This window comes from Capricornis sumatraensis, chromosome 8, assembly GCF_032405125.1.
Source record: "Capricornis sumatraensis isolate serow.1 chromosome 8, serow.2, whole genome shotgun sequence".
Taxonomy (NCBI): domain Eukaryota; kingdom Metazoa; phylum Chordata; class Mammalia; order Artiodactyla; family Bovidae; genus Capricornis; species Capricornis sumatraensis.
The window spans coordinates 93,214,688-93,358,100 of NC_091076.1; the positions used below are offsets into that span (position 1 = coordinate 93,214,688).

General features: G+C 42.8%; 3 protein-coding genes, 2 non-coding genes and 1 pseudogene across 47 annotated transcripts; 5 read left to right on the forward strand and 1 right to left on the reverse strand.

Moving 5' to 3' along the window:
* Window positions 1–4,634: 4,634 nt before the first annotated feature.
* BRCA1 (BRCA1 DNA repair associated) lies at window positions 4,635–70,494 on the reverse strand. Of its 37 annotated transcripts, none has more exons than XM_068975951.1 (23): window positions 70,415–70,494; window positions 65,372–65,425; window positions 56,428–56,505; window positions 55,383–55,471; window positions 53,164–53,303; window positions 52,039–52,138; window positions 50,588–50,633; window positions 49,527–49,603; window positions 48,481–48,597; window positions 45,184–45,888; window positions 44,723–44,811; window positions 35,043–35,211; window positions 29,829–29,955; window positions 27,906–28,090; window positions 24,955–25,265; window positions 21,752–21,839; window positions 19,235–19,312; window positions 18,700–18,740; window positions 13,034–13,117; window positions 8,440–8,494; window positions 6,813–6,886; window positions 6,138–6,198; window positions 4,635–5,285 (listed from the first exon to the last, which is right to left on the reverse strand). In XM_068975951.1, the coding sequence occupies exons 1-23, from the start codon at window positions 70,492–70,494 to the stop codon at window positions 5,161–5,163; spliced, it is 2,973 nt and encodes a 990-aa protein (XP_068832052.1). In that variant the 3' UTR covers window positions 4,635–5,160. The 37 variants fall into 37 exon arrangements, with proteins under 37 accessions (XP_068832052.1, XP_068832051.1, XP_068832057.1 ...); XM_068975950.1 differs by having other exon boundaries at window positions 35,043–35,214; XM_068975956.1 differs by lacking the exon at window positions 45,184–45,888 and having other exon boundaries at window positions 52,039–52,135.
* A 2,451-nt stretch (window positions 70,495–72,945) lies between these two features.
* NBR1 (NBR1 autophagy cargo receptor) lies at window positions 72,946–101,305 on the forward strand. Of its 7 annotated transcripts, XM_068975972.1 has the most exons (22): window positions 72,946–73,022; window positions 76,114–76,224; window positions 77,419–77,481; window positions 78,204–78,222; window positions 78,984–79,006; window positions 85,727–85,921; window positions 86,233–86,310; window positions 86,802–87,016; window positions 87,491–87,658; window positions 88,079–88,288; window positions 89,075–89,234; window positions 89,328–89,618; window positions 90,387–90,533; window positions 91,019–91,094; window positions 91,583–91,693; window positions 91,950–92,114; window positions 92,332–92,409; window positions 93,561–93,978; window positions 94,423–94,517; window positions 95,150–95,207; window positions 95,943–96,060; window positions 99,540–101,305. In XM_068975972.1, exons 2-22 carry the CDS (start codon window positions 76,123–76,125, stop codon window positions 99,711–99,713), a joined length of 2,964 nt encoding a protein of 987 aa, XP_068832073.1. In that variant the 5' UTR covers window positions 72,946–73,022; window positions 76,114–76,122; the 3' UTR covers window positions 99,714–101,305. The 7 variants fall into 7 exon arrangements, with proteins under 7 accessions (XP_068832073.1, XP_068832075.1, XP_068832076.1 ...); XM_068975974.1 differs by lacking the exon at window positions 92,332–92,409; XM_068975975.1 differs by lacking the exon at window positions 91,583–91,693.
* A 289-nt stretch (window positions 101,306–101,594) lies between these two features.
* TMEM106A (transmembrane protein 106A) lies at window positions 101,595–108,364 on the forward strand. Its single transcript, XM_068978256.1, has 8 exons — window positions 101,595–101,629; window positions 102,797–103,023; window positions 103,556–103,619; window positions 104,782–104,935; window positions 105,515–105,655; window positions 105,764–105,807; window positions 106,480–106,533; window positions 107,039–108,364. Exons 2-8 carry the CDS (start codon window positions 102,816–102,818, stop codon window positions 107,157–107,159), a joined length of 786 nt encoding a protein of 261 aa, XP_068834357.1. The 5' UTR covers window positions 101,595–101,629; window positions 102,797–102,815; the 3' UTR covers window positions 107,160–108,364.
* Window positions 108,365–127,092: 18,728 nt separating this feature from the next.
* On the forward strand, window positions 127,093–127,283 carry LOC138084942 (U2 spliceosomal RNA). The gene has a single exon (XR_011145337.1). It is a non-coding gene; the product is annotated as a U2 spliceosomal RNA (small nuclear RNA).
* A 5,739-nt stretch (window positions 127,284–133,022) lies between these two features.
* LOC138084951 (U2 spliceosomal RNA) lies at window positions 133,023–133,200 on the forward strand (annotated as a pseudogene).
* A 6,194-nt stretch (window positions 133,201–139,394) lies between these two features.
* Window positions 139,395–139,585, forward strand: LOC138084949 (U2 spliceosomal RNA). Its single transcript, XR_011145344.1, has one exon. It is a non-coding gene; the product is annotated as a U2 spliceosomal RNA (small nuclear RNA).
* Window positions 139,586–143,413: the final 3,828 nt, after the last annotated feature.

Here is a 143,413-nt window from a genome sequence, read left to right on the forward strand (position 1 = left end):
TGAACATGTGTCCCCTGCATTGCAAGGCAGGTTCGTAACCACTGAACCACCAGGGAAGTCCCTTGTGATTATTATTGTTGCTCCTGAGAGCTGGCAAGATCAGATGGTCCCCAGAAAACAGGATTGGGGTTCCATTTCCCTTTTTAATTTTGTCTTCTTCCCATCGGCCTCTGGTTTTGCCCTCCTTGGACCTTTCTTGTCACTAGGGGCTTCCCTGCCTTTCTCCCTCCAGGCCAGCTTTCTCCTCCCTTCAGAGCCCGCTGGTGGTGGCCACCTCTCACTGTGTAAGGGCTTGATTTCCATCAGTCAATAAAGGTAAATTATAAAATCATTTGTTGTATTTGTTCTCATTACCTGGAGGGTTGTCTGAAATTGCCTTTTGTTGCAATGCCACATTTGCATATCTCTATGCTGGAGTTAAAGGCTGCAGCCATGGTTTCACTGCAATTTAAATATTAATAAAACCTCCTAAACCTCAAGCTGTTGTTTTAAGCAGCCTGGCTCTTTGGCTCCTAGGTTGCTAATATAATTTAATCTTTGTCCTTTGCTTCGTATTTGTTTAAAAAGCCATTCTGGAGTCAACTGGAGCCAGCTCTGTAGATAAGATCCACTCACGGACCCCCGGGAACCTTAGTTTTCCTTAAGGGGCCTAAGACCTACTTCTCCTGGAGACAGAAGAATAGACCAAGGGTGACATTTTATACCAATTAGCAGCCCCTTCCACTAAGCCAGTGGTTCTCAAACCTGAACTTGCTTCAGAATCTCAGACTGCTGTGCTCTTCCCCCAGTTTCTGATTCACCAGGTCTAGAGTGAGGCCCTGCATAGAATCTGCATGAGGAATCTGCATAGTTAACAGGTTTTGTCTCAGCCTCCCCCCTCACTCCTCATCAGGGGACTGTGGTTTGAGAATCACTGTGCTAACTTGCCCTTTCATTCTGGGTCCTTGAGCTCTGGTTGGCTGGCTCCCACAACATGCAGGGAGTCTCCTGTTCTCCATTTCTTCCAGCCCCTCAAACCATTACTTAAGATTTTCCTGATCTCTGAGACTCATTTCGGAATCCTCCTCCTGCACCTCCCTGATCCCTGCTCTCCATGGCAGCTGGCTGTCTCCAGTTCTCCTTAATTTTCTATTTGCCCAGATTCATTTCTTTAATTTTCTCCTTGTTAGGGGCAGATTTACAGGCTGTTGAAGGGAGCCAGGCATTCTTGGAGTTTGGTACAGGGTTCCCGGGCTTAGCCATCTCCCAGCTAGCTCCCCCATTCCTGACCAGAAGGCCCCACTCTCTCCTGGGTTCTATAGGTGGATCTGCAGTTCCCGCCTCACCCTGCCCTCCTCTGTGTGCTCCCTGCCTCTGGGGCTGCCTTTATCTGCTTCTTGCAGCCTTCACAGGATACATTCTGGGCACCTTGGCTCCTTCCGCTCCAACCACCCTAACACCGATTCCTTTCTTCTTCCCCTGCATGTTTTTGAGCCGATACTTTGTGGATGATTCTGGTTGCATTTTTTAGGAGGGAGATAATCTATGAGCTCTTCTCTAGGCCCCCCTCCCTGCGCCTGCATGATAATCCTTCCTCTTCTCCTTCCCTTCCAGCTTCTTTTCATTTCATGAAATGAGATAAAGGCAGCACAGGAAATCATTCCCCAAAGGCTGCTAAAGGGCTGAAGATTTCGGGATGGAAAAGTGGGAGGATACCTTAAAGCCAGAGGTCAAAAAAGCAAGTAGCTTTACTCCATCATCAGATAAGATTCTTAAGCTCTGCCAAGCATCATGAGGCCAGGCCCAGAAGCTGACTTTTGGGAGAGGTTAGGCAGAGCAGGGAAAACAGATTGGGTGAATGTTTGTTCGGAGATCTTAAGAGACAATTACGGAAAACTTCTTAGTCTCTGCTTTCACCCAGGATTCCTGGGAAGGCATGATATACTACATAGATGTCACTTTTTCTATTAACCCATTAGTGATAGGGGAAGCAGGATGAGGCCTAGCTTACTCTCAGGGTCCAGTAAGCCATGGCTTGTCACAGGAATGAGACATTTTGGACTGAAGACTGTGAAGCACTTGCTTCCTGCCTGCCTTTATGGACTCTTCTGTCAGGTAGACAGGAAGCTGCCCTGGGCCCAAGAGAGGCTGCACCAGTGGGTGAGGCTGAATTGGACTGATCTGGACAACTAGAAAGTAAACAGCCCTAAGTGAGGAAGCTAGATGGGAGTGGAAAAACAAGTAGCTAGGATCCAGTCCTGTAAATCCCCTTGCCTAGGGCTGCTTTCCAAGTAGAGCTGCCATCAGGAGGTAGGAATTTTCTACGGCCTCCCACTGTAGCCCATAACAGAGACCAGAGAGGGACTCCCCTGGCACCCTGGCAGTCCAATACAGGGGGCACAGGTTTGATTCCCTGGTGGGTGACAAGATCCCACATGCCATATGGTGTGGCCAAAAAAAAAAGCCAAAGTGCACTAATTCCTCTCACAATTCACACCTCTCCCCAAATTCCCTTGACCTGAACCGCTCGCTTTCTGACCCAGGGTCAGTGACAGATGCAAGTGAAAAGCTGAATGGTGGGATGGAAAGGGCATGGGTTCAGATCTTTGCATTGTCATTTATTAGCTGTGCACACTGAGTAAAATGTTGAATTTCTAGCTCCTGGTCTTCAAATGAGGTGACAAATACCCACCTCACAGAGCTGTGATGAAGACTAAATGAGGGATTTCCCTGGTGGTCCAGTGGTTAAGAATCCACCTGGTGAAGCAGGGTACATGGTTGGATCCCTGGCGTGGGAAGATTCCATATGCTACAGGGCCAACAAAGCCCATATGCCACAACGACTGAGGATTTGCTCTAGGGCCCATGCACCACAACCAAGAGGAGCCCCGCTCACTGCAACTAGAGAAAGCGCACGCACAGCATTGAAGACTCAGCGAAACCAAAAATAAATGAAAGGACTAAATGAGATAAAAATATAATAATGGCAGGTAGTTCCATTTTCTCTAGTTCTCCTTCACCTATCCGCCTTCCTTACAAATAAGGCAGTACTGAATTATGCAAGGATTTCCCTCTCTGTGTCAAAAAGGATGCTAATTTCTGAACAGAGCAGACCAAGAAAAGATGATACAGTTATCAGTGGATTAAGCATGTTAATTAGGAAGGGTTGTCTGAATTCTAAAGATGTCCTCCCTGGATTTCTGGCCCCAGGGGTTATTCAATCAAGCACTAAGCTAGGTGCTGCTGTGAAGGGACTTTGAAACTCTAATTATGGTTACAGACCTTAAGATAGGGAGATCACCCTGGATTACCTGGTGGATACACTCCTACCAGAAACAGAAATTTCTCTGGCAGGAGTTATGAGGTAGAAGCAGGAGTCAGAGAGATCCCGTGAGACAATTTGAGCAGGCAATGCTGGCTTCTGAAGATGTAGGTAAGAGGCCATGAGTTTGGAATGTGGGTGACCTCTAGAAGTTAAGGATGACCTCTGGCTGACAGCCAGCAAAGAACAGATATCTCAGTCATAAGACTGCAAGGAACAATCTCGACAACATGAAATGAACTTGGAAACATTCATTCCCGGAGCCTCTGGGAAGAAACACAGTCCTGTGAAACCTGAAACAAAGAAACCAGCTGAGTTGTCTTGGACTTCTGACCTACGGAACTGTAAGGTAATAAATGGGTATAGTTTTAAGCCACTAGATTAGTGACAAATTTGTTATGGTAGTAACACAAAACAAATACATTAAGATTTTGAAGTCCCCTTGATAATCCTAGGAGGTAGGTACTATTATTACCCCCATTTAACAGATGAGAGGGGCTTTCCTGGTGGCTCAGTGGTAAAGAATCCATCCGCCTGCCAAGGCAGTAGACTTGGGTTGGATCGTTGGGTTGGGAAGATCCCCTGGAGAAGGAAATGGCAACCCACTCCAGTATTCTTGCCTGGGAAATCCCATGGACAGAGGAGCCTGATGGGCTACAGTCCATGGCGTGGCAAAGAGTTGGACCCACGACTTAGCAACAACAACAGAGGAGATAGTGAGAAAAGGCTCTGAGCAAGACTGCAAGTGAGCTGTCAGACTTGGTGTTGCTACCAAGTTTATTTGCAGGTGAAAATACAACATTTACAAAACATATTTTGTATAATCAAGTCTTTACTGCCCCACACACTGGGGGACTAAGGAAGACCTAGTCCTTCCAACAATTATAAATAGTCCTGGATCATGAGTTTATGAAACACTTTCTCTTCCTTCAGCAAACAAAATTATTTATTAATCTGTACAGTTCAGCAATAGGGAGCAAAGGGAAAAAAATTACCTCAAGGAAAGCAAACAGCTCCTTTCCTGGTGGGATCCATCATTTTACGGACTTGAAATATTTATATCAGAGATCTTACATTTCAAGAGGAATGGGTCACATATCAGAGCAACAATAAACATTTTATTTGTTACTAATGGGGAGTTAGAAGACTCTCTTTGGATACCAGTTCTTGAAAAGATTTTGCTTTAGAGCACATTAGTGCTGAGAAATTCTTTAGAAATCCAACAACTACGGCCCAGACTTTAGGAGATCAGGGCCAGAATGACTCCCCTCTCTTCAAATAACCCTCAAATTTTATATTATATCCATTACCTGCCTGTGGATTCACTACCCAATGCTCCATTTCAACACTTGAGAGCTGCCCTCAGACTGTTCTGATTTTAAGTCACGTCAAGATTCCCAAGCACTCACCTTCCATTGAAGGATCTGACTTTTGGCCTTTTGAGAAACGAAATTTGGCCTTTTGAGAAACAAATTTGGGGAAACCAGCTATTCTCCTGAGGCCAGCCACTCTGTGCCTCCAGCTCACGCATGGATGGGGAATAGGGCTGATAAATAATGAATCAGCATCCTGTTCAATTGGTGGAGATTAAATTATTTTAAATTCTTTTCAGGTGAAAAATTACTACAATTTTGTGCTCATGGCAGATTTCAAAGGGAGACCTGAAGCAGAAAATCTTTAAGCAACCCTTGCAGAGCCAGAAGTTCTTTTCAGGCTGATGTACATAAAATATTTAGTAATTGGGGCTGTGGAAGTACTGAAGAGGCGCTTCTTAAACATGGAAAAAGACCATTTCTTAAGCTCATTCTTGGGATCCTGCAGAGACAGGCCCTATCTCTAATATATGCGGCTGGCTGGAATCAGCAGCAGCTCTGGGCGACCTGGGGGACCAGGTAGGTGTCCAGCTCCTGGCACTGGTAAAGGGCCACACTGTCCAGTACCCACTCTCGGGTTACCACAGGTGCTTCACACATCTGCCCGATCACTGGGGACAGAGAACACAAGCAGAGATTAGTATCAGTTCACATTTTCCAGACGAGACTCTAAATCTACTTGGGGCAACTGGTTGGATGAGTTTGTAGAGCTCCTCAGGCAGGAGCTAAATCATGGATCCTCAGCAATGCTTCAGGATGTAGTAATAGAACCTTACTCTGAAGCTCAGGAGTGACTACTGGTAAAAGCCTACAGCCTCTGGCAACTTTATTAACATGAGCTCCAATCTGTTAAAGGAAAAATCAACAGAAAGAGCAAAACAGCATTGCAATTTAATGATGTGGAAACATGTTTGCAATATCTTAAATGAAAAAACAAAACAGTTGATGAGCATGATCACATCTGTATAAAATATACCTGTGTATACACAGACACACGAACTTTCTGGTGATCCTCTCCAAGTGGACAATCTTGGGCTTACTGGTATTATTTTATTGTGTTTGTGCTCATTTATATTTTATGTGATGAATTTTCATATTTAACCCTCCCCCCCTGGGGAAACAATTCAGGCACTACTTTTAAAATATAAAATAAACAATAAACATGTTTTGAAAGGACATTTCGGCCATTCATTCATTCATGCAACAAATATTTATTGAGCATGTAGAGTGTACTGAGAACTGTGTTAATCAAGCACTGGGTAATCTGTAGTGAATAAAATGCATCCCGCCCCATAGGATGCAGGTACAAGCCTATGGCCTTCTGGAGGCTCTCACAGGTGCACCCTCCACCCAGGTGATACAAATAGGACATTTAAACTTAAAGGCACCACAGTAATCTGCACACTTAACCTGGACCTTCTACCTCAGACTCCTCTGGATGAAGCCTTACAGAGAGAACTCACCATGGAAGCCAGCATCCTCTGTCCAGGCATCCGGCTGCACAACCACAACTGGGTGAGTACCCTGCACCCCCAGGAAGGAAAAAGCATTGAGGGTGTCAGAACAGGACTTTTGTGACAGTCACTTCACCACTTCTCAATGGTTTGCTGAAGCAGACTACTCTGTGGGCGACCACACAAATGAGGGAGAAGGGCACATGGTAAAAAGGAAGGGTCAGAGGGAAAGAGGGCTTCCCAGGTGGCTCGGTGGTAATGAATTCGCTTGCCAACGCAGGACATGCAGGAGACCTATGTTTGATCCCTGGGTTGGGAAGATCCCCTGGAGGAAGAAATGGCAACCCAGTCCAGCATTCTTGCCTGGAGAATCTCTTGGACAGAGGAGCCTGGCGGGCTACAGTCCATGAGGTCACAGAGTTGCATCCAACTGAGCGACTGAGCACACACGCACACAGAGGGAAAGAGTATCCCCTTAGGTGTGTTAAATACCTGGAGCTCTTGGGTTCTCACTTACCCCTTAGAGATAGAGTCTTCTGGCACAGGTACAAGGGCAGAGAACGGTCAGGGTGAGGTGAGGCACCTGAGGGTACATTGGGGGGTTCCTAGGGACTGATGGGTTCTGTCTTGCTCAATCTCAGGACAGGATACTATGTCCTCCCTGATAGGGCACCAAACACTTACCTGGCCTGGGGTGAATGATGAGGGCTCCTTCACCACAGAAGCCCCACACAGCTGCACCATCCATTCTAGTTGATCTAAACAGGACATTTAGACTCAAAATCACCACAGTGATCTACACATTTACCTGAGCTCTCTACCCCATCCTCCTCTGGATGAAGGCTTACAGCAAAACTTCTCAGTGGGAGAGTCCATGTTTTGCCACTCCAAAGGGACAGAAAGGCCTTAAACTACAAATTCTAATTCTACAGAGTCAATTTGCCACGGATATGCTACCTACTTTGCTTATCAGTACCCATAAGGCCACTTGGTAGATAAGGTCAAAGTCTCTCAAATGAAACTCTTTGGAAGAAAAAAAAAAAAAAGACCTAATTTCCATTAATTTGCTAAATTGCTGGCTAAGATACTGTGAAAAAATACCCACCTGCCATCCCTCCTTCCCTGCCTAATTCTGTGTTGGTAATTGATAATCACAGCCACTGAGAGCACCATGCTTGGTGGTAATTACTGTAAATGTCAAAAGACGGGAAGATAATTCATTCAGTCAAGAAAAAAATACAAGTCACTCTGGATAGAGACTCAGCACATTGGTGGGGAAAGGCTATCTACAGAGCTGGGATCAAATCCCTTGGGGGAAGAAAAATTGGAAGAGATCATAGCGATATGCCACTTGGACCTGGAAAATCAGCAGAACTGACTGCTGGGTGGCTTCCAGGCAGCTTCAAGTTCTCTTTTCCATCAGTCAGTCCATTTCTAGGGATTGCTGAGATGCTCCTTCTTGTTTGGCTGAGTACACTAAGGTCCATTAACTCACCTCCAAAGTGACAGCTTGCTAGAGACCCTGGTTCTCATTATATCAAAGTACAGAAACACTGAGAAAGCTCTGAGTGGCACTTGGAAATTTCATAAAAATCCAATCAGTAAACAATAAAGACAAAAGCAAAATTACTTTGCCAGGTTCTGCTCATCTGGTCCTCAGGGGAGTGGGAGGACCTGATCTCTGGGACAGAAGTGGGTACAGAGGCAAAACTGGGTAGCCAGAAGGCAGCCTCTATTTGGAAAAGGCCAGAGGGTAGCCTCTGTTTGGAAAACAATGAACCAAATCTATACACACCTCAGCACCTCAGCGCTGCACAACTCCAGAGCTGAGCTCCAGAGCACTTCTCAACATAACATTACATTCAGTATTGAATTTAATTAGAAAATGTTCATCAAGAGTCTTCCTCTGCTCTGGGCCTGTGTGGGGCCCCAGGCCCACAGGGCTTAGGCAGCTGCTGTGCTTTGGTCTCTGTTTCAAATAAAGATGGTTTAGGAGGAGCAGAATTCTTTCTTGACATTTACAAGCCTAAAAGGTATCTTCTCCCTAACTTATTATTTCCCCCTTTCTTAGACCAAAACCAGCTCTATCCCACTGAGCACAGAGCACACTGTGTGCTAACTCTTTACCGCCTTCTAGCTCTTGAGAAGGGGCACTGGGCTAGTTCCCTGCCATAGGCTATTTAGGTGCAATTTTGTCTGATGGGTGGTAGAGAAAGAGAATAACCTCTAGAATATCTCACCCAACTGAGGGAACCCCCATAAGGTGATGATGTAGGGGAGAGGTTGGTGATGGATTGAGCAGTTCTCTTACCTGTGGGCATATTGGTAAAAGGTCCATAGCAACAGATTTCTAGGCCCTTGAAGATCTGGGTGAAAAGAGGGAGAGGGGTGGAAAGAAAGAAACGTTCATTGTAAAAGATATGGATTTTATAAAAAGCAATATAGAGGACTTAACCTGGTGGTCCAGTGGTTATGATGGCACTTCCAAAACAGGGGGCAAGGGTTCGGTCCCTGGTTGGGGAACTAAAATCCCACATGCCATGGGGGGCAATTTCCCCCCAAAGCAATATAGAGACTCTCAAAAGTAAGAACATTTCCTTTTCTTTAACACCTGATAATTTCTGCTGCTCTTTTCCAGAGATATTCAGCCCAGTGCCCACAACACTGATGGATTTTAGAAGAATTTAAGTGCTCTATGTATTTGATCTACTTTACAGTCAATCATTGTCGTTCAAGAGCTGAGGATCCCATCTTGCTACCAATCAGGTCCAGGCTCTCCCCTGACCTGTGCAGGTAAACTATACTTCTTGTAAGATCAGAAGAAAAAAACTGGTCCTCCTTTATCTTTAAGAAAAGGCTTGGATGGCAAAAGATTCAAGTTATCATCTGAAGTTTGATGTCTATCCAGACTTGATAAGTCAGTACGAACCCTGACCCTAACTGCCAGAAAGGCTTATATTTATTTTATGTGTACATGCTCCTTTTCTTCTAGTCCCAGAACATCTGTTCCTGCCTTCACACTGCTCTTCGAATGGCCACTGTTCCTTCAGGCAACCCAAGTTGTCTTTAACCTAACGGTGAAGCCTGATTCTGCCTCTCTCCACTAAGCTGACTGCATAAATTTCAGGAGACACAGATCACACTGTAACTTGTAGGTACCTCTTCTACTCACAGTACTCAACAGACTGTCCAAAAGAACTTTCTGTGATGGTGGAAATGTTCTATAATTGCTTTAATGAGTTACCTGTAGCTAACGAGCACTTGAAATGTGATCATGATTGAGGAACTGAACTTCCTATTTTATTTAATTTTAGTTAATCACAATGTAAACAGCTTCATGTGGCTGGTGATGACTCTTTCCAGACAAGCAAATTCTTACCCATGCTTTGGCACAGGTTCTTAGGGAAGGAATTAGGTATCATTTTAAAGAAAAAGTTGAAATCGTACCAGTTGGCTGGATACATACGATTTAGGTAGCCTATGTTCTCTCCTGACCCTCCTTCTTTCTCCCCATTCCACTAAATCGAAAACTGTCTAGGCCTAGAACTCACAAGGCTTCAAGAGAGACTGGAGCAGAGAAAAATCAGGAAGCTAAAAACACATGATGGCCTTTTAGGAAATGTTCACCTTTCTCCTTCCTCCCCTCCCACTTTAACCTCAGCCAGAGGAATAAGGACAGATAGCAGGACAAGTCTGCTTCTGCTGTAAATGACAACCTCCATCTGTGCCATTCTTACTATCTCTACAAATAAACTGCATCCTAAACCTGTTGGCAGGACCTACATGTTTATGATGCTAAAAGTTGTCTCCAGACAGCCAGCTGGAGCCAAGTGAAGTGAAGTGAAAGTCACTCAGTCGTGTCTGACTCGTTGGACCCCATGGACTATACAGTCCATGGAATTCGCCAGGCCAGAACACTGGAGTGGGTAGCTGTTCCCATCTCCAAAGGATCTTCCCAACCCAGGGATCGAACCCAGGTCTCCCACATTGCAGGTGGATTCTTTACCAGCTGAACCACGAGGGAAGCTCAAGAAAACTGGAGGGGGTAGCCTATCCCTTCTCCAGCGGATCTTCCTGACCCAGGAATCAACAGGGTTTCCTGCATTGCAGATGGATTCTTTACTAACTGAGCTACCAGGGAAGCCCGACTGGAGCCAAATGTTGCTGCAAATAGTACAAAAGATTAGGAATTCTAATTCCTAATTCCATTCTGGATGTCAACATCCAGGCTGACATTCACTGATGAGGATGTCTAGTTGTGAGATAGGAAATCTGAAATTTCACCTCTTCAAATACATTTCTCTTCCACAAAAAACCACTATGGTAACACTTGGCGTCTTATGAACGACATTACTTTGACCAGCATGTTCCGTCACTGCCATTACAAATGTAGGACAAAACTCCAAATGCTGGACTTTCCTTTCAAGGAGGGAAGAATCTGGTGCTGACTCTGCCTCGCATCCAGTGGAATAAAAACAACTGACTGGCTCACACAGAGCTGCCCTGGGGCCCAAGCAGGAGGAGAAACAGGGCAGCAATTTTTCTTGGCATCTGGAAGTTACTTGATAGACTCAAAGGGTGAGGGTACACCAACCCCAAGGGTTTCTGAGCTCGAGGGCTCCATCTGTGCTCATCTCCCAAAGCAGTTTTCCTCAGAAAAGCATCTCTGTTGGCTCTCTCTCAAGTCCTATAAAGGAACACGAGGTGCTCTGTATGGGGATGTTCTGAGATGCCCAGCGGTGCACATTTGGAAAAGGAGGGAATGCAGACCAGGAACATCAGCGCTCAGTGACCCGAGAGCCAGCTCAGGCCTGAGAGGCAGGTGTGAAATCTTTTTCTTTTTTTTAAGTTGGCGTATAATTGCTTTACAAGGTAGTATTAGTTTCTGCTGCACAATGATGTGAATCAACTGTATGTATGTATATATATCCCCTCCCTCGTGAACCTTCCTCCCATTTCCCCAGCCCATTCCACCCCTCTAGGTCATCAGAGAGGACTGAGCTGAGCTCCCTGCGCTATACAGCAGCTTCCCACTAGCCATCTATTTCACACATGGTAGTGTATATATGTCAATGCTATTCTTCCAATTCATTTCCCCTTCCCTTCCTACACTGTGTCCACGTTTGTTCCCTACGTTTGCATCTCTCCTCCTGCCCTGCAAACAGGCTCAACAGTATCATTCTTCTAGATTCCACACATTTGCATTAATATACAATATTTCTTTTTCTCTTTCTGACTTCCCTCTATATGACAGACTCTAGGTCCATCCACTTTGCTACAAATGACCCACTTCCATTCCTTTTTATGGCTGAGTAATATTCCATTGTGTATACACCCCAAATCCTCTTTATCCATTCACTTATCGATTTGTCCTGGCTACTATAAATAGTGCTTCAATGAATACTGGGGTACATGTGTCTTTCTGAAGGTGTGAAATCTTGCCTGGATTTCTCCTTGAGAGAATGACATAATTTTGGCTACATCATCCACAATGGTATGATCTGGGGAGGAAAGTCACTGAATCTTCCTGGGCCTATAGTCTTTTATTTGTAAAGTTGTCAGAATAATTAATTTTCCTCCTGTATGAAACCTCCTATAATGCCAGGAAACTATGGTGTTGTCATTAAGAGTCAGATTTGAGAGGGAGACTGCAGGCGTTCAGCTTCTAGTTGGGCTCACAACTAGCTGTGTGAGCTTGGGCAATTTACTCAACCTCTTTGAGCCTTAATTTTCTCATCTATAAAATAGGCATAATTATAGTACATGCTTCCTAGAATTGCTGTAAAATTCTTAATTAATTAGCAGTCCCTGGATATAGTGAACATGGCATAGATGTTAATGATATCACTTCCTCTTCTATGCTCCCCAGACAGAACTGGGTACACCCCCTCACAGCACTTATCACACTGCTATAGAGAAACACCACTGCAAAGGAGAAAGTGCAAAGGTTTTAGATTCACATCTATCTCAAATGCCAGCTCTGCCATTTGTCAGCTAAGATTTGCACCCTAGAAGGAAATCCAAATTATATAACTTCTCTAAACCTCTAAGCTCCCTCATTTATAAAACAGATAATACAGTTGGCCCACTGCCTTATTGGATCCAATAAGTTCTATGTCCAGATTTAATCAACTGTCAAAGGAAAATATTTGGAAAAAAAAAAAATTTTTTTTTTTTCCTAGAAAGTTCCAAGAAGCAAACATGAATTTGCTTTTTGGCAACTATTTATATAGCATCTACACTGTACTAGATATTAGAAGTAATCTAGAGTAGATTTAAAGTATATGGGAAATGGAATTCCCTGGTAGTTCAGTGTTAAGAATCTGCCTGGCAGTAGGAGGGACATGGGTTTGGTCCCTGCTCTGGGAAGATCCCACATGCCTTGAGACAAACTATGCCAGCGTGCCACAGCTACTGAGCCTGAGCTCTAGAGCCCCTGAGACCTAACTATAAAGCATACATGCCCTAGAGCCCATGCTCTGCAACAAGAGAAGTCACTGAATGAGAAAGCAGACCTTGCTCGCAGCAACTAGAAAAAGTCTGAGCACAGCAAACAAAGCAAAAATTTTAAAACAATATAAGGAAAGATATTATATGCAAATGCGACATCATTTTTAAAAGGGACTTGAACATCCTTGGATTTTGGTTATCTTCAGGGTGTCCTGGTACCAATTCCCCAAGGGTATTGAGGAATGACTGTACTTATTTACTTTGTTGGGTTAGCAAAGCTAAAAAAAAAACACAAAACAAAACCCTATTATGAACGCACCTACTTGTTGTTCTAGCAGTGTAAGGGACCATTTTATAAGGCCCCTTATAAGATGAATGAGACCATCTCCTTGAAGTGGGTCAGAATGCAGAGGAGTAGGTGGGCTTTTTGTCAACACTGGGGAGAAGGGCTTTACCTTCTTGTCCCGGGATTCTCTTGCTCGTTTTGGGCCTTGATGGTTTCTTCCATTGACAACATCTCCTCTGACTTCAAAATCATGCTGAAAGAAACCAAACCCAAACCACAGGGGTCAGAGAAAAAGCTTCCTTCAATGCAAACAGAGGAGATATGTCATATTTAAGGAATGTATTGCCAGGCAGTTTTGACCCCCTTCCCCCAAAATCATCCTTATTGGTAGAATGAATGAAATGACCAGCATTTCAGCTGCTGAAATCAATTCACTGAAGCAAATCTTTCTGGACAGAAACTAACAACTGGCTTTTCACCTCACTGGGACTTGATGTATTTTAATTTTCAACATCTATCTCCTCTCAAAACATTCACTTAGCATTTAGATTAAACTCCTAATACTGGGCTGTTTAAAGATAACTGGAGAATTCCTGATCTTTTAAATCAATCTGTGTTACCATCTAAAGAAGTAAGGGCTTCTCAGGTTTCCCATTGAGAGATTTATAGTTAATGAAACCAAAATGATAAAATATACATTTAATATACTGAAGAAAGAGGCTTTTCATAATCATATTTTGACTGGTCAAGGATGAGAAAATAAAGACTAATCAAATTGAAGAGGTTAGAGCTTTCGGGAGAATTTGGGGAAAAGAATGCTTAGAAACAATTCTTACTGAAACTCAGACTCTCAGGGACCACATTTGTTGCTAAGAGTATTATAAAGAAAAATAAAGTCATGAGATAATCATAGGCTGTTATTAGGTAAAATAACTCTGGGACTTTCCTGTGGTCCAGTGGTTAAGACTCTGTGTTTCCAGTGCAGGGGGAATGGGTTCCATCCCAGTTGGGGAACTAAAATCTCAAATGCTGCGTGGTATGGTAAAAAAAAAAAAAACCAAAGAACTCCGAATATTTCCTGGTCATGTGAGTGAGAAGAGTCTAGTGATAAATAATGTCATCTGTTTGAAGATGACCCTAAAATTAACAGTCCTCGTCGTACCCCTGTGCCTACTAACCTCTCTATCTGGGTGTCACACAACATAATTTCCCAAATCCATCCATCTGAAACAGAGCTCGTGGGGCTTCCCTGGTGGTCCAGTGGTTAAGAACCTGCCTTGTGATGCTGGGGATACCAGTTCAGGAAGATCCTACATGCTTCTGGGCAACTAAGCCTGTGCGCCGCAAGTACTGAGCCTGCATCTTAGAGCCTGCAAGCCGCAACGAGACGCTTAATGCAGTGAGAAGCCTGTGCACCAAAACTAGAGAGTAGCCCCTGCTCTCCTGCAACTAGAGAAAGGCTGCCTCCAGCAATGAAGACCCAGAGCAGCCGAAAATGAATAAATAAATAATTTAAAAAATAAATAAATAAAATAGAGCTCTTGATTCTACTCCTGCCTCTCACTCCTCCCCCTCCCAACACACTCCTCCCTCATGTCTTCCTTATCTAATTAACATCACTAACATTCACTTCATTGTTCCTGACAATCAGAGGTTCCTGACAATTGTATAAGACGCGTGATCAAGACCATTCCCAAGAAAATGGAATGCAAAAAGGCAAAACTGTTGCTTGAGGAGGCCTTACAAATAGCTGAGAAAAGAAGAGAAGCTAAAGGCAGAAGAGAAAAGGAAAGATATACCCATCTAAATGCAGAATTCCAAAGAATATCGAGGAGAGATAAGAAAGCCTTCTTCAGTGATCAGTGCAAAATAGAGGAAAAAAATAGAATAGGAAAGACTAGAGATCTCTTCAAGAAAATTAGAGATACCAAGGGAACATTTCATCCAAAGATGGGCTCAATAAAGGAGAGAAACAATATGAACCTAACAGAAGCAGAAGATATTAAGAAGACGTGTCAAGAATACACAGAAGAACTATACAAAAAAGGTCTTCATGACCCAGATAACTATGATGGTATGATCACTCACCTAGAGCCAGACATCCTGTAGTGCGAAGTCAAGTGGGCCTTAGGAAGCATCACTACGAACAAAGCTAGTGGAGGTGATGGAATTCCAGTTGAGCTATTTCAAATCCTAAAACATGATGCCATGAAAGTGCTGCACTCAATATGCCAGCAAATTTCGAAAACTCAGCAGTAGTCACAGGACTGGAAAAGGTCAGTTTTCATTTCAATCCCAAAGAAAAGGCAATGCCAAAGAATGTTCAAATTACCACACAATTGCACTCATCTCACATGCTAGCAAAGAAATGCTCAAAATTCTCCAAGCGAGGCTTCAACAGTATATAAACTGAGAACTTTCCAGACATTCAAACTGGATTTAGAAAAGGCAGAAGAAACAGAGTTCAAATTACCAATATTCAAAAAAAAAAAAGCCAACATTCGTTGGATCAGAGAAAAAAGCAAGAGAGTTCCAGAAAAACATCTACTTCTGCTTTACTGACTATGCCAAAGCCTTTGACTGTGTGGATCACAACAAACTGTGGAAAATTCTTAAAGAGATGGGAATACCAGACCGCCTAACCTGCCTCCTGAGAAATCTGTATGCAGGTCAAGAAGCAACAGTTAGAACTAAGTACAGAACAAAGACCTGGTTCCAAATTGGGAAAGAAGTACATCAAGGGTGTATACTGTCACCCTGCTTATTTAACTTATATGCAGAGTACGTCATGAGAAATGCTGGGCTGGATGAAGCACAAGCTGGAATCAAGATCGCCGGGAGAAATATCAATAATCTCAGATATGCAGACGACACCACCCTTATGGCAGAAAGTGAAGAGGAACTAAAAAGCTTCTTGATGAAAATAAAAGACGAGAGTGAAAAAGCTGGCTTAAAACTCAACATTCAAAAAACAAAGATCATGGTATCTGGTCCCATCACTTCATGGCAAATAGATAAGGAAACAGTGGAAACAGTGACAAATTTTATTTTCTTGGGCCCCCAAACCACTGCAGATGGTGACTGCAGCCATGAAATTGAAAGATGCTTGCCCCTGGAAGAAAAGCTATGACCAACCTAGACAGCGTATTAAAAAGCAGAGACATTACTTTGCCAAGAAAGGTTCATCTAGTCCAAGCTATGGTTTTTCCAGTAGTCATGTATGGATGTGAGAGTTGGACCATAAAGAAAGCTGAGCACTGAAGAACTGATGCTTTTGAACTGTAGTGTTGGAGAAAACTCTTGAGAGTCCCTTGGACTACAAGGAGATCCATACAGTCCATCCTAAACGCAATCAGTCCTGAATGTTCATTGAATGGACTGATGCTGAAGCTGAAACTGAAACTTCCATACTTTGGCCACCTGATGCGAAGAACTGACTCACTGGAAAAGACCCTGATGCTGGGAAAGTTTGAAGGCAGGAGGAGAAGGGGATGACAGAGGATGAGATGGTTGGATGGCATCACCAACTCAATGCACATGAGTCTGAGTAAGCTCTGGGAGTTGGTGATGGACAGGGAAGCCTGGCCTGCTGCAGTCCATGGGGTGGCAAAAAGTTGGACATGACTGAGCGACTGAACTGAACATCCACTTCGTTGTTCAGGACAAAAATTTAACCATTACACTCTCAATTCCTTTCTTTACCCCATCCTCCAATTTAACCTACTGCTCCTGCTTCAGTTGTGTCTGACTCTGTGAACCCAGAGACAGCAGCCCACGAGGCTCCCCCGGTCCCTGGTATTCTCCAGGCAAGAACACTGGAGTGGGTTGCCATTTCCTTCTCCAATGCATGAATGTGAAAAGTGAAAGTGAAGTTGCTCAGTCGTGTCCGACTCTTCGCGACCCCATGGACTGCAGCCCACCAGGCTCCTCCATCCATGGGATTTTCCAGGCAAGAGTACCTGAGTGGGTTGCCATTGCCTTCTCCGATTTAACCTATTAGTAAGTCTTATTTCCAACCATCGCAAACTAAACTCTTCTTACCATTTCCAGGCCTCATTACTGCACAGATAACATTCAAACTCTTTACCATGACTCACACCAAACCTGGCCCTTGTCTATGACCTTCTCCAACCTCTTGTCTAACCTCAGCTGCCTACATGCTGCTACTGCTGCTGCTAAGTCACTTCAGTCGTGTCCGACTCTGTGTGACCCCATAGACGGTAGCCCACCAGGCTCCCCGGTCCCTGAGATTCTCCACGCAAGAACACTGGAGTGGGTTGCCATTTCCTTCTCCAATGCATGAAAGTGAAAAGTGAAAGTGAAGTCGCTCAGTCTTCACTCAGCGACCCCATGGACTGTAGCGCACCAGGCTCCTCCGTCCATGGGATTTTCCAGGCAGGAGTACTGGAGTGGGGTGCCATCGCCTTCTCCGCAGCTTCCTACATAAGATTCACCAACTCCCAGCTATACTGGCCCATTTTTCTTTCTTTTTCACTGGGTCCTAGTTGCAGCACACAGGACCTACAATATTCAGCTGCAGTATGTGAACTCTTAGTTGCAGCATGTGAGATCCAGTTCCCTGACCAAGGACTGAACCTGGGCCCCTTGCATTGGTAGTGCAGTCTTAGCCACTGACCACCAGAGACGTTCCTCCCTGGCCTATTTTTCTTTAACAAATCAAGCTCATTCCTTTCTTAAGACCTTTATGTTTGCTGTCCTCTGCCTATAACATTTGTTTCCTACATTTTTCAAGGTCAATTCTTTCTTGTTTCTTAGGTTTCAGCGCAAGCTTTTCAGACAGCTTCCTGGGTCTCTTTACCTAAATATTAATAGTCAACCTCTGTCCCCAGTCAACTGCCAGTCTGTTGTTCTGTATATTTCTTCATAGTGTTTATTGATATTTAAACACATCTTTATCTATTTATCTTTATTTATCTTATTTATTATGTATCTCCCACCCTTCAATGAACATTCATCCCACCAAAGCAGAGGCCTATCAGTCTTGCTTTCTGCTGTATTCCTGATGCCCAGCAGATAGCAGGCTCCCAAAAATATGGCATTGAAAGTTAAAACCAACAGAAATGTCAGTTAATTAATTATGAATATATTGAACAGTGTATAATAGTTTAAAACTGTTTTTTGGTAATTTTATTTTGCCTGATCTGTTGTCACCAGCAGCTCTAAGATGGCTGTGCTAAAATTATTCCTCCTCCTACGCTCTATCTTATTTACCTTTCCCTGTTCTCAGTATCAAAGAGTAAAATCTCTTTGAAGGAATCAGATTTCTAAACAGACACATTTGCATGTTAATATGAAGGATTCTTCTTCAACTGTGAATGAGTTTTCTATAAAGGTGTATGTATGTGTGTAAGATTTAGGTGGGCCTGTTTCTCCTGCTTATGAATCTTTGTTTGCTACTTTATAAATTCCTTTTCTTTTCTCTGAGGAAAGGATTGTTTCTATTAAAACAAACAAATGAGAACACAGAATTTCCTACTTTGCTCTGCATAACTCTTTTTTTCTTTTTTGGGGGCTATATTGGGTCTTCACTGCAGTGCGTTGGCTTTCTCTAGTTGCAGTGTGCAGGCTTAGTTGCCCAGCGGAATATGGGATCTTAGTTCCCCAACCAGGGATTGAACCCACATTGCCTGAATTGGAAAGCAAATTCTTAACCACTGGATCACCACAGAAATCCCTGCATAACTCTTGATGATCGATATTATCAAAGAAAATCTTTAGAAAGTAGTGCAAGGCAGGAAGCAGATAAATTTTTGGTGACTGTATGACTCAATGGTATAAAGTCTCTTTGATTAGTTTGTAAAACAGAGTACCTACCTCATCCAGCATCTTTCTTTCTTTAATAGACTGGATGACCCCTGAAAAGATCATAGAAAAGACAGGTTACACAAGAGCAGAAGACCTCCCTTCATGGAGGTGGATGGTGAAGTGATTCACATAAGAGTGTGGGAGAAATAACACTGAACAGTGATCCTCTCTTTGTAAAACCACAGCTCCTTAATAGACTTCCTTCTAGAGAGACCGTTGATGCTTAATTTAACATTATAAAAGTGCTTGCTGCACGTGGATTTCTGCCTACAATTAAATAAATCCCTAGATTTTATGCTTAACATTGCCAGGAGCAGATTAGGTCCTATTAGTTATCAAAAGAAAAACATTTCCCCCCACACCACCAGCATATCTGAACAAAGACATACGCATTAAAGCTAAAACTTAGTTCAGTGTTACTGTTAAAGACCTTTCCTTAATTCAGATTCAGCATCAGCAAAAACCTTAGGTGTTAAAATGTTAGGTGTCAAAATGCAATTTGGAGGTGTTAAAGGGAGGAGGGGAAAAATTATACGGTACTTACAAAAATAGCTAACTACCCATTTTCCTCCTGCAATTCCCAGAAAATATTTCAGTGTCCGTTCACACACAAACTCAGGATCTGCAAAATGGAAAACATCCAAAGGATTAGAAGTTTAAAACTAAATTAGGAAAGGCTGCCATTAAGAAGCTGAAGCACCCCAGGCTCCTTACGCTACCTGAGATCAGTCTGGATGGATGATTCTAACACCTCTGGTGGTAGACTCAGAGGCTGAAAGCAGTCATAATTCTAACCAGCCAGTGCGGATCTTTGGAAGTTTGGAAAAGGCTGACAGGAAGGCAAGATCACGGGAAATGTCAGCCCTATTTTCTAGATGCCAATGCAGTTAAAGGTGTCTGTCATTGTGCTCAAGGAATTACCCATGTTGGTAGTATTGGTATGTGTGGATGGGGAAGATCTATTTCACTAGATGGTACATGTGAAAGGAGAAGAAAAAAGTATTATTGAAATCCTAAATTTGAAATGTCAATGTAAGTGATGAATTTTCACCCCTAGAACTTCTACTTGGGGAATCCTAACCCTAATTCCTAATTTCCTTCCAAGTGACCAAAAAAAAAGTATTTTCATAGTTTTCCTCTTTTCAACCTAAGTATTTTAGAAAGCAGCTGAAGAATTGCTTCTGGGTTTTTTTCATGTTTTAAAGGCCCCTGTGAAGGACTAAGGTAACTCAGGAAAAAACACTTAGTTTTAAACAGGAGAAATGTATTTAACTAAATCCTGAACACAGCAGGCCATCTGCTGGGAGTAGCAACTGCTGTTCTTCCTAACCAGAATTCTTCACAAATTAAAAAAAAATCTCCGCCCCTCACCACCCCCCACACACAATTTTTTAAAGCTTTTTGTTTAACTGCCGTGAAGGCTGATTTAATAATATGTTTTAAACACAGAAATTTTAGGTCATTTCTAGTTTAAAAGCAACAAACGTATTATTGCTTTTGAGTTTAAAGACTTGAACCACTTTCAATTTAATTTGCATTTTAAAGTTTTCTTTTCACCTATCAGCAGCCTTGATCCAAACCTATAGCTTAAGATATATTCAAGTTTAAAGATATTCATCTCTAAAACATTACTTAGTTCACAGTACCTTGTTTTGTTGTCTGGTTCCTGTGAGCATTATCCTCTGTCCCTGTGGTTCAATCGTAATACAGTAGAAACCTAAGCTCTTAGAAGTTTTAAGGCAATGTGTCCCTGCCAAGGAGTCTTGATCCCACGCTCAAGAACAGAAAAACCCCAGAGAGGACTACAGAATCCATTTTGTTAGGGAGGTTTTAAGAGGTGTGCTTCAACCTGCATCTTCTGTTTGCCACAGGAACCCGTCTTTGCTTTCTAGAGCTCATGAGTGAGCCTAACTCCTTCTCCAGACAACGACTCTTCAGATATTTGAAGACGCTTGTCTTGTTTCCTTAGGTCTTCTTATTTCTTCATTTCTTCTTCAAATGACATTGCTCTAAATTCCCTTTCCCCATTCCTTTCATCTGCCTCTGGATAAACTGTTGTCAGGGACCAGTGTGAAAAGAAAGCATGGTGCTCAAAACAGAGCACATATCTTTCAGGAGCTCGCTCTAGAGGGGGTGGGGTTGTGTGTGTGTAGGGGGTGTCAGAATCATCACCTCACTTGCTCTGGTGTTAGGCTTTCGTATCAGTAAGGCCCAATTTCAAATGAGCTTTGTTAGTGGCCCTGAAATGTTTACTCAGATTTACCTTACAGTCAACTAAAAGCCTCTGAGGTCTCCCTTGTCATCACATAAGTGGAACTTAAGATTTTAAAAGGGGAAGGTGTCGGACAAATGAATTTTCCTTTCTTTTTCCTTTTTCATATGCTAGGCTATCTCAGAGCAATAACTGGACTTGTTTCCTGAAAAACTCTCAACCACACTGAAACTAGGGTTGGAGTGGGGTGAGGACATGGAGTGGACATGGAGCCAGGGTTTCCAACTACCTAGATTTTGAATAAGCAGATTTCACTTCTACTCATTCCCCTCTTTGCCCCATGTGTTTCGCTAGGACTTGGGCTCTGTCCTACCCAGAAAGCCCTCACACAGTGTAGTCCAGGCAGGGTGGACTAGAAGTGATTCATCGTTCTGGCTTATCATTCTCCAGTATTAACCCAAAATAAAAGAGGTTCAGGAAGTAGCAAAACTTATTATTTTTCTTTTATCAGGTAACAACTGACTACTGGAAGAAGATCATTCATGCTATGCTTAACAAATACTCCCATTTCTTCATATAGTTTTACACAACATTACATGATGAAGTCACTCAGTCGTGTCCGACTCTTTGCGACCTCATGGACAGTAGCCCATCAGGCTCCTCTGTCCATGGGATTTTCTAGGCAAGAGTACTGGAGTGGATTGCCATTTCCTTCTCCAAGGGATCTTCCCAACCCAGGGATCGAACCCAGGTTTCCCGCATCGTAGACAGATGCTTTACCGTCTGAGCCACCAGGGAAGTCGTTTTACACAACAGATATAGCATATTCTGTAAAGGCTTTTGGTATACCTGTTTTCATAATGACATGAGTAGTCTCTTCAGTAATTAGATTAGTTAAAGTGACGTGATGTTTTCTGGCAAATTTCTGCACAAGCATCTGAAACCAAACCAAATATTACATTATAACAAATTACCTCTAGTACACAGCTTGAGAATTAGTTATCCCAGTTTTGAATTTCCATTTTTTCTCATAAAAGTACACCCTTTTTATTCTAATATGAAGTCTCAAAATAAGTAGTAATTTAATAAAAATTATGTACAAATCAGAGGAAGAAATTCTGAAGTAGTCTGTGCTAGCAGACATAGAATTATAACCAAAGATTCAAAATAATATTAATTTTCCCTTTAATAACAGATATGCAGATATCATTTGATTCCCTAAGATAGTTTCTTTGTGGAGTGACACCCTTTTATATTGTAATTTAGATTTATGAGTCTATACTTTATAAACTGAGGGGTAACTAGCCTATACAGAAAGTTATGCTTAGATAAGTGGCTTATAAAGAACTAGATTCACCCTGGTGACAGTTTCAAAACATTCAAGTCAAGATGCTTCTAAAAGTTAGTACAAATCTATCAATTCCTCTTAAGGAGAAGGATTAGAAGAGACACACACTTGCCTCAAAAGAAATCTAGAGCCTTTGAGCTATTATCTAGCAACCAAATAAAAAAATCAATAGGCAGTAAAAGAAATTAACCAGATCCATTATGGACACAGCTGACATAATTAGCAGCTACTGCCTGGTAAATAATTTTGTTTACTAAGGGTCATCATTGACTAGCCATTGCCACCTACACCAGTATTTATGGGTGCCACGACTGCAGTGGAGGCCTAGCAACTTTCTTTCATGCTGCCTCACTCCGTACTGCCACAGGGCACTGAAAAAGACAAACTGGAGAAGTTAATGATATCCTCCCCCTTTTCCTACTGCCCTCTGCCAGGATCATTAGCAATTCTGAACTGATTAATTGCTGAAATCCCAGCCTTGAAACAGTGTTCAGTTAGAAGAGCAACTGCTGAAAAGATCATCTTAATATGGGCTTCAGAATTAATCATGTGTAATACAGTCAGAAGCTTTCATAATAAATTTACCACACTTCAGCAAGTCTGAATAGAGCTGAAAAGTTTTCCTCTTTGCTTGTTTAAAGACAACAGTACCCAAGCCACTTAGAATCTAATATGCAGTTCAGGATTGCCCAGGGCAAGAAAGATTACATCATTTTAGCCTCCTCTGAAAAGCTGATCTCACAAAACAAAGGAATGAGAAATGCTAATTTTCAACGAATAAATGAGAATTTTAGATGTGTTGGCAAAAGACCAAAAGCAACACTATCAGACATAGGTATGAATTTTTAGAGCAAACAGCTATTCTGGGCACATAGTTATGAGGTGAGACTTCTCGCATTATTGATGAGATTCACTGTCTCTACTAGGGCAGTCATAGCTTACTTTTTGCCATTTTAGTAGTGACACACGTCTGGCCATAGAGATCAGGTGCAGCTGCTAACCTATCAACAAGCTAGGATGAGAAATGGCTCCTATCCCAGGAAGGATATATCAAGAAAGATATTTAAGAATGAGTGTGTGCAAGCTACGTTGCCTCAGCTGTTCAGCTCTTTGTGATCCTATGGACTATAGCTCGCCAGGTTCCTCTGTCCATGTGATTCTCCAGGCAAGAATACTAGAGTGGGTTGACATGCCCTCCTCCAGGGATCTTCCCAATCCAGGGATTGAACCTGAATCTCTGATGCCTCCTGTATTGACAGGTGGGTTCTTTACCATGAATGCCACCTGGGAGGCCTCATTTAAGAATGACTGAATCATTTCTCTGCATGCAATAAATGACATCCACTATTGAATCTTTTTGGAGAAGGAAATGGCAGCCCACTCCAGTATTCTTGCCTGGAAAATCCCATGGACCGCAGAGCCTGGTAGGCTACTGTCCATGGGGTTGCAAAGAGTCGGACACGGCTGAGCAACTTCACTTCACTCACTCAGTATACGGAGAAGGCAATGGCACCCCACTCCAGTACTCTTGCCTGGAAAATCCCATGGACGGAGGAGCCTGGTAAGCTACAGTCCACGGGGTCGCTAAGAGTTGGACATGACTGAGCGAATTCACTTTCACTTTTCACTTTCATGCACTGGAGAAGGAAATGGCGGCCCACTCCAGTGTTCTTGCCTGGAGAATCTCAGGGACAGAGGAGCCTGGTGAGCTTCCGTCTATTGGGTCGCACAGAGTCGGACGTGACTGATGCGACTTAGCAGCAGCAGCATTGAATCTTTTCAACAGTGAAAATAGCTGAAGCTCCAATACTTTGGCCACCTGATGTGAAGAACTGACTCATTAAAAAAGACCCTGATGCTGGAAAAGATTGAGGGCAGGAAGAGAAGAGGACAGCAGAGGATGAAATGGTTGGATGGTATCACTGATTCAATGGACATGAGTTTGAGCAAACTCCGGGTGATAGTGAAGTGTCCTGGCATAGCCTGGTGTGCTGCAATCCACGGAGTTGCAAACAGTCAGACACAACTTAGCGACTCGACAACAACAACAAAGAATAGTCAAATTCATAGAGACAGAAGGTAGAATGGTGATGCCAGGGGGAATGAGGTGTTATTGTTTAATAGGTGTAGAATTTTAGTTTTGCAAGATGAACAAACTTCTGGAGACTGGTTGCACAACAATGTGATAAACTTATCACTAACAGAACCATACACTTAAAAATGGTTAAGAAGGTAAATTTCATGTTGTGTGTATTCTACCATAACAGTATAACAACATCAAAATAATGTAATAAGCCAGGATAAAAAACAATAAGCAATGGAAAAATGCTACTATCTGATGATGTGCTTAGAACCAACTGAAATTTAATCATGCAGGTAAGTTCACTCAGGTAGGAAAACGATGCCTTATACTTGTTTTTTTCAATAGAAAGAAAATTAAAATTAAAAAAGCTCTGTATCATACTCAACACTAATCTTTCTGCTAATACTATTTCCTTTAGTAAATATATACAAAAATAACTCATGCTATAGCTTTATCTAGGTATAAATTTTTAGAAATTAGTAATGGAAATGAAATTACATAGAAATGAGCTTGTTGGCTAGATTTCTTCCTATAGGTTATTTAGTTAACACCCATTTAAAACCATCTGCACTATGTTAATGAAGGCTTGGTCGTTAGGGAAATACATATGGAGACACTCACGAGTTCTTTTGGGGTCAAGCCTGATGCCACCATAGAAAGTCTTTTGTTGCTTCTTTCTGTTGAAGATAACACTTCTGGCTTCTCTTTGCTCACACTTTCTTCCCTCAGGTTACACCCTGTAGTATTAGTAATGTGAGCAGCAGCTGGCTTCTTGGTAGATTCTTCTACTCGAAATTGGGATAATTTCAGCGCAGAGGCTGTGGGTGGCATGCTGTGAACATGAGCTGGCTCTGGGGCTCTGTCTTCAGAGGGATCAGACTCAGGTTCATGAGAGAAGAGGCTGATTCCAGATTTCAGGTAAGGGGTTCCCTCTGGAAGGAATGAAGAAAGAAGTTTAATCTATATGGCCATGTATCTTGAATTATAACATCTAGTCTGCTAAGAATTTAAAAGATTAAGTTAGGTAAGAGAAAAATGGGTACATTAATAACACCGGGTAGATGTGCAAAGTGACAACTTTTCTAAAGGAAATCTGGCACGACGTGCAAAAGCCTTGTGTGTTTATACTCACAGTCAACAATTCTAGTTATAGAAATGTATCCTAAGGACATTAAAGAGGTCTGCACAAGTGTAGTCATGGGAAGGTTCACTGCAACAATGTTTATAACAGTAAAGCGTTAGAAACAAACTAAATGTCCAATAATGAGATTAAAAAAATCATGCCACATCCATCACAATGGAGTACTTACTCATCACGTATTCCATTGAATTACAATAAAATAGAGAAATGTACACATGCACATTCATTGTAGAATTATTCACAATAGCCAAGAGGTGGAGGCAACCCAAATGTCTCTCAATGGATAAATGACTAAAGAAAATGTGATACACACACACACACAGAGTTTTTTTTGTTTGTTAGTTGTGTTAATTTTTTTTTAGTTCGTCTTGGCCATGCTGCTCGACGATCCCAGTTCCTGGGATCCTGTGGGATCCCAGTTCCCTGACCAGGGATAGAACTCGAACACCTTGCATTGGAAGCATGGAATCTTAACCACTGGACTGCCAGAGAAGTCCCTCACACAATGGTTTTTAAAGAAAATCCTGTCACATGCTACAAACATGGATGAATGTTGAAGACAGTATACTAAATTAAAGAAGTCAGTCACAAAAGGATAAATACTGCATGATTCCATTTGTATGAGCTATCTAGAATAGCTAAACTCTTAGAAAGTAAAATGCTGACTCCCAGAGAATGGGGGAAGAAAAGGGAGTTGCTATTTAACGGGTACAGAATTTGTTTTATAAGATGAAAAATTTTAGAGATCTACTGCGTAATAATGGGAGTATACTTAATATTGCTGAGCTCTTAAAAATGGTTAAGAGGTAAATTTTATGTCTTTTTACCACAATTAAAGATAAATTAAAAATTTTTAAAGATACCTTTTTTTTTTCCTTATAGGAATTATGTTTATTTATTTATTTATGGTTGTGCTGGGTCTTCATTGCCGCTTGGGCTTTTCTCTGTTTGCTGTGAATGGGGGCTACTGTTGTGGTTCCTGGGCTCTAGAGGACAGGTCCAATAACTGGTAAAAAGGGTTAGTTCCTCCAAGGCATGTAGGATCTTCCCAGACCAGGGACTGAACCCATGTCTCCTGCACTGGCAGACAAATTATTTACCAAACCCACCAGGGAAGTCTAAGATACCATTGATTTTTAAGATGCTACCTTATTTCAGTCTTAACATGAAATATGTTTATATCTTAGAATCCCTTAGATACAATATTATAAAGCCTGCTTTCTATAATTTCTGTCATTTATCTATTTTAGTTCTTAGGGGATGGTTTTGATTCAAATGTATACTTCAAAAAAGTTTTTATCTTATATTGGGGTATAGTTGACTGACAACATTGTATTAGTTTCAGGTATACAGAAAAGTGTTTCAGTTATAATCAAATGTATACTTTAATCTTTGGACTGTTTGTGAAGATTTTGGCACTGCCTGTATCAGTGAAACTTAAAAAAGAAAAGGACCAAATACAAATAGTTGACTAAAAACAATCAAAATGTTTTTAAATTAGAAAAAAAAAAGACATGCTCCTGATATATTAAAGATGGCAAAGAAATACTGATCATGATTTTTTATTAGAAAATTAAAGTTTATGTAAACTGACTAAAGATATATAGCATATTTTATTATTGATGACAAGAATATAGGTAGTTTGAAATGGCTTTTTTATTACTTATATTCTCCAACCATCTGGTACTGAACATATTAATACTTTTGTAAGGAAGGAAAAAGGGTTGAAAATGAGACAGCTACTTACGATGGTATCATTAAATTTTTCACTCAATAAATTATCAGCTATCATTACCAAATTAAAAAAATACACCATCCCCAAAACATTTCAGAAAATGTCACTATATCAGCAAGTAAGCACAGCTAAGTAGAATGTATGAGATTACTAAAAAGACCCCATGAATATGGCTAAATACATTTAGGTGCCTAAGAGCACCTTTTATGATGATGTGTTTTTGAGGATTAATTTAAAACTTTCTTTACTGATTAAAACCTTGATTTACAAGCCATAAAACACACCTTTCAGTTATAGTGATTTATAAAGCATAAGATATATAGCAATTTATAGTCATTAATTCATAGAACAAGAGCTTACTTTAGAGATCTAACTCATTTTTCAATAAAGGACAGGATTAAAACTTTACCCTAGGGCCCTAGAACTCTTATTTAACAGTTGAAGTAAAATGTTTAGCAGTACCAAGAACTCTCTCATCCTCAAAACTGCTAGAGTTAAACCAATGTAGACAGATTAACAGTGGCAATAATTTTCCACTTGGATTAACATTCAAGCTATTTTTCTAACGGGTTTACATATAACAGATGCATTCATGATAGGCTACTACATTAGAAAGTTGATTTACTCAGAATGTCTTTAGGTAAGACTCAGAGTAAAATAAAAGTGTTTTCTCCACCAGAGCAGATGAAATATTACCTTGATCTTGTCTCGGCAAATAAGACCCCATTAAATCTTGGGCCTCACACTTAGCCAGTTGTTGCTCCTGCATATCAGCAACATTAATGGGCTTCTTTTGAGATGGGCAGTTTCTGTCCTGAAGACTCCTTGAGCTGTGCATATACCACCTATTACCCGGCAACTGGGATTTAGAAGGGGAAGATCTGGAAAAAAGGAAGAAAGCAGAAAACCACTGCTGCAGCTTGTGAAAGGACTCATCACACTTTCTGAACATCCAAGGCATAAGTGAAACAGCTCACTGTCACAGAGACTAGGAATGACTAGCGAAAGAGAACACAAGAGATGGCTAGGAGACTGGATTCATGATGTCTGCCAACATGTCAGGGCTGACATGTAACATCTCCCCTTAGGTGCTGGTCTGAGGCAGCTTATCTCCTAGCTGTTTAAAAGCATGTCAGCAAATTTCAGCAAATTATCCACTGACACTCACATTCTATACACTATTTCAAATGAATGTATGAGAATCAGCTCTCATGAAAATAGAAAATTGATTAATTTTGACATTGTTACACTCATTCTTTCTACCCTATTTTAGCAAAATTCAGAGCCATCCCTACTTCCTGCCTTTTCAAGGTCCAAAATCACTCTAAAAACAAAAATCAGCTAGAAAACATCGTTAGAAGAGCATATGCACATTGTAATTACTCTACATTCCAGGTGTTTAGAACTTTGCTGAATAAGATATTTACCTACAGATTTAAAGGACCTCAGAGATCAGGTAATTAATTCAAATAATTATTGGGTATTTACTATGAGTCAGGCATTAAAGCTAGGCTCCACAGATTAAAGATGAGCAAGACCTGAACTGTTGCTCAAGAGTCTAGTAGAGGGAGGAAGTTCAATCAATGTGTAGGTTCTTTAATAGAAGTCTCAGGAGGGTATACAGGGGTAGGGAAGGAGGAAGTGGAAAATTTCATCTAAATATTAAATGGGTGATTAGCTCAATTGGATAAAGCATGGCAATGAGGTCATTACCTCTAAACACGGGTTCAGTGCTCTATCACAGCCACCAGGCCAGCATCCCAGCCTCAAAAATATATCCTCAGTTCAGTTCAAGAGGTTTGGAAAAGATGATGTGATTACATTATTGACAATATGTCACTATTCCCAGTTAGATAAGTGGAAATAGACGTATATTTGGTAGAAGCTCCATACGTATGAATTCCCTTTCTTTCCTGGAGTGGTGAGATGTGTGATTCTATCAGTTCTGAGACTCTTTCCTGGACTATCAATTTGGAATAATAGTCCAGAACTTGTCCTTTTATTTTCACTGTTATTAAGATCAAATGAAGGTACTTTTAAAACTAGGTAGTGTTTCATAGTCTTATATCAATAGTGATGTGAATAAAATCTCTGAAAAATATTCTGAATATTTACTGGGGTAAATCAGTAGCTAAACTTTTTCTAGGAAGGGAAAAACTTCAATGAGGGCAAGTATGGCCTTAGAGAAATCTACCTTCAGCCTCCAGGCTTACTGAGGCTTTAGTTTTACACACACACACATATATATTTTTAAACAATTTTTAAATTGGAGTATAATTGCTTTACACTGTTGCTAGTTTCTGGTGCACAACTAAGTGAATCATATATCCCCGCGCTTGAACCTCCTTCCCTCCCACCCCTCACTAGTTCTCTATTTTATTCCAACATTGAGAAAGGGTAGATCTACTGTACATGCCTCATGTTGTAGCTCATGCCTGGTATAGGTCCAAAAAGCCAACATGAAATTAAACAAAAGAAGTGTCCTAGGGCAATGAGAGGTTAGAAATGTCTATGTACAAAAACCTAGAGAAAGTATGGCAAAAAAAAATTAACAGTAAGAGTTTAATGTCAGTACAGGTGCTATTCAGTGTCCCAGACTTGACATTTATTACTTCTTACCTTTCCATTCCTGGTTCTTTATTTTTATTGGTAGAACTATCCAGAGATACTGGAAACTTGTCAGCAGAGAGGCTTTCAGGATTCTGGCTTCTAGAATAGTCTCTACTTTTCTCTGAAGTTAATATTGCTTTAAATGGAATGAGAAAACAAAGAAATCAACTTTACTGCTTTGTCTTGATGGTGATCATTTAGGCGAGATTATTGATTTTTTTCAAAAGCAGCAATCTGTGACAATCAAATTGGTTTTTAAACAGGTATACCAGACAGAATTCTATAAACATAAGCAATACTGCACCAAATGGAACTAAATGACTAAAAAATAATAATGACAATAAAAAGGAACACTTTAAAACTGGGTAAATAAAGATACCCAGCTGAGACAAGGTTGAAAAAATCATATATTTATATTTTTTGACCCTGAATGATAAAGAAACAAGAATAGGAAATGAATTTTTATCTCTGCTGCAAACTACACTCAAATCCTCTCATATAATAGGGAAGAGAAAGTACTAGAAAGCACAAAGCACATCCCTCTTCCATCCCTATTTGCCTCCACATCAAAGATTGTATAGGATGGGGTTTAAGCTTCTACATGTGTGTAGAAACAACAGGGAGGGGTTAGATGAGAAAGAAAAAAGAGGTGACATTTTGCTTCACATTTTCAATTATTAAGAAAATAATAAACTGAAAAACCAATACAAATGAAAAACTCAAGGTGCCCACTGATAAGGAACCTAGAAGTAATATATGGAACTAATGATGAACTGGTGCAAGAAAGGAAAAAACACAGAAGAGACCCAAGGCAAAGTTCTGGCATGTTAGTACCTCCTTTTTATTTATTAATTCCTCCAAATGTATTATTGTACCACTTCTTTCTAGAAAGTGGCTTAAAGGCAGAAATATTTAAAAAGCAAAAACAAATACTTAAAAATTACAAATGCCTTCTATCCATTACAAAGTCACTGACAACTGTAATTTATTTTGAGCTTTTATTAGGAAAGCCAAACTCCATACATCTAGACAGAAAAATGTAAACAAAGAGCTGTATTAATTAAACTATTTTTTTAGACACTGCGTAGCCGGGGGGGAAATAATCATTGATTTCCTGAGTTAATCCTCAAATACATTATTTATAGCTTCCTTTATAGTCATGTTTTCTGGACCTGTGCCTTTCTAGGAACACAAGAACCCTACCCTGGGGGTAAGGTGCTGAAATGAAGGCGGGTCTAACCATGAACCAGCGGGTTTTTCTTTCAACTAGAAAATAAAGTGTTTTTAATATAGGCATCATTTTCCGCCTAAATATAGGGTGATCACTGATAGAAGGTAATGTGCAGTCTCTAAGGAAACAAACAGAATTAACCACTGGAAAGGTCTTTTTTTTGGTTGTTTTTAAAGTGAGAGAGTGGGAAGGGAAAGGCCTCAGACACAAACACAGATATTAAAAATCATTCTATCACCTGGACAGTTAACATATGAGTTCCTCTTTTCACTACAATAAAGCCCAAACTACAAAGAAAATAAGCTACCCTGAGTTAGGATGCAATAACTCAGTATTACTTAAAAAAACACAGGGAAAAATGTTTCTGCTCTTCTTTTTCCTTAATCCTTTTTTCATAAAAGCAGGGATCCAGTGCCCAAGTATTGGAATAGTATTATAATCTCCCCAAAATCATTCCTTCATCTGCGTATCTTAACATTAGTTATATTCTTCATGGGTAGGGAGTATGGGTCAGACCAAACATTTAATAAATTTTACTGACTGCCTATTAGGTACTAATAAGCACTGTTGCAAAGTATTGGGAAGAATGAAAGGAAAAGACATTGAAGAGGGAGGAAAGAGATAATGACTTGTGATAAGCCCTAAGTGTCCACGAATGAATGTACTGTAGGACAACAATCAGATGGTCTTAAAATTATCTCAGCTATAACAGACTATGATGTTTCAAATGCTAATGTTTGCTTTACGAATGACAGGTAATCCAGGAGGAAAACAAAAAGCAAAAAGAAAAAAAAGCAAAGTGCATGGTATGAAATAGCTTTACCTGGGAAGTACACATAATTTGTAATGGTTAAGAATACACATTTGCACAAAAATATTATGTAGACTTGGGGATGACCCTTAGATAAACAGTAGGGCAGATATAGGCTGAGGACAGGACATTTGATATAAAGACCTTAGAAAGGGGGCTTTCATCATCCTTAAAAATACTGAATCTTAAATAAAAACTTGTGAAATCTAATTAAGTCGAGTTGCATTCACTGCTAGTAATGTACTAATGTTGATTTCTTAGTCTTGACAATTGTACCATGGTCATGTAAGACAACATTAGGAGAACCTGAAACTAGGTAAGGGGTAAGAGTTCCTGCAGGAACTCTCCGTACTATCATTGCTCCTTTCCAGGAAATCTAAAGTTATTCAAAAATAAAACATTTATTTAAAAAACAAGTTATTTTAACACAGCTGAAGGTAAACAGAAATTTTCCCAGGATTAAGAAGCTGCGTGTTCCAATGCAGGGGACGTGGGTTTGATCCCTGGTAGGAGAAGTAAGATCCCACATGCCATGCACTGTGGCCAAAAAAAACCAGTTTCCTTGAATTTCAGTTAGAATCACACCAATTTAAGAGGGAAAAAGACACAAAACTTAAGCTATTAAGTTGATGCTCAAAATGTTTCAGAACTAAAGCCACAAAACTCCAAAATCCATATCCAGAAATTTTCTTTCAGTAACTCTAGAGTAGGCTTCAGAGTTTTGTTTTCTATTTGTTTTAGTATTTATTACTTGGCTGTGCTGGGTCTTAGTTGTGGCAAGCAGGATCTTTAGTTGTGGCATGTGGGATCTAGTTCCCTGACCAAGGATTGAATCCAGGTCCCCTGTGTTAGGAGTGTAGAGTCTTAGCCATTGAACTACCAGAGAAGTCTCTGGGCTTCAGAGTTTTAATAAAATGAATTAAAATATTCATTGAGGGGACTTCCCTGGTGGTCCAGTGGCTGATAATCTACCTTACAACAGGGGGGGACGTAGGTTTGATCCCTGGTCAGGGTGAAGTAACTAAGGTCCTACATGCTCATATGAGCCATAACGAGAAAGCCTGTGTGCCACAACTTTGTTGCTGAAACTAAGACCCAACACAGCCAAATAAATAAATATATTTAAAAAAATATATTTATTGAGTACCTACTGTGTTCCAGGCACAGGTGTAAGGGTTCTCTGCCCACATGGATCTTATATTCTAGTGGGAGGTAATAAGGAACTCTAAACAATATGCAAGACAAATTAGATATCGTTAAAAGTTAATAAGGGCTATGAAAAAAAGTAACAGTCTAACAGGGTAAAATGGGGCTGGAAAAATCAAGAGACTTAAAAATCACGATTAAAAAATACTGTGTTTATGGGTGATCCTAAGAAGTAGCAGTTCAGCATTTTGAACAACGTATTCAAGTTATGCAAACAAAAGTGGTCATGGCAGACACTCCCTGTGGAGTTGGAACTTTTTTTTTTAATGGGGATCTTCTCATAATCCTCTCTTCCCCTCCTCTCAACATTTACCCACTACCTTCTGAAGATGTTATAATTTCATAAGAAAGCAGACCAATGAATACGTTTATTACAAAGGATAGAATAAAAGCTTTCTCTAAAGAAAAATGTTTTATATAGAGATTTGGAAGAAATTTTCAGTTTGTCAAATTCATAGTAAAACAGAATATATAAAACTATACCAAATTTGAAAAAAAAAAAAAAATTTTGTGTACAGATCTTCAGGAAAAAATAAACACCCTTCCCACAAAGATGAGATAACAAATTTACAGACATATTCAAAACCAGACAATAACATTTTGTCTCTGGTGCACTAAAATTGAAAGTCATCTGTTTTTAGACTGAAGATGGTGAAAGCATCAAAGAGAATTGTGACGGGTTTGAGATTTTGGGTTTCGTTATCTGGGAGGTGAACTGAATGAAGATAAAGTTACAAAGAACGTATTTAAGGAAATACATTTGGAACCACTGCCATAGCAACAGAGTTCCTAGCTTCTCATGCACAAGCTACTTACTGTTTCTGAACATAAAAACACTGCAAGGCACACTCTACAATCAAGGCGACTCTACTGAATAATTAAGAGTAGAGTTCCTAGAAAGACTCAAATGAAGGCCCTTTGGCCCCTGTAGCACTGATGAAAGGAGCAATGAAGAAGGGACTTTAACACTAAGTTAGCTAGACAGCTATCACTGAGATAGCTGTAAAGAGCACTGTGGGAGGGCCCACCATACCTGCCAGTTCCTAAGCACCAGCTCTCCCCTAGGACCCAGGCTTGTGTCTGGCATTTTATCTGTGTGTCTACATATTTGCTTCTATTTAGAACAATGACTGATATGTTGTCTTTCACAGGCCTTTTCCAATTAAAATTCAAATTTTCATCTCACTTTCATTTATGTGAGGTTATTCCTCAGGTCAGTGCTCACTTCTTCCAGCTCAGAACAACTCTACCTGCCTGGTTACTCCAAATGCCTCCTCTTGTCTTGGTGGTAACAGTCATGCATAATTGGGCTTTCTGTGGATCAAGGTGCAGTTCCTAAAGTACGTAAATCGTGTCCTACTCTTGTGACCCCATGGACTGCAGCCTGCAAGGCTCCTCTGCCCAGGGGACTTCCCAGGCAAGCATACTGGAGTGGATTGCCATCTCCTTCTCCAGAGGATCTTCCTGACCCAGGGATCAAACCTGCATCTCTTTGTCTCCTGCATTGGCAGGTGGATTCTTTACCCTTGAGCCAACTGGAAAGCTCATGAAGTATGTATAGACATCTCTCTCTACAAACCAAAAAGTACATTAAATAGAGTTTTGTGATCTGACACCAGTGTTATAGAAGTAAGTCTGAGTGGTTTTTAGAAAGTTTTCTAAAATTATGAGGTCACCTATTTCCAGCCTGCCCCATGACATTCAGGTCCCTGTGGGCAGCCCCATGGCATTTTCTTACTGTGGGTAGTCAGAAAGCAACACTTACTAACACTCTTGGTCCCTCTGAATGGCAAATTAGTTGTAAGCAGGAACTGTAAGTAAGGCTCTAAGATTTCTCACCACGTGACTCAGCAAATACATGCTGAGCAAAGATCATAAAATACTGGTGCTGGGTTCATACCTTTCAGAAAGAGATAAAGGCTTAGAGAGGGAAGAATTTTGCTTAAGGTAACAGAGATTGGCCAGTATTACAAACCTCTTTCTGATGTGTCTTGCTCTAGATTTAGCAGGTGCTCTGGGCCATGAGAATCAGCTGTGAGGGAAGCAGAGCTGTGGGAAGGCTGGCTCCCGTGCTGCTCTAACACAGCTTCCAGCTCGGCCATTTCCTGCTGGAGCTTTAGTAGGTTATCTTGCATGGTATCCCTCTGCTGCAGACAAGAGAAAATGAAACCAAGAAAGTCACATGCTTTTACAATAGAAACTTGCCAGAAAGCAAGAATATGTCAAACCAATTAATTTTAGCATGGGAACTGAAATCACCTCGTATAGAATTATGAGTTCTGGCTGAACACCTTTTAATTTGACCATATTCACACAATTAATGCCCATGAAATTATTTCAAAACAATGTTAGAAGAGGAAGGAAAATTCCTCAAACCCTCTCAAGTTTCCCCTAGCAGTGGAAGTGCAGAGTCTTAACCACTGGACTGCCAGGGAAGTCCCAACTGTGATGTCTTTAAAAAAATTTTTTTTAATTATTTGGTGACGCTGCAGGGCATGCAAGATCTTAGTTCCTTAACCAGGAATCGAACCCATGCCCCCCTGCAGTGGAAGCTTCGAGTCTTAACCATTGAATCTTCAGGAAATTCCCAATGGTGATGGTCTTTTGAAGTTAGTTATTTTCTTTTAATGCTAGGGAGTAAAGAAATAATTAAGGTACTTAAATACTTTTGGTATTTACAGTTAGCATGATTGGAGAAGGAAATGGCAACCCATATCAGTATTCTTGCCTGGGAAATCCCATGGACAGAGGAGATTAGAGGGCTACAGTCCATGGGGTCACAAAGGGTTGCTCTTTCACACTCAGGGTGGATTTTCGAGCTCCAAGTCACACATTGAAGAACTACCTCATTTTATACTGCTTTGTGTAAAAATAAAGACTACTGTTTAACATTAAAAAAATTAGCATAAGAGTTAGTCCATACAAAAATGTCTGACTTCTAGCTTGTGAGGTCTCTTCCTTTTCGGGGATTCTTTGAACGTTTATCTCTAACAGGAAGAGCACAGAGTTAACTCATTAACTTATCTATTTGTTCATTTAACTATTTGCTGACCACCTATTATATGCCAGGCACTGTCATAGGCTGGGGATACAGCCCTCGTGATGCTGCCATTCTAGACAGTGACAGGGTACCTAAAGATCCATTGCCAAGAAGAACCTGCTAGAAGAAAGGGGCCCACAGAAAAAGCCCCCAGAAAGCCTGTAAGCCGTTACTGTTTTCAACTCAAGATAACAGGCTCCTCTTGCTTATGGGGTTCCTGATGTTTATTTCTCCAGATGAAGAAGAAACCTGCTTAGTCTAAGGTTTTTGATTAGCAAAGTATCAGGTAAGTAAGGTGCTCTCCAAAATACATATTTATTTTCTGTTAAAGACTTTTTAAAATTTATTTTTGGTTGAGTGGGGTCTTCTTTGCTACGTGAGGGCTTTTTCTAGTTTCAGTGTACAGGCTTCTCATTGCAGTGGCTTCTCTTGTTGTGGAGCATGGGCTCTAGGGCACATGGGCTCCTGTAGTTGCAGTGTGTGGGCTTGGTTAGTTGTGGCTCGTGAGCTCTAGAGCATGGGCTCAGCAGCTGTGTGGCATGTGGAATCTTCCAGGGCCAGGGATCAAACCCTACACTGGCAGGTGGATTCTCATCTACTGTACCACCAGGGAAGTCACAAAATACACATTTCTTCATTACTTTTAGAAGGAGCATGTATGGCTGCCAGCAAACCCTGGGGAAATACAAATTACTTCACCTTGTTTCCTCTTCAGATCCTTGCAAATGACTTTGCTCTCTACTAAAAACAAGTCATCTACTTTCCCCTGCTACACTGAATTCACAGTTTTTAGGAGGTTTTTATGACTGGTAAATGTATTCCCTGCTCCACAAAGGCTTCTACTGCTACCCTGAGACTGCAGTGCTGCCAGAGTGTCCACAGCAGCACCATTGCCACCACGTGGTGCTTCTGAGTAGTTCCATCATTGATTGGATCCTCCTAGTCAAGGGCTCACCGCAGAAATCTGGGATGAAATCGCAGGTATCAGATGAGGTTCAGGACCTCTACTGGTCACTACTGTCATGATCATCAGCTCTAACTTCTGTGGCCATTAAATAGGTTAGAAAATCAGAAAATATTAACAGTAATGGGAGAATAATAGGTAGATAACTTTCCTTTAGGTTTTTCCAAAACAATTACTTCATAACTTAGACAAATTCCCCTATAGGCAACTGGACAGATACATTTGGCAGACTAAACCCAAATTGGTTACCAAGTTTTCCTGATCAGAATTCTTATGTTTCTTGAATTAGTCCTACTTTTCTTATCTATTTCTACTCTGCTACTCTGATCTCTACTTTCACTACAGCTAAGGTTCCCTAAAAGCCATGTTTATCATATCTCTTCTTTTCCAGTTAGGAACTTAGTAGTTCACCACTGCTCAGATAATAAGTTAACACTTTCTGAATACTATATAATTATTATTTGTTACTGCTCTCGTGATAAATTCCTAAGTACAGCATTGAAAATAGGCCTTCATACTCTGATCTTATCTCTTACTTCTCCCTAAACCACCACATATGCCCTATTTTCCAGTCACAATTTTGTGCTTCCTGGGCATTTCATGCTTCTGTGTCTTTGCCTTGATTTACTGCCTCCCTTCTCTTCCTACCTGGAAAAAAATTCTTCTCATTTTTTAAGGTCCAGCTTGAATATCTCCTTTGGAAGTCCCTACTAATAATACATCTCCTATCAGGAACATAATTCCTCACTCTACTTCATTTATATTGCTAATATATTAGTATTCCAAAGTGCAATACCTGATTCTCCGAGATGGGAAGAATCTTTCCTTAAGCATTCTTGTATTCAAAACACCCAGCAGACAAAGCATTTAATAAGTATTTAATGCAGACATGAATTAATGAATTTAGTTAATCAGCCTTTGATAAAGAACAGACACTAATGATACTGAATTAGCATTTATCCCCTAAATATGTCTCCCCAGTTCTGTATAAACAGACTTTGGGAAAAGATCCCACTTCAACCATTTTGCTTGTTGGCAGTACTCTAGATTTAAGTTAGCCCTGAAATCTGACTTTGGCTCTATTTTGGGTAGATGCTTGATAAAAACACTTCACAAAATGAATCTTGAACAAACAGATACATCTCTAGGAGTAAGATCAGAAATATAGAAAACAAGGAGATAGTTTAGTTTATTGAATGTCATATATTCTACAATATGGCTAAAGCAGATGGAATCAGAAACCAGACATAACTCTAAAACATAAGGCATAAAAAGGTGAAAGCCATGTTGACAGAGCCCCAAACCCACACCCAGAAAAGATCATAGGAATTGCAAACAAAGAAAAGTCTACCTAGGGAATTCCTTGGTGGTCCAGTGGTTAAGACTATCCTTGCATTGCAGTGGGCACAGGTTTGACCCCCGGTTGAGGAACTGAGATCCTGCAAGCCCCACAGCATGGCCAAAAAAGATAAAAAAGAAAAGACCTCCTAAATCCTTTCATGAATTTAGTCACCATGGCAATCCTGCAGAAGTGGAGAATACTGGTGACAGTTCAGGCACAGAACAGGCAGTGGTCTGACTCCAGAAGGCTTCAGTCCTAGAGGGATTTGCTCCATGTAGAAAACAGGCCAAAATAAGACAAGCCGTCTACCTACAGTCCTCAGAGCGATGCCAAGACTTAGAAGTTTAAAACTGGATACTACCCAGTGCTGGCCAAAGTATAGGAAAATGAGGGCTACCAAGTATTACCAGGGCTCGAAGAGCACAGCTTGGTTCAGTCTTTCTAAAGAACAATTAATAATGTGTCAAACACCAAAATTCCATACTAAGGAAGTCACTGGGGATATGAGCAAATTATTTAGTTATCAAGATAAGACTACAGAGCTGTACATGATAGCAAACTGTGTATTTTGCCCTGAAATCCTCATATTCAACCCTCAATTCAATTTTCACTGAAGAAAATTTAGTGACATAGTAAAAACAATATTAAGGCCTTGGTAAATTAAAAAAAATTGAAATTATTTCAAGCATCTTTTCTCTGATCATAATGTGGTAAGATTAGATGTCAACTACAGGAAAAAAAATCGCTAAAAATACAAACATGGAGGCTAAACAACATGCTTCTGAATAACCAACAAACCATGGAAGAAATAAAAAAGGAAATCAAAATATGCATAAAAACAAATGAAAATGAAAACACGACGACCCAAAACCTATGGGATTCAGTAAAAGCAGTGCTAAGGGGAAGGTTCATAGCAATACAAGCTTACCTCAAGAAACAAGAGAAAAAATCAAATAAATAACCTAACTTTACACCTATAGCAACTAGACAAAGAAGAAATTAAGAGCCCCAGGGTTAGTAGAAGGAAAGAAATCAAAAAATCAGAGCAGAAATAAATGAAAAAGAAACAAAGGAGACTGTAACAAAAATCAACAAAACCAAAAACTGGTTCTTTGAGAAGATAATAAAATAGGCAAACCATTAGCCAGACTCATCAAGAAAAAAAGGGAGAAGAATCAAATCAATAAAATTAGAAATGAAAAGGGAGAAATGACAACAAACACAGAAATAAAAAGGATCATAAGAGACTACTATCAGCAACTATATGCCAATAAAATGAACAACTTGGAAGAAATGGATGAGTTCTTAGAAAAGTATAACCTTCCAAAACTGAACCAGGAAGAAACAGAAAATCTTAACAGACCCATCACAAGCACAGAAATTGAAACTATAATCAAACATCTTCCAACAAACAAAAGTCCAGGACCAGATGACTTCACAGGTGAATTCTATCGAAAATTTAGAGAAGAGTTAACACCTATCCTACTCAAACTCTTTCAGAAAATTGCAGAGGAAGGTAAACTCCTAAACTCATTCTGAGGCCACCATCAAACTAATACCAAAACCAGACAAAGATGCCACAAAAAAAAGAAAACTACAGGCCAATATCACTGATGAAAATAGATGCAAAAATCCTCAACAAAATTCTAGCAAACAGATTCCAATAACATATTAAAAAGATCATACATCATGACCAAGTGGGCTTTATCCCAGGAATGCAAGGATTCTTCAATATTCACAAATCAATCAATGTGATACATCACATTAACAAACTGAAAAATAAAAACCACACAATTACCTCAGTAGATGCAGAGAAAGCCTTTGACAAAATTCAACATCCATTTATGATAAAAACTCTCCAGGAGGCAGGCACAGAAGGAACATACCTCAACATAATAAAAGCCATATACGATAAACCCACATTAGCCTCAATGGCGAAAAATGGAAAGCATTTCCCCTAAAGTAAGGAACAAGAAAAGGGTACCCACTCTTACCACTACTATTCAACATAGTTTTGGAAGTCTTAGCCACAGCAATCAGAGAAGAAAAAGAAATAAAAGGAATCCATATTAGAAAAGAAGAAGTAAAACTCTCACTGTTTGGAGATGACATGATCCTCTACATAGAAAACCCTAAAGACACCACCAGAAAATTACTAAAGCTAATCAATGAATATAGTAAAGTTGCAGAATATAAAATTAATACACAGAAATCCCTTGCATTCCTATACACTAACAATGAAAAAACAGAAAGAGAAATTAAAGAAACAATCCCATTCACCACTGCAACAAAAAGAATAAAATACTTAGGAATAAATCTACCTAAAGAAACAAAAGACCTATATATAGAAAACTATAAAACATGATGAAAGAAATCAAAGATGACACAAACAGATGGAGAAATAAACCATGTTCATGGATTGGAAGAATCAATATAGTGAAAATGAGTATACTACTCAAAGCAACCTATAGATTCAATGCAATCCCTATCAAGCTACCAACAATACTTTTCACAGAACTAGAACAAATAATTTCAAAATCTGTATGGAAGAGCCAAAGCAATCTTGAGAAAGAAGAATGGAACTGGAAGAATCAACCTGCCTGACTTCAGACTATACTACAAAGCTACAGTCATCAAGACAGTACAGTACTGGCACAAAAACAGAAATATAGATCAGTGGAACAAAATAGAAAGCCCAGAGATAAATCCATGCACCTATGGACACCTTATCTTTGACAAAGAAAGAAAGAAAGTGAAGGTGCTCAGTCACGTACGACTCTTTGCAACCCCATGAACTGCAGCCTACCAGGGTCCTCTGTCCATGGGATTTTCCAGGCAATACTGGAGTGGGTTGCCACTGCCTTCTCCAGGGTATCTTCCCAACCCAGGGATCGAACTCCAGGTCTCCCGCATTGCGGTCAGATGCTTTACCATCTGAGCCACCAGGGAAAATATACAATGGAGAAAAAGCAATCTCTTTAACAAGTGGTACTGGGAAAACTGGTCAACCACCTGTGAAAAATAAAACTAGAACACTTTTTAACACCATACACAAAAATAAATTCAAAATGGATTAAAGATTTAAATGTAAGACCAGAAACTATAAAACTCCTAGAGGAAAACATAGGCAAAACACTCTGACATAAACCACAGCAAGATCCTCTACGACCCAACTCCCAGAGTTTTGAAAATAAAAACAAACAAATGGGACCTAATTAAACGTAAAAGCTTTTGAACAACAAAGGAAATTATAAGCAAGGTGAAAAGGCAGGCTTCAGAATGAGAGAAAATAATAGGAAATGAAGCAACTGATAACGAATTAATCTCAAAAATATACAAGCAGCTCATGCAGCTCAATACCAGAAAAATAACTGTCAACCCAATCAAACTGATTGTCAACCCAATCAAAAAATGGGCCAAAGAACTAAACAGACATTTCTCCCAAGAAGACATATAATTGGCTAACAAACACATGAAAAGATGCTCAACATCACTCATTATCAGAGAAATGCAAATAATCACAACCACAATGTGGTACCATCTCACACCAGTCAGAATGGCTGCTATCTAAAAGTCTACAAACAATAAATGCTGGAGAGGGTGTGGAGAAACGGGAACCCTCTTACACTGTTGGTGGGAATGCAAACTAGTACAGCCACTCTGTAGAACAGCATGGAGATTCCTTATAAAACTGAAAATAGAACTGCCATATGACTCAGCAATTCCACTACTGGGCATACACACTGAGGAAACCAGAATTTAAAGAGACATGTGTACCCCAATGTTCATCGTAGCACTTAAAATACTTGTTTACAATAGCTAGGACATGGAAGCAACCTAGATGTCCATCGGCAGACAAATGGATAAGAAAGTCGTGGTACATATACACAATGGAATATTACTTAGCTGTTGAAAAGAATGCATTTGAATCAGTTCTAATGAGGTGGATGAAACTGGAGCCTATTATACAGAGTGAAGTAAGTCAGAAAGAAAAGCACCAAAACATTTTATTAACGCATATATATGGAATTTAGAAAGATGGTAACAACGACCCTATATGCGAGACAGCAAAAGAGACACAGATATTAAGAACAGACTTTTAGACTCTGTGGGAGAAGGCGAGGGTGGGATGTTTTGAGAGAATAGCATTGAAACATATCTATTACCATTTGTGAAATAGATGACCAGTCCAAGTTTGATGCATGAAACAGGGCACTCAAAGTCGGTGCAATGGGACAACCCAGAGGGATGGGTTGGGGAGGGTGGTGGGAAGGGGGTTCGGGATGGGGGACGCATGTACACCTGTGGCTGATTCATGTCAATGTATGGCAAAAAAAATCACAATATTGTAAAGTAATTAGCCTCCAATTAACATAAATTAATAAAAAATATAAGTATGTAGAGTATTAACTGAATGATTTTTTTAAATTTTTAAATTGAAATATATAACTGAATGATTTTTAACGATAAGGTATACATACAACACATACCCTCGTGTACAACAGGAAGAGTAGAAGAATATATGCCAACTCACAGAAAAGGATATTCAGAGAAAAATAAGGCTTTCTCCTTCTGTTAATCATCTATTTCCCCACCTGAAGGCAACTTCTATTACCTATCTTTCGTGTATGCTTCCAGAGATAAATGTTAAAATTTACCAAACCATTCTCTTTGGGTGAGTTTTAAAACTGTGGTAAAATATACCATCCTTAAGTATATAGTTTAGTGGCATAAAGTATTTTCATTGTTGTCCAACCATCATCAGTATCTATCTCCCTATCTTTTTCACCATCCTAAATTGAAACCCTGGGCCCATTAAAGGATAACTTCCACTCCTGCATCCCCAAGTCCCTGGTAATTACTAGTCTATTTTCTGTCTCTATGGATTTAACTATTCTAGGTCCCTCATAAAAGTAGAGTCATACACTGTTTGTCCTTTGGTACCTGGCTTATTTCACTTAACGATGTTTTCAAGGTTCATCCATGAATGATTTTTATTTATTTGCATTTTCTAGGTTTTCTATGATGCACATATATAACTTTATATGGCTTTTCTCAGTTCTATCTAATCTGGCATTTCAGGAAGTTCAGAAAAAAAAGTCATTCACTTGCTAGTAGCTGAAGGTGTATTTAAGATTTGGTGAGAAAAAAACAAATAAATAAAATTAAAAAAAAAAAAAAAGATTTGGTGAGAAAAAGAAGTCAGGGCAGGATGATTCCAGGTAGTCCAGATATCTCCACCTTAAGAATGTGCATTGGGACTTCCCTGGCAGTCCAGTGGTTAAGAATCTGCCTTCCAGTGCAGGGGATGTACATTTGATCCCTGGTTGGGAACTAAGATCCCACATGCTGCAGGGCAACTAAGCATACATGCCGCAACAAAAACCCAGTGCAGCCAAAATAAAATAAAATAAAATAGAGAAAAAAAAATATGTATATCATAGTTCAGGAATAAGGAACACAGTCAGGTATAGAACTCTTTTCAGTATCACACCAGCAACCACTCTGCTTGTCCTCTAAAAAAATAAGCTGAGATGAGCCTGAATTTTTGAATATAAGAACTTGAAAAGTTTGGTGCCACTTCTACAACATAAAAATTAGGAGACAAAGCCAGGTTCTGGGAGGACTGTGATGTTAATTTTCAGTAGAGAAGGCCTTTTTCTAGGAGACTATTCTGCCAGCAGCACTGAAATAGTTATGTTACTAAATGTTGTAGATATGACAAAGCTGTTAGGTCCCTCACATGTAACCAAAACATTGGATGTTGACCACTAGGTACAGGAAGTAAAATTGTGTATGTTTTTTTTAAAAAAAGATGACTTATCAGCACTGAAGAACAAATAACTAGCTGATTAACAAAGAAAAAACAGAAAGAAATATTCATCAAACAGTGAAAGGTTAGATAGTCTCTGATAGGAAGAGAACTTTGTAGGTAACAATTTGGTACTGAGAAGAAACACACCCCCTCTGTCTGATATAGTTAGTGCTTTCACATACATTTTTCCTATAGAGCAAATGGGTTTTGAAGGTTTCACTTTCTCATTAAGTTCAGTATTTAATGTTCTGCAATGAATAAACTGGTTAAGTGTGTGTGTGTGTGTGTGAGAGAGAGAGAGAGAGAGAGAGAGAGAGAGACAGAAGGTAGCATGTGTCCCATCTGGGTATTTACAATTCAATTTGAGGAGACTAGATCCCACACACATCTGTTATACCATTAATTCTAAGGGAGGATGTAAGCAAACGTAGAAGGCAGGAGGCATAGCAGTGAATGCAAAGAACACTGCACACACACCCCTTTGTGCTTTTTACCTGAGTGGTTAAGATATCACTCTGAGAGGACAGCCCCACACAGTCTTCAGAGAGGCTTGTTTCACTCACATGGTCGGATGCTGCTTCACCTTAAATGATAATAAAAATAGATTCAGATGTTAAAAAAAGATGGCAAGACAAACTTCACTTTCACATCATACAAAATGATTATACTCTTTGGGGACACCCAGATGGATTTCCTCTAAGAAATCATAATGAAAACCAAATGTAAGTCTGCCAGTAATTAGGGCATTAAATCTCATTCAAATAGAAAAGATGTTCTAGCTGGGTAATGGACTTTTTAAAGGAAAAGCACCCTGGGAGGAACATGTTTAAGGTTTAAGAAATAGTTTCTTTCACTGTGCTTGGAAACTCCTAAAATGTGCTCCCCCAAAGGCATAGACATTTAGCTCATTTCTATAAAACAGATGGGGGCAAACATAAAAACTTGGTTCCAATACCTAAGTCTGAATCCACACTCTGCTCTTCTTGGCAACTATCTTCTTCCAAGCCAGTTTCCCTTTCTTCATCATCTGAAACAAATTCCTTGTCACTCAGAACTTCCTCGCTTTCAGACTGATACACTTGTTTGGAAGGACGCTCAAACATCAAGAAAGGATCCTGGGTGTTTGTATTAGTGGTCAAGTCTTCCATTGCACTGTACTGTGAGGAAAATAAGCTACCAGAACATCTCGCTTCCTCATTAAGGTGATGTTCCTGGGACACCTTGGCTGATGTTCCCTGGCCACTGCAGTCATTTAAGCCACTCTTCAATGATTCTAGGTTCTCCTCTGTTTCCTTAGACAGACCCTCAGTGGCAATAGTGTTCCATCCGGTGGATGGAGACAGTGTATTGGTTACTTTACCAAACAGTAATTGTTGGAAGCAGGGAAGCTCTTCATCCTCACTAGACACAGTCTCTTCTGACTCTAGTTTCCCAGCCCCTCTTTGGTGACCCTGAGCCAAATGTGTATGGGTGAAAGGGCCAGGGCTCCCTCTGAATTCTCCTTTTTGGACACTTTCACTAGAAACAGCAGATCTTTCCTTAATGTCACTTTCAGCAAAGTGGCTATTTTCTTTTATTTCGTCATCATTTAACAAGTTGTCAGGTGTCTCAGAACAAACCTGAGAAGCATGACAGCTTCGCATAGGTTGTTCGAGGTTATCTGAAATTAGACATGGGGAGAAATCTGCCTTAACAGCCTGAAGCATGTCCTCATTTTCTCCCTGCCTTTTTATTTCAGGATGGTGACAGTTACTTACAGGAAGACTTTGCTTATAGACTTCAGGTTGCATAAGACCTAATCTGAGTAAAGCTCTTAATTTAGGTTCTCTGTTTCTACCTGGTTCTGCTTGAATGTTTTCACCACTGGAACCTACTTCATTAATACTAGAGCCTACTTCATTAGTACTGGAACCTACTTCATTAACACTGCTTGAGTTGACTTCTTTAAAAGTGCTTTCTTGAATGTCATTTTGGCTGATTGTGCTCACTGCACTTTGAATGATGCTCTCATTTCCCAATGTTCTTTCAGGTGACATTACAGGTTCCTCAAATTTCTTTGATGGGCTTTTCTTACATACGGTTTTAACAGATGACTTGATGGGAAAAAGTGATGGTATTAGATTTGGTTTTTCTGAAACCCCTTGCTTATTTGCAAAAACAAGTTCAGTTTTGTGGCCTCTCAATTGTAATGACTGACAAACCCTAGTGACTTCTTTTGCACTACATTTGGCATCGGCACCCGGCGTCTTATCTTTCTGACCAGCCACAGGAAAGTGCACTGTTGTACAAACGGCCTGCACATGCTGGCTTTTAGACTCACTCTTTCCCCGACTGTCTTCTTTTTGTCTGCATTTGAGGGGGTCTCTTGGACTTTGATCCTTTAAGGACCCCGAGTGGGCAAAGACTGTGGCACATTCCTTTTGTGGATTTCCTGGATTGGAAAACAGAACAAATGTCTGACGCTTTGAAACCTTGAACGTATTCTGCAAATACTGTGTATCAAGTTCACTGTCTTCCATTTCTCCTCTTGTCTCCTGAATGACATAGTTAACGTCATGTCCCAGGAGACCCTGAAAGCCCTCTGTGTTGTTTTTGTTATCTTTAAAATCCCTATGGATAAGTTCCTTGGGGTTTTCGATTGCTGCACACAGACTCACACATGGATTTGGTGCAGTCTTTGCATTCTCTGGGGTTTTAGCTTCTAGTAATGAGATACTATCCTGAGTGCTATAATCAGTATCAGGAACCAAGGAAATATTGGTATTCTCTACAGATCTTTCCATTTGCAAAGCTTTTCCTCCTCTTAATATCAGATCTTTGGGGTCTTTGGTATTATTCGACACTTGAATTGTTCCTAGATTCTTCTCTCTTTGAAGGCTAGGATGAACAAACTCTTCAGGTTTACTAGAACAGTTAGTAAAATAACCAGGTGTGTTTGTAAAATTTAGTTCTGGAAAAGCATCACTAGCAAGTCTTTTATTTATTTGTTCATATGTTGTGTTACTCTTCTTGGCTCCAGCTGTAGGTTCTTTATCTCCCATGAGTTGAAGCTTTTGGCTCTGCCTGACTGGCATTTGGCTAGAATGCTTTTTCTTCATCTCTTCATTGCTAGAACTGCTATCAATTAGTAGCTCAGTATGATTAGGTGGACTTGGGTTTCTACTGACTACTAGTTCAAGTTCAGGAATTTTCCTGGTAGAGGATTTCCTCTTCAGCCTATTCTTAGGTGCTTTTGAACTGTGGATATTCAATTCTAGTTCCATATTGCTTTTACTGGTGTTTATAGGTTCAGCCTTAGTTCTGAAAACAGATTCGTTTTCCAATGATTCTGTTGGGTTAGCGTTTTGCTCTTTCTGAACATCATCACGTTTTGTTTTATTCTCATGACCATCACTAGTAATATTTATCCCGTGATGTTTCTGCTCTGTTTGGTCAGTTCTCTCAATCATCTTTTCAGGAGTCTTTGGAACAATCGTCAAATCGCCTTTCTTGATAAAATCCTCAGGCTGAAGGCCTGATGTACCTCTCCTTTTACATTTTAGCTTATTTGTGAGGGGCTGCTCTTGTGTTTTCTGAGGTTCTACAGTAAATGCGCCTATAATTAGATCTTCAGCTATGTGGCTGAAGTTAGGGAGACTCGACTTCCTCCGATAGGTTTTCCCAAATATTTTATCTTCAATATTACTCTCTACTGGTTTGGAGTGGACTCTTTCATGTATTAAAGTACCATGAGGATCACTGGCCATTAAGTCGATTTTCTCTGAAGAACCTGAATATCCATCAACGTTATTTGGAATTTCCACTGCACCAGCTACTTCATTATTTGATTCAGACCCCCCATTGCACGAGTCGTCAGAAATTAATATTTCATCACTTCTGGAAAACCAGTCATTAACTTTCTGTATGCTATTATTCAGGGTTACCCAAGGAACATCTTGGGAATCTCCAGGACTGTCAGAGCACGCAGGTTTCTGCTTACACAGTTCTTTTCTTCCGTACAGGGGATCAGTATTCAGAACTATCTTTTTCCCAGTGCTGGGAATCTGCCTATCCTTACATGTGCCCTTACTTTCAGCCCATCTGCTCTGTTGGCTCTTTACTAAGACAGGCTGTTTGCTTTTATTACAGAATTCAGCCTTTTCTACATTCAGTCTGTTTTCAGTGAGCAATAAACTGCTGTTCTCATGCTGTAATGAGCTGGCATGAGTATCTGTGCCACATGGCTCCACGTGAAAGTCTGAAACAGAAATACCCTGATACTTTTCTGGATGCGTCTCAGCTGCATGCTCCTGGGTGGTGATCAGATCTTTAATACTGAGTTGATGATGTTCAGTATTTGTTATGTCCTTCTCAGAAAACTCACAAGCAGCTGGAAAAAACAACAACAAGGTGCTTAGAAACAGAATTATTATGAAAACAATATGTACTTAATACAACTTAGTAACTTGGTTGGAGGGTAATGAAGAAACTGGCTATTCTTAGAGAAATTAACCTCAGACTACCAAGTATACTGAAGATGTAGCTCATACTCTTTTGCTTAAATCCTATTTGTCTAGATTCTCATTATTTCTGCTCAAGATAATTAAAATTTTAATTTCAGAATTCTCCCTACTCATAAATCACACCTTCTATTTCCCTAACCTCTAACAGTGAATTAAAAGGACAGTTTGAGACTCAAAGACACAGAGAACAGACAAGTGGTTGCTAAGGGGGAAGGGAGTTGGAAGAGGGATGGAGGGGGAGTTTGGAGTTAGTAGATACAAACTAGTATAGATAGAATAGATAAATAACAAGGTCTTACTGTATAGCACAGGGAACTATATTCAATATCCTGTGATAAAACCATAATAGAAAAGAACGTGGAAAAAAAAAGAATGTGTATTTTATACATATGTAACTGAATCACTTTGCTGTGCAGCAGAAAACAACACAATGCTGTAAATCAACAATACTTCAATTTAAAAAAAGCAGTTTGCACATCAGACATATAACATCTATCTTCAGATACTCCCTGTATCTGAGTACTAGTAAGCAAAATATGAAATACAAACACAGCAATTAAAAGTAAAAAGGCAACAACCAATCACATAGGGTACTATTATAACCACACTGGTCTAGTGCCATTGAAATAGATCAGGCTGTACTATGACATCTGAGAAAGCACCATATCCTAACTCTGTGAAAAGATATTGCAAATTATAAAAATGTTCCGAATGGTTCTTCAAAATACTCTAATTACAGTACTGTATCTACCTATTCTCTCTTTAGTGTCTGTTGAGTTAGAAGACTTGCCATTACCCTTTTTTGCAGGATTCAAATTGGTCTTGGCCTTGGCTCCTTGAGGGGTGATTTCTAACAATTCATGGTCTCCCACACTATAAGGAAAAGACACAAGCCTTAGTGAAAAACAGTAGTTTATATGTGCACAGGGCTGTCAAACAATCAAGTATTTTAGCTCCACTAGGTAGGGCTGTGATAAGCTGATCGATTTGATTCACTTTCTGAAATCAGCACTCTCCTTTGGTAACTTCTAGTCAAAATGAAATGGTCATAGACAGAACATAAAAATCAGAGCAGGAGTATAGAACATTACTTTATGGCCATACAAATATGAACCAGAATTTAAATGACAGTTGAATAATAGCTAAAAGATAGTAAAGAAAAAACCAACAAAACCTAAAGTATGTATTAATGAAAACACAAGCACAGTTACCTAAACAAAGGGAGCACTGGGATGGAACAGACATTCCAGTAGAATGCAAAGAACGTATCATTTTGCAACACTGCCTTCTGGGCTTTTTCTCAAGCTAAAAACCATTTTCTCCCGATCGGGAGATCAGGAAAATGTCACTTGCAAATGAAATCTCATTGACAGTGACATTATCATAGTTCAGACAAGCCATCACAGATCTTAGGGTCATGCAATAATTCCTAAGGAAAGCAATTTAACAAGTAATCCATTTTGGGGCTGCTTGCAAATTATGGTTTAATTGATGTAGACAAAGTCTGAGTTACAGACAGAATTAAGGAACAGTAGAAGGAAAAATTGAAAACTGAGTAATGTTTTCAGCAGCCACAATCACCACTGAGTCAACACTGTTGTACACAAGGAACTAAGCCAGAGTACAGCCATCTGCTGGAAGCAAGTCTGTGCAGAGTTCTACTGTTACTTTAACTCTTACAAATGCTTTACTAAGAAACCAAACAAACAAAAAGGATATCTTCTCAGCTATAAAATAAGGAGGTTAAAGTAGATGATCTTTAAGGTCTACTCCAATGCCATGATTCTGACCTAAAGAAATATCAATCCTTAATATTAACTAAATGCCAGTTTCATAGAAAAAGGCTCTCTGACTCACCTGAGATAACTGGCCTTATTAACTGTGTCTTCAGAAGAATCAGATCCTAAAAAAATTCCCCAAAGACCCCCAAATAAGAAATCAATAAAAGGATTTTTATTGAAAGGGTTAAACTCAACAAACTATATTTGTTGCAAAACATATTTTCAAGGAATATTTACTAAGCACCCAGTACATGGCAGGGCTTCCCCGGTGGTGCTAGTGGTAAAGAACACGCCCACCAATGCAGGAGATGACAAGGGTTTGATCTCTGAGTCAAGAAGATCTCCTGGAAGAGGACATGGCAACCTACTCCAGTATTCTTGTCTGGAGAATCCAATGGACAGAGGAGCCTGGCGGGTTACAATCCATGGGGTCGCAACAGTCAGACACGACTAAAGTGACTTAGCACACATACACTACATGGCAGGAACAATGATACATATGTCAGGCAATACAAAATTGTGGTTACAAGTACAGGTTCTGAAGCCAGAATTCCCAGGTGTGAATTGTGGCTTTGTCACTTACTAGCTTTATGACCCTGGCAGAATTTCTTAACCTCTCTGTGCCTTAAATTCCCTCATCTATAAAATAGTGTAATAGTAGGAACCACCTCAGGTTTGTCATGCATCTTATGTGAGTCACACAAGTAAAACCCCAGTGCCTGGACTACAGTAAGTGTTCCTAAATATTCTCTATTATACTTATTTTTATGAGGCAACATCTGTAGTCTAGGAATTCATGATCTTAAAAGGGGAAAAGACATACAAGAAATTTCTAAAGAATCTGCTTAGTGCTATGGCAAACATATGGTGGTGCCTGGGATCCCAAAGGAGGGCCATTCTTTCCAATTATAAATATATTCTACAGGATAAAGCATAGAGAGACCTGTTTGAACTGAGTTCAGCTGTTCTTAAGTCTTTCTGCTGCTGCTGCTAAGTTGCTTCAGTCATGTCCGACTCTGTGCGACCCCATAGGTGGCAGCCCACCAGGCTCCCCCGTCCCTGGGATTCTCCAGGCAAGAACACTGGGGTGGGTTGCCATTTCCTTCTCCAATGCATGAAAATGAAAAGTGAAAGTGAAGTCGCTCAGTCATGTCTGACTCTTAGCGACCCCATGGACTGCAGCCTACCAGAGTCCTCCATCCATGGGATTTTCCAGGCAAGAGTACTGGAGTGGGGTGCCATTGCCTTCTCCGCTAGTCTAGCCGTGTTCAGTAGGACACAACTGAGCGAAGAACTGAAAACCACATATCCTTCATTTTGTTCTCTTTATAAAGTAAGGTGCTTTAAAGTGAGACCTGCATCTTCCTACATTATTTATCACACATCATAAGGCTAGTAAAATTATTTTATTCTTACTTTCCAGGGCTCCCTGCTATTGCATAAATTGTGACCAAAGTTTTTAGTAAAACTCTTAGACAAGGAATTCAGCAACTGTTATTCTAAACTTACAAAATCTGAGACTCTTACCCAATTCAATGTAGACGGACTGAGATTGTGTCTGCTGCTTTGTCCTCAGAGATCTCACAATTCCAAGGTTAGAGAGTTTGACAGTAAGACTGGTTTCCTGCTAAGCAGTAAATGATCAACAAATCGTTAGCCAGTTCTATGCATCTTTTTCCGTTAAGAGAAACTCAAAGCTCTGGACAAAACAGACAGTTGTCAATGAGCTAACCTCGAAAAACCACTTGGCAAACTACACACTAAGATGTACGAGTCTTGTGTGGTTTGAATACTTTCTCCCTCTCTCAGTTGTTCTAAACTTTTCTATACTTAAGTTTGTATCATCTGTGTAATTTCTTTAAGGATAAGGAAAGCATATATTTTTTTTCATTTTCCTTCTTTTTTTAATGGGGAAAGCATATTTTAAACTAATATTTTATATTATAGTATAGAAAGGGAATGAAATTGATCTATAACACACTTCTAATCACATCTGGTAACAGGCAATAACTAAGATAAAGTAAATTTTTAAAAAGGATAAATGAAAATAATAAAATCCAGCAAGCTTAATATTCAGTACAGGAAAGAATATTTGGATACCCAACATTACTCTGATGAAGCTTTCCTTCTTTTTGAGCCCTTCAACATCTACTGAGAAATGAATGCTGGTACTATGAGAACTATTATTTTTAAGATCCTCATTACTCATTCACATATGAGTAACAATAGAGCAAATCTCTCTATTTTCTTTGACAATTACACTTAAAGTTGAAGCAATTTTCAAGTATTAAAAACTGATTATTTTCCCCCCAGGCAACTTCTCAGAGGAAGTAAAATAGAAGATACTTCTTCATGTCTGGAGAAGTGCCATAAGATGGTTATTTTAAAAATTAGCAAATAAATAATAATAAAACAAAAGGTAGCAAGCTAAAAACTATCAGTGTCCTTGTGGCTTTCTTAGACAAGCATCAGAATGGATAAAGCACTAAAACCAGGGATCTTCTCTCAACTCCTTTAACTCTTTTTCAAACACTTAATTGACCATCTTCCCTTGTTCACTTGACTTTATATAAATCCAAAAGCATCCAGCACATTCACTAATTCACATGCTCCATAAAGAGTTATTATCAGAACACACAAAAGTGGCCTTACCAAGGTAGGATTTTCAGGTTCACTCTGCCAAAGTCTTTTGGCCCGGTTCCGGTAGCCCATACTTTGGATTATAGAAACTTCCTCCTTCAGATGCTCAGGAGAGTTATTTTCCTTTCTTGAAAAGTTATAGCTGTTTGCAACTGTGAGTTACAAAGAGAAACACTATTTTTGCAGTTAAAAAAAAAAAAATATTAGGTTCCCTGGTGGCTCAGTGGTAAAGAATCCACCTGCCGATGCAGGAGTTCCCTGATCCAGGAAGATCCCATATGTTATGGAGCAACTAAGTCCGTGCACCACAGCTGTTGAGCCTGTGCACCCTAGAGCCTGTGTTCCACAACAAGAAAAGCCACCGCAATGAGCAACTGGAGAGTACCCCTTGCTTACCGCAACTAGAGAAAAGCCTGCACAGCAACAGAAACCCAGCACAGCCAAAAATAAATAAATAAAATTTAAACATATATATATTAAAAAAAAAAAAGATTACAGGTAGTTAAAATTAACCTAGGCCAAAAGGTCTGGTCTTATCACCTATTCATATAAAATAATTGCACAAACTTCCATTTTAATAGATGGCCTCTTGAGCGTTGGTGGCAAGAATACACAGAAGAATTATACAAAAAAGGTCTTCATGACCCAGATAATCGCGATAGTGTGATCACTCACACTCACCTAGAGCCAGACATCCTGGAATGTGAAGTCAAGTGGGCCTTAGGAAGCATCACTATGAACAAAGCTAGTGGACGTGATGGAATTCCAGTTGAGCTATTTCAAACCCTAAAAGATGATGCTGTGAAAGTGCTGCACTCAATATGCCAGCAAATTTGGACAACTCAGCAGTGGCCACAGGACTGGAAAAGGTCAGTTTTCATTCCAATCCCAAAGAAAGGCAATGCCAAAGAATGCTCAAACTACCACACAGTTGTAGTCATCTCACACGCTAGTAATGCTCAAAATTCTCCAAGCCAGGCTTCAGCAATATGTGAACCGTGAACTTCCAGATGTTCAAGCTGGTTTTAGGAAAGGCAGAGGAACCAGAGATCAAATTGCCAACATCCACTGGATCATCAAAAAAGCAAGAGAGTTCCAGAAAAACATCTATTTCTGCTTTATTGACTATGCCAAAGCCTTTGACTGTGTGGATCACAGTAAACTGTGGAAAATTCTGAAAGAGATGGGCATACCAGACCACCTGACCTGCCTCTTGAGAAACCTGTATGCAGGTCAGGAAGCAACAGTTAGAACTGGACATGGAACAACAGACTGGTTCCAAATAAGAAAAGGAGTATGTCAAGGCTGTATATTGTCACCCTGCTTATTTAACTTATATGCAGAGTACATCATGAGAAATGCTGGGCTGGTGGAAGCACAAGCTGGAAGCAAGATTGCCAGGAGAAATATCAATAACCTCAGATATGCAGATGCTACCACCCTTATGAGAGAAAGTGAAGAAGAACTAAAGAGCCTCTTGATGAAAGTGAAAGAGGAGAGTGAAAAAGTTGGCTTAAAGCGCAACATTCAGAAAACTATGATCACGGCATCCAGTCCTATCACTTCATGGCAAATAGATGGGGAAACAGTGGAAACAGCGGCTGACTTTATTTTTGGGGCTCCAAAATCACTGCAGATGGTGATTGCAGCCATGAAATTAAGAGATGCTTAGTCCTTGGAAGGAAAGTTATGACCAACCTAGATAGCATATTAAAAAGCAGAGACATTACTTTGCCAACAAAGGTCCGTCTAGTCAAGGCTATGGTTTTTCCAGTGGTCATGTACGGATGTGAATTGGACTATAAAGAAAGCCGAGGGCCGAAGAATTGATGCTTTCGAACTGTGTTGTTGGAGAAGACTCTTGAGAGTCTCCTGAACTGCAAGGAGATCCAACCAGTCCATTCTAAAGCAGATCAGTCTTGGGTGTTCACTGGAAGGACTGATGTTGAAGCTGAAACTCCAATACTCTGGCCACCTGATGTGAAGAGCTGACTCATTTGAAAAGACTCTGATGCTGGGAAAGATTGAGGGCAGGAGGAGAAGGGGATGACAGAGGATGAGATGGTTGGATGGTATTACCAACTCAATGGGCATGGGTTTGCGTGGACTCCAGGAGTTGGTGATGGACAGGGAGACCTGCTGTGCTGCGGTTCACGGTGTCGCAGAGAGTCAGACATGACTGAGCGACTGAACTGAACTGAGCATTGGTACTTGGATTATGCAATACTTACACTGCAATCCTGTGTCAAGCTCAAAAGCATGAATGATCTTCAACAGCTCTTCAACAAGTTGACTAAATCTTGTACTTTCTTGTAGGCTTCTGAAAGTAAATTGATTGAAAGACACACTTAGCAAGAGATTATCAACTTAAGGACACTAAAATAAGAAAAGATATTAAACAAATAAAAAAAGATACAGCAACAGTTAAAAAAAACAACTATTTGATAAGAACAGATATTAAGTGTATTACACTATAATAAAAACATCATTGACAGCAGAATAAACCATAGAGCAGTATTGTTTTTATATACATGTATTTTTGCCATTCAAGCTTATCAAAAGCCTGTAACTATCTAAAATAATAGTACTTTGAATGCACAGTAGATATAAATCCACTGCATACAGAATTTAGTATTCTTAACATCTGAACCCCATCCACCCAAACCCCTACTTCTAGCTCTCAGGGGTTTCTGCCAAATGATGATTACACTATTTTGAAATCACAGATAGATAACAATGTCCAAAGAGAGATTTTGGTTTAGGAAAGTTGTAGGACAATATAATTTATTTATTCATTTAAATCTGAGTGACTACAATGTGCCAAACATTGGATAAATAGTATTGACCAAGATAGACAAAGCCAGTGCCCTAAAATAACTTACATCCTGGCCAGAGGGACACACAATATATAAATCCACTGTGTTTGTGTGTAAACAATTAAGTAGAAACAAGTGCAAGAAAGAAAAATAAAATCAGAATTAAGATAATGGGGAAAGGGTGGTACAGTCCTATATTAGATAAGACTGTAAGTTCTAATGTCATTCAGAAGGATTAGAAACAGGCAATGAATTGCAAATAACTGTACAAGGCAGATATACTATAAAACTCTCAGAAAAATGATTTTGAAAATAATTTACTCTGTCAGCTAAGCACCCTTTTATATATTTTTCTACTGATGAGTGGTTTGATAGGAACACCAACTATATTATTAAGGAATTTTCACTTTTTCCTGATGTTGTCACTTCTAACCTCCCATCAACTACCAAAATTATATACCTTTTGGTTATATCATTCTTACACAAAGGACATTGTGAAGGCCCTTTCTTCTGGTTGAGAAGTTTCAGCATACAAAATCTATAAATTATAACAAATGAAAAGAACTCAAGTTATATTCTTTTTCTGCAGAGAAAATATTCAAAAAGCAAATAACCATGAAAAGATAATCTCTTGACTGCCCTTAAGAGCCATTTTAAAGGTAATGGCAGATGAGTTACAACAAGTGGCTTTCTTTAATTGTTTTTAGATGCTGCATAAGAAGAAAACCAAACTACATAAGCAATAATCTATGAAAACTGAACTTACATCCATATGTCTTTCTGTTATGATCAAATAAAACTTATTAAAAGTTAATATAGCATATTTAATGATATACTCATAAGCATAATCGGAGAAGGCAATGGCAACCCACTCCAGTACTCTTGCCTGGAAAATCCCATGGACGGGGGAGCCTGGTGGGCTGCTCTCTATGGGGTCACACAGAGTCGGACACGACTGAAGTGACTTAGCAATCAGATGTAAATGGTTAAGTACTTCAGGTAAAATTATTATAATTAGTTTAAAAACTTAGCATCTCAATACAAAAGTTATAGTAATCAAGACAGTACGGTACTAGCATACAGATAGATAAACAGAACAGAATGAGAGTATAAGTCATACATCTATGGTCAAGTGATTTTCAACAATAGCACCAAGACAATTAAAGGGAAAAAGAATAATCTTAATAGTACTCGGACAACTAAATATTCACATGCAAAAAAAACAAATATAGATTCCTACCTCACACAATACAGAAAAATTAACTCAAAATGGGTCACAGAACTAAATGCAAGAACTAAAATATAAATGTTTGTGACCATGGGTTAAGCAGTGATTTCTTAAATAAAGAAATGGCAAAAGCACAAGCAACCAAAGGAAAAAACGGGAATATCAAATTTTTGTGGTACAAATAGTACCATGAAAAAACTGACAGGACAATCCACAGAATGAGAAAATATCTGTTAATCATATATTTGATAAGGGACTTGTATCCAGAATATATGAAGAACTCTTAAAACTCAATAAAAAAGAGACATAACCCAATTAAAAAATGGGCAAAGGATTTCAGAGCCATTTTCTCAAAAGATAAACACGTGATCAATAAGCACATGAAAAGCGACTTCTCTGGTGGTTTAATGGTTGTGAATCTGCTTGCCAATGCAGGGGACATGGGTTCGATCCCTGGTCCAAGAAGATCCCACATGCCATGGGGCAACTGAGCCTGAGCACCACAACTAGAGATAAGCCCTCTCACTGCAACTAAGGCCCGATATAACCAAATAAATAAATATTTTTAAAAACAGACAAAACAAAAAACTGAATTGTACACTTTAAATGAATGGATTTTATGGCATGTAAATTATATCTCAATAAGACATGTTTTTTTTTTAAAAAAAAAAACCTCAAAGCAGGAAGAAAACATGATCATTTTTATATTTACAAGGCCCAACAGAGTGTCTGTTGAACCAGGTATTTGTTGAACCAAGCTGTTCACCAGAAATCTAAGGAATGAAGGAGGCTCACTCAGGCTTTTAGGATGGCTTGGGATCTAGAACAATTGTTTTGGTTGTCTCAGACAGTGAATATGGCTAAGAAGACTTTGATGATCATATGTAATGTGTTCAGAGTCAGCTTCCTTAATAAAGGAAATTACTGCTCCCATTGGCTGGTTGTGTCCATAAAGATCAACATTCCCTTAGGAAAAAGACAAAAGACCCCAAACAGAGGTAGACAGAAAAGGGAAGAGAGCAGTAGAAGTAGCTGTGGTGATGATTATTAAAAGCAGTGATTCACTCATACAACCAATATTTAATGTTAGGAATCATTCTAACGCAAGAAATTCAGTGAAAAAGGAAAATAAAACCCCTGCTATTATAAAGGACATGATATTATGGCGAGGGAGGTGAGTGGGGAAGATATTAGATACCAGGAAAGAAAAGATTATGGGAACTGAAAAGGCAGTGGGAATGGTGAGTCAGCACACTTAAGAGAAGCCCTTTTTACTGGCCATGTCCTTTAACATGCATTGCTCTGTCAACACAACCCTGAAGTATCATCTTCATTTTACAGTAGAGATTTGTCCCAGATCACACAGTCATCAAGTAAGTGGTAAAGGTGATATTGGATCTAGAACTTAAATGTAGCAATAGCAAAGCCCATGGCTTTTCCACCAGAGAAAGTAAATGTAGGTAAGGTTGGTCAAGGAGACCCAGGGGTCCTTCTACAACCTCTACACCTATATAGATGCTTGAACAACCACACTGCACTTGACAACATATAGGTTAGGAAATGGGGGGTGTCAAAAAGCTAGCTGCTTTGTATAAAAAGTCCATTTAAAGAGCCAAAACAGGGACTTCCCTGGAGGTCCAGGGGGGGAACTAAGATCATATATGTTGGTGTGATGTAGCCAAAAAATAAACTTTTTAATTAAGAAAAAAAAAAAGAGCCACAAAATAGAGGCTACCACTCCTTGAGAAGATGCAAATACTACCTGCACTCTACCACAATGGCTCTGCTGCTGCTGCTAAGTCGCTTCAGTCGTGTCCGACTCTGTGCGACCCTAGAGACGGCAGCCCACCAGGCTCCCCTGTCCCTGGGATTCTCCAAGCAAGAACACTGGAGTGGGTTGCCATTGCCTTCTCCAGTGCAGGAAAGTGAAAAGTGAAAGTGAAGTCGCTCAGTTGTGTCCGACTCTTAGCGACCCCATGGACTGCAGCCTACCAGGCTCCTCTGTCCGTGGGATTTGCCAGGCAAAAGTATTAGAGTGGGGTGCTATTGTCTTCTCCAATAATGGCTCTAGGAGGCATCAAAGCATTGCACTGGCAAATGGCACAATTCAGCAATTCAGAGTAGAGGTAGGGAGGTCATTCCCTAAACACAAGACTGTAGAATACAGTAGGGAAGCTATAGGAATGATAAGCTAAGCTATAGATGCTGCAGCCTGTACATAATTACACAAAAAACACCAGAGAAGCAGATATGTAGAAAACAACCAAGATATGGGTTGCAATCTTTCTTTAAGGTAGGAAGAGGACAGACGCATAAAGGTTATTAACTAAACTCGAAAGAGAAAATGAACTTATACATGATTTGAAAAGACTGAGGTAAGGAAAACATTGACAGATCAACAGAACACTGGCATGTCTTTCAGGGCTCTGAAGACTTTATTAAACTCTATTTTAGAGCCCTGGGGAATCTACATAATATACTGATTAAATGAGAACACGTATACAAGTTCTACACAAGGTTCTCAATGAAAAGGTCTGAGACAAGTTTCGGGCTTCTTGGGTTTCTAAAGCCCAATGCTTAAGGAAAGGCAATACATTTTTAAAGCAAATGTAGTTATGTTTTCCAAAGGGCAGCTTCACCTTTACAAGAAAAAACTGATGGAGAATAGTAAAATCACAGTGCCACAAAACTAATTTAGGGGATTTTGAGAGTACTCATTTTTGAGCATATCTGTACCCTGAACAGTTTAACAAGTTATGGAAACTCATTTAATTTTGAGTTGCTTGTCCAAGTCTATCCTGGCAGGAAGTAAAGAATAGTTTTAAGTCTAGGCAAAATACAGGCAAGCTGACTTTTTGGCTACATTGTTATACTGGGTGCCCTGGATTACTGTCAGGAGAGCCAAGATAATGGACTAATACTGTCCCTTGTTAGAGGAAATAAAGACCCTGACAGCTCCATGGCTTAGTATCTCAGCATCCACTTACGTTCCTGGTCCCACCAAACCTTGTCAGTTTGTTTTCTTGATCAAACCTCTGGTTTGTACTTCAGTTCCAACAATTAAGAAGCTATCTTGAGTTCTTCATCTGGGAGATTCTGCCTGACTTCCTTCTCGAGTATCGCAGTCCTGTGGATCAAGGCTCTTGTTTCCTTGGGATGAGAATCTTACTGCTAACCCTCAACCTCCCGTGGCTGGGTCGCTGTTACTTTTCTTCCTTTGTAACTGCCACCCTGAACTTCTCATTTCTGCTGCTAGACTCCTGCAAGACTACGTTCATCTACTTGATAAGAGTATCCATCTCTCGCCTACTTCTGGCCCTCTGACATACCAAGCTATTGCTACATTCCAGAATTCCCTGATATCATGATCTAATGTATCTGGCCATGAAACCTCCCTGACACTGACTTACCACTTATCTGGATCTCCTCAGTTAACTGACCCCAAGACTTGCTTTACTTGGTCTTTCTGGTCTTTCAACCTCAGCCATGCTTGTTCTAGTCTCTCTTATTAATACTATCCTCCAAATAAGTGTCTAGAACGGTCACCATTTCAGAACACTGCTTCTTAAACTTTAATGTACATAAGAATCTCCTAGGGATCTTGTTCAAATGCACATTCTGATTCAGTAGGTTTGGGGTAAGGCTGAGATTCTAGCAAGTTTCCATGTGATGTGGTTGCTGCAGAGCCAGGAGTCCCACTTTGAGTAGTCAATTTTCTAGAGCTGTGTTATCCAACACAGCTGCCACATGTGGCTACTGAGCACTTGAAATGTGGCCAGTCTGAACTGAGATGTATGTTAAGTATGGAAAAACACAGGCTTTCAGAGACTTACCATAAAAAGGAATGTCAATTATTTCACTAACATTTTTATATTTTGAAGTGATAAAATTTTAGTCATAACTGGATTAAAAATATATAACTATAGTTAATTTCACCTTTAAAAAAAAACCTTTTAGTAGGGACTTTTCTAGTGGTCCAGTGGTTAGGACTCCACACTTCTAGTGAAGCGGGAATTAAGTTCCATCCCTGGTCTGGGAACTAAGATACCACATGCCTTGGCACAGCAAAAAAAAAGAAAAAAATCTTTTAATAATGTGGCTATAAGAAAATTTAAGTTAGATTTATGGCTCAGATTATATCTCTTTGGACAATGTGGTCTAGATCTTTCAAAAAGTACTATACATTTCATCTGTTGTTTAGAAACTACAAGCTAATGCAGGAATGACCTAACATTTTCTAAACTGGTACTACTGTAGCTTTTGTTTACCTCAGGAAAGACTTCAGATTTAATGCTTGGGGGTATTTTTCTGAGCTTTCTTTTCATATAGATCAAGGTGTTATTCAGACTATAAAGGTATTACAGAAGCTGCTGCTGCTAAGTCACTTCAGCCGTGTCCGACTCTGTGTGACCCCACAGACGGCAGCCTGCCAGGCTCCCCCGTCCCTGGGATTCTCCAGGCAAGAACACTGGAGTGGGCTACTTCATGAAAAGTTGATATATCACACTGGCATTATATTACAATTTTAATTCTAATATACCACTTAAAATATGGCTGCCTTTTCTGCTTGTCGTATCCTCCATATTAAGAATTGCAAGCCTTTTTCAATCTCCTCTAGTTACCAACTTTATTTAACCTTCTCAATCTCAACAGATGTCTTCACCTCCAACTTCACTGAGCTCAACTACCTCATCCACCCCTACTCTATCTCAAAATCTTTCTATAGAATTAATTTCCTTTTCCTTCATTACTGTTTATAAATAACATTTCTCTTTCTTGCATCCCTTTTCTATTTCAATCCCTTCTGTCTCTTCTTGCACCTTCTCTGTTTTGCAAGTATCTCCCCTCTGAGGGCTCCTTTCTCTTCTAGTACAGCTCCTCTATATTAATTTATATGCAGAGTACATCATGAGAAAGACTGGGCTGGAGGAAGCAAAGCTGGAATGAAGACTGCCGGGAGAAATATCAATAACCTCAGATATGCAGATGATACCACCCTTATGAGAGAAAGTGAAGAAGAACTAAAGAGCCTCTTGATGAAAGTGAAAGAGGAGAGTGAAAAAGTTGGCTTAAAGCACAACATTCAGAAAACTAAGATCACGGCATCCAGTCCCATCACTTCATGGCAAATAGATGGGGAAACAGTGGAAACAGTGGCTGACTTTATTTTTGGGGCTCCAAAATCAGTGCAGATGGTGATTGCAGCCATGAACTTAAAAGACGCTTAGTCCTTGGAAGGAAAGTTATGACCAACCTAGATAGCATATTAAAAAGCAGAGACATTACTTTGCCAACAAAGGTCTGTCTAGTCAAGGCTACGGTTTTTCCTGTGGTCATGTATGGATGTGAGAGTTGGACTATGAAGAAAGCTGAGCGCCAAAGAATTGATGCTTTTGAACTGTGGTGTTGGAGAAGACTCTTGAGTCCCTTGGACTGCAAGGAGATCCAACTAGTCCATTCTAAAGCAGATCAGTCCTGGGTGTTCATTAGAAGGACTGATGTTGAAGCAGAAACTCCAATACTTTGGCCATCTGATGCGAAGAGCTGACTCATTTGAAAAGACCCTGATACTGGGAAAGATTGAGGACAGGAGGAGAAGGGGATGACAGAGGATGAGATGGTTGGATGGCATCACTGACTCGATGGACATGGGTTTGGGTGGACTCTAGGAGTTGGTGATGGACAGGGAGACCTGGCGTGCTGCAGTTCATGGGGTCGCAAAGAGTCGGACACGACTGATTGACTGAACTGAACTGAATACATAGGAAAAGTTAGTTTCTTTTTCCTACACGGACTTTTTCTTCTCTTCATACCTCTGGTCATATTACTTCCTCTGCCTGTAAAACTGCCTTTTTCCACATGCTCTCAAAGAAATGAATGCTCATAATTTAATCTCTCCTTTACACACTACAATACTGTGTATTCATTATTCCAGGTGATAGGAAAGCATACAGGACATTTCAGAAAGATTCTTGTCAAACAACAGTGAAAGTTCCAGCATTTAAAAGGTTAGTCTTCAGTGCTCTGTAACCTTTTCTTTTATTTTCTTTACTTATTTTTGCGTGTGTAACCTTTTAAATACTGGGACTTTAAAATGTTGTTTTACAAAAGTATTGATCACACTTCCCTGGTGATCCAATAGTTAAGACTGCCTGGAATGAAAGGGATATGGGTTTGACCTCTGGTCCAGGAAGATGCCACATGCCACAGGGCAACTAAACTGGTATCCCACAGCTATTGAAATCCACTCACCAAAACAAGAGAAGCCACCACAATGAGAAGCCCATGTACTATAGCCAGAGAGTAGTACCTGCTCGCCACTACAGAAAGCCTAAGCACAGCAATGAAGACCCAGCACAGTCAAAAAAAAATTAGAAAAAAAAAGTTTCTTAAAAAAAAAAAAAAATCTACAAAAAAACTGCCCCTATACCACAGATAGTTTGAGACGCTTCTCTCTAGAGGCCACAAAACTAAAAATTCTTGAAGCAGCAATAAAGCCTTGCTGCCTTGGCACCCGACCAGGGAGACGGACCTGAAGAATGAGAAGCAAAGTGCTGGGAAGAGAGCTAGGCCAGTGGGCTGTCCTGGGAAAGGTGCGAGAGGCCATGAAAATGGCCTCTGGATCCTTACTGGGACAGCTAAATAGCAAGAAGTAAGATTCAGAGGAATGAAGGGGCTGGCCAGCAGGCAGCCTTGTGTTCAGAGGATATTCCTCCAAAGGGAACAGGTTTCCTCCAGTTCCAGTTAGTCCTTTTTTTCCAATAATTTTTTTCTTATTTTTAATTGAAGGATAATTGCTTTACAATATTGTGTTGGTTTCTGCCATACATCAACATGAATTGGTCATAGGTCTGACCAATAGGTCATCTGTCACCTCCCTCTTGAATCTCCCTCTCATCTCATTATTCTTAAATCAAAAGCTTTTCAGGAATTTTTAGGTTATAGTAACATTCCAAGCTGATGAAAATTATGAACTATCTTCCCAGAAAATTGCACAGGCCCATAGTTTTTAATATAATTGAATTTAAAATTCAATATAATTCTAGGAAATTAAAGAAAACCATTCAGGAGTCCTAAGTTACAAACTCCTGAATTTGAAAATTTCTTACAGGATACTTAAGAAATTAATTTTTTTTTTTCCCCTGGGGATGGAAGGGGAGGCAGGGGTTTTGAGGTAGGAGGAAAGGATACTTTGCATCATATAACCTTTTATGCTAGTAGACTCATTACCATGGACATAGCGTTCCTTTTCAATTAAAATAGAAAAAAATATTTAAAAACAACTGGCATGCAGGGCAAGTTTCAATCATAGTTTAAAATCAGGGAAAGGAGAAAACCCTTGTTCTACAAAATTACCTACTAAACTTTTCCAAAATTCGTCTATCCAAGAAAGATATCCATGGACTTCCCTGGTGGTCCAGTGGATAAGAATTCGCCTATTAACGCAGGAGACACCAGTTCAATCCCTGGTCCGGGAAGATTCCACATGTCACAGGGCAACTAAGCCTGTGCGCCACAATTAATGAGCCTGCGCATCCTACAGCTCATGCTCCAAAACAAGAAAAGCCACTGCAATGAGAAGCCTGTACATGGTAACTAAAAGTAACCTCCATTCACTGCAATAGAGAAAGCCCAAAGTGCAGCAACAAAGACTCAGTGCAGCCAAAACAAATAAATAACTACAAGGAAAAAAAAAAAAAACCCCAACTGGCTTGGAAAAAAGGAAACATCCATTCCAAAGGAGAAGATCCTTAAAAATATAACTTGAACCACTGGTATGAATGAATTTCAGCCTAAATATACACTGATATCAGATTCCTTATTTTCACAAGGATTATGAAGCAGGCAAACACTGAACCTTAGAGGTCAGAGAGCAGAAGGACATCCAGAAATGAACAGAAAGGAGAAAACTGGGACAGTTGAAACACAATTTGGTAATTTCACAATTGCCTGCAATCTGCTTCCACCCTTGGACACAAAAAACAAACAGCTCTTCAAAGTGATTTCATATCCCACTAGATAAATGTGCCAATATTTTACCTCAAACTATGGCTACAAGCAACTTACAATTCTTTTCCACATAATTGAAGAAGCTAAACTTCAGTAGTTGTTTTCTGTATTATGAAGAATAAGTACAAAAGCTAATGATGGAGCCACATAGAACATTCAAACTTACTTGCAAAATATGTGGTCACACTTTGTAGAGACAGGCTCTTTGATCAACTCCAGACTATAAAGGTGGGAGGGGGGAGAAAATAAACGAAGGTCAGTAATTCATTTAAAAATAAGTGTGTTCTGGGCTACATTAACCCTGGCGATCCAGTGGTTAAGACTCCGGGCTTCCAACACAGAGGACTTGGGTTCGATTTCTGTCAGGAACTAGGTAAGATCCCACAAGCTGCGCAGCACAGCCAAAAAACAGATAAGGATTTTTTTAGTATAAACATGAAACTATTATTACTCCTAAAAAATAATTTCCTTAACATCATCTAATATACAACTAATGTTCTAATTTCCTTCACTGTCTCATAAAAATTTAATCATTACATCCATTTAAGTCAGGATCCAAACAAGATACACATCCTGCATTTGGTGGATACGTCTCAAGTTTCTTTTAATCTACAGACTTCTCTTTTCCTTCCTTGTCATTTATTTAAAAAACTAGGTCATTTGACCTGTAGAATTTCCCAGATTCTGGATTTTGTTGATTATAACGCTATAATATGGTTTAACTTGTCCCTCTACTCTCTACTTCCTGTAAACGAGGCTTGATCAAAACCAGGTTCAATTTTTGTCAAGAACACTCTACAGATGGTTCTGTGTACTTTTATTACATCACTGCAGGAGGTACATGATGTTTGGTTTGTGATTACTTTGTAAGAACAGTGTAAAAAACCCTCACTGAAGAAAATTCAGAAAACAATAAACTTGGAAAAATAATCTCTCCAGAAAAGAAAATATATCATCCAAATTGCCATACCTGCCCATCTAACCACAAAATTTCAAGGTGCTCCTGAGATTAATTCATTTAACAATTTATTAAGTATTTATTGTGTTTCTCCTATGTGCAAGTACTGCTCCCAGAGATAGAAATACAGCAGCCAACAAAATAAAGACAGCCCTCATAGAACTTACATTCTAGCTGTGGTAGATAGTTGGTTGAGAAACAAAGATATATGGGAATGGTGCTAAAAAGGAAAATAAACCAGGATAAGGGGAAAGGGGGTGCAGTGTGTTGTGGTGAGGGGTGTATACACAAGGTAGTCAAAAAAGGTCTCATGAAAGGGTGACACTGGTGGACAGCTGAGCAATGTGAGGAAACCAGTTGTGCAAAGGTTGAAAGAAGAACATTTCAGCAGGGGAGCAGAGAAGACGGTCTCTGAGCAGGACCATGCCCAGGGTTTTTGAAGGACAGTGAGTAGGCCAGGGGCCAGGATGGAATGATTAAGGTGGAGATACTAGTGGAAGAGGTCAGAGAGGTAGCTGGGAGCCTGAGTAGGGAGGGACCTACAGGCTGTTTTAAGTCTCTGGTGTTTATTCTGAATGAGAGCTTCAGAAACTGATTTTTGGTAAAGTCCAAGCAAGGCATCAAAGAACAGGTAACCTGTGTGTATGATAGGAATGTGGCCTGTTAAATATTTAACATTTTAGAAAGGGATGACAAGAAAAGCTGGGGGACAATAGTCTCTTGTGAAGGGCTCAGTAACATAACTCTTGCAATCATGGGGTTTCTGACGCAGCACAGGGCAATAAAAAGGAAAATACCAGAGTAAGTCAGGGACTGGGTTTCTACTGCAATTCTCTTTGTTAGCAGAGTGATCTCAGGCCAACCACTCTACCTGAACCTCAGTTTCCTTCTCGGTCACCCACTCTACCAATATCTTAAGGCTATTGTGAGAACAAAAGTAAATGCTACTTGGGAAAATGTTTACAACCTGTTACCAAATCATTATTCCTCAGATAGGCTAGATAGCAAAAGAAATTCTCAGTAAAAGAGAAATTGGATTTAGTTATGACACCAGATGGCTCTCATTCTCACCACTGACTCAATTTTGAAATAATTATATTTCAGTATGGTAATTAAAAACTAAGCTATACAAACATACTGTAAACACAAACTTTGAACAGATGAAAATTCCAATATGTAAAAAGGTAATGACTGTTGAAGGAAAAGCCTGGAGAATGGGAATGAAAGAAAAAAAAAATGTAAATGTTTTGTTCTAGATCATGATGAGAGTAAATGTTTACTATAAAAGTGATTCAAATTTTTTAAACATTCTTCAAACCTGGAAATATTTCAGGCCTACTTCTACATTTTGAATGTAAATTACTAATTATCTTTTGAGCTTCCAACATGGTAAATGATTGCAAAAAGCAGCTAGGTCAGGCTCAAAATACAACCATACCACCCACTAGGATACACACTTTAGCAAACTCTTCTGAAAGTCAAAGAATTTATATATTCATGTAAAAAGTTAGAAAAAAATACCAATTATCAGAAATAAACGCCAACAGTGACTCAGAGGCCAGCAGAAGGAATTTCAGCTTGAGACCTCAAAGAAGATGGAAACCTACCCTACAGCTAACATAAGTAATACTGTTTCCAGTCACAACCAGGAATCACTTATTAAAACATAACTGAAAACTGTAGTTCTGGGCAATGTTTTTTAAAAAAATGAACTAAATATGATTCCCATCCTAGAATTCCCCACTTAAATGAGTTTAAAGTTTAACAACAACCAAAAATAGTTTTAGTTTAAAAACCCATGTCTATGTCTAATAGAAAACAGATTGAAAATAAAAAAGGAGCTAGAAAATACACAATAATTGACTGAAAATAAAATTTAACATTAACTTTCATTCTCACATCTTTAATTTTTACCTTATCTGAGATTTTAAATTGATGGATTAATTTGCCAGAATGAGAAAGAATATTATACAATATTATGACTGAGTCTCATGGAAATTGTAAAGTAAATGGACCCAAATACCATATTATTAAGGACTTTTTGATCACTCTTTGTAATTATCATGAGTAAGTTTTATCCTGTTTCAAAAGTTAGTTTTCCCCAATTGTCATTTCCTGCTTCCCTGGCTCTGATGGTTCATAAATTTGGCTGTAAAGCTCATTCAGCTTGGGTTCTTGTTTAGCTGAAATGTTGAGGGGCAGGAAAGCAGAAGGTTGGTTACTTATAAATCTTGTTTCTCTCTGAAAACACAACTTGCATTTTCTTTCATATTATTTTCTTGACTCCAAATATGAAAAACAACTTTCATGAAGCACAAAGGAAAGGTGTGACTTACCAGATCATTTTTTGAATAATACTCACCACTATCACCATATTAAAAAACTCAACTATATCAAAGAACCAATTTAGTTTATCAACACCTTCAACAAATGTTGACTGAGTGGCTATTATGTCCCAGATGCTGTTCTAACTACTGATAATATGAAGTAAATAAAACAAAAAACCTCTGCCCAGAGTTTATATTCTGTGGGGGCTGAGAAAAAGGATAAATTATACAGAATGTTAGGTAGTAATGAGTTATGAAAAAATTAAGCATTATGGAGGAATGGGGGATAGAGACTATGTTAGGGGTGGGAGTGTTTCAATTTCAAATTAACAGTCTGCCTCTTTGAAAGATGGTATTTCCATCAAGATTTGCAAGCCATGCAATTACTAGGGGAAGACCACTGTAGGCAGAGGGAGCAGCAAGCAAAAATGCTCAGACACAGGAGAATGTCTGAAGATCAGTGAAGAGGACAGAATGACCAGAGAATAAGAGGAGAGAGGGTAATCAATAAACTTTCTAAATTTCCTTTCTGGCTTTTCACCAAGAAATTCTGAGATATGGCTTTAATTTATTTTGTAGATTTTATTTAATAGATTTAAGAGATACCATTGAGATCATTTAGCCTGGGGTTCATAACCTTTGTTGTACCACTGACTCCTTTCGGGAGCTGATAAAGCTCATGAATCCCCTTCTCACAGTGATGTCTTTAAATATATAAAATACAAGATATAAAATTACATTAAGAAACTATATAGGAATATAGCTCTATCTATAGGCCTCCAAGGGTCGTGGAGAGCCAGTAAGTTAAGAGCTCCAGAATCCACATAAGATAACTTTCCGGGTTGAAAAAAATGTTCCATATCTTGACTGGGTTACAAAGATACATACACTTACCCAAAGTCAAAGACTGGTACACTTATGTTTTCTGCATTTCACTATATGTAAATTATAAGCCTTTAGAATTCTAGTCCCCTCTTTATATTGTAGATGAAGAAAAACAAAGGTTCACTCATAATGTCTAAGAGTGGGGAGAGGCATGATAGGATTGGGGGTGGTGAGAGGTGTAAGAGACTACAAGGATATATTACATTGGGATGGCCAAAAAGTTTGTTTGTGGTTTTCCATATCATCCTACAGGAAAACTGAATGAAGTTTTTGGCCAAACCAATACAAATGGGGAATATAGCCAATCTTTTGTAATAACTGTAAATGGAGAGTGATCTTTAAAAATTATAAAAAATAAAAATTGTTAAATAAATAAAGGGGTATAAAAGTCAAACTGCTAACTGCTAAGTCACTTCAGTCGTGTCTGACTCTGTGCGACGGCAGCCCACCAGGCTCCCCCGTCCCTGGGATTCTTCAGGCAAGAACACTGGAGTGGGTTGCCATTTCCTTCTCCAATGCATGAAAGTGAAAAGTGAAAATGAAGTTGCAGAAACTTGCCAAAGGTTTTGAGGACTTGCAGTATTCTCATTTAAATATACAGGGCTAATTTCAGCCAAAGGTTCTCCCAGGACATACCCACTCACTGATATCAAGCATTTGTGATTTTATATTCCCATTATCAATTATGTCCATTCCAAGTGATCAAGCTGGTTACGGAGCTGGATGAAAACTTCAAATATCGCTTAAGCTAAACCAGATCCCTGGTTCTACACTGGTAGAACCAATCAAGACACTTTGTGGACATTCAAGACAGGGAGCTGTGTGTGCTGAGGTGACAGAAAGGGAAAGGGAGAGCCCAAGTGGAGAAAATGGAGAAATTTCCTATATTCTTAAAGGTCTTCAGCTAAGAAAGCAGCAACTTTAATAGTTTAATATTAACAGACATAACTATTTTTCTCCTTACCATCTTAAGGTCAATTCCATTCATTTGCATAGGATATACTGGGGAGAATCTCAAATTAATAAACTTTCAACTTACCATATTGGACACTCTAAGATTTTCTGCATAGCATTAAGGACATTTTGTACTTCTTCAACATGATCCGCAGATAAATCCATTTCTTCCTGTTCCAATGAACTGAATAAATCACTTTAAAACGGTTATATAAACAACAGTTTATTAAGTGTTATTTAAGATTGGAATGCTTTAGAATCAGACCATAGAACTAATGACCAAAGCCTTATTTTTTAAAAAATTCTAAACGTTTTGTGTAATTAAGACCATTTCAATTCTGTTTGAGCACATCTAGCCTCCAATCATTTCCTTTTGATTTTTTTTCGTTCTCCAAGAAAGGGAAAGCCACAGTGCGGTGACTGACTGGGTGAGTGGTGTACCCTCCTATTTCTCCAATCATCACAGTTGTTTTTTTTTCTCGTCCTTAAAATAAAAATCAACACCAACCAACGCTCCTAGCCCTGTCCTTCCCCAGATTTTCCCACTAGCCTACACTCAGGATTCTCCTCAGGCACATCGGTACCAGCAGCATCTGGGCCTATGGAGGCTCCTCCCTCTTCTTCCTTCTGGCCCCTTCACAGAAACTCACAAGAATCCAGTTCTTAAGGGCTCTGCCTCGCACAAAGGCCTTTCTCTTCCTCTTCCCAGATAGAGTCCTGACCCCGTTTTCCCTCAGGGTCCCTTTCTCAAATATACCAGCTCGTCTTTTTATACCATGTCGTCCCCCTCAGGACCCATCAGGATTCTCCCTAGGACACACCCTTACCCCGCCCTTATCATCTGCACCTCCCCCCAGATCCCGTGACCCACAAATAGACCCTTTCCCCACGACTTCCCCAGATTCAACGTCTTAGGCTTCTCAGGTTCCACCTTCCGTCCGCCCCCCGCCCGATAACATCTGTCTTGCTCGCCTTCAGAAGTCACCTCTCCCCGGCTCTCCCCACACCTGTTTACTGCCCCAGAGCACCCCATGGGCCGCTCTCCCTTCCCCCACGGTTCTCTCACCTTTTACCTAGAACAAGAGGTCCGGGCTTCCTGGGCCCAGAGGCCCAGTTCTCTGAAAAAGCCCCCGGACAGTCCTGGGTCCCGAGAGCTCACACCGCGCAGTCGCAGTTTCAACTAATCCGTAATTCCCGCGCTTTACTGTTGCCACGGAAACCGGCGGCTGCCGCGAGCGAGAGCCTCTCACAACGCGAGAACCGGACACGTAACTGAAGGGCGGAGCAGAAAGTATTGAGTCTCTCGGGGGCTCCCGATTGGTCATACATTCTTTCCCTATTTACGTAATTAGAAAGAGACGGAAGAGACCAAGTTCTCCCGGAGTTTTTATTTTTTATTTTTTCGTAAAAAATAGGTATTACTTTTTATTTCTGAACAGCCACTTGTACTTTAGTAGGCACGTCATCTAGAATGTATTTATAATTTTGGGCTGAGGAGTTGCAGAATGAAATACATAGTATAGAGAAGCAACACTATGGTACACTGCTGCTGCTGCTGCTAAGTCGCTTCAGTCGTGTCCGACTCTGTGCGACCCCATAGACGGCAGCCCATCAGGCTTCCCCGTCCCTGGGATTCTCCAGGCAAGAACACTGGAGTGGGTTGCCATTTCTTTCTCCAATGCAGGAAAGTGAAAAGTGAAAGTGAAGTCGCTCAGTCATGTCCGACTCTTCGTGACCCCATGGACTGCAGCCTACCGGGCTCCTCCGTCCATGGGATTTTCCAGGCAAGAGTACTGGAGTGGGGTGCCATCGCCTTCTCCATCCCGGAGTTTTTAAATAGGCGCCCTCCCTCTCACTTCTACGCTTCCAGTTGAGGGTTATTACGTCACAGTGATTGCTGTACTAAGGTCGAGATCGCTCCCTGGACCCCGAATATGAGCGCATGATAGTGCCTAAAGCAGTCGCAGGAAGAGGCCCAGCTCCCTCACCCTTTCCGCCGCAATGGGAGTTTCAAGTTTAGGTAAATAATAGCGTTGTGAGGGGAAAACTACGATTTCCAGCATGCATTGCGGATCGAAAGGCCTTGGCCACAGTTTTCCTTGGAAACTGTAGTCTTATGGAGAGGAACTTCCGATACGGGAGGCAAACACGAGTCTAACAACTCAGTTGATAAATTGAAGAGCTCCGCGCTCTTATGCATGTCAACAGATATGGATTGGAGTGTTATGTTTTCGTACATCGAGTGGATAATAGGCTAAAGAACCTACAAGTCCTAGTAAGACTACAGTCCCCATCCAGCCCCGCGAGTCTCCAGCAAGTCGTCCTCTAAGGTCGGTGACCTAAAGAAATGCAACGGGCGCGTTTTTTACCTGGGAAGGGGAAATCATCCGGGGCCCCGGCCCACGGCTGCGCACTCACAGTTCCGCCCCTTTGCCCCGTGTTTGTTATTGTTGTGAGGGTCAAGCTCCTCCTGCCCCGCCCCCGCCAACTTATCTTCGACCAATCAGTGGGGCTGTAGTTTTGAGGGACACTTGGTAATAACCAATCATCTTGTCGAAAACTCAGAGAACCTGGAGACTAGGCCCTGTCTCTATCCGCCATGTTAGATTCACCCCGCAGGGATAGCTGGAGAGCTGGCAGCGACCGGTTCTTGCATTGGCCTCCGGCAGGCGCCCCCCGGGGGCGGAAAGCTGGTAAGGAAACAACTGCGGTTACCTAGGGGTGGTGTCACGTCTTACTGAGAGGACTTGGGGAAGTTCACGGGAGGAAGCCTCCAAAGGAGAGGGGCGACTTCTTCCATGACTTGGACAACCGATCTTTCAGTGACCGGATGGGAGAGCCGTTCGTGTTCTGAGGGACCGAGGGTCCGTGGTTCAGAACGCCTAGCTTCTGGTGAAGGACGCCGATACTCCCCAGGACAAAAAAGGCCTGGGCAAAGGAAACGAGAGAGTCCTCGGGGTGGTGACACTGTCTTGGGGACAAGGAATGCTAGGAAACGATAACTGGAAGACTAGGATGAAGTCTGCAAGAAAAAAAAAAAAAAGATCACATTGCCCATACAGCCTCCTCACTCCCCCTCATCCCACTTTTGGGGAACCTCATAAGTCTCCTTGTATCAGGGACCTCTGGTATTGGAAAGGCACCGTTTTTCCTTTTTATGGAACACAGCTTTCAGGTCACACATTTTAACTCCAAGATAGGCCTCAGGTGGAGACAGTAATCAAAGCTCAGGTTCCAGGTCAACTTCATTAAAGGGATGTTTGAGATCCTGGAAAAATCGACTTAAAGGAAAAGCTGACTTGTGCCAGGGAAAGCTGAGCCACAGCATGAATTTAATATAATCCAGTTAATGAAAGCTGAAGGCCTAGGCCACAGCTACCTGACTTGACTAACTACAGTGACAGAGGACAGTAACCACAGCTTTGGTATTTTCACAAGTTCAAGACTAATGCTCTCGCTGAAAGAATTTCACATCCAAGGCAAATAAATAGGCAACTCTTTATGAAGACCTGGCTATAGTCCAGCTAAACTAGAATCTCCCACTTCCTGTTTTCACCTCCCTAGTCAGCCAGCTGGATGAGCTCCAAAGTATCTAAATTTATTTCCAGTTGTGTAATTTGAGAAAGAGGGAAGAAGGTTAGCTTCCTTTTGGATTCTCAAAAGTGCAGAAGTGTGTTTCTCAGAAGTTGAAAACTGAGAATGTGTTTTAGAAGATCCAATTGGCAGAAAGAATTAGTCAATCGCCCCGATTTTTTTGCCCAGGATTCTGGGGCGTTGACAGGAGTTTTGTCCAAATTTTAAGGACCCCAAGAATTGCATTCTGTATGAATGAAATACTGGGTGTCAGCAGGATTGGTGTCAGAAACTATTTTGATAATGCTCTTGGCTCTAGGTGGAGACAGAGATTGGAAAAAGTTGGGGGATGTTTGTGTTTATATTTACCAAAAACCCCCAAATCTCTGATTCTTAGAGAGTTCAAGGTCCTTTTTAATGACAGTCTCACAGTTGTATTGTTTCACAAGGCAGTTCATTATACTTTGGAAAACAGCACTATGTCACATTCTAAAGGCTGATTTATATAATAATAACTTTCATGTTGAAGTACTGTTTTCAAAGAACCAGCATACACATTTTTACTTAATCCTTACAATAGCGTAATGAGGTTAGCAAAATGGAGATCTCAGGCTTATTTTACAGGTTCAGAAACTGAAGCTCAGAGTTTAAATGACCTGCTCACACTTATATGGCTAGTAATGTGCCAGAGCTGTCTGGAATCCAGCTCTTCTAAATCACTTTGCTCCCTCCCTTCTTCACTGTAAACTCCTGAGACTTAATCTTGGTCCTCTGCAGTGTCTGTGCCTGGAGCAAAATCTGAATCTGTAGATTCTTAGTCAGGATTCATTAATGAATATGTTTTAAAAAAAAAAACATGAAAAGGCTGTTCTTTTACATTACAACTTACATTTAGATTTAAACTTTTTGTAAAGTCATAAAAAACAATCTAACAATTTGTAAGTAAAATTTCTTTGAGAGGTAAAACCCTCAATTATTTTATGGATAAAATGATGGCTGTCAAATAATCCAGTATAAGGACTTCCCTGGCAGTCCAGTGGTTAAGACTCCATGCTCCAAATGCAGGGGACAGAGGTCTGATCCCTGGTTGGGGAACTAAGATCCTGCATGTGGCATGATGTGTTTAAAAACAATAATAATCCGGTAGGGAAAGGGCATTGCTATAACAAGATTAGTCCTGAGTTGATGGTAATTATGAAGACAGTTGATGGGTCTTTCAGTGTTCATTGTATATTAATCTCTCTTCTTTTGTAAAGGTTTAAATTTTCCCATAATAGATTTTAAACATTAGTTGACCATAGTCAATCCATATTAGGGGTATGGAAGAGTATAGCTGAAATGAGGGTAACTTTGAGTTGATCATTATAGTTAGATCATCACTATTCTCCACTTTTATGTATGTTTGAAATTCTCCATAAAAGAAAAAAGTAGACTGCCAAAAAAAAAAAACAAACCCTGAGTAAAGGGTGTTGACTGGTACACCTGTGTAGTTTCTTGGCTAGTGTTTCAGCCTGTAAATTGTTAAAATAGATCTCATAGAAACCCTAGGTTGCTCAGTTTAGGAAAAGGCATCTTTTCCAAGAAAAATGTATTAGAACATCTTCAAGCTTTAGTAATATAAATTCCCCAAGGGTAGAGTCCTACTCTTAACTCATCTTGGTATCCTGCTAGTAGATATGTAACAGCAGATATCTGTTTAATTAAGCAGTCATCATAAAGTTCATAAAATCCAAAGGATTTTACAAATGTTAGATGATTTCTATGACTGTGACCAAAATTTACATTCTCTTTGCAAACATATGGCAGTGAGATTTGTTTTAAACCACCTGAAAGTGAAAAGTGAAAGTGAAGTCGCTCAGTCATGTCCGACTCTTTGCGACCCCATGGACGGTAGCCTATCAGGCTCCTCTGTCCATGGGATTTTCCAGGCAAGAGTGCTGGAGTGGATTGCCATTTCCTTCTCCAGGGGATCTTCCCAACCCAGGAATCAGACCCGGGTCTCTCCCATTGTAGGCAGACGCTTTACCGTCTGAGCCACCAGGGAGCACCTACTAGACTGTAAATGGCAGAAGAGCAGGGACATTATCTTCTCATCCACTGCTGTATCCTCCTAGCCTAGCCCCTCACAGACATTAGCTGATTGAATGTTTATGCATTTACAGAACCCTGTCTAACGTGTGTTCTCTCCCTCACCCATCCTGTCTTCTCTAGCCGCACAACATGGAACCACAGGTTACACTAAATGTGACTTTTAAAAATGAAACTCAAAGCTTTCTAGTTTCTGACCCAGAAAATACAACTTGGGCTGATGTGGAAGCTATGGTGAGTGTTATTTTGTTTTGTTTCTTCATCCTTTAAGCAGGGATGTTTTCCCCTAAAGTAGTTATTTTTAGCCATGCTTCTTAGCTGTAAAGTCTGTCATATTTACCATTTCTGAACTTTTTGGAAAATAATTTTTGTCAAGGGTTCATATATATGTACCTGGTAGAGGAAACAAATTCGTCTTGAAGAGTTTAGAAAGGAAAGGTAAAACTTTCTTTAAGTGAAATAGGACTTAGAAATTCTTTCCTTGTAGATACAGCCTAAGGAATGAATTGGTGTGGGCCCCACCCTAACCAGGCCTCAGGTTAATGTTCTCTTGATTGAGAGCAGATAGGTTACTGTGGGTTTTGAACCACCAAATATACAATTTGTGTTTCTCAAGATCTGATCAGTTGCTTTTATTGGTAGGTCAAGAGGATGAGTGTCTCAGAGTTGAGCAGGAAAACTGCCACAGATGTTCACACAGCAGCTCATTCTGTTCCGTTTGTTGTTATTGGTGCCTTTCCTCCTCTAGGTTTGCCCTTTGTTCTGTTTTTGTTTGATTTGTGATAGTGAATGTTTTACTTCCTGTGTAACTGTTTGTCTAATGAAACTCTGGTTAGAAACCTACTTTTACCAGGTTATGCGTTATGGTAAGACTGTGGTGGAGAGACCTCAAAAGATGATCTGATCTAGTCCTCTGTCTTCCAGGAAAGATTTCTTTATATTTATTTATACTGCCTAGACAGATAGTTATCCAGAAAGTTGGATCTTGTTTGTCAAATGATCTGAAAATCAAAAACAGCTATCTTTCTTTTCCTATTAGTTAAATGAGCTGACAGCTTGCCTTTTTTCTTTATGGTAAATTTTAAATTACTTTGTATAATATGTGCCTGTTATAAGAAATGAAACAATCCAGATATATATAATGAAAAGATTAATATCCCTCCACTCCCCTCACCCTTCACCCACTATTTCAACCTCTTTAGGAATAATCAGTGTTAACAGCCCTGTATGTACTCTTCGTTGCAGCATGTGGGATCTAGTTCCTTGACCAGGGATCGAACCCAGGTCCCCTACATTGGGAGCGTGGAATCTTAGCCACTGGCCCACCTGGGCAGTCCCTGACCATCCTTTATATTATGATTTCTAGGGTTCTGTTGCAACCTGCCTTTTTGATAACTTGATCGTATAGTGTGCACATTTTATTTGCAGGTAAAAGTTTCGTTTGATCTGAACACTATTCAAATAAAATATTTGGATGAGGAAAATGAAGAGGTAAAGTATATTCTAGTACCCATGCCCAGGTATCCATAATAAGGATCTTATTTCTCAAGAGGGGTATGTGTTCAAAAATATCAGAATACTGTTTATCTCATTTGTGTAGGAGTTTAAATATATTTGATAATTGCATGTTCTAAGCCAACTTGTGGCATCTGAAATGGAGTTGAGAAATAGGAAAGCAGCATTGAAGAAGAAAATCTGAGAGATAACTTTTAAAACTACATAGTGATCTGATGTTCAACTATATCACAAGCTGCTATTCAGTCTATAATAATAAAAAATAATGGCAAACCCTCATTGAGTGGTTATAACGTGTCACACTAACAATAGTACTATGTGTGTATATACTATTATCACCATTTCTGTTTTATTCATGAGGAAACAGGCACAGAGAGTTTCAGTAACCTTGCCTAAAAGAGCAAAAGCTGGGAAGTTAGTAGAGTAGGGTACCACTCATACCCTCTGACACATACTTCATACTTTCTGGCTCCAGAGCCCAGGCTCCTAGCCGCTATACCATGCTGCTTCTCAGTGGACCTGAAATAAAGGTAGATGTAATAGTTATAAGCAATAAAATTAATTATTCACAGTTAGTTCAGGTCCTGGAAAAGTGGAACCGCTAACCTGAGATTTTGCATCTGTCCTGTGAGGCTGGATATGCTGAATTGCTCAGTTGATGAGGGGCTTATAATTCACTGTTGATTTTTTCCTTACAGGTATCCATCAACAGTCAAGGTGAGTCCCTAAGAAAACCTATTAAGCTTTATTTAAAATCTTAATCTGGTCATGGGCATTGGTCTTTCCATTTACACTCAAATCTTGTTGCAGTAATAGAGTAGAATTTGGGATAAATGCACTCATTTACCCATGGGCATTAGATTCATGGCAAATCTTTATTTCTTAGCAGTTTTTGTGTGTAGGTTGGTACCTTGATTGGACCCAAAGGACCTCTTTAATGAGACGTTCTGTTATATTTAAGATGCTAATCTTTTGAAAATACACTTCGCAGTTCAACACATTTAACTTGTTATCCTGGTATTGCTTTTTTCCTTGACTTGGTGTACATGTTAAAGTCCATGTATAAATAAGATGGTTGTTTTCAGAACATGGGTGCATTTTCCATAGGAACAATGTTATATTTTTAACTGGCTGAAATGATAGTATTAACATTATCTTTGAACTTTGTTGAGTCTTGAGCTTCGTTAAGCCTAGTGTAAGGGAACTGGATTGAGTTTTTTTAATTGGAAGGCTCCGGTAGCAAAGAGAGAAGGATTTAAGTGGGAGAACTAATCTGGAAGGAGCTTCTATTTATGACATCATGAGAAGGGAGTTTGTCAGCTAAAAGGTAACAGCTGTTTGTGTATAACAGTTGTAAGCTAAAAAAAATTTTTTTTTGTAAGCTAAGAATTTTTAAAAGTAAGAATTTACTGTGTTTAATTGAATCTTTTGGGCTGGTTAAAAAAAAAAAATCATAGTATGTATTTTTGTCCTTTTAGGAGAATATGAAGAAGCACTTAAGGTAATGATTATTTCATCTTATTTTCAAATAATTCAAAAAATATATATGGACTAAAACTTGACCCTGAATTCCATTGGCCATGGGGAGAAACTAATGACTGTAAACACAGCAAAACCCATTTTTAGGGAGACTGGGTTGAGTTTGGCATACCACGCAACAAAAGGTACATCCTAATGTAAAGATTGTTTCTGATGATCATGGCATCTATCTCATTGCTGATCGTGAAGCCGCCATCCTGGCATTTCAGAATTCAAAAAACTCTGGATTGATGCTTTCTGGTTCACACTTTTCATCTCCTTCCTTCACTTTGTTCCCTGTAGAATATTACACTACAATGTGAAAGGTGTAACCATGCAGTTACAAATATCCTCTTGTTTATCAGTGATCAATTAGAGCGTTCCTCAAGGTCACTTATTTAAGGTGTGCTAAGCTGACCTTTCATTGACTATCCTTTGTGAACTTCTAATCCAGATTAAGTCATTTTCCATAATCACTTTTGGTCTAGGGAGAGAAGAAGGGAAAGGCAAGATTTTTTTTTTAAATCAGGAGCTGGATTTACCCTTTCCAGTTGATGGTCAAATCTGCTGTTCTGGGTGCCACTTGTTTCAAAATTTAGCCAATTTTTTCTTTTTTTTTTTATGTCAACTCAGATCCTTTAATTTTTATTAAACCAAATCCAAGAACTTTTCAATGTCTTACTAGAGGACTGCCTCACAACTGAACCATCGTTTCTGGAGGGGAGGAAACCACAGCTTCGGGGACATGACTGAAGTTTGGCCACGTCCCGTCATAAACGCTCCAATATCACCAGGGACAGAGGCTCAGTGAGACGCCTTCTGCCCCACCTCCCTTCTTTTTTTTTTTTTTTAACTGAGAAATCTGTATTTCCCAGCCAGTCTCTTGGTGTTTTTTTGTTTTTGTTTTTGTTTTTGTTTTAAATTTCAGTCCACCGATGCTGGGACCTTCTTCCCCTTGGTGTGTCTCTTGGTTTTAGATATCTAAGTCCTCTCCTGGTTTCTCATAGTTGAAATACCCATCTGTGTTAAGAATTTTTCATGCTTTGTAATTTCTCTCTGCCCCAGTTTTCATGCAATCTTCCTGTTTGCTCTTTGCTTTTAAGCTGTTTTCACATGATGTTCCCTAACACTCCTTTACTGTTCTTCAACTCTTCCAGCTTTTTGGTTTCCCAATTCTCAGAAGCTACAGTAGTTTCACTAAAAAAGTCTTTTTAAAACTTCAGAATTCCTCTACCTTTCCCACATTCACTATTTTACCCATTCATTCAGAAATCTTGGATGTCAGGAGTCTAGAGTTTATATAAGCCTGTCTTGCCCTAGGAAGCAAGACTTCTTTTATATGCATAGTTTTTACATAATTATTATATAATAGTTAAAATCCCACATTTATATTTTGACACAGTTTCATTATAGTTGTTTCCTGAGCAATTTTTTTCACAGACTCTACCAAGTATTTTAGAAAAAGCTTCTAGGTTTCTGGCCTAGAATAGGAGTTGACAAACTATACCTAATAAGTTGGTTGTGTCTGTGTGTGTGTATGTGTGCATCAGTTCAGTAGCTCAGTCATGTCCAACGCTTTGTGACCCTGTGGACTGCAGCACTCCAGGCTTCCCTGTCCATCACCAACTCCGGGAGCTTACTCAAACTCATGTCCATAGAGTTGGTGATGCCATCCAACCATTTCATCCTCTATCGTCTCTTCTCCTTCTGCCTTAATCTTTTGCAGCATTGGGGTCTTCTCCAGTGAGTCAGTTCTCCGCATCAGGTGGCCAAAGTATTGGAGTTTCAGCTTCAGCATCAGTCCTTCCAATGAATATTCTGGACTGATTTTCTTTAGGATGGATTGGTTGGATTTCCGTGCAGTCCAAGGGACTCTCAAGAGTCTTCTCCAATACCACAGTTCAAAAGCATCAATTCTTCGGTGGTCAGCTTTCATTATGATCCAACTCTCAAATCTATACATGACTACTGGAAAAACCATTGACTAGATGGACCTTTGTCAGCAAAGTAATGTCTCTGCTTTTTAATATGCTGTCTAGGTTTGTCATAGCTTTTCTTCCAAGGATCAAGCATCTATTTCATGGCTGTGGTCACCATCTGCAGTGATTTTGGAGCCCCCAAAAATAAAGTCTCTTACAGTTTCCATTGTTTCCCCATCTGTTTGCCATGAATCTTAGCTTTCTGAATGTTGACTTTTAAGCCAACTTTTTCACTCTCCTCTTTCACTTCACTTTCTGCCGTAAGGGTGGTGTCATCTGCATATCTGAGGTTATTGATACTTCTCCTGGCAATCATGATTCCAGCTTATGCTTCATTCAGGCCAGCATTTCACATGATATACCCTGCATATAAGTTAAAGAAGCAGGGTGACAGTGTACGTCACGTAGACGTACTCCTTTCCCAATTTCTCTGTTGTTCCATATCCTGTTCTAACTGTTGTTTCTTGACTTCCATAAAGATTTCTTAGGAGGCAGGTAAGGTGATCTGCTATTCCCATCTCTTTAAGGATTTTCCACAGTTTGTTGCGATCCACACAGTCAAAGGTTGGGTGTAGTCAGTAAAGCAGAAGTAGAGGTTTTTCTGGAACTCGCTTGCTTTCTCGATGATCCAGTGGATGTTGGCAATTTGATCTCTGGTTCCTCTGCCTTTTATAAGTATGCTGCTGCTGCTGCTGCTAAGTCGTTTCAGTCGTTTCCGACTCGGTGCAACCCCATGGACTGCTGCCCACCAGGCTCCTCCATCCATGGGATTTTCCAGGGAAGAGTAGGGTTGCCATTGCCTTCTCTGGTTTTCTAAGTATATATATATTATTTAAAATTTTTTCTGAACATTGTATTTCATCTGAATTTAAATGATAAAAGTATTATACCTGTCACTCAACTAAAAGGTTCTTTCAGTTCTCCAGGCCAGCCTTCCTTCAGAGGTAAATAAATAAGAAACAGATCACCTCACGCCTGTCAGAATGGCTATCATCAGGAGGGTCACAAATAACAAATGATGGCAGGGCTGTGGAGAAAAGAAAACACTTGTACACTATTGGTGGGTATGTAAATTTGATGTGGCCACTATGAAAAACAGTCTGGATGTTCCTCAAGAAACTAAAAATACAACTACTGTATGACCCAGCAGTTTTACTCCTGAGTATATATACAAAGGAAATGAAGATACTAATTTGAAAAGATGTATGCACACAATGTTCACAGCAGCATTATTTATAGTAGTCTAGATAGGGAAGCAACCTAAATGTCCATCAACAGATGAATGGATAAAGATATGTACACATACCAACAGTTAGTTGTTGTTTAGTTACTAAGTCATGTCTGACTCTCTTGCAACCCCATGGATTGTAACCTTTCAGGCTCCTCTGTCCATTAGATTTCCCAGGCAAGAATACTGGAGTGGGTTGCCATTTCCTCCAAGGGATCTTCCTGACCCAGGGATCAAATGAACATTTCCTGCATTGGCAGGTGGATATCACTGAGCCACCAGCGAAGTCCAGGAATACTAGTCAGCCATAAAAAAGAATGAAGTTTTGCCATTTACAACAATATGAATGTAGCATAGTGAAATAGATCAGGAAGAGAAAGGCAAATACAGTATATTGTCATATATGTGGAATCTAAAAAGTAAAATGTGAATATAACAAAAAAGAAACAAACTCACCAATACAGAAAACAAACTAATGGTTACCAGTAGGGAAGGACAAGAAAGGGGTAGAGGATTTAGAGATGCAAACTATTATATATAAAATAAGCTACAAGGAATGGAGAATTTAGCCATATTTTATCATAACTATAAATGGAATATGATCTTTAAAAATTATGAATTACTAGGTCATATGCCTGAAAGCATATAGTATTATAAATCAACCATACCTCAGTTAAAAAAAGAAAGGAGGATGTATTTATCAGAAGTAAATGTTTTAATATAGAAAAAATAAAAAATAAAAATTAAAAAAAAAAAGGAGGGACTTTCTGAAGGTCCAGTGGTTAAGCCGTCACGCTTCTGAGAGGAGGGGCTCACGTTCAATCCCTGAATGAGGAACTAAGATCCCACATGCCCTGCAGCTTGGACAAAAATAAAAAGCGAAAGGAAGAAAAGGAATCATGTATTTAGATGTAATTTCTTTTTACAAAAACTATTTGAATGTTTTCAGTATAGCTTAGCAATCCAGTTTCTGTTGACAAATTTAGTTCAGTGTTAGGAGGGGTAGTACATAGCTGAACTCAATAGCCAACAGATACCTTAATCCTTTCCACCAGAAAGTGCTGGTGGAAATTCCCGAGTGGTCCAGTTGTTAGGACTCTGAGCTTTCACCATGGAGGGCACAGGTTATCTGGTTAGGGAACTAAGATCCTCTAAGCTGCATGGTGTAGCCAAAAAAAAAAGATGATACTGGCCTTTTTAGTAAAGCTTTAGAGCTGCTTCTCTCTTCTTTCCTCCTAATTCTTGTTCTTCAATAGCACAGTTATCTTGTACTTGTTCACATTCTTCCTGTGCTTTAAAATTATTTTTTAAATAATTATTTTTTGGTTGCACTGGGGTTTTGTTGCTTCATGGGGGGCTGTCTCTGTTTCCAGGAGGCTACTCTTGGTTGCACAGGCTTCTCATTACAGTGGCTTCTCTTGTTGCCGTGCAGAAGCTCTAGGCATGTGGGCGCGGTAGTTGTGGCACACAGGCTTAGTTGCCCCATGGCATGTGGGATCTTCCTGGACCAGGGATTTAACCACGTGCCCTGTGCATTGGCAGATGGATTCTTATTCATTGCACAGGGAAGTCCCTCTTCCTGTGTTTTTTGGTATGTTTTCTTTTAATTAATATTTTTCTTTGGAATAGCAGGAGAGTTTACTCTTATGCTGCGTTGTTCTTCTGGCTGAGACTGCTCAAAGCTCAGAGTTCTTCAGACAAAGCCTGATCAGTACTACATTGTTCTAGCAAATGTTGATCCACTCATCCTTCTGACAAAGGATGGTCAACTTCTAGTTCTGACAAGGACTGGTAACTTTTCTAGGTTGCTTCCTGAATCTTTCCTCTTTAGCTAATTAGAGATATTTCAAATGATCAGGATATAAATCTGTGAATTGAGATTCCTGTGAGGTTTAAGCCTTCATCTTCTGCCATAGCAATTTCTTAGTATGTTCCTGACTTTTTAGTTTTCTTCAAAATGTAAAGCTTTCCCTTGCTAGGAAGGGAACTTTCCTTGTGAATTTTACCCACAGAGGTCTATAGATGATTGGTGGTTAGGCCACCACGTTTTCTATTTCAGGTTCTTATTTCTGAATCCGACCGGTAAAATTCATTTGTCATATGTCCCAAAACTCCTTGTTCACCACCTTGCTGCTGACCTTACCCTGGCCACATGTTTAAAGCTTTATTAGAACACAGTCATACCTGTTCATCATGTTTTGTCTCTGGCTACCTTTGTGCCACAATGGCGGAGTTGAGTAGTTGTAGCAGAAATTGAATGGCCTACAAGCCTAAAATACTTCTTATATGGCCCTTTAAGAAAGTTTGTTGAACAACAAGAACCTCCTGTATAGCATGGGGAACTATATTCAGTGTCTTGTAATAACCTATTATGGACAAGAAACTTGAAAAAGTGTGTGTGTATATGAATTGCAATCACTTTGCTCTACACCTGCCCTGAGTCATTGTAAATCCACTATACTTTAGTTAAAGAAAAAAAGGAATTTTGCTGATCCCTCACCTAAGATAAGAGCTTTCAGATGTTTTGGCCACAGAGTGCTGTTTCTAAGTGGAATCTTCAGAAGTCTAATGTGTGAAAACAGATAAAGAAGAGTTCTTGTCACTGGGTAACAAGTGGGAGGAGCTAGAACCCCACAGACTTGACCATTAATCTCTCCTTGGATGCTGGAGTACCTTCTTGAAACCTCAAATGCTCTTTGAAGTAGAGTTTTTAAAAATAGAGTGTTTGAGAAGATTCTCTTCAAAAAGAGGTGACCACTTAAGCATGTTTCCCAAAATACTATTCTTAGTGGGAAGGTAAAGACTTACCTATGGGACATAAGTTTAACTTTTCTGAGTCTTAGAATTGACTTTTGTTAAGTTGAGACTAGAATCCGTAAATGGAGTTCTCCATTATAAACCAGTTAACAGATGGTAACTGGACAAAGGTGGTGATCATTTCACAATGTATACCAATGTCAAATCATTATGTTGTCCACCTGAAACTAATGTTATGTCAATTACACGTAAATTTTTAAAAATCAACCCAATTAATGAAAACATCTCACCTAATGAAGAGCTACACTAAAAACTTTGTTTTTAACGAAACCATTCCTAGTTAACATCCTTGGCAAAGAAATAGCAGGCTGAGCATTAGCATATTTGTCATTTGACCTAATTTTAAAAAGCATGAATCCTTGGGGATTTATCACACTACTCTTTCTACTTTTGTGTATGTTTGAAATGTTTCATAATAAAAACGTTTGAAAAAATGCTCCCCCCACCCCCAAAAAAGAAAGAAGTCATTTTGAGGAATAGGTATAGTCTTAGAAATCAGCAGTCTACCTCTCTCTAAGATAAAAGAATATTAAAAATATATTACAGATATACAAAGAAGCATAAATCATGATATTTTCCAGCAAATGTTCCCATACCTTTTCTGTTTTTGTGGCTTTGAATTTTTATTTAGGAAAAGAATCACATAATATTGTTTTTATTTCATAACTTATGCTCTCAGATGGCAGTTAAGCAGGGAAACCAACTGCAGATGCAGGTCCATGAAGGGTATTGTGTTGTCGAAGAAGCCCCACCCCCCATTGGAACAGAAAAACGACCAGTTGCTAGGACAGGAAAGAAGCCCCTTGCACATTATTCTTCACTGGTGAGAGTCTTGGGGTCAGACATGAAGACCCCAGAGGATCCTGCAACACAGGTATGAAGGGAATGACCTATCTCTATGATTTTTCTGATCTGTGTTTCATTGTCTGGTCTAAGATTTGAGCTGTTCTTCAGAGGTTTGGGAGTTAATTGAGACTGTCTCTGTCTGACTTTTTGAACTGGTAACAGTGGTTACTTCTGGAGAGGACCATGAATAGGGTGACATTTTTCTTATACTTTTTCATGCTCATTTTTAAAAACTATACATTAATATTATTTGACAAAAGAAACCTCAAAATAATACATTATAGGACAGTTACTTTAAACAGAAGAAAAAAAGTATCTTGGATTTGTGTTTACTTGCAGCAGCTTCCACCTGCTCGACGTAATCCAGACCAGCCTCAAGACAAGCCCCCTGACTGGTTCACAAGCTACCTAGAGACAGTGAGTGTTCTTTCCAGCTTGGGTTTAGCAGCACTGTTGGCACAGATGGATTGTTGACGAAATAGAAAGCTAGCTCCAGAGGGCTACTGCCTCTGGTACAGGTGAACAAAGAATGGTAGCTAATAATTTCCAAACTACAGCAGTTCCAGTCAAGAAAGTTCCTGGCTTTTGCAGTGATGTACTAGAAAAGGGGTTAGTTTAAGTATGTAAGGGAAAGAGACAAATTTCTGTCCTTGAGAAGGAAGTGTTAGAAATTTACTCATCAAAGGGCTTCTTGATATGTGCTTTGAAGCTGCTTCAGCTGTGGAAGGATTAGACTTTTTTTTTTTCCTATGTTTCTGTCCATTCATTCTGTATCTATTATCTGATTATTGTGTTCTTATACCAGAGATGGTGAGGTTTCAGGTTTATTTTATATTTTCGTGCCTTTTTCCAGTCTTGGAACTGAGAGAATTCCACCCCTCCTTCCCCCCGCCTCTTCTGTATTCTAGTTCAGAGAGCAAGTGGTTAAAGAAACGGTTGAAAAGCTTGAACAGAAATTACACGAGAAGCTTGTCCTCCAGCATCCATCCTTAGGTTCATGTCCCTCAGAAGTTTCAATGCCTGTTTCAGAGGAAACACTGTTTTTGCCAGAAAACCAGTTCAGCTGGCATATTGCTTGTAGCAGCTGCCAAAGGAGTATCGTGGGTGTGCGCTACCAGTGCAGGTAAAGCAATAGCTTGGGAATGAACACCCCTTAGAGTGGGAGGTTCTAATGTTCTGGGGGGGTAAAGGGTGTACTTACTCTGAGCATCAGACAGAGCAGCTCTGTATTGAAAACAAGCTACTCTTCATCCACAAGAGAAAATAACTGAAGAGTGAGTAATTAGATTGCTGTGTTCAGATATACATTTGAATTGAGAGAGCCAGACAAGATTAAGTTCCCCAAAACAAAATTGGATCCCCAAGGGTTGTCTCCCTATTCCAAATGCTTTCATATCTTTCCTCCCATAGATTGTCCTTTGAAGTAGATATAGGTGAAGTGTCACTATCTTCATTGATTCATGAGGATTGAGACATGGCATGTGTGGGTGGCATGCTCAGGTTCCCACCTCAGTGGTGATAGAGCAAATATATGGAAGTCTGGGTCCATATCTCCTGACCTCAGGTCCTTCCTACTGTGCCATTCCTTTCCTCACAGCCTCTGCTCATCCTACAATATCTGCGAAGATTGTGAATCGGGGCCGTATGCCCATGACTCCAATCATGTCCTGCTGAAGTTGCGGAGACCTGTTGTGGGTTCCTCTGAACCATTTTCTCACTCGAGGTTCTCTACTCCTCGTCTTCCTGCTGCTCTGGAACAGGCCAGGTAAAACCATATATATATGGGGTGTTTGTTCTCTGGTTGGCTTCTTGGTTTTGGTGACAGAGTGGGATCACAAAACTAAATAGTCTCCTGGACTTCCCTTGTGGTCCATCCAGTGGTTTAGGACTCTTCGCATCCATTGCCGGGAACACAGGTTTGATCCCTGGTTGAGGAACTGAGCTCCCACAAGCCGTGTGGCACAGCCGAAAAAAGACCGAAGAGTCTCCTTAGTTCCAGCTCCTTTCCAGTTGATGTGCGGTGACAGGGATAATTATCAAGCTAATGAGATAAACCAGAACTGCAGAAAGAAATTAAGAAACTGAACTAGAAGCAGATGCTGATGAAGGCCACAGGTGGCTCAGAATAGCTTCAAGGTTTATTTGTGAGATTTGTATTTTAAGACTTTTTTTTTTAATCTCACAGGCTCCAGAAGCAAGTTGATAAGAACTTTCTTAAAGCAGAAAAGCAAAGGTTGCGGGCTGAGAAGAAACAGCGTAAAGCAGAGGTCAAGGAACTTAAAAAGCAGCTTAAACTCCACAGGAAGATTCATCTATGGAATTCGCTTCATGGGCTGCAGAGCCCCAAATCTCCTTTGGGCCGACCTGAGAGCGTGATGCAGTCAAACACCCTGATGTAAGCCCAGGGCCAGGGCAGGAGCCAGAGCTTTAGGTCCAGCCATCTAAAACTGGAACTTAAGCCAACTTCTGTCTTATTTATTATTGCTAACTCCTAAAACTCAAACCTTTAAAACTTCCCATTTTCTGATCTTTGTGTTCTTAAAGGGTGGTTTGCTAGTTATCTTTGACACTTCCTTTGTTGCCTTCAGAAAAACAGAAACCAGTAAGGTTCAGAAACTGGTGTAATCTCTCTTCACTGGAGGCAGTCTGGATTTGAAGCAGAAGGAACAAATGTTTTAAGAGCCCAACTCTCTAGTTGTGTTATTTATGGACCCTTTCAGTTATCCTCACCATAGCTTTTTAACTTAGGAGTCAGGTCCCCTTGTTTTGTTCTTTCACTGTGCCATATGGCAGGTAGGATCATAGTCCACTGATCAGTGATCAGACCCGTACTCCCTGCAGTGGAAGCATGGAATCCTAACCACTAGACTGCCAGGGAATTCCTTAGGTCAGCTTGTTTTCTTAAAAAATGTTTATAGTTTGTTCTCGTTGTTGTTGGAGGGTTTTTTTGCTGCACCACATGAAGCTTGCGGGGTCTTAGTTCCCAGACCAGGGATCCAACCCAGGCCCTCAGCAGAGAAAGCAACAAATTCTAACCACTGGACTGTAAGGGAATTCCCATTATAAAGCAGATGCACTAGTATGCCCTCCAGGGTCACGGTCTGCATATTGAACCACATATTATATATTCAGAATACATCACACCCAACATAAGTAATTAAATACCTGAATTTCTATTCAGGCTCCCTCTGCAACCTTGTGCCCCAGTTATGCCAATGCTCAGTGCAGCATTTGTGGATGAGAATTTGCCTGATGGGACTCACCTCCAGCCAGGAACCAAATTTATGAAACACTGGAGGATGAAAAATACAGGAAATGTCAAGTGGAGCACAGACACAAAGGTAGTTTTCCCCAAAAAATGTGAATGTGAAGTGGTTGAGATGGCAGAGTGTTTAACTGACAAACTTTCTTTCTCCTGTTACTATTCTTTTCAGCTCAAGTTCATGTGGGGAAACCTGACTTTGGCTTCTACCGAAAAGAAAGATGTTTTGGTTCCCTGCTTAAAGGCTGGCCATGTGGGAGTTGTGTCTGTGGAGTTCATTGCCCCAACCTTGGAGGGGACATACACTTCCCATTGGCGTCTTTCTCACAAAGGCCAGCAGTTCGGGCCTCGGGTCTGGTGCAGCATCATAGTGGATCCTTTCCCCTCCACAGAGAGCCCGGATAATAGTGAAAAGAGCATGATCAGCTCAAGCAGAGGTGATGATCTCACCTGCCAGCAAGAGGTGAGCATTGGAAGGGCCTGTTCACAGCTGGTGGATCCTCCAGAAACCTGGAAAGGCCAGCTTCTCCCCTCCCCCCAAACACGTCAGTATGCTTATATTGGGCCTAGTCTTCTGGGGCTTTGTTTGTCTGTCCTGAGGATCTGAGTGCAGGTGTCCCTCAGTGCTTAACCTTGCTTGTTACTTGGTGCACAGTTTTCTGATTTTTTTTTTGTTCTATTTATTTTTTGCTGCACTGGCTCATCGATGCTGCACAGGCTTTCACTAGTGCACTGAGTGGGGGCTACTCTTTACTGTGGTACACTCACTGCAGTGACTTCCGTTGTTGTGGAGCATGGGTTTCAGGAGTTTTGGTGCACCAGTTTAGTGCTCCACGGCACGTGGGTTCTTCCAAGACCAGGGATCATACCTGTGTCCCCTGTATTGGCAGGCGGATTCTTAACCAGTGGACCACCAGGGAAGTCTTGTGCATGTTGTTTTAAGGCAACTTCCCTATTTACTGCTTAAATTTAAGTTACCCAGTGATGGTGTCCTGGTTTTGACTGTTGTTATTATGGTTAATCTAAGTTACTGTCATTAGGGGAAGCTAGATGAAGGGGGTAATTAGTAAACTCTCTGTACTCTTTTTGCAGCTTTTTCATAGAAAAGTGTGAAATTAAAACAAAAAGTTTTACTACATACAGTGCATTTGACTTTAGGGAGGCAGCCGTCAACTTGCTTTTTGAGTTCTGTTGAGGGCCGAAAATGTGTCCCAATGGTTTCTCTCCACAGGAAGCTTTTCTGGGTAAAGAAGAAATTCTGCCTGGTGAAACAACTGAGCAGACAGAAGGGACAGGAACCCACATCCCACAGAAGGCAAAGAGTGCTGCCAGCAAGAGGGAGCTCTACATCCCATCCGTGGATCTTCTGACTGCCCAGGTGGAAGATTGAGCATTTTGAGGGGAAAGGACAGAAAGCCCTGGGGAACAAGTTCTTAACTTGTTGAAGGGAAGGGGATAGAGCCGTCGGTGGTGCCCAGGAAGTTAGAGATAGGCCCACTCTAATCTAGTGAGATGCGTCGAATGGCAAGAACATCCCCAATGGAAGCAAGTTTCTAAACTAAATGTTTACTCTTTGAATTGGAAACTTATCTTGTGCTTCCCACAACTTCCCCTTCACTGCCTCTTCTTTCTGCCTAACTGGTTCACATTCACCCCCACTACATCTGCTCTCTCTCTTCCCAGTGGCTATTTGAATGTTTGGTTCCCATTAACTCTTCTTGTTCTCACTTGGCTGAGATGAGGCATGAATTTGAACACAAGTTGCATCTAGGACGATGTGGAGCTCAGTGGCCTTTAACACAAAATACAGCTCTAGCATGTGTTGCAAGTAGCCTAACATGCCCTCCCCCCTTTTTTTTTCAGGATCTGCTGTCCTTTGAGCTATTGGATATAAATATTGTCCAAGAGTTGGAGAGAGTGCCCCACAACACTCCTGTGGGTAAGAATGTCATTTGGTCCACCTTGTTTATTAACAGGCCCAATAGTACTGCCCCCCTGATTCTGGTAGTGACTATGTCATTCTGAGATATTAGTAGGCAAGGATTTCTCCCACAATGTGATATTAAAACTGCATCCATGGGCCCATTTTCCATTTCCCTGTTGTCTGTCAGAGGCAACAAGTTTGTACAGAGTTTCTCCACCATAAAGGGACCCTCTTCTCCATTTCTCTCTAGGCGTTTGTGTCCCTTTGTTACTTTACATTCATGGTTCTGTGTCTTGGCCATGGTCTTCCAAAGCCAAACAACTCTGAGATACTTGTGTACTTGATGGTCTGGAGAAATTCTTTACAACAGGCCTTGAAGCGTACCTGGGTTTATTTTAGTTCTGCAGGAGGCAGGAAACCTAGAAGCTGCTGCTTCTGGACACTGAGTATTGATGATGCAATGCTTTTTCTTGGTTGATGGTTCTCCTATCTTCATTCTCCAGATATGACTCCCTGCATGTCTCCTCTGCCACATGACAGTCCTTTAATAGAGAAGCCAGGCTTGGGGCAGATACAGGAAGAGAGTGAAGGGGCGGGATTTAAAGCACTTCCTGGTAAGGGGTTAAATATTTGTAAAGCATTTGCATCCTCCCCTTCCATACCACGCCCTGTTGTTATCCATACCTTCTACTAACCTTACCTTGGTGTGTGAACGGGTTTTCCAAGGATCTGATTTTTTGAAGTCTCCTTACCTTCACATAGCACAGACAGCAGCTGTTCCTTGGCATCATATCAGCATGGGGACATGACTGGAGAAAGCTCTGCAATACTTTAAACACCAAGTGCAGACAAAAGTTTTGTCCTTTCCAGATTCCACAGTGTCAGTAAAGAAAAAGGCCGAGAATGTTTCTTCCATGGAGGAACCAGAAGATGATTTGAGTGGGACCCAGTTCGTGTGTGAGACTGTCATCCGATCCCTTACATTGGATGCCGCCCCGGATCACAAACCACCTTGGAGACAGAAGTCCCCGCAGAGTGAGTGTCCCTGAAATTCCCGGACCTCACCCCATGCCCCCACTGGGGTGACGCCTGACTTGCAGTTGCCAGACCTGAGCAGGTAGAGGTGCTCTTCTTTACTGAGAGTAGAGACAGGGGAATCTTTGTTAGAGGTTGGATCATAGTTGTTCATTTAGACTCTACATGTGCATCAGGAGCAAAACAGCTCCCGTAATTCATTTCTGCACTTTCCCAGGGGCTGAATTACAGCTGTATGCCACAGAGGAACAGCAGCCAACTGTGCTGCCTGGGTTCTGCAGTAAGAAGTCTTCTTGTAAGTGGACGGAGCCCCTCAGCAGAGAATCCTCCCCTGCCCTCCCACCCCCACCCCCAGCAGCTGAGTTGTCTCGTTTCTCCAAGGGCAGCAGTCAGGAAATAGTGGGCAGAAACAGGAGCACCAAGCTAAAGTTTCTTAGGGGTAAATTCTGCTGTAATAAATTTCTTTGTGGCAGAATTTCTAGAGGTCAGATAGGTAGAACCAATTTCATGTATTTCAGATACTGTCCAAACACTCAAATTTTAAAACTATGTATTTAAAATATATATATGTATTTCCACACACACACTTGAATACAAATGGATAACAAAAAAAGTCTAAACAAAGTCTAGAAGGACTTACACCAAAATGTTCACAGTAGTTGTCTCAGTAAGATTATCGGTAGTTTGTTGTTATTTTTTTCTTAACTCATCCATGTTTTGCCAGTTTTTCTGTCATGACTACTCATTACTTTGCAAAGAGGAGGAGGAAAGGAGTCAAAAGTAGTCATATAGTCCTGCGGTACTTAGCACCAGATGTTTTCTCTTCTCATAGCAGTGTTAGCTAGTTTAGCAGTTTCGATTTGAAACCATCCCAATATGATAGGGGCTTCTCTGATAGCTCAGTTGGTAAAGAATCTGTCTGCAATGCAGGAATCCCCGGTTTGATTCCTGGGTCGGGAAAATCCACTAGAGAAGGGATAGACTACCCACTCCAATATGCTTGGTCTTCCCTTGTGGCTCAGCTGGTAAAGAATCCACTTGCAATGTGGGAGACCTGGGTTCAGTCCTTGGGTTGGGAAGATCCCCTGGAATAAGGGAAAGGCTACCCACTCTAGTATTATTCTGGCCTGGAGAATTCCATGAATTGTATAGTCCTTGGGGTCGCTCTGACAGTTATGTTAGCTGTCACCTGAAGGGGAAAAGGAAAGGGGCCTACTTGTTTTAAGGGTCATAGTGTTCTCAGAAGCTTTATTGTTTCTGCTGACTTTGTTTTTATGAACTTTGGTTCTTTTCAGCTTCAGACTTTGAATATGGCCCTTTGGTTTGTCCCTCTCCTCTGGCTTTCATAATTATAGCTCATGACCCACAAGGCTTGGTATAGGGTAGGGTAAGCACGAGGGACTGTTCTTAGCTTGTACCTTAAAATTGGATGCTTTCACCCTTTAGTGAAATTTGCCTCACCTGAAGAGGGACCACTTGCAGAAGAGAGGGAGGAGATTGTCCAAATTGCTGAAGAAGAGGCTGTTGTGGAGGAAGAGGATGAGCTCAAAGATGAAGTTCGGAGTCAGTCCTCTGCTTCTTCAGAGGACTATATCATCATCCTGCCTGAGTGCTTTGACACCAGCCGCCCCCTGGGGGACTCCATGTACAGCTCTGCACTCTCACAGCCAAGCCTGGAGCGAGGGGCTGAAGGAGAGCCTGGGATTGAGGCTGGGCAGGAACCAGTCGAGGCTGGGGAGAGACCCCCTGGAGGGGACAGCCAGCCACAGGGGCACAACATCAATGACATCCTTATGACCTCACAGACTCTGGACACAGTGCCCCTAACCCCAGAGGTGGTGGGGCCTCCGCCACAGCTGCCCAGGTACCATCTGTACCCCACTCTGCTGGGCTGTCCTTCAGAGGTGGAATAAAGAGAGAGGACTCAACCTGATATCAAAACCTGTTTCTCTGTCAGCGGGGGAAATGGCGATTTCCCATAGTAAAGTCTGATGAATAAAAGTTGTACTTCCCAGTGTTTGTGGATCCTGGATTTAAAGAAATACTTGCTTTAGTTAACTTTTATTAGCTGAGTAATTAGCAGGGGAGTGACCAGACTGCAGCCAGTCTTTCTAGCTTGACTGTGGCTGAAGAGGAAAACTGAAGAGTGAGCCCTTCCCACCTGATCCCTAGATGCAGACTTGTGCTCTGGATCAGCAGTGTGAAACCTCTATAGAGACTCTAGCTCTGCTGTGCCCTGTTTGCTGTTTCTCCACCGTTACCAGAGGTGCCTTCTCAACTTACTTTCAATATTATGTTTTTCTGAAAGGAGTCCTCCCAGTGCACAGCATCATGGTTCCCCAGGAGTGGATTTACCAGTTACCGTACCAGAAGTTTCTTCAGTCCCTGGTCAGATCAGAGAAGGTAATGACCTGCCTGAGCTTTCTCTCTGTGCTCTTTTCTCATGGAAACCAGGTATAAGTAGGCACTCCGGTTCTTGGCAGTTTTGCGAAACTTGCCGTTTGACTTTTTCTGTGCTCGTCCCCCCTACTCTTTTTGTTCTATCTTCTAGCTTAATATTTATTAGATGAGACCCCATAGAAGCTGGCATTGTGCTGTAGTGGAAAGAACACAGGTTTTGGAACCAGCCCAGTCTAGGTTCATCCCCAGCTCTGCCTTTCCTCACTGTGTAACCTTGCAGTGGTTCAGCAGGTTGATAATACCTGAAGGTCTGTTTCCTCATCCACGAAATAAAGAGAATAGCACCTTGGAGTTGTGAATAGACCCTCAAAGTGGCGTCCCTCTCTTCCTCAAGAAACAAAACCTGGACTTCCCTGGCGGTCCAGTGATTTAAGACTGCATCCAATGCAGGAGGCACAGGTTGAATCTCTGATCAAGGACTAAGTGCCCACATGGCATGTGGTGCGGCATAACAATTAAAGGCTTGAAATGTTGTGATCAGATTGTTACCTGCCTCAGAAATAGCCCTGCTGGGAGTTAGGAAATCCCAGGCATTTCTAGATGCTGCATCTAACCAACAGCTCTTTTGCTTTTAGAGCTCAGAGGCTCATCAGGACTTGTAAACAGCAGACCGAAGAGCTATGACCACTCAAGGTAACTGGACCTTGCCTGTGCAGCCTCTTATTTAGAAGCAGGTGGATGTCCTAGTGTTACCCTGCTTACACGAGCCTCTCAGAGCACGTGCCCCCTCCTGAGAGTGATGGAGGAGAGCCATCATTCCTTCTTGTTATTTCTTCTGAAGCTCGTGAGCAACCCTGAGCAGAAGGCTAACGTTGATGTTTAAGAGTGTTGCCAGTCCAGACCAGGAAGAAGCGCCCTTAGGTTCAATTCCTGCTTAGTAACAGAGGAGGGCAGGAAGGTCCAGGCCATTGTGCATCTCGTAACTTGTTCTTAGACAAACCTGCCTCTCTGCTCCTAGTCGTCTCAAAGCAGTATCAAGTTGGGCCCCTCCCCGTATACAGTGTTCAGAAAATCACATTTCCTTTGGGAGTTGTTTCCTCTGAGATGGTAACTGAGCAGATCCACTGCCAGTACCTCACGGCGCCCTTGACCACATTAATTTTCCAGTGGGGCTGAAAGCTGGCATGCTAACCAGAGTGACATGTTTTCTGCAGTGCCCATATCTTGTAGCAGTAAGAACTGAGCCCTACATCGGACCTAGATTTGTAACTATAAAACTGATAGGAAAACAGTCACATGCTCATTTTACATTTGATTTTTTTTTCCTCCAGGAAATCTCATTTCCTTTACAGGATGAGAACCCAGATTATCATGTAGGAAGGTAATAATTAGCGTTTCTTAGGGAGATAATTTGGTTTTCCTCCTCAGGCACCACCACCACCACCACCACGGGAACAGCATTGCTGGAGGACTGGTTAAGGGGGCTTTGTCTGTTGCTGCCTCTGCGTACAAAGCCTTGTTTGCTGGACCACCAATCACCGCACAGGTCAGTGTATGTTTTATTTTCCTGAACCAAATCCAAGTCACTAGTAAAAACAATGGCATCTGCCTGGGCTGGAGAGAGTCGCACATCATCGTAGAAAGCATGAGCTTTAAGTTTAGTTTTCTTTTAATAGGAGGATAATTGCTTTACAGTGTATGTTGGGTTCTGTATAGCAGCCGAGAATCAGCCATAAGTACATGAATGTCCCTTCTCTCTTGAACCTCCCTCCCATTCCCCCACCCCATCCTACCCCTCTAGGTTGTCACACCGGGTTGAACTCCGTGTGCTATACAGCAGCTTCCCACTAGCTATGTATGTTTCTTACATATGATGACACATATGTTTCAGTGCTGCTCTCTCAATTTGTCTCACCCTCTCCTTCCACAAGTCTGTTCTCTATGTCTGCGTCTCTATTCCTGCCCTACAAATGGGTTCATCAGTACCATCTTTCTAGATTCCACGTATATGTGTTAATATACGATACTTGTTTTCCTCTTTCTGACTTCACTCTGGATAACAGGCTCTAGGTTCATCCATCTCTCTAGAACTGCCTCAAATTTGTTCCTTTTTATGGCTGAGTAATTCCATTGGATATATGTATCACAAAACTTAGTCTTTGATTAACACACAAAGACTTGGCCACTTTCCGCTTATATGACTTTGGCTAAGTTAAGGGAGGAAAGAAAAAAGACCTAATGTTTGTTGCAGACCTAGTGTGTGTGTGGCGCTCTCCCAGGTGCTAGTGCTACAGGAGGAATCAGACACCAGTTCCTTCCCAGAGTGGTGGGAAACAAGTGAAGTAAACAGACATTTGTCTACGAAACTTTTGAAAATTGCAAAGCACTATAAAATTTAAGGAATCTTTCATCTAATTAAAAAAAAAACCAAAACACATTTATTGGGCAGTGTAAGATACTATACCAGTTTTCTCAGACTGGTGGAACACCTCAGTCTGATATTGGCCCCACAGTGCAGCACAAGAAGGCTTCCTGGTAGATGATGCCTGAAGTCATCCTAAAAGTGTTTGCCAGGAATCAGCAGAAAGGGTAGACAGAGAGTAGCCAGTAAAGAGATCTGGAAATGTGAGCCTGGAAGGTAAATTTGTTCTGAGAAGAGAAAGAAGAGAAAAGACCAGTGATGTAGGTGGGATGCTGTGTTAAGTAATTTGGATTTTATTTTAGGACCCGTGGGCAGCCTCTGAAGGATTTTAGGGAAGTAATTAACATGATCAGATTTGTTCTTTGTAAGATCACTCCACTCCTCCATAGTGTGGAGGCTGAGGGAGCCTTAAGAAATCCAGCTGAGAATCCACGTGTAAGAAGAAAAGAAGGATAGAAGAGAAATAGAAATGGCAGAACTTGGAGGCCATAAGGCTAAAAAGAAGTCAAGGATAAAAGTTTCTAGTTTAGGTAGTCAGTGTAACATTCATTAAGAGAGGATATATAAGAACGGTATATTTGGGCAGGAGGAAAAGAAAATCCAGTCGGTTTTGGGCTGGTGTTGAATTTGAGACACACCCAGGTCAATTTATCCAGAGTATAGTTGGATTTATACATTTGAATTAAAGAGAAAAGAAGTTTGGCCTGGAAATGAAGTCTTTTATGTACAAGATATGACAGGAGCCACAGATTAGATAAAATTTTCCAGGAAGAATGGATAAAAGAAGGAGCAGCCTCTAAGGATCATGGAAAGAGGGAGGGCTCTGCAAAAAAGACAGAACTAGGAGGAGAATGAGGAAGGGAAGGGAGTTCTACACTGGAGCTTAGGGAAGGGAGTTCTAATGAGGAGGGCATGGCCAGCAGTGTCAGATGCTGCAGAGGAGTGAGAAGGAGCAGAGAGGACTTTAAGAGTACAACTGTGCCTCACTTTCAAATAGCTGGACTATACAAAGGGAAAAGGAGCGTGAAAGCTGGGACATGTAAGGCAGAGGGAGACATTTTTAAAGGTGAGCCAGTAGCAAAGGAGGTTAACAATCAAAATGAGAGAGGTTTATTAGTAGAAAAATATTTCCGAGGTGACGAGAGGTAATGAGATACAAAGTAAGGTTCATTCAGAAGGATTAACCTGGAAAGGAGGACGGGTAACTTACTCTGAAATAGAAGGGAACAGAAGAGAGAAATACCAGAGACAGTGCTCAACATATTGACAGGCTTTTCTTAATCCATTCAGTTCAGTTGCTCAGTCGTGTCTGACACTTTGTGACTCCATGGACTGCAGCACACCAGGCCTCCCTGTCCATCACCAACTCCCAGAGTTTACTCAAACTCATGTCCATTGAGTCGGTGATGCCATCCAACCATCTCATCCTCTGTCGTCCCCTTCTCCTCTCACCTTCAGTCTTTCCCAGCATCAGGGTCTTTTCAAATGAGTCAGTTCTTCGCATGAGGTGGCCAGAGTATTGGGAGTTTCAGCTTCAACATCAGTCTTTCCAATGAACACTCAGGACTAATCTCCTTTAGGATGGACTGGTTGGATCTTCTTGCAGTCCAAGGGACTCTCAAGAGTCTTCTCCAACACCACAGTTCAAAAGCATCAATTCTTCAGCACTCAGCTTTCTTTATGGTCCAACTCTCACATCCATACATGACTACTGGAAAAACCATAGCCTTGACTAGATGGACCTTTGGTGCCAAAGTAATGTCTCTGCTTTTTAATATGCTCTCTAGGTTGGTCATAACTTTCCTTCCAAGGAGTAAGCGTCTTTTAATTTCATGGCTGCAGTCACCATCTGCAGTGATTTTGGGTCCCAGAGAAATAAAGTCAGCCACAGTTTCCACTGTTTCCCCATCTATTTGCCATAAAGTGATGGGACTGGATGCCGTGATCGTAGTTTTCTGAATGCTGAGCTTTAATCCACTCAACCACGCTGCAAAATACTAGCTAACCTGTGTCTCCATTTTTTTTTTTTTAATAAGAAAATTGGTACTCAACACAGCTGTTAAGTAAATGATAAGAGGGTGTTCCAAGTGTTCGGAGGATTTAGGAAAGTTATGAACTTGCCCCAAAGAAGAAAGTAAAAATAAAAGATTAAGTAAATTAGCAATAAATAATTGCTATTCTTTATTTAAAAAAAAAAAAGCCAAGAAGGTTGCCCAGGATATCATTTCCTGAGCAGTTTCTGGTCCGGCTTCTTTGTATATCTGATTAACTTCCCCAGACTTTTTTCCGGTAACAGCTCTTGGCCCATCATCATGATCACCTTTATCTTCACAGTGTTTCCAGAGTGTGTTTGTATCTCTTCCTTCATCTAGTTCTAAAGACAGTTCATTTGTTACCTGGTTTGGGATACAAACATACCTCATCCAAAATAGAGTTTTCCCAGTCCTTATCCCCTCAGAAGACCCATTGGTTTTGGGTGGACAGGAGTGCCTTGCACCTAATTACCTAGCGTTTTGAATAAATCTGGAAAGATTAGAATTACTCAACAAAATAATACAGATTTTTACAGAAACTGTTTTTCTGCTTTTCTTGACTCTACACAGCCAATAGTTTCTGAAGATCAGACAGCAGCCCTGATGGCCCATCTCTTTGAAATGGGATTCTGTGACAGGCAGTTGAACCTAAGGCTGCTGAAGAAACACAATTACAACATCCTGCAGGTGGTGACAGAACTCCTTCAGGTCAACAACAACGACTGGTACAGCCACCGCTACTGAGGAGTGACCTCGTATTAAATAACGTTGCCTGCTGCTCAGAGATGATCTTTATTCTGTTGGGGCATGGGGTAGAGACCCTTGGTTATTTTTTAATCTGATGAATCTATAATAGAGCCCATCATTGAATTATCCAGACAATACGTGCCACTGCAGTATTTTTTGGAGCAAATCAAAAACTAGAACGTAAATTTTCAAGGTAGTCATTAGGTGAATTGTAGGAAGAGCATTTTTCAGTTGATTTGGATAAAGCTCCTTTCTCTGTTTTAGTGCACTGAAGAGTATAATTTAAACTTCCTATAGAACCATTTTTCTTTCTGCTTGTACTGAAGTTGAGTATTTTTCTTTGCTTAACGTGGATGTTTTTATGGGGATATCTGTTGTCAGTTTTTAAAAGGAATTAACCTTGGAAGTTGTTTTCCAGAATTCTCATAATTTCTCTAACCTATCCCAAGCTTAAATAGCTATGTGGTATTAAAATGACACCTAGAATGTGATAGGAATTTTGTTACGCTTCCCGTTTCAAGTAGAAAGTCATTTTTCTGCAAGTCTTGGAAATCAGCACTGTTGTTTTCTAAAGACCCCACTGATGCGTTGAAGTATATCCACCTTCCATGTCTCTGCGCTTCTGCGTGAGGAGCGGGGAGTGTGCTAATTAATTAACCCACCAGCACCTGTTGAACAGTGTCTATTGTAGCAATTTTGCATACATTTATATTTTATTTAAGGGAAAAAATTTAGGTAGTGTGAAGTATTTTGCTAATCCTATAAAGAAGGGAAAAATCTATTAAAGGAAAAAGTAAATTTAACAGTTACCTTTTTTCTTTATGTCGGGGGCAGGTCTTATTTACAGTAGAGTGGGCAAGGGCTGTATAGAAACATGAGAAAACTGAACTTTTATTATGTGAATCTCAGTAAAATTCAGGAGCGGGCAGATGAGTGGGTGTGAGGCTTCGACATGGGATTTAGGAAGTCCTAAATGTCTCTTGAATGTTTGAAATCTGTTCAAGAGAACTTAGAACAAGAAAAACAGAAAAACAGGCTGTTTTACAAAACTGGGATGTGGGGGGCGGGGGGTGGTGGCAAACTCAGAAAAAAGTTCTGAGGTTTAATTTAACCCCAGGGTAGGTGAGTGGGAAAGAGCTTGCTTACAAAGGTCCAAAGTCCTCACTCCGTTAATAGAAAGGAGTCTTGGGTACAGCTGGTAGAGGTAACAAAAAACACTAAAGATTTTAAATCATAAAAATTGCTTGCAGAAAAAGAAATCTGACCCCCCCCCCAGCCCGAAGGGGGAAGGATAATAAAATAGTATTATATAACCTGGTTGGTATTACAATGAATGATGATGTAATCATTAGCCATAATGATGTTTATTTACAGTATAACCCTTGAATGCTGTTAAATAGGCCAGGATTCAGACTGCAAGCCAACCAGTCTGTTCGTTATTTAAAACGTTTTTATGGGGCCTTCTGGGTAGAGGCTGAGCGGCCGGTTGTGTGTAATTAATTGGGTTGATTTGGGATGGGATCTGCCTTGACCATCTGAGTCGTATTGTTAGGGTCCAGTCGTCTGTCCCATTGTACTTGTACGTAACCGCTTAAAGAATGGTGAAATAAACTTTGAAACTCTTACCTGCCCTGGCTGGTACCTTCGTCCAGGACCTCGCGTGGCCCTTGAAGATCTGAGAAACGTTCTGGCCGCTGTGTTGAGAAGCGGGCCCTGGGACGTAGGGGCCGGGGGGCGGGGGGGGCGGGGGGGGAGGCGGGTCCTGGGAGGGAGGGGGCGGGTCCTGGGAGGGCGGGTTTGGAGGAGCCGGGGCGGAGCTTCCCAAGGCTTTGAATCAAAAGTTGGGGCGAGACCCGGCTCCCGCAGTTTCGGTTCTACTTTGCAGGCGTTTCTGTCGCCGCGGTCGCCCGAGGGTAAGGCGCTTTGAGAAATTCCTTTACTTTTCCTCTGGGAGACAAGGGCCCAGGCCCCTCCTGTGCCTCCTCCTCCTAGACCAACACGCAGGTACCGAGCTCTGCTAACGGCCTCTCGGGGTGTCTGATGGGACTTAAAATCCTTTCGATGAAATCCTAGCCTCTCAGTCCACGCCCAGCTTCAGAGTAGGGCGTAAAGCAGCTGGGGCTATGGGTAGGCCACAGTCACGGCTCCCCACCTGCCCCAAAGGGGCACTCGCTTCCCCTAGGACTCTGGAACCACCCTTCCCTACCGGCTCTCGTCCCAAAATTACGTACTCCAAAAATCTCTCGTCCTCTTGCAGCTGAGAGGAGCCCGGGATCTCAGCCCTAAGCCAGGTGAGGCTCACTTTATTTTAGCCCCGAAGGTCAGAGTTCAGCTCAGGATGCCCATTCATTTGACTCCACTCTCTAGGGGAGGATCTAGATTTTTAGCCTCAGTTCTTCCTCATAAAGGACTGACCCAGACGTTGCTCCTCCCCCAGACATTCTTTCCCATCCCAACTCAGAAAGCAACATAGAAGAGGTTTATGCTCCCTTCCACGACCTTTTTAGGGTCTTTTAAAGCCACATCTGTGGCCAGTCTAGCTTCCTTTTTCTTTCTTGTTCCAAAGAATCCCTACCTTCCTATTACACCAGTACCTGCCCAGGTTCAGGAATGGAAGCTTTTCTTCCACACCCAGGCTGGGAGACTTCAGGCATTTCTGCCCCAGGGTGCTGGATAGACATCTTCAGAATCATCTTGTCTCAGAGGATGAAGGGACTCTTGGCTGCTGCCCTCAAGCCAGCCCTATCTAACTTCCTTCCTTGGTAATCAGTGACAGCTCAGCAACTTTTCCAGAACAAAATAAGTGCTCCGCTTTCACTTATGAAAGTCCCGTAAAGTGAAATAACCTCTGCTTTGCTTTTCCCTCTCGGGAATTGAGCTGTCCTACAATAAAGAGAGGAGTTGAAATGGAGAGATTCCTGATCTGAGAACCACATGTAACTGCTTGAATTTCCATACCTTCACTTTCTTAGGCTTGAGCTTGCTGAAATTGTGATGGGGCCCCTTGCCAATCTCAAAAACTTAAAACCAGAGTGACACCCAGCATCCACTCTAACTGAATTTTGTTCTTTCTTCATCAGTGAAAAATACCCCTGAACAATGGGTGCGACATTCTCTCAGCTGGCCTCTCAGGAGGATGAGAACAAATTGATCCTGCCCCCCGACCCAGCCTTTGGCAGCAAGGCTGCCAGCTACTCCAGCACTGGCAACAGCAAGCCTTTCTGTTCCTGTGTGCCGTGTGAAAGGGCTGCTGGTACTGGCTTTGTAACTTGTCCCACCTGCCAGGGCAGTGGGGAGATTCCTCGAGGTGAGTAGCCGCAGGCTCTGGAAGTAGCCTGGGATCCAGGAAAGGCTCTTAACAGCCAGCTGGCCAGTGCCAGGCCCCTCTGAGTCTCCCTGGATGGTGTTAGGTAGTCCGGCTCCTAGTCCCCCAGTTTCAGGCTGGCCCAGGAAGATTCTAACCCTCCCTGGGCTCTCTGCAGAGACCTCCCTCCTGCCCTGGTTGTACCACCCAACCCCAGGGGATTTCCAGCCTCTCTGCTTCCTTAGCAACCCGGCCATAGGATTCAGGAAGTTACCATGGCCTCTCCAAAGAAACTGGACTTTTCTGACTTGTGGTGACTTGCAGAAATTCTTCACTCATGTTAATGAAATCTCACCTCCATTCGAGAGGTGGCAAATCTGAGCTGCCAACAGCCAGTGTCCCCAGTCCTGCCCTGGGTCAGAGATAGCATGCTTCTGAGACTGCTCTGTGGGATGGAGGGGTGCTTCTTGCAGGCTGGTACAGGAAACTTGTCATGAACCCTTCGTGGCCCTCCTCACCCTCTTTCTCTCTACAGAGCTAGAGAAGCAGCTGGTGGCCCTTATTCCCTATGGGGACCAGAGGCTGAAGCCCAGGCACACGTAAGCCCATCTTCCTACCCCAGTTCTTCAGGCATTGCCCATGGGGGCAGTTCCTCTTTGTCATCCCAATGTGCCCTCCTCTACTAAATTTTCTCCATTGGTTCTCCTCCAAAAGCTTGAGCTTCACTGGGCTCAGACATATTAGCACCCTGTTTCCACAGATTTTCCTAGTTAAAGAATCTCAGAGCACAGCAGACCACCTGAGGTCAGTTGGTATCCAAAGCATCACTGCTTCCAAGAAGCATGGCTCCCTTTTGAAGACAGAGAGGACCTCTTTTGACTCTGCAAGTCCTTCCAGGATGCAGGGAGTTGCCATTGATTTGGGGAAGTGATTTTTCCTAAGAACTTCTTTTGCTGTGGCAGTTCAGACCTGCTTGTTCTCTTCCCCGTAGAGATGGAAAGCCAGCTACTCCCTGACCTGGGACCCTTCAGAACCTCAGAGGCAGCCATGAGTTTCAACTGTGGGGGCCTGTGACTCTGTTTGTCATCTGGGTCGTTTGACATGAATCCCTGAAGCTCCTCCTCCCAGGGTCCACAGCTTCCATCTGGGAGCCACCACCCAGCCCTCCCTGACCCCTGCATCAGAGTCCAAATCTGGCAGTGCCCCTTAGAAGGTGCTACCAAGGTGCAGTCTCTTTAATGCGTATTACAATTTTGAATTAGATGGACAGACGATGTCTGGTTCTGAATATGAGTATTAAAATTCAGAACTCTCAAAATTCATGTGGACTTCTTCCAGTGATTATAGCTGGCATTGGTTTAGCCTTTGACTACGCATCAGGACTGGGGATTGGTGGCTTTTCCTGAATTAGCCCATAACAGATTGTACAAGGTAGGTAGGTACAATGAATGATTTCCATTTTATAGACAAGGAAACTGAGGCTTAGGGCAGTTAAATGGGTTGTTCAGAGTTACTGGGCCAGTGGGTACAGAGAGCTGGGGATGGACATCAAGCTGCTGGCTTCTCAGTCCTGTGCTTCTCCCCACTCTGGGCCACCCCTGACTCTAGGCTGGTCCTCCACACCTGAGGAGCTAAGTGTCCAGTTGTGAGGGGAACTCAGAGGAGAGCCTTGTGTACAGAGAAGAGTATCTGAACACCCCTGGCCAGGTTGCTTCTGTGTTCAGACTTCACTTCCCTACCTGGGTCCTGCTTTCCCCACAGGAAACTCTCCGTGTTCCTGGCAGTGTCCATCTGCCTGGTGACCTCCTCCCTCATCGTCTTTTTCCTGTTTCCCCGGACAATCGCTGTGCAGCCTGTGGGCCTCAACTCCTCCACGGTGGCCACTGATGAGGCCAATGTCTACCTCAACATAACGGTGGGTGGGCGCCTGTGCCCCTGTGCCCCTGGGCTCCGACCCCACCTTCCAGGCACCACTTCTCTGAAGCCCTTGTCCCGTGTTCTGACCTTGGGCATGGGTAGCCAGGGATCTTACGGCACTCAGAGGATGTCAGAAGCCTAAGGAGAAGCCCCTAACAGATTGTGTAGGATTGGAACTGTGAGAGGTTAGAATTGAGGCCAGAGCAGTATTAGGGAGTGGTATGCCTGAGACATTCCAGGTGGGCAGGGGAACAGAAAGAGCCTTGCAGAGTGAGACAGGATTTTGAGACAGCTTAATGTCCCAGTATTCTTGCCTGCAGAACTCCATGGACAGAGAAGCCTGGCAGGCTGCAGTCCATGGGTCACAAAGAGTTGGACAAGACTGAGCGACTAACACTTTCACTTTTACGGTCTTAGTTAAGGTGACCCCTCCAAGGGGCTCTGGCACTGGTGCCCCAGCAGCTGAAGCTCTCACTGGAAGTGGGGCTCAATCAGGCTGGGGGTTTTTGAAACTGGTTGACTTCTTCTTGCCAAGGATGGTTACTCTCACCCCTCCCTTCCCTGTCTTCCTCCCCAGAGTATCTTGAATATCTCCAATAACAATTACTGCCCTATCACTGTGACCCAGCTGACCATCGAGGTTCTGCACCTGTCCCTCGTGGTGGGACAGGTCTCCCACAGCCTCCTCCTCCACATCGGCTCTTTGGCCAGTGAACAGGTGATTCCCTCTCCCTGGCCAGCCCCACACCCCGCAAGTGTGTGGACACAGGTGGGAGGAAGGGGGCAGCTGCAGTTGGGGCTAACCCTATGACCATTTGGTTGACAGATATTTTATGCAGTGGCCAACAGGATATGGGATGAAAACACATAGTGAGTAACCCTTGATCTCTTCTTCCTCACCTCCTTCCTGGTTGGAAACTCAGTTTGAACCCCCACCAGATTTCTTGATTGCTTAGCAACCCTGCAGCCAGCATTCAGCCTGCACGCTTATGGCCAAGTCTGCAGTGTGCAAGTGTTCAGGGCCTCCTGTTTGGAGCAGGATTGGAATGAAAACCAGGCTAGAATTGGGTTAATCCTTACAATATATTGGGACTTCCCTTGTGGCTCAGTTGGTAAAGAGTCTGCCTGTAATGTAGGAGACCTGGGTTTGATCCCTGGCTTGGGAAGATCCCCTGGAGAACAGAAAGGCTACCCACTCCAGTATTCTGCCCTGGAGAATTCCATGGACTGTAAAAGTCCATGGAGTCCCAGAGTTGGACACAACTGAGTGACTTTCACTTTCACTTTTACAATATATGACTTTGAGCTCTTCAGCCTGACTCGCTGTCTTCTACTAAGGGAATGGCCAGCACATGCCTGGGCCAGGCCAGTGGGGGTTGGAGGAGTGAAGTGCTCACCTTAGGCAGAGGGAGCGGGAAGGCCTGGGTCCTTGCCTTCCCCATGGAAAGGAGGCCAGGGGCCTGGGACTGCAGGTCTCCTCCGAACTGACAGGATGCTCAGTGTGAAATGTGGTCCTGTGTTCTTCCTCTCTGTCTTTCTCAGCAAAATCTGTACCTGGCTGGAAATCAAAGTCCACCACGTGCTTTTGCACATCCAGTAAGTAGGATTTGAAGCCCTGGTATCCCCTCTCCCACTTCTTTTTTTTTTTTAATAGTTATTTATTTTGGCTTTGCTGGGTCTTAGGTTAAGCATGCAGGATCTTTAGTTGTGGCATGTGGACTCTAGTTCCCTGACCAGGGATTGAACCTGGGTCCCCTGAATGGGAAGCTCAGAATCATAGCCACTGGACCACCAGGGAAGTACCCCTCTCCCACCTCCTGACTCCAGCTCCCCCTAGTGGGAAGGAAGTCATCCAAGCTGACTCCATGTATCTGTTGGCCCTTGATAGTGGCAGGTCCAGCCCTTCCTCTAGGGTCCACCTTGCTTCTGAGCTGTTGATGTGACACCCGTGGCGCTGCCCGGGACCTGGGTGGGGCAGGTGGGGCAGCTGTCCCAGGAGCCATGACAAAGCAGGAAGCCAGCCCTCCCCAGAGAGCAGAGCAGGGCCAAGGCCTTCCTCTTCCTCCTAGACACAGCACCAAAGCCTGCTTTTCCTCTCCAGGGGCACCCTGACCTATTCCTACCTGAGCCGTTCCGAGCAGCTGGTCTTCCAGAGCTATGAATATGTGGACTGCCGGGGAAACACGTCTGTGCCCCACTTGTTGTTCTCTCACCCGCCGTGACCTGTCTGCTGCCCTCAACTCCAGTCGCCTGCCGGCCTGGTCTGTACCTCCCACAACTCCGTGGTGCCCAGTAGGACAATAGTGACTTTGCCAAAGGAAAAACCCTGCTTTATCATACCCTCCCCACCCCATGCACCCCCAGCAGAGGAAGCTTCCTGTGGAAGTTAACTTCATATACACTCATACATCCCTACACACTGTCTCTCTCTCATACATACACCCATACACACAGTCTCTCTCTCTCTCTCACACACACACACACACAAATACACACACACACACCCCCTCTCTGATTTCCACAGGATCAGAAGCCTGATTCTTCTAGAGGCCAGCACCAGAGGCCTCTGGTTTTGTCTTGAGCAAAGTCTGACCCAACGTTTCCTCAGAGCTGCCTCAGAGGCGTGGAGCAGCACCCACCTTCCTATGCTGAGCACCTTGGTTGCCTGGTTCCTCCAGGGAAGGCCTTCTTCCTGCCTGAATGCAGAGAAAACTTTCATTTTATCTGGTTTGACTCCATGGATCCTTTTCCAGTTCTCCACCCAGTGATGGGAATGACTTAGGGATCAGCCCGTGCTGTCACCAGGGCCTTTTGCTTTGGTCATGTGACAGATTGTTGGTGATGGCCTGCTTCTCTCCTGGTAACTTGTTGCCCACCCTTTGGCCAAGGCCCTTTGGCTCTGCCTCCTTCCTGGTTGTAGATGGTCTGGGTCCCCAGGAACATAGAGCTGTTCTGCAGCTAAAGCTTCTCTTCTCCATAAAACACTTTTAGCAATATTATTCTCTGCACAGCAGGAACAAAAGGAGAGGAGGGAAGGGAGGCACCTGGCACCCTCTGGGCCTGCACAGGAAGAGCAGAGACAAAGCCAGAGTCATTTTAAAAGGTATTTATTGAAGGAGGTCACAACCCTGAGCCCATGTGAGTGGACACAGACAGGTCAGATGGTGCCACAGTCGCCTTTACTATGGTTTCTATCACTCAGACAAGCAGAGAGATGAGCTTGGATGGTGGGGAAAGTTGAACTTGAAGTAGGAAGGATGGAGAAAGGGAATTGGGGACAGAACCTGATGACTAGCTGACCAGGGGACAAGAGGAAGGAAGGAGTTCATGCCGTCTGCACGCTTTCATGCCTGAGTAATGGGTCAAAGTGGTGCTGGCAACAGCATGAAAGTCCATAAAGTTCAGGCTGGAGCTTGTGCTCTGTGGAGTTTGGAAAATGTAAAGGATTTATATTGTATTCACTAAACTATACTTAACAGTGTTTAAAAAAGAAAAATAAAGGTCTCCAATCATTGGGAAGGGAGCTGCTGGTGGACACTCCCCGTCTCACAGCCTATTTCTTAATGTCCAGGTGGGCATCAAGGTCTCTTCCTCAGTCCCTGAGCCCCTTGGGAACATGCCCTGCTTCTCTGACTTCTCTCCCTTTCGTTACATATCCCTGAAGTCCCATCCCACCTTAATATGCTTGTTCTGTGTCCCCACCCTCCCCATACCTCCCCCAAGTGCTCCTCTCAAGAAACACTGCACTGAGAGGTTCCTTTGTGCATGCTGAGTCACTGCAGTCATGTCTGACTCTGCGATGCTATGGACTGTAGCCTTCCAGGCTCCTCTGTCCATGGGATTCTCCAGGCAAAAATACTGGAATGTGTTAATTTCCCACCCAAAGGCCATGCTACAATGAAAGGACCCAGGCACCGTCCCCCCTTACCAGTCAAGAGTGGAAGAGGGAATGAGCCTGGGGGACCCCACCTGTCAGTTTCAGGAAGTGGGGAGGGGGATACCTGAGGGCTTTAGAGCCTCTTAGCTGTCTCTGCTACATGGAAAGGCTGAGACCCAGGGAGAAAGAAGCCTATGGATTGGGGGGGGAGGGGCGCCAGTCTGATCAGCGATCAATGCAAAGAAATAGAGGAAAACAACAGAATGAGAAAGACTAGAGATCATGCATGCAAAGATGGGCTTGATAAAGGACAGAAATGGTATGGACCTAACAGAGGCAGAAGATATTAAGAAGAGGTGGCAAGAATACACAGAAGAACTGTACAAAAAAGATCTTCACGATCCAGATAATCACCATGGTGTGATCACTCACCTAGAGCCAGACATCCTGGAATGTGAAGTTAAATGGGAGCATCACTATGAACAAAGCTAGTGGAGGTGATGGAATTCCAGTTGAGCTATTTCAAATCCTGAAAGATGATGCTGTGAAAGTGCTGCACTCAATATGTCAGCAAATTTGGAAAACTCAGCAGTGGCCACAGAACCAGAAAAGGTCAGTTTTCATTCCAATCCCAAAGAAAGGCAATGCCAAAGAATGCTCAAACTACTGCACAATTGCACTCATCTCACATGCTAGTAAAGTAATGCTCAAAATTCTCCAAGCCAGGCTTTAGCAATACGTGAACTGTGAACTTCCAGGTGTTCAAGCTGGTTTTAGGAAAGGCAGAGGAACCAGAGATCAAATTGCCAACATCCACTAGATCGTGGAAAAAGCAAGAGAGTTCCAGAAAAACATCAATTTCTGCTTTATTGACTATGCCAAAGCCTTTGACTGTGTGGATCACAATAAACTGTGGAAAATTCTGAAAGAGATGGGCATACCAGACCACCTGACCTGCCTCTTGAGAAACCTGTATGCAGGTCAGGAGGCAACAGTTAGAACTGGACATGGAACAACAGACTGGTTCCAAATAGGAAAAGGAGTATGACAAGGCTGTATATTGTCACCCTGCTTATTTAACTTCTATGCAGAGTACATCATGAGAAACGCTGGGCTGGAAGAAGCACAAGCTGGAATGAAGATTGCCAGGAGAAATATCAATAACCTCAGATATGCAGATGATACCACTCTTATGGCAGAAAGTGAAGAGGAACTCAAAAGCCTCTTGATGAAAGTGAAAGAGGAGAGTGAAAAAGTTGGCTTAAAGCTCAACATTCAGAAAACTAAGATCATGGCATCTGGTCCCATCACCTCATGGGAAATAGATGGGGAAACAGTGGGAACAGTGGCTGACTTTATTTTTTGCAGATGGTGATTGCAGCCATGAAATTAAGACACTTACTCCTTGGAAGGAAAGTTATGACCAACCTGGATAGCATATTAAAAAGCAGAGACAAAAAAAAAAGCAGAGACATTACTTTGCCGACTAAGGTCCGTCTAGTCAAGGCTATGGTTTTTCCAGTGGTCATGTATGGATGTGAGAGTTGGACTGTGAAGAAAGCTGAGCGCCGAAGAATTGATGCCTTTGAACTGTGGTGTTGGAGGAGACTCTTGAGAGTCCCTTGGACTGCAAGGAGATCCAACCAGTCCATCCTAAAGGAGACCAGTCCTGAATGTTCATTGGAAGGACTGATGTTGAAGCTGAAACTCCAATACTTTGGCCACCTCATGTGAAGAGTTGACTCATTGGAAAAGGCTCTGATGCTGGGAGGGATTGGGGGCAGGAGGAGAAGGGGAAGACAGAGGATGAGATGGCTAGATGGCATCACCGACTCAATGGACATGAGTTTGAGTGAACTCCGGGAGTTGGTGATGGACAGGGAGGCCTAGCGTGCTGCAATTCATGGGATCACAAAGAGTCGGACACGACTGAGCGACTGAACTGAACCAAGTCCCCGTCTTCCTAAGGTCAGGTGTCCTGTGCCTGAGACAGTAGTCCCCCTTTCCTCTGAGTTCTTTATCTCCATCCCTGCCTCTCATCATCAACAGCAGAGTGCCCACAGTGGACCAGACTGACGCTGGACTTGGGGGAGGGGGTCCCTGTCTGCCACTTCTTCCTATCGCTGCCCTAGGTCTGCTCTGGTGTGATACAACCCCTCCTCCCCGAGCTGAATCTCAGTAAGCATCCTCCAGGGGGCCAGGCTGATGGTGCCAATGAGAGTCATGAACCTGATGAGCTCCCTACAAGACCTATCATTGCTAAATAAGGGCCAGTAATGGAGCTGTAGACTTGAGGGGCGCAAAGCCAAGTTCTCCCATAGGTTTTGCCTGGAGAAGCAGGGACTTACCTTCCACTTTCTTCCCACACTCCTTTCATCCTCTTCCTGCCCCTCCTCCTCATCCCAGTCTCACAGAGCCTGGCCAGTCTCTTTGATTCTTTCCAGGAAGAAATCATTTTATTCCTGGCTCAGCTCCTCTGCCAGAGTGGATCAGGAGGGACTGGCTTTTGAAGTGGAGGTGTTGCTGGGTGGTAAGAAGGTCGGGTCACTTATCTGATTTTTGCCGATGGCCAGTGGAATCTTGGGTCTATTTCTGAATCACCATTGCTGGATGTAATTTGTTGACTGAGAAGGAGAGACAGGAGGCAAAACAGGTCAGCCGTTCCCAGGCCCACTGCTTTTGCTTACTGTATTAAGTAAGCCAAAGGGCTTCCCTGGTGGCTCAGACGGTAAAGCGTCTGCCTGCAATGCGGGAGACCCGGGTTCGATTCCTGGGTCGGGAAGATCCCCTGGAGAAGGAAATGGCAATCCACTCCAGCACTCTTGCCTGGAAAATCCCATGGACGGAGGACCCTGATAGGCTACAGTCCATGGGGTCGCAAAGAGTCAGACATGACTGAGTGATAATTAATTAATAAATTACTTTGAAGCCAAAGGAATCAAAGTGAAATGTAGTGAGTGGCCCAGTCCTCATCTTAAAGGACTAGGATCGGGTTCTCCCATCCTTGGCACCTGTGTCAGGGGAGAAAAAAAAAAAAACCTTTCCAAAGCTCATCCTGTTTTATGTAATTCCCAAGACACTCAAGGGTCTTCCTGGGTTTGATGGTCTATAATTAGCCGGACACTAAGCTAAGTGCTTCAAATGCCTTCCCTTTTAATCCAGTCCTCATGACACCTCTACTATGGAACTGGTATCATTCTCCTTTAATGGATGGGCAGCTGAGGCTCAGAGAATGAGTCAGGCTACCAGAGAGTGGTGATCCTAACTGAGACCATACCTCTTACTTCAGGTCTTACTTCCCTCCTGCCTGGCTGGCTCTACCCTAATCAGTCTCCAGATTTTGCTTCTTTGTACCTGTCCAGCCTTCCCAACTAGGCTGTCAGCTCCTTCACTTACACTTAGTGCTGAGCAATGGGGCCTACAAAGACATTCTTATGGGGCAAGGAATGGAGGAATGGGCCATCCAGAAATGACTGAACAGCTTCAGTCCCCTCTCCCAACTCCTGCCAAGGAAACCTTTCTAGACTCCCCCACACTTACACGCAGGCACACTCAGACACGCAGCCAGAAGCTATCTGGCTTTCACACTCTGAATCTGTCTCACCGTGAGTCGTGAGTACTTGGTTTGCATATCTGGGCTAGATTTCTTGCCACCTGATAAGGAAACAAAGCACAATTACTCATCTGGCAGTTTCTGAGAATGGAACGTGACACAGCTGGATTCTTTACCAGGCAGGCCATGGCCCGTGTCTAAGGCAAGCCACAGACCCAGCCCACACTGAAAATTCTCTACCAGGAAGCCAGCCTGTGCTTCCCTGTTCCAGACCCCACAGGGCTCAGGATATTGTTGCTAAGCCTACAACTCATCTCCCACCCTCTGTTGGCTCTCTCCCCCATCTGTCCCCCTCACCCTAGAGGAGGGACTGACGACTTCTGAGCCACCCTCTGTGGAAGTTGGCAGGTTTCTCTGCCACCCTAGATTGGTACAAAGCCCCTCAGAGAGAGTGACTCCCAAGTAAAGGAGATTCCCCCAGATATGGAATCTTGGCCCTAACCAAGGACTCCCTGCTCACTACCTCCCGCTGCCGGGCATCTTACTTACCAGGACCATGAGGGTTGGTCACCTCTCCTTGGTATGTGTCCTTGTGGGGACCTGGCCTCTGGGAAGCCTGGAGGATGTACTGGGAGGTGCACTGAGTAAGACATTCTTGGGCGTTTGGCTGCTTTGCCTGAGGCGGCTGTGGTGGCTGCTGGGACACCTGTGGCGGCTGTGGCGTAGGTGGCAACTGTGATTGCGCCAGGGGTGGCTGCGACTCCTGCCGGGACTCCTGAGGTGGCTGGGTTTTCTCCCCACATTGCCGTTCCTGTTCTTGGCGTTTCTTCAGTTCCTGGCAAGAAGCCCCCCACAAGTGGAATCCTCCTCCCACCCCATCCAGTCACCACCTTGCCAGAGACACTGCAAGAAGCAAGACATGGGAATCCTGAGGCGGAGGTGACTGCAGGGTCTCTGTTCCCTGGAGTTGAAGACTGAGCCATCTTGCCTCACCCACCCACACCCTAAACTGTTTCTATGGCAACAGTGCCCCCTGGCACAGCCCCTGCCCAGTAAACACAGCCTCTGACCACCTACCTCCTAGCATGAGAGCTGTGTGCACTGAAAGCCGTTTGCAGTGCCAGAGAGTAAAGAATAATCTCTTACAAATGCCTCAAAACAGCACTGTCCAGTAGAAATATAATGGGTACCATATTCGGAGACGAACGCTTTCACTTTCATATATAATTCAAAATTTTCTATTAGCCACATAACAGAGGAAGAAGAAATAGGTGAAACTAAGTATAACAATGTATTTTATTCAACCCAATACATCCAAAACATAAACTCAATATGATAATATTGATAGTTTATAGTGTTTGTTTTTGTACTAAGTCTTCAAAACACAGAGGGCATATTATACTCAACAGCACATCTGAATTTAGACATTACAGTTTTCCAAAAAAATGTTTGGTTGCAGGATTTCCCTGGTGGCTCAGTGGTAAAGAATCTGCCTGCCAATTCAGGTGACACCAGTTCGATCCCTGACCCTGGAAGATCCCACATGCTGAGGAGCACTTCAGCCCATAGAGCACAGCTACTTAGCCTGTGCTCTAGAGCCCACGTGCCACAGCTACTGAAGCCTGCGCTCTGCAGCAAGAGAAGCCGCTGCAAGGGGAAGCCTGTGCACTGAAACTGGAGAGTAGTCCCTGCTCTCGGAAACCAGAGAAGAGCTGGAGCAGCAAGGAAGACCCAGCACACCCGTAAATAAATACATTAATAATAACAGAAGTGTTTGATCAAGGGATTTCTCTAGTAGTCCAGTGGTTAAGAATCCACCTGCCACTGTGGGGGCATGGGTTCGATCCCTGGTCCAGAAAGAGTCCACATGCCATGGGGCAACTAGGCCCGTGCACAGTTTCTGAACCCGCACTAGAGCCCACCAGCCACGCTGAAGCCCATGCACCTAGAGCCTCTGCTCCGCACAAGAGAAGCCACCGCAACGGGAAGCCCTCGCGCTAGAAAAAGCCTGCACGCAGCAACGGAGACCCACCACAGCCAAAAGTAAAGTAAAACAAATTCTTTAGAAAGGCAAGTTTTACAAAATTAACTTGATATTTCGAGTTCATATAATTTATAATCAAAAAAGTAGATTTACATACCCAAGTTGTTCCAAACATACTTAAAATTTTGCCAGTGTGTAAAGTGGATATTTGTTTTTAAATTTATATTTAAATGTACGTAAAATTTAAAATTCAGTCCCTTAGTCTCCTAGCCACATCCCAAGGGGTATAGCACACAGGCTGGTAGCCACCCTATCAGACAGTGCAGCTTTAAAACCTCCTGTGCCTGACCCGTCAGTCCCACATGAGGCCTCAGCCTAGTATAACTGCAAAGCTGAGTCACCCCAATGCACACACACACATCCATGACACCAAAGGTTTCCTCCAGCTCCCAGCAAAACAACATTCACCAGATAATAGCTTCGTGGGGATCTGTCTTCCCTCCCCATCTCCTCCCTATCCCTGGAAGGACCCCGGTGAACCCGGCCCCTCTCATGCACCTGCTCTTGCTGCTGCTGGGCCATCAGCCACCTCTTCCGATCCAAAGCCATCTGCCGCCGACGGGCCTCCCAGTGGTAAGCACTGCCCATGACAGCGAGGGTGACAGAAGGGAGGGGTGACAGAAGGCAGAGGGTGGGGGCAGTGGCAGAGCCCAGGAGGCTGCCACTGCCCCCACCACTTCTGTCTCCTCTCACCTCAACCCTGTGGCCTGTAACCAGAACTACCTCACAATGTGACCACTACCAGGGCAACTGGGCAGGCCCCCCTCCCCTGCCATGGGAAGGAGGGAGGTGTTCCTCCAAAGCCTCCCAGAGAACATCTTTAAAGCACCTTTCTCTCTGGGGCCCTGAGCAGGTAGAAGACACCTTTTCACCTTAGCTTTGAGTTTCAATGGACCCCAGGCACAATTCCCAAGCAGTCTGACTTTTCTCTCTGGTTTCTTTCTCCTACCCACCCCAGGATTTCAGCATCTTCATCTGGCCCTCTGCTGACCTCTCCTTCTCCTCCTCCCTTAGTTCTCCATCTTGTCCCCCGGTTCTGAGTCAAGAAAATGCAAGGATTTCCCTGGTGGTCCAATGATTAAGAATCCACCTGTCAATGCAGAGGACATGGGTTCGATCCCTTGTCTAGGAAGACTCCACATGCCATGGGGCAACTAATCCTGTGTGCCACAACTACTGAAACCCATGAGCCTAGAGCCTGTGCTCCGTAACAAGAGAAGCCACTGCAATAAGAAGCCCGCGCACCACAGCTAAAGAGTAGCCTCAGCTCTCAGCAACCAGAGAAAGCCCAAGTGCAGCAACAAGGACCCAGCACAGCCACAAAAAAAAATTAAAAAAAAAAAAAAATCCAACTAACTTTCACTGGGGTTTGAGCTCTGTGAATACAAGGTGGCTTATTAGAAATTACCCTAGTCCTGGGGATTTAATATGCTGGGCTCAAGTCAACCCTCTATCTCTTCTGAACTTGGGCCCAGTCTTACCTCTCTGAGAATCCATTTCATCACCTGGAAAACCAGAAAGGTAATATTTGTTACTGCCCTCCACAGGGTTCCGGAGAAGGCAATGGCACCCCACTCCAGTACTCTTGCCTGGAAAATACCATGGATGGGGAGGAGCCTGGTAGGCTGCTGTCCATGGGGTCGCTAAGAGTAGGGCATGACTGAGCGACTTCACTTTCACTTTTCACTTTCATGCATTGGAGAAGGAAATGGCAACCCACTCCAGTGTTCTTGCCTGGAGAATCCCAGGGACGGGGGAGCCTGGAGGGCTGCCGTCTATGGGGTCACACAGAGTTGGACACGACTGAAGTGACTTAGTAGTCATAGGGTTCAGTTCGGTTCAGTTCAGTCGCTCAGTCATGTCCGACTCTTTGCAACCCCACGAACCACAGCATGCCAGGCCTCCCTGTCCATCACCAACTCCCAGAGTCCACCCAAACCCATGTCCATCGAGCCGGTGATGCCATCCAACCATCTCATCCACTGTCGTCCCCTTCTCCTCCTGCCCTCAATCTTTCCTAGCATCAGGGTCTTTTCCAGTGAGTCAGTTCTTTGCATCAAGTGGCCAAAGTACTGGAGTTTCAGCTTCAACATCAGTCCTTCCAATGAACACCCAGGGCTGATCTCCTTTAGGATGGACTGGTTGGATCTCCTTGCAGTCCAAGGGACTCTCAAGAGTCTTCTCCAACACCACAGTTCAAAAGCATCAATTCTTTGGTGCTCAGCTTTCTTCACAGTCCAACTCTCATATCCATACATGACCACTGGAAAAACCGTAGCCTTGACTAGATGGACCTTTGTTGACAAAGTAATGTCTCTGCTTTTTAATATGCTGTCTAGGTTGGTCATAACTTTCCTTCCAAGGAGTAAGCGTCTTTTAAGTTCATGGCTGCAATCACCATCTTCACTGATTTTGGAGCCCCCAAAAATAAAGTCAGCCACTGTTCCCACTGTTTCCCCATCTATTTCCCATGAAGTGATGGGACCAGATGCCGTGATCTTTGTTTTCTGAATGTTCAGCTTTAAGCCAACTTTTTCACTCTCCTCTTTCACTTTCATCAAGAGGCTTTTGAGTTCCTCTTCCCTTTCTGCCATAAGGGTGGTGTCATCTGCATATCTGAGGTTATTGATATTTCTCCCGGCAGTCTTGATTCCAGCCTATGCTTCCTCCAGCCCAGCATTTCTCATGATATACTCTGCATATAAGTTAAATAAGCAGGGTGACAATATACAGCCTTGACATACTCCTTTTCCTATTTGGAACCAGTCTGTTGTTCCATGTCCAGTTCTAACTGTTGCCTCCTGACCTGCATACAGGTTTCTCAAGAGGCAGGTCAGGTGGTCTGGTATGCCCATCTCTTTCAGAATTTTCCACAGTTTATTGTGATCCACACAGTCAAAGGCTTTGGCATAGTCAATAAAGCAGAAATAGATGTTTTTCTGGAACTCTCTTGCTCTTTTGATGATCCAGCAGATGTTGGCAATTTGATCTCTGGTTCCTCTGCCTTTCCTAAAACCAGCTTGAACACCTGGAAGTTCACGGTTCACGTATTGCTAAAGCCTGGCTTGGAGAATTTTGAGCATTACTTTACTAGAGTGTGAGATGAGTGCAATTGTGTGGTAGTTTGAGCATTCTATGGCATTGCCTTCCTTTAGGACTGGAATGCAAACTGACCTTTTCTGGTCCTGTGGCCACTGCTGAGTTTTCCAAATTTGCTGACATATTGAGTGCAGCACTTTCACAGCATCATCTTTCAGGATTTGAAATAGGCTCAACTGGAATTTCATCACCTCCACTAGCTTTGTTCATAGTGATGCTTTCTAAGGCCCACTTGACTTCACATTCCAGGATGTCTGGCTCTAGGTGAGTGTGAGTGATCACACCATCGTGATTATCTGGGTCATGAAGATCTTTTTTGTACAGTTCTTCCGTGTATTCTTGCCAGCTCTTCTTAATACCTTCCCCTTCTGTTGGGTCCATACCATTTCTGTCCTTTATTGAGCCCATCTTGGTATCTCTAATTTTCTTGAAGAGATCTCTAGTCTTTCCCATTCTGTTGTTTTCCTCTATTTCTTTGCATTGATTGGTGAGGAAGGCTTTCTTATCTCTCCTTGCTATTCTTTGGAACTCTGCTTTCAAATGGATATATCTTTCCTTTTCTCCTTGCTTTCTGCTTCTCTTCTTTTCACAGCTATTTGGAAGGCCTCCTCAAACAGCCATTTTGCTTTTTTGCATTTCTTTTTCTTGGAGATAGTCTTGATTCCTGTATTCTGTACAATGTCATGAACCTCCGTCCATAGTTCATCAGGCACTCCGTCTATCGGATCTAGTCCCTTAAATCTATTTCTCACTTCCCCTGTATAGTCATAAGGGATTTGATTTAGGTCATATCTGAATGGTCTAGTGGTTTTCCCTGCTTTCTTCAATATAAGTCTGAATTTGGCAATAAGGAGTTCACGATCTGAGCCACAGTCAGCTCCTGGTCTTGTTTTTGCTGACTGTATAGAGCTTCTCCAACTTTGGCTGCAAAGAATGTCATCAATCTGATTTTGGTGTTGACCTGGTGATGTCACAGGGTTCACACAGGACCAAATGGAGTAATAGATGAGAAATATATGAAATGAAGTATAAAACTGCTGAGCTACAGGTTAGGATTCTTTATTATTCTACCTAATTTGCATCCTGTTGAGGAGGAAAAATTCATTCTCTGGATTTCTAGGTTCTTTGGCTGGTCTAATAATCAAATGGACACAAGACAGATTGCATGCATGCATGCTCAGGCACTCAGTTGTGTCCAGCTCTTTGCAGCTCCATGGACTGCAGCCTGCCCAGACTCCTTTGTCCATGGAATTTCCAAGGCAAGAATACTGGAGTGGGTTGCCATTTCCTTCTCCAGGGGATCCTCCCAATCCAGGGATTGAACCCATGTCTCCTGTGTCTCCTCCGTTGGCAGGCAGATTCTTTACCACTAAGCCCCCTGGGAAATCCCTAAGACAGATGAACAGGAGCAAAACAAGTGTAATTACATATATTCAGGGATCCCATAAGAATATAAGGGCCTGGGACTTCCCCTTGTGGTCTAGTGGTGAAGAATCTACCTTCCAATGCAGGCAATTCAGGTTTCATCCCTGGTAGGGGAACTAAGATCCCACATGCCCCAGGGCAACTAAGCCCAGGTACCTCAACTAGAGAGAAGCCCAAGCTTTGCAGGTAAGACCTGATTCAGCCAAAAATAAAATAAAATTTCTTAAAAAGAACATGAGACCCAAGGACAGTTGAGGCTAATATGCCATTCTGAGCTAAGGAATGGGATAAAACTGAGGAAGGGGTACTTCTCTGGTGGTCCAGTGGCTAAGACACCATGTTCCCAATGCAGGGGGCCAGGTTCAATCCCTGGTCAGGGAACTAGATCCCGCATGCTGCAACTTAGGCATTCAAATGCCATAACTTGAGTTCATGTGCCCATGTGCCACAGCTAAGACCTGGCACAGCCAAATTTAAAAAAAAAAAAACAGAGGAGGGTATATCACAGGACAAAAAGAGATCATGTGTTTGGTAATGAGATGTTTGCCCTGCTGTGCAGATGAATCTCAGATAAAAGTTCTCTCTGATAATAACTCTCTCTGAGACAAGCCCCCTGTCTAAATTCTTTTAGGCAGTTGAGTGAGAGATAAAAAGCTCTTCCTGGGTCTTTGGATCCTCCACTGCCTTGAGCTCAAATCACTGGAGCCGGTGGGTCTGTGAACCTTGCTACATCTCTCTTTTCCTATTTAAATTTTTTGTAATATTTATTTATTTGGCCGTGTTGGATCTTTATTTTATTTTTTAAATTTTGGCTGTGTCGGGCCTTCATTGCTGCTCCAGCTTCTCACTGCGGTGGCTTCTCTTGTTGCTAAGCAAGGACTCCAGGGCACTTGGGCTTCAGTAGTTGCTGTGAGTGGGCTCAGTAGTTGCAGCTCCTGGGCTCTCGAGCACAGGCTCAGTAGTTGTGGCCCACGAGCTTTGTTGCTCCAAGGCATGTGGGATCTTCCTGGATCAGAAATCCAACCTATGTCTCCTGCATTTGCGGGTGGATTCTTTACCTCTGAGTCACCAAAGAAGCCCTTCACAAGATCTTTGTTGGGGCACAAGGGCTTCAGAGCACGGAGGGCTCAGTAGTCGTAGCATGTAGTTTCCCCAGGCTGCTCTGTCCATGGCGATCCTCCAGGCAAGAATACTGGAGTGGGTTGCCTTGCCCTGCTTCAGGGGATCTTCCCAACCCAAGAATTGAACCCAGGTCTCCCACATTTCAGGTGGATTCTTTACTGTCTGAGCCACCAGGGAAGCCCAAATACTGGAGAGGGTTGCCATTTCCTCCTCCATGGGATCTTCCCAACCCAGGGATCAAACCCAAGTCTCTTCTGTCTCTTGCATTGCCAGGTGGGTTCTTTACCACTCACACCACTTGGGAAGTCCTGTGGGATCTTAGCTCCCCAATTAGGGTTTGAACCCACCCATGTCCCCTATATTGGAAGGCAGATTCTTAACCACTGGACCACCAGAAAAGTCCCTTTTTCTTCCTTTTTAAAAGAGGTGCTACTCCCTTCTCCTCCTAGCACCCAGGGGTGTTATATGCAACAATAGATACACAAAGTTTTCCAGACACAAAATGTGAAGCTGAGGCTTGTCACTGGACATTTATTTTCACAACACATATATCTTCCTATAAACTAATTTTACAGACATGTAGGTGGAAAATAACTTTTATAAGAGGAAGAGAAAGGCACTTGACTGTCTCAATAATTAAATGGGCAAAAGAGGTTGTGGGTTTCTGTTTGTATCGCATTGTTTCTCCCTCTTCCTCTCTTCCTACCCTAGAAAGAGGGCTTCCGAGGTGGCTCAGTGGTAAAGAATCTACCTGCCAATGCGGGAGATGCAGGCTCGATCCCTTGGTCAGGAAGATCCCTTGGAGGAGGGCATGGCAACCCTATTCTTGCCTGGGAAATTCCATGGACAGAGGAGCCTGGTGGGCTACAGTCCATGGGGCTGCAAAGGGTTGGACAGACCCTAGAAAGAATAGGGTTCAAATGCAAAGATGCTCAGGGTGTGGGAGGTGGGTTGGGCTGAATTAGGGGAACTGTTTTCAATCCTCTGAGCCTGTCCTCCTGCCAGAGGAAGGATTTTCAGGGTAAATCTGCCAAGACTGTGCCCTTTCCCTCCTCATCTCTCTTTCGGAGCCTCTCTCCTGCTTCTGTACACCCTGCCTCTCCCATCTCTGACCTCAGAGCTCCTTCCAACTCTAGATTCCACTCCATGCCCCCCTTCACCCCTTCCAATCTGGATTTTAACTCATATCGGTCCTCGGGGAACTTTCTCGTGCTGCTATCTAATTGTAGTCACTTGGACATTTTCATCTTTCAATAAAGCTTGTTAGTATGCAAGACCCATAATCTTTTGTTGTGGAAGGAACAAAGTATAGTTAGATGTGTGGACCAGGTAAATCTTGTGAAATAGCAGCTGCCTTATTTATTAGGTTTGGGAGCATGATCTAGCTTCTCTACTGCTCTGATCAAGGCTTCCCGGGATCAGGGTTTCCTTGATAGCTCAGTTGGTTAAGAATCTGCCTGCAATGCAGGAGATCCCCATTCAGTTCTTGGGTTGGGAAGATCCCCTGGAGAAGTGGAAGGCTACCCATGGGGAAAGGCTACCCACTTCAGTCTTCTGGCCTGGAGAATTCCATGGACTGTGTAGTCCATGGGGGTCACAAAGAGTTGGACACAACTGAGTGACTTTCGCTTTCTTGGCTCTGATCAGTTTCCTCTCCTGCAGGGTAGGGATAATAATATTTCTACCCTAGAGGGGTTGTGATGAATCCATGTGACACAATAAACAGAGGCTTTTTAAATTACAGTATTTCACGAATTTAAGATGTCATCATTCGTGAGAGGTGCCCTTGTTTTCTCTAGATATGCTGCAATGTAAACACTGGCAGTGCTTTCTCCTGGCATCAAATGTAAGGTGCATCCTGGTTTCTGAGTTATAAATATGTGAAAAATAGGGCTTCTCTGGTGGCTCTGTGGTGAAGAATCCACGTGCCAATGCAGGAGACACGGGTTCAATCCCTGATTCGGATAGATCCCACATGCCGTGGAGCAACTCAGCCCGTGTGCCACAACTACTGAGCTTGTGCTCACGGAGCCCAGGAGCCATGACTATTGACTTCCTCGTGCCTAGAGCCCGTGCTCCGCAACAATGAAAATCACCGCAATGAGAAGCTCACACACCACAGCTAGAGAGTAGCCCAGTTCTCTGCAACTGGAGAAAGCTCGAGCATCAACCAAGATCCAGCACAGCCAAAAATAATAAATAAAACTATTCTTAAAAAAAAAAAAAAGGTGGATGTGTGTCTTGGAATGGAGGAAATTAGGCATCATTATTGAGTGTGACACCTTCTGTTTGGGGCTGCTGAAAGACCAAAAAGAAAATGTGGGTATTTGGAGATACTCACTGAGGCTCAATAATGCCGGGCAAGTTTTGAAAAGCCCAGCTCTTGGTTGAGCCCAAGTTTTATGGATACAGTCTAGTTGGATAGGAAATTGGATCCCTAGTACAGAAACACTTACTGTGCGCCAGGAGCTCCAGCACATTCAGGGTAGGGGGTGAGGAGCAGACTTTCTGCTGGCCCATGCACACCCCGATCTTGTTTCTGGGAAAAGCAACCTCCTTTTCCCACTGCAAAGACAGACACGGATCCAGTTCTGTTGAGAGTCATAAAAGTGAAAGCTTTTTTTTCTGACTGGGAAAAAGGAGAAGGAGGGGGAGAGAACTGAGAGTAAGAGGATGGGGCCAGACAGAAGGGAGAGAAGATTAGGAGAAAACAAGATGATATTTCCCTCCAGGTCTCTTCAACTAGTTGTGGAAGCTGACAAGTGATGAACCTGATGGAGCCATCCAAAAGGACCGGGTCGAAATTGAGGTGAAGGCAGGGCTGCTGCAGGGCCAGGAAAAACAGACACAGTGAGCCTGGACTTGAAGAGGTGTCCTCCCCAGCTGGCAGAGGTCAGGCAGACCTCTGATGCCCAATGGAACACTCAGAAGCACTCAGAGTTGGCAGCCTTGGCGTGGGCAGACCTTATCTGATTGTCAACGGCTTCCATAGCAGCAAAGAGCAGTGGACGTGGTGGAGCGGCAGCCAGAGGAGGAACAGCAGAACATAGGCAGGTGCCCCTTGCTGACCACAGGGGAAAGGTCATGTTCACCTGTGTGATCCCAGGACCCACACAGTGGCATGCACAGAGTAGGTGTGACACTGAAGAATCAGTTCAATCAAGAATCTTAAAAACAGGATATCACAAAGTTTTTTTTTTCTTTTTTAAAGAGAAGTCCAGAAATAGACACATACAGGCTTTTTTTTTTTTTTTTCTGCTCTAAGTCTTCGTTGTGGTGCAGAGGCTTAATTGCCCCATAACATGACTGAGTGACTCCACTTTCACTTTTCACTTTCATGCATTGGAGAAGGAAATGGCAACCCACTCCAGTATTCTTGCCTGGAGAATCCCAGGGACGGGGGAGCCTGGTGGGCTGCCATCTATTGGGCCGCACAGAGTCGGACACGACTGAAGCAACTTAGCAGCAGCATATGGGCTCTTAGTTCTCTGACCAGGAACTGAACCCCTGTCCTCTGCATTGGAAGGGAGATTCTAAACCACTGGACTGCCAGGGAAGTATCACATATAGACTTTTCAATATGATAAAGGTGGCATCTGAGGGATTTCTGTGGCAGTCCACTGGTTAAGATTCCGAGCTTCCAATTCAGGGGGCATGGATTCAATCCCTGATCAGGGAACTAAGATTCCCTCGTTTCTCTTTTGGCATGGCCAAAAGAGAGAGAGAAAAAAAAAAGACAGCATCTGAAACTGATGAGGAGATGGACTATTTTATATATGATGTTGGGACAACTGGGTAGCCATTCAGAAAAAATAAAGACAGATCAATATCTGAATTCAAGTACTAGGACACATATGAAGTAGGTTAGAGATGGAAATGCAAAAATATCAACAATTCAAAGGATAATGGGCAAAGGATATGAACACTCAATTCACAGAAAATAATAATGAATCTCAAGCAAATGAAAAATTGTACAACCTCGCTCACAGTAAGAGATAACATTGGATAGTATGCAAAATTTGATAACACGGTTGGGCAAGGCTGCAGGAAACAGGCACTGGTTGAGAAGTCTGTCTGTGTTCTTCAGTCTCTGTTCTCGTTTATCATGTTCAACTCCCTGGCATCAGTGATAACTCAGTCCATAGTGAGACTGGAGGACACTTGGACAAAGGTTCGCCAGTCAGCCACACCCCTGATGTTGCCTGAATTTTTATAGGCACTTTGGTCTGTACACATGGACATGATCTGGCTGAGGGGCACTGACTCACATTAAGCAAACTCACAAGAAGGTGGTGCATGAACCAGAAGTCTCAGTCATTCATTTACAAAGGGAGATACTCCTTTGCAATCACAGACCATACATGTCTTCAACCCAAGGCACCCCATTCCAAAGATCAAAATTCATAGGGATCTTAACTAGTGAACTCAAGATGGCCTGATAAACGTGGAAGCAAGCAGAAATGTAGTGAAACAGTATCATAATAATTAGTACAAGCTGGGAGGCTTGCTGATCTGTTTTTGTACAAGTTGCATTATTTAATATTTATACATTTATTTACATAGGAAAAATATACTAAGTGCCTAGTATATGCCAGACCTTATTCTAAAGATTGAGGCTTTAAATGTGGATAAAACAGACAAAGGTCTCTGTTCTGCAGCTTACATACTATTAGGCTAAAAGCAATATATATATGTATGAAATATCAGGTGATACATGCTATGGAGTAAAATAAAACCAGGTAAGGGAGAGTAGGGGCCCTGGGTGAGTGAGGGAAGATTAAGCACAGGATTAGATGTTAATATTCTCATTTTCTAGATGAAGAGTCTAAGCTACAGAGAAGTGACTTGCCTAAGATATTTTCCCTAATGCTTGTTCTTACATGTTAACTGTATGCCAGGCATGTCTCATATTTCCTAAGATTATTTCTAGTAATTTCTCATATCATTATCTCCAATTAACAGATAATAAACCCTGAAGACAGAGGGTTAAGCAAGGAGGTCAAGTCATGACTAGGCCATGTGATTATTAACAGGTAAACAGGGATTAGAGGCCAAGTGTTCCAAGTCTCTGCTCTTAACTGCTGCACCAGACAGCTTGTTCTTATCTCTCTACAGAAGACCTGTGTGTCAGGCTGAGCAACACTTACTCTTATACTGGGCTGGACACACAAGAATGGCTCTTTCTTTGCCCTTTTCTAGGTCGCATACTCTTGGCTTCAGATGGATTTGTCCTCTTCCCCTGTGTGGTCTTAGGCAGAGCTGTTTAACCTCTCTGTCTCAGCCAATCCATCTGTAGGTAAACTTTGAAAGTCTGATATAAGGAAAACACTTAGTGCAAACCTTAGCCCAAACAATGTTTCTTATTGCGTTGTCTCTCTGTGATACCATTGCTCATTTGTTTCAGTGTCACAGCTATGCCACCTTCATTGGAACCTCATTGGTTAGACACCAGGATCCACATTCTAGATTACTAAACCAAGGTCACCTCCTTAGCTCCCTTTTATCCCCTCAAGTTGGATTCAAGATTGCCAGGAGAAACATCAATAACTTAAGATAAACAGGTGACACTACTCTGATGGCAGAAAATGAAGAGGAACTAAAGAGTTGCTTGATGAAAGTGAAAGAGGAGAGTGAAAAAACTAGCTTAAAACTCAGCATTCAAAAAACTAAAATCAGTAGCATTCGGTCCCATCACTTCATGGCAAATAGGTGGAGAAACAATGGAAACAGTGACAGACTTTTCTTGGGCTCCAAAATCATTGCAGATGGTGACTGCAGCCATGAAATTAAAAGACACTTGCTCCTTGGAAGTAAAGCTATGACAAACCTAGACAGTGTATTAAAAAGCAGAGACATTACTTTGCTAATGAAGGTCTGTCTAGTCAAAGCTATGCTTTTTCCAGTAGTCATGTATGGATGTGCAAGTCGAACCATAAAGATGGCTGACCACCAAAGAATTGATGCTTTTGTACTGTGATGTTGGAGAAGACTCTTGGGAGTCCCTTGGACTGCAAAGAGATCAAAACCAGTCAGTACTAAAGGAAATCAATCCTGAATATTCATTGGAAGGACTGATACTGAAGCTCCTATACTTTGGCACCTGATGTAAGGAGCCAACTCATTAGAAAAGAACCCGATGCTGGGAAAGAGTGAAGGCAGAAGAAGGTGACGACAGAGGATGAGATGGCCAACTCAATGGACATGCATCTGGGCAAGCTCCGGGAGATGGTGAAGGCCAGGGAAGCCTGGCGTGCAGCAGTCCATGGGTTCGCAAAAAGTTGGACACGACTGAGCGACTGAACAACAACCCCACAAGACAGGCTTTAAGGTTTCCACCTCTCAGCTGGGGAATTAGAGCTCTGGAGGTTAAGGGGTTTGCCCTAGGGGCCTGCAGCCGGGGCAGGGTGGGGATTCTGACAACAGGGCAGCAGTACTCGGAGGGCCAGATCTCGGGTCTCAAGTTCTCTCGATAGCCCCTGGTAGGCTACCGTAGACAGACACTCCCAGAGTCCCAGCCTCCGAGTGGGTTATGGCTGGACAGAGCCAATCCGTGGGACCCTGTTGTTTTCACAGTGAAGACCAGAGGACTTTTTTCGTACTCGGACCAGTCGGCTGGTCAATTTCACAGAGCCCTTCCTCGGTTCGCCCGACCCCAACTTCTCCAAACCCTTCCTCTCCCCATGAGCCTGTGCCAAGAAAGAGCTCCGCCCTAGCCCAGCTTCCGCTCGTGCGCGCAGAAACCAAGAGGAGAAGCTGGCTGTCAACCCGCAAGGCTACACCCAACCTCGCAGAAAGGGCGGGGCATGCAAATTAGAAATGGCGCCTCCGTCAGGGAATGACAAAGTTACAGCAGGTATATAAATTCTCTCCTACAATGTAGAGAATAAAAAATTTGCACGAGAGTCCAATACAGTACCATTCACAGTAGTGTCCACGAAGCAAAGGAAAGGAGACCTGGAGTGAGCAGGGACCCGGTCACCCTGGGTGCAACATGCAGGACAGCAGGACGGTGACAGCGACGGGTGGTGCCACAGTATCGCTTCTCGGCCTTTTGGCTAAGATCAAGTGTAGTATCTGTTCTTATCAGTTTAATATCTGATACGTTCTCTATCCGAGGACAATATATTAAGTGGATTTTTGGAGCAGGGAGTTGGAATAGGAGCTTGCTCCGTCCACTCCACGCATCGACCTGGTATTGCAGTATCTCCAGGAACGGTGCACCCCCTCAGGGGAATATCTTTGGTAATAAAAATTAGATTTAAATATGGTTCTTTTTCAACACTTAGATGAGTTTGGGGTTAAACGTCAGTCCATACTGTTAAAACTACTTCGTTGTAAATAGTGTGGGATATACTACTTTAAGCTTCATCATACTTCAAAAAAGTTTAGTTTGTAGTGGTGAACTAGCACTTTGAACGTTGGTTCCTATTTATTTTTTGTTTGTTTTAGGAAGGTTGAAACATGAACTAACAGTTTCTCTACTTTCGATTTTTATTCCGCAGAACTTTTGTAGTTTTTTATTGTTCAGGCTGCAGTGTAACATATCATATTGACTCGTGTTTTCCATGGTATGAACTCTTGAAAAAAAAGTGGGAAGGTGCTGGCACACCAGAAATCTGACAAAACACAGTGAACTTAGAAGAAAAGCGATACTACAGTAAAACAAGAAAGGCTGCAATGTTTAGGGGTTCCTATTGTGGAGCACCAGCTGCAACACTCTCTCCTAGTACAGTTCAGTTCAGTCGCTCAGTAGTGTCCGACTCTTTGTGACCCCATGAACCGCAGCATACCAGGCCTCCCTGTCCATTACCAACTCCCGGAGTTCACCCAAACTCATGTCCATTGACTTGGTGATGCCATCCAACCATCTCATCCTCTGTCATCCCCTTCTCCTCCAGCCTTCAATCTTTTCCAGCATCAGGGTCTTTTTCAAATGAGTCAGCTCTTCGCATCAGGTGGCCAAAGTATTGGAGTTTCAGCTTCAACATCAGTCCTTCTAATGAACACCCAGGACTGATCTCCTTTAGGATGGACTAGTTGGATCTCCTTGCAGTTCAAGGGGACTCTTAAGAGTCTTCTCCAGCACCACAGTTCAAAAGCATCAATTCTTTGGCGCTCAGTTTTCTTTATAGTCCAACTCTCACATTCATACATGACTACTGAAAAACCATAGCTTTGACTAGACGGACCTTTGTTGACAAAGTAATGTCTCTGCTTTTTAATATGCTGTCTAGGTTGGTCATAACTTTCCTTCCAAGGAGTAAGCGTCTTTTAATTTCATGGCTGCAATCACCATCTGCACTGATTTTGGAGCCCCCAAAAATAAAGTCAGCCACTGTTTCCACTGTTTCCCCATCTATTTGCCATGAAGTGATGGGACCGGATGCCATGATCCTAGTTTTCTGAATGTTGAGCTTTAAGCCAACTTTTTCACTCTCCTCTTTCACTTTCATCAAGAGGCTGTTTAGTTCTTCTTCACTTTCTGCCATAAGAGTGGTGTCATCTGCATATCTGAGGTTATTGATATTTCTCCCAGCGATCTTGATTCCAGCTTGTTCTTCATCCAGCTCAGCCTTTCTCAAAGGAGAGGTAAATTGTTTCCTCTTTCAACAGTGACCACAGAGAAGAGAGCACAGGGCCTAGTTGGGCCTCTCAGAGTTCTGGAAACTTCAAACACATTCTACACAAAAAAATCCTGCCTGGGCTCGTTAGCCATGTGACCCAAAAGATATTCAGCTTGGAGCTGGGCCTGGGCCAGAAACAAGTGCAAAGCTAGCAAGTGAGGTGAGGCAAGCCCACTACTTGGCTCAGTGGACCTGGCAGACTCTATTATCTTAGAGACGAGCAGGTGAGTGAAGGGAAATGAGGGACTTGGTGGCAAGCTAAAGTGGGGATTGTAATGCAGGGCCTCAGGGCTCTAGAGCCAGGACACGACACTCACAGCAACAGAGGCTTGTCCATGTTCCCCAAAGCAGCTTCTGGCAAACTACTAAGCATTTGTAGAGACAGATGGCCAACATGGGACAGAGATCATGAGTCACAAACTGTATAGAAGGCCTCCAAGACTGAAAACTTGGTCAGGCCCACAACAGCAGCCAACCTAAGAAGTGGTTTGTCAGGACTGAGGAGGAGGAGGGCACTGGACAATCAACAGACAGAATAACTCCACCAGCATTTGTAGCTGGCCATCCCCGGCCTGGCCCAATGGGCACATGAACAGTGGGCCACTGTGGCAGGCAAGGGAGGACACAATGGGCCCCATACTTCTTGGGGACCTCAATCCTGAACTCCATGGAGTCACAGGGCCCAGTCATTTCTTGGTTTGGGTTGGGTGAGGTGGAAATCTGGACTCCTCTAGCTGCCAACTTGGTTCAGAACTTCTTTCCTGCTTCCTGCCTTTTATCGTTCAAAGCATTAACCTTCCCTACTGTCAACCTCCTGCATTCCTCACTCTGTCTCAGTAAGTCCTTCCCCGATGACCTAACTCATACTATAACTCAGACTCTGAAAGTCAACTGTTTATAAACATTTATATATTATATCCATTTATATAATTCACATCTATGCAATTAAAAAAAAAAAGAAACTGGGAAAAAAATATTTGCAAATCTATCACAGGTAGGGTGAACCTCAGCATTCTACAAAGAGACCTGAGAATGTGATCAGAAAAGAGAAAACCACTCAATAAAATTTGGCTAAAAAATCCCACAGTTCTGGGACTTCCCTGGTGGTGCAGTGGTTAAGAATCTGCCTTGCAATGAAGGTGGTAATGGTTCAATCCCTGGTCCCAGAAGATCCCACATGCCACAGGGCAGCTGAGCAGGTACACCACAACTGCTGAGCCTGCCCTCTAGAGCCCGTGCTGCAACAAGTGAAGCCACTGTGATGACAGTCGCATGCACCGCAGCGAGAGAGTAGCCCCCACTTGGCACAACTAGAGAAAGACCGCTCGCAGCAATGAAGACCCAGCACAGCCAAAAATTAAAAAAAAATTTTAATCACAGTTCTTGGGAAAGATAAGAAATATCATTGTTTAGAGGCAGAAGAGAGTCATGACAAGAAAGGGACAGAAGGACATCTTCTTAGGAGATAGTAATGCTTTTTCTCAAGCAGAGTAATGGTTACAATTGTGTGTTTACTTTGTGAAATTTAATCAAGTTTTACACTTTAACATCATGTTTGTATGCTGTCCTTCAATAGTCTTTAAAATTAGTTATAATAAATGTGATTTTTCATACAATGATAATGAGAGAAATGCATATTTAAACAACAATGAGATATAATCTATAACCTGTGAGTTTGGCAAAAATGCAAGAGTCTGACAATGTACCTGGTTCCCCAGGCTGCAGAAACAGGAAATGCTTGAGACCTCTGCGGGTCATCCTAAAGTCCCATCCTGACCTGTTACTCCTAACTCCTTCAGGGCAAGGATATCAGGGTCTCTGAGGATACAATACCTTAGTGAAGGCACATGGCATCTGGATGAGGTCTGGGGCCAGCAGCAGAATTTCTGTCTGAGCAGAGAACAGGGCATGGTGGGGTTTCCCCTGGTGGCTCAGACAGTAAAGAACCTGCCTACAATGCAGGAGACCCAGGTTTGATCCCTGGGTCAGGAAGATCCCCTTGAGGAGGGCATGGGAACCCACTCTAGTGTTCTTGACTGGAGAACCCCATGAACAGAGGAGTCTGGCGGGCTATAGTTGGGATTGCAGAGTCGGACACAACTGAACAACTAATACTTTCACAGGGCATGATGGGGAAGGGGTACTAACTCAAGTTAACCAAGCTCCCAAGGGTGCTATGAATGAAGTAGAAGGTGACGTAAATCACTTTAATGTGAGACACTCCCTTGCAGGAATGTAACTGTCTGAGGATCAATTCCCAAATACCTGGGAAACCATAAAATGACCACTGAGGAACATGGAACCAAGCAAAGAGATCATGAATTGGGGAAGCCTGAAGAAGAGCCATTATAATAACCATGTGTCAGGGGCTGGGTAAGTGTAACTGATATAATATCTAGTTTAATACTTTTCCTCCCACTTGTCCATACCGTAAATGGATGTAGGTGCTGGGCACTAGCCTAATGACTGTGACAGAGTGATGGAAAAAGCAGTCCAAGTGAGAATCTTCCCAGTCGTTAGGGTGGAGGGGCAGAAGGGGAGGCAGATAGTAGAATCACAGACAAAGCACACATATAGCATGTCAGGTCTGGTGCAAGCTAGAAGGCAAAACCAGGTTGGGGCGTGGAGGAGCACCTCTGGTGGCAGAAGGGAGGGAGATTGCTCAAAACGGGGCCCAAGTTAGGTTTTCTTAGGACCAAGATTCACACTGGGAGATGACAGCTCAGAGGAGTGTCTGGCAAAAACTCTCTTTATCCCTAGTGTTTGCTAGTTGAGGGCTGACTCCTGCCAGGCATGTCCAGAGGGGACCTCAGAGCTAATCTGTCCAGAAGGTTATTAGGTTTCCCTAAGGAGTGAAACAAATCACTCCCCCCACCCTTCTCCTCCCACAGGAGACAGGGAAAACCCAAGCCAGCAGGGAACCAGAGAGCCAGAAGCCAAGGCAGGCTCAGGTGAGGACTTGACCCCAGGTGCCACCCACCCTTATCAAAACCATGGTGCTGTGGGGCTGGCACCAGCACGTCCATGTGTGTGCCACCAGCAGCCTTGCTGTCCTTCAGTGTCGCCTTCCTCTTGTGGCTTTCCCCCTCTTCTCCTGGAAAGTGTACGGCGGGCGCAGCGACCTCTAGCGCCACGGCAGTTTCTGCAGAGCAACGGGGGCCAGGACAGTGCCAAGGACCGAGCTAGAAGGGCCGACCACGCCCCTGGGGCGGAGAAAGGCGGGTATGCAAATTTGGATCCGCCTCTGCGGAAGGCTGGGCGGGGGTGCAAAAAGTGGTGTGAACATTCTAGACAACTAGTGCAGTCACTGGTCTGGACTCCATCAGTGAGCGGGACCTGTGCTTCAGAACCCGGCAGGTGTTGGAACACCATGATCAACTCCTCAGGTCAACTGCCTTCTAGCTGAGTGACCCAGGGCAAGTTTCTCAGCCTCTCTGGTCTCGTTGATCACGACGGTGAAATGAAGATGTTGAAAGTGTCAATCCTCTCTAGATGATAACAGTGTCAATCCTCCTCAATCCAAGTGAGCTCGATCATAGCAAAGAATGCAGGGCAATGCCTGGCAGGTGGCTGTCGTGAGGTCAGGGATCTTACCCCTCAGGTTCGACTGAACCTGAGAGAGTCGGTTAGGGCCGACTGTGATAAGTCCCACAGACCCTGCAGCTCTCTAGTTGCTTAGCGGAGAACGGAGGAAAGACAAGTGCGCCCGCCTGGCGACCCCGGGGTCTCAGTTAAGGAGCCTAGCCGTTACAGGGGGTATGGAGACCCGTTCTCAGTCAAGGCGGTTCCTGCCTCTCCCCTCCCCCGCCTTCGTAATTCTCTCTCTGCTCAAGCTGTGGGCTCTGTCTGCCTGGCGGCCCCCGACAAACCCTAATCTCCCAAATGCACAGTCATGATGACCCAGGATTTGCTTTGCGAGCAAGCCGGCCGGTGTCGTCCTGCAGCTCCCTCCATCGACCCCCTGAGGCGGCCAACTGCAAAACCCTTGCGTTTTCCCCGGAGCTGGAAAGTGTGCGGCGAGCGCAGCGACCTCCAGCGCCACAGCAGCTTCTGCAGAGCGGCGGGGGCCAGGAGTAAGGACGGTGCCGAGAGCTGAGCTGGATGGTGGTGGTCACGCCCCTGAGGGGCGGGGCGGGGCATGTAAATTAGGGCCCTCCTCTACGGAAAGATGGGCAGGGTTGCAAAAAGGGATGTGAATGTTGTAGAGAACAAGCGCAGTTTCACTGTTCTGGAACAGACATAGGAGAGTAAGCCAGGAATGTTCACTGAGGGTTGGGATGCTCGCCGTGCATTTACTGGAGCTGAAGGCAGGACGGTGATAGCTAGGACAGAGCATATGGTATCGCTTCTCCACCTCTTGGCTAAGATCAAGTGTAGTATCTTCTTATCAGTTTAATATGTGATATGCCCTCTATCCGAGGACAATATATTAAGTGGGTGTTTGGAGCAGGGAGTGGGAATAGGTGGCTCAGATGGTAAAGCGTCTACCTCCAATGCAGGAGACCCGGGTTCAATCCCTGGATTGGGAAGATCTCCCGGAGAAGGAAACGGCAACCCACTCCAGTACTCTTGCCTGGAGAATCCCACGGACGGAGGAGCCTGGTAGGCTACATACAGACCATGGGGTCGCAAAGAGTCGGACACGACTGAGCGACTTCACTTTCACTTGTCACTTTCACTTGTTCACTCCACGGACAGACCTTGTCTTGCAGTACTTCCGGGAATGGTGCACCCCTCTGACGGAAACGAGAAAGGATGAACAACAGACTTGTTACATCTTTTTCAATGTCTTCCTCATCTTCTTGTTACTGGGTACAGATCTATACAGGGCTTTCTGTTTTGTTTTGCCAATGTGTGTTTTTCTATTTTCTTGTTTGGGCAGTTTAATTAGGAGTACTATTTCTTCTAAGGGTTATATCCATGCACCAATTTTATGTTAAATTTCTCTTTTATCTTTTAAAGCACTGTAATAAGGCTGTTTCCAGCTCCCTTAGTAGTTTTGTTTGTCTTTAGTACTAGATTATTTCTTCTATCCAGTGACAAGGCACTGCTCTCAATACCTAACAGAAATTTGAAACAGTTCAGGGTTGCTGGAGTCCCCAGGGGAAGACTCTCAGCTCTGGGAATTTTTTAAATTCAAGATTCCACCCAAGTGTGCTTCTCCTAAAAGAAGAAACTGAAGAACAGAAAGATTAAGGAGCTTGTCCAAAGTCACCCAGATAGAAATTAGCAGAAGTGAGCTGTGAAAAATCGTTGTACCACAGAAAACATCTACATTTCCTGGGCCTCCCACCCAAGGAGGAAACTGTCATTTGATTATCTGATAAGGGCGCTGAAACTGGCAACCTCACCCCACCTTTCACCCTTTGCCTTCGCCAGGAAAGGTGTTGGTGAACAAATGGGAAGGAGGTAGTGGGGCAAGTTGGGGGTGAAGGAAGGGGCCCAGTTTATCAGGACGACACCAGGTTGTGGACCTACCCAAGTCCAGTCTCCTTTAAATGGGAACTCCAGTCCCCACTTCCAAACCCACCCTGGGGCCCAGGGTCCCTTCCTCCATTAGTGACTATTTTATTTCCTGGCAGCCTCACCTCTGCAGCCCTTTCTGTCCACAAGATTACAGCCCAGGACAGAGTGCATTGGAGGATATGTTACAGAGAATATTTGAACATTCTTACTTTAAGTGTTCATAGATGGAGTGCTCATCAGGTTGAAGGTCTCAGTGCCTGCCCTCATGAAATGGACATTATAAACAGGAAGAGAGAGACACACACAATGACTCAAGAGGCTCATTTCAGATAGTGACACAAGCCATGAAGGAAAACAGGGAAATGTGCTGGAGAGTGACTGGTGACAGAGCTATTTTACATGGGGGAGGGGTGCTCATGAAGGCCTCTCCAATGGTGACATCAGAGGCAAGATTAATTGGCCAAGACTCAAGGAAGAATTCCAGACAGAAGGACAGACTAGCCGGCACCTATCTAGTTCCTCCCATTGGCTCCCTGTCCTGGGTCAGATTCCAGTTGCTGACTGATGTTCTTTGTCAGAGCTGGATCCCCACCAGACTAACTGCTGAGCCCAGAAGTTGGTTCTTCACAACCACAGTTCTGTAGTGCCCAGCACTGTGCTGGCCACACAGTAGGCAATCAGGAACTCTTCCATGTTTCACGACTACTTGATGGATTGACTAAATATACTCAAGGAGTTCCTTGAGTGTCAGAACCAAGCACCCAGCCTTAGTTGGGAGTTTCCTGGTCTGTGGTCCTTGAGACCTTGGGTGTTGGGAGGGATACCTATAAAACCCTGCACTTTCAGGAAAGGTCTGGGTAATACTGAACTCTCAGGACTTTACTGGGGAGGAGAGAGTTCTTGGAGGAGAAAATCAGAGGCCATGGGAAGGATGGAACTGGAGAGAGAGGCTGCCCCCGCCAAGCAAAGCCTGGCGGGCTGAACCCTGGACTGAGAGTCATCATGAGTCCTGTCCTGTCAAGTAAACTGCCTTGAAAAAGCCACCTCGCCCTGGGAGCCTTGGTTTCCTCTGCATGCAATGAGGGGCTTAGATGATTCCAGCTCCATTTCCCCAAAACAGCCCAGGCTCTGAAGTAGGGGAAAGTACAGGATGGGTGGAGCTCACCTAGGAAGAAGCTGAGGACATCCTTGTCTCCAAAGCATCCCAACTGAGTACCTGAGTGCAAAACTGAAGGGAGGAGAGGAGTCTGCAGGAGGAGGGATGGGAGGGGAGTGGAAGTCCAGCAGCGGCTTCAGACTGGAAATCACAAAGAGCCATGTTTCAAATGGCAGCTATGCTTCCTCAAGAATAAAACAAAGAGGGAATTCCTTGGCTGTCCACTGGTTACAATTCTCTTCTTCCGCAGCCCAGGGCACTGGTTACGTCCCTGGCTGGGGATTTAACATCTCAAGGCCAAAAAATAAATAAATAAAATGGGGGAAACACAACCTACTAATTAGAATGAGTGTGAAAAAAAAGAAAGAAAGTAAGAAAAACTGTGGGAAGGGGGTCTTAGAGACCCTTTTCTCCCACCAGGGGCCCATTCAGACGTAACTCACCCAAAACCAAGTCCCAGAGTCCAGGCCAGGGCGGAAAAGGAGCAGATGCTGCCCTCTGGTGGATGAGTCTGTCACTGCCTAAGTCTGAAGAAAAGGGGAGGAGTCGAGTTGGACAGGTTCCTTTCTTTCCTTCTGGGGTCTTTTTGTTTGTTTCTTTTTCTGGCCATGCCACCCAGTTTGTGGGACCTTAAATCCCATACCAGGTATTGAGCCCTTGCCCTTAGCAGTGAAAGCGTGGAGTTCTAACCTCTGAACTGCCAGGGAATTCCCCTGGAGTCATCCTTTCAGACAGGACCTTCACTACAGTTTGAGGTTAAGAATAGAAAAGCCACCCTTTTCAAGTGGTTTTTGTGGAGGTAAGATCAGATGTAAATGAACATTTTCTGAGCAGGAAATCTGATTTCAGTGACATTTCTTATGCTTTTACTGAGGGCCTAATAGCTGGTGCTGGGAAGGCAGAGGTGGGAGGAGGCTGGAGGCTGGAGAAGGTTGTGAAGAGGCAATTGCAGCAGGTTGTGGTCTCTTAGGAGACAGATCCACATGGGGACAGATTCCAGCGTCCATCTACACAGGACACTGGCACTTGGGGAGACCTTGGCCTCAGGAGGAGCCTTGGGTGATCAGCAAGAAACAGCAGCCAGAGCCCCAAGAGAGTGACAGTACCATAGGAGCAACAGCCAACAACTTCGAGGAGGAGGAGGAGGAACAAGCCCACCAGAGAGAGACAGAGAGGTGAGTTGAGGGGCGAGAATCAGGCTCACGCTGTGCAGGGAACTCGCTGTCTGCCAGTTATCCAAGCTGAGAGACTCTTTAGAGCTTTCACAATAGGAGCCAATCCCCAGAGACTTTATTGGTTTGACTGAAAAAAAGAATTTACTTATCTGGCTGTATCCGGTCTTAGTTGTGGCACACAGGCTCCTGAGCACTCCTGAGACTTAGTTGCCTCGAAGCATGGGGGAATCTTAGGTCCAGACCAGGAATCAAACTGTGTCCCCAGCATAGGGAGGCGAATGCTTAACCACTGGACCACCAGAAAGTCCCTGATTCAGCTTCTTGATTTCATAGATTTCTGTCAAGTCACCCATGTTGTTTGACCCACATTGGGAGGGGGCATAGCTTTGAACGGATGCATGCTAAAATTTGGGAATTTGCCAGTATCATGTAGCTGCTAAGTTGCTTCAGTTGTGTCCGACTCTGTGCGACCCCATAGACGGCAGCCCACCAGGCTCCTCCGTCCCTGGGATTCTCCAGGCAAGAACACTGGAGTGGGTTGCCATTTCCTTCTCCAAGTATCATGTAGAGGACTTGATAAAAACAGAGCTGGGGCCTCCTTCCAGAATTTCTGATCAAGAAATTAGAAGAATTTGTCAGTCCCATGCTAAGCACATTATACATTGTCTCATCGGACCCTCAACCATTCATTCAACCCTTATTCATCAAGAGTCAAGTACGTTCAGAGCACTACCATAGGTGCTGATAGTACACCTGCAAACAAAATAGTTACCCATCAAGGTGAAAGACAATACAGGACTAATGGCTGTATATTTGTGAATATACCTACATTCTATATGTCTGTGTCCATATCTACATGTATATCTATGCCATGTGAGCATAATGGGTGTCAAAGCAACGTGGCAGCCCAGCAGAAATATAAGACCAGGGAAAGTGGGATATGAAACAGGAATCCTCAGGGTGAGTAGGTAGAGATAGTTCACAAGACTGTAAATTGGAATTAAATGCCTATTTTACAGGCAAGAAGTAACTTTCCCTAGGGTATACTCAACAAGACATCCCCCTGTGCTTTCATTTCCGTGGGCAGATTCACTAGTACCCTCATCAGAGAGGCATTCTTAACATCCCCAGTTAGAATATCAGGACCCCTGGTTAGCAGGATACTAGAATGCCAATCCTGACTTCTTTTCACATTAGGCAAGTTTCTTAGCCTCTCAGCACTTCCATCTGTAACAATGCTTTCAATAAATATATGTCACAAACATAACTTTTTCCCCTTAGGCCATGCTGTGTGGCTTTTGGAATCCCAGTTCTCTGGGCTCCTGCACTGAAAATACTGAAGCCTAACCACTGGACCACCAAGGAATCCCTTCCCAGGTAAATTTAAATATTCTTAGGCATATAAAAAAATAAAGAGGAGTGAGTGAAATTAAGTTTAATATGTTCTTTACTCAAGATATCTCAAATTCTGGTGGTCCAGTGGTTAGAACTCCATGCTTTCCAATGACAAGGGCAGGGGGTTCCATCCCTCTTCCGGGTTCTGGCAAACTCTTGCAAAACCCCCACAAACAAAACCCAATGTCTAAAATATCATTTCAATATGTTAATATTATTATCATTACAGAGATTTTTTTTTTTTTTTTTTACAATTTTTAATACTAAGTCTTTGAAATCCCCATGTGTTTTTTCCACTTTCAGTACCTCTGAATTGGGAGGAACCACCAGCCCAGACTCTGATGCTGGAAGGGATTGGGGGCAGGAGGAGAAGGGGACGACAGAGGATGAGATGGCAGGATGGCATCACCGACTCGATGGACATGAGTTTGGGTGAACTCCGGGAGTTGGTGATGGACAGGGAGGCCTGGCGTGCTGCAATTTATGGGGTTGCAAAGAGTCGGACACGACTGAGCGACTGAACTGAACTGAACTGAACTGACCAGCCCAGAGTTCTCTGGCTGCATGTGGCTAGTGGGTATGACGGCTCAGATCAACGGAATGTTTCCTGTTGTTTAGTCGCTGTGTCCGACTGTTTGGGACCTTGTGACCCGCCAGGCTCCTGCGTCCATGGGATTTCCTAGGCAAGAACACAGTCCTGGGTTTCCATTTCCTCCTCTAGTGGATCTTTCCGACCCAGTAATCGAGCCCGTGATTCTTGTCTTGCAGGCGGATTCTTGACAATCTGAGCCACCAGCGAGGCCCACAGCTGAGGAGGAGGGGTAGGGAAACGAGGGCCTAGGCGGAGGGAGCTTTCGGTAGGAAGCCCGGGATCGCTTTGGTTCGTAGAAGCAACAAAGGACAAGGGCGCTGGAGTTGGAGTGAACCCCTCACGCGGCCCAGCACCGCCCTCCGCATCCACACGCCCCCTCCCTTCCCCACTGTGGGCCATCCGCCTTCCGCCTGGCCGGGAAGCCCCCTCCACACACCCGACCCTACGGAGCCCCTCTCTCCGCACACTGCAGTCCGGGCGTTTCTGGCGAGTGAGTCTTGCGACCTTGGCTTCAGGAAAACTCTCGGCCAACAGCTCGTCGCACGGGTCCCTCTCGCCGGCCACCCCGCACCCTCTCCGGTCGGGTGTCTCCTCTCCACTAGCACCAAGGACGAGCTCCCCTGCCGCCGCCCGGAGGCCGTCCCCAGGGCGCTGCGGTCCCGCCGGAGCCACGCCTTCTTGGCGACAGAGGGCGGGGCATGCAGATTCGAGACGGCGCTTCCGCCAGAGAACCACAAAGCCACAGCGGATGCGGAATTTCTCGTTTACAATGTGGAGAATCCAACTTCTGCTCGAGCGTCTGGTGTAGCGCCGCCAGAGCACTGTCAACGAGCCCAAGGAAGGGAGACCTGGAGTGAGCGGGGACCCGGTCACCCTGAGTGCAACATGCACGACAGCAGGACGGTGACAGCGACGGTCGGTGCGACAGCATCGCTTCTCGGCCTTTTGGCTAAAATCAAGTGTAGTATCTGTTCTTATCAGTTTAATATCTGATACGTCCTCTATCCGAGGACAATATATTAAAAGGACTTTTGGAGCAGGGAGTTGGAATAGGAGCTTGCTCCGTCCACTCCGAGTATCGACCTGGTATTGCAGTATCTCCAGGAACGGTGCACCCTTTCGGGGACCCTTAAGGAAGTACCCAAAGGCAGAAATCGGCTTTTTCTCTGAAATCACTCAGGTTGAGAGCTTGGTTTTTTGTTTTCCTACAGTTTGGCAGGTGTAGTTTAAAACGTATGCTTAAGTCTCTACTTTCCTGAAAATTACTGCTTTCTGCCTTACCAGTCGTGGGAAACTGGTTTTCCCGCTCTCATTTCTCACTTCATACAAGCTATGCCCCCACCTTCTTTTAATCTCTAACATTACTTCTGTGTTTTGTTTCCTGTTTTCAAGCAGTTCCTGCTCAGAAACACCGGATTCTTCCTGGAGGCGAGGTTAAAATGATGGGCTTTCCACTCAGTGTGTCCGTTGTACTGGGATTTCATTTATCCAGGTGACTGACTGACAAGCAGAGGTCAGTGCCACTGACGGAGTTGTGTTATTCCTTAGAGTTCTGAGGAGAAGAGGGCCTAAAGTAAGACCACTGTGTCTTTTGGATACACAAGGCAGGCTTTGAGGTTAGCACAAAGTTCAGATCATGAATAAGCCAGAACGAACGACTCTTGCTGAGGGTGAAGGAGAAGAGTGAAAAAGCTGGCTTAAAACTCAGTACTGGACTTCCTTCCTAGCCCAGTGATTAAGAATCCGCTTGGAAATGGCAAGGGATAGGTTCAATTCCTGGTCCAGGAATATTCCACATGCCCTGAGGCAACTAAGCCTCTTTGACACAACTACCAAGCCTGTACTCTAGAGCCCATGAACCACAATTAGAGAGTAGTCCCCGCTGGTAACTAGAGAAGACTCTAGCATCAACAAAGACCCAGTGCAGTCAAAAATATATAATTAATTTTGAAAAAAAACCTTCAATAGTAGAAACACTAAGGTCATGACATCTAGCCCCATCACTGCATTGCTAATTGAAAGGGGGAAATGTGGAAGCAGTGACAGATTTCCTCTTCTTGGGCTCTAAAATCACTGAGGATGGTGACTGCAGCCAGGAAATCAGATGATTGCTTCTTGGCAGGAAAGCTACGACAACCTAGACAGCGTGTTAAAAAGCAAAGACATCACTTTTTTGACAATGGTCCCTATAGTCAAGGCTATGTATGGTCTTTCCAGTAGTCACGGAGGGATGTGAGAGCTGGGCTATAAAAATGTCAGAGGCCAAAGAATTTTGGAACTGTGGTGCTGGAGAAGACTCCTGAGAGTCCCTTGGATCGCAGGGAGATCAAACCAGTCCATCTTAAAGGAAATCAACCCTGAATTCTCCTTGGAAGCACTGACACTGAAGCTGAAGCTCCAATACATTGGTCACCTGATGGGAAGAACCCACTCCCTGGAAAAGACTGTGATGCTGGGAAAGACTGAAGGCAGGAGAAGGAAGACAGAGGATGAGATGATTGGATGGCATCACCACATCAATGGACATGCGTTTGACCAACTCCAGGAGATACTGAAGGACCGGGAGGTCTGGGCGTGATGCAATCCACGGAGATGCATAGAGTCAGACAGGACTTAGCAACCGAACACCACGAAACAACACCACATCCTCTATGCCAGGACATTTTAGTAAATGGATGTTTGGAGCAGGGAGTTGGAAGAGAACCTTACTCCGTCCACTCCACCCATTGACTTGGTATTGTAGTACCTGCAGGAATGGTGCAGCCTCTCAGGGGAAAGAGAAAGTATGAACAACAGGCTTGTTACATCTTTTTCAGTGTTTTCCTTGTTTTGCTCTGCGTACCTGTCTCACGTGAAGGTTTCTGTTTTGTTTTACCAACGTGTGATTTTCTGTTGCCCTGTTGGGGTGGTTTACCTAGGAGGGTACTGTTTCTTGTGAGGCTCATATCCATGGATCAATATTATGCAAATTTTCCTTTAACTTTCAAACTACTGTAATAAGGAGGTGTCCAGATCTCTTACTACTTTTGTTTCTTTTTCATACGGGATTATTTTTTCTATCCTGTGAACGAGGCACTGCTCCCAACACCTAACAGATCTCTGAAACAGTGTGGGTTTGCTGGAGTCCCCAGAGGAAGATCCTAAGCTCTAGGAATTTTTTAAACTCTCCGCTCCACCCAAGTGTATTTTCCCTAAAAAAAAAAAAGCTGAAGAACAGAAAGGTTAAGTAACTTGTGAAAGTCACCCAGCTAGAAATTAGCTGAAGTGGGCTGTGAATATCTGTTTCACAGATATTGTTTCCTCGACAATCTTTGAAACTTCCTAGCTCCTCTCTTCCATCTCCTGGGCCTCTCACCCAAGAGGGAACCTGTCACTTGATTAAAGATAAGAGACCTGAAACTGGCAGTCTCTCCCCCCGTCCTTCACCCTTTCCCTTTGCCAGGAAAGGCATTGACAAAAAATGGCAAGGAGGAAGTGGACAAAGTGGGGGTGAAGGAAGGGACCCAGCTTGTCAGGGCAACACTGGGGCCTGGCCCAGTCCAGTATCCTTTAAATGGGAATTCCAGTCCCCATCTCCACATCCAGCCTGGAGCCCATGGGGAAAGGGACCTGGAATCATCTTCCTCCATTAATGACTATTTTGTTTCCTGGCAGCCTCACTTCTGCAGGCCTTAAGCCCAGGACAGAGTGCACTGGAGGATTCCCTAGAGAGAACATTCAGACCTTCTTACTTTGAGCATTCATGGATGGAGTGCCTGCCAAGTTGAAGGCCTCAGTGAAATGGATAAGGACCTGCCCTCACAGGGTGAACATTAGAGTAAGAAATAGGGAGACAGACAGTGACTCTAGAGGGTCATTTCAGATAGTGACATAAGCCATCAAGGAAAATAAAACAGGGAAATGTGCTGGCGAGTGACTCAAGGGAGAGCTATTTTACGTGGAGGAGGGGTTGCTCATGAAGGTCTCTCCAATGGTGACATCAGAGGCAAGTTTAAGTGGCCAGGAGGCAAGGAAGCATTCCAGACAGAAGGACAGACTAGCCGGGACCTACCTGCTTCCTCCCACTGGCTCCCCGACCTGGGTCAGATTCCAGTGGCTCTGTGGAGGGTCTTCCTCAGAGCTGTCTCCCCACCAGACTAAGCGTTGAGCCAGAAGCTGGTTGTTCTCAGATGCAGTTCCACAGTGCCCAACACTGTGCCTGCCACCCAGTAGGCAATCAGGAAATCTTCCATGATTCATGACTACATGACGGATTGACTAAATGTACTCAAGAGTTTCCTTGAGTGTCGGAACCAAGCACCCAGCCTTAGCTGGGAGTTTCCTGGTCTGGGGTTCCTGACACCTTGGGGGTTGGGAGGGATACCTAAAACACCTGTATTTCCAGGCAAGGTCTGGGTAATACTGAACCCTCAGGCCTTACTGGGGAAGAGGGATTTCTTAGAGGAGAAAAACAGAGGTCATGAGAGGGATAACCCTGGAGAGAGAGGCCCTTCCTTAAGGCCTGGTGGACTACACTCTGGGATCAGAGTCATCATGATCCTGTCCTGACAAGTGAACTGGCTTGGAAAAGCCACCTGCCCCCTTGGAGCTTTGGTTTCCTCAACATGTAATGAGGAGCTTAGATGATTCCAGGTCCCTTTCCCCAGGACAACGCAGGCTCTGGAGTAGGGGAGGGTACAGGGTGGGTGGAGCTCACTGAGGAAGCTCTGAGGGCATCCTTGTCTCCACTGCATCCCAACTGAGGACCTGTCTGAGTGCACAACTGAAGGGAGGAGAGGAGTCTGCAGGAGGAGGGATGGGAGGGAAGATGAGGTCCAAGAGCGGCTTCCGCCAGGGAATGACAAAGACACGAATTTCAAATTCCTGCTTCGCTTCCTCAAGAATAAATTGGAGAGGGAATTCCCCAGTGGTCCAGGGTTACAATTCTGTTCTTCCACTGTACAGGACA

What these genes read in the sequence shown, in the direction of transcription:
- TMEM106A (XM_068978256.1), top strand. Translation starts at nt 102,816, where the DNA reads ATGGGTGCGACATTCTCTCAGCTGGCCTCTCAGGAGGATGAGAACAAA. An exon ending in ATGTCTACCTCAACATAACG is followed by an intron (nt 104,936 to 105,514) that starts GTGGGTGGGCGC and finishes CTTCCTCCCCAG; the next exon opens with AGTATCTTGAATATCTCCAA. An exon ending in ATATGGGATGAAAACACATA is followed by an intron (nt 105,808 to 106,479) that starts GTGAGTAACCCT and finishes TGTCTTTCTCAG; the next exon opens with CAAAATCTGTACCTGGCTGG.
- BRCA1 (XM_068975930.1), bottom strand. Translation starts at nt 70,494, where the DNA reads ATGGATTTATCTGCGGATCATGTTGAAGAAGTACAAAATGTCCTTAAT. An exon ending in GCAAGACACATCAGAAAGAG is followed by an intron (nt 29,956 to 35,042) that starts GTTTGTAATACT and finishes TTCCATTTAAAG; the next exon opens with CAATATTAACTTCAGAGAAA. An exon ending in CATCATTCACCCCAGGCCAG is followed by an intron (nt 6,199 to 6,812) that starts GTAAGTGTTTGG and finishes CTGGGGGTGCAG; the next exon opens with GGTACTCACCCAGTTGTGGT.
- NBR1 (XM_068975972.1), top strand. Translation starts at nt 76,123, where the DNA reads ATGGAACCACAGGTTACACTAAATGTGACTTTTAAAAATGAAACTCAA. An exon ending in AATATGAAGAAGCACTTAAG is followed by an intron (nt 79,007 to 85,726) that starts GTAATGATTATT and finishes TTATGCTCTCAG; the next exon opens with ATGGCAGTTAAGCAGGGAAA. An exon ending in CAGAGGATCCTGCAACACAG is followed by an intron (nt 85,922 to 86,232) that starts GTATGAAGGGAA and finishes GTTTACTTGCAG; the next exon opens with CAGCTTCCACCTGCTCGACG.